Raw genomic sequence first — 141,472 nt, 5'->3', positions numbered from 1 at the left:
GTCTTGGGTTTGAGTCCTAGCATCAATATAATGTGTGTAAATTTAATATGTTATCGCCTCTCTCATGAGAAAAGATTCTAAATATATATATATATATATATATATATCCTTACCTCGTGATTAATCCACCTAAACAATATCTAGATTTTTCTTATTTCTTAGTTACTCACTAGCTTACTTGAACCCATCAAATCAAACCTAGATGTTTAGAATCTTTAGATATTATATTTTGTCATTCGAGGGAGAGGCAAAGGGCGATAGAGACAGAGTGTTTCGAATATTTTGTCAAATAATAGATGGCACCCAGCCAGAGAGATTTTTATTTATTTTTGGTCGAAGCACCCAAAGAGATATATAGCAACCAAGTCACAGACCTTTTTTACCTTTAGCTAAAGATGAGATGTGCGTCTTTTGAGTTCATTATGCCCTGTGCTTATTTAATATTATTATACAGAAGTTGGTAGAAGGATACGTTCGAAGTGTATTAACCAAATTGCAAAATGCAGTTGACGTCGACCTTCTGTGGCAATAGGGAATAATAATGATCACCCAACTAGCTAGAAAATAAGAAAGAGTGATTTGCATACCTAAAATAAATTAATATTTGCACTTTGATATTGACTTTAATTAGTAGGAGCCAGATCTTAGATGATAGTCTGAGAAAATTTATAAACTATAAGATCAGCTAACTGTTGGTCTAGTGATATTTCCTTTTTTCAAAATACTACTAGCAGTCTCAAGTTCGAATTCTCTCATCCGTTAATTTAAAAAAATTCAACCATATAATTTATTTTGATACACTAGAATCTAATTTAAGTTGGAAAAATACCAAGTAAAAGCGACCTGAAAGACATGAGAAAACCAATCGGCTTAATTCTTCTGTGTTTTTTTTTTTTTTTTTTTTTGGCTGAGTTGACATTGTCATATCCCATGCTCAACCACTTCATCCTATATCAAAGATTCGAGGGATTGGGTTATGTATTGCTACTTCAATATAGGAAAATATACCCTTGTAATTAAAGGGCTGCACCTGTGTTTTTTAGTTATCAAGATAAATCCTTTCATGCTCCTAAAAAACCCAGCACTAATTAATACCTTACTAATTACAAGGGAAGAAGCATGGGAAAGGGCCAACAAAAGTCAAAGGAATCATATGTATATATAGTATAGTGATAAATTTCAAGCATTATTGGTGGATCCAAGACCCAGTCAAAATATATCGAGATGGGAATAAGTTGACTTTTACCATACATTTCAGACCACTTTATCTGACCACATTTTAGTCGTCACCACGATGTGAACATAACTAGACTAGCTACATCTTCCTCTCTCAAAAATTATATAATGTATACTAGTGATTTGCCCCATGAATTTGTACCTACCTTTTAATTCATTTCTTATCCTTTTTTTTAGAAAACTAAGGATATGAACATTTTTTTTCCTCCAATTTCCCCCTACGGTCTAAATCCTCAACATTTCATCCAATTTTCAGTTAAATCATTTTAAAAAAAATTATTTTTTTGGAAAAAAATTGAAGAAAAAAGAGGAAATTGACCACCACACCAAAAAAAAAAAAATAAAATAAAATAAAATAAAAAAAAGAAGAAGAAGAAGAAGTAAAAGACACTAAAGAAAAAAAAAATCCAGAGAATCCAGTCCCAATTTTAAAAATAAACATCACGACCTTATCGAACATACTGAAAGGCAGCTTTCTAAGAAGGAACTAAAGAAAAAGGGGTTTGAAGAACTTGAAGTTGTTCTTGCAGAGCTAGGATACGGTGCCAAAAGCGAGACCGGTACCCTTTGCCCAACTAGACTCAATTCGCCATGGCCTACTATGTCATTAACTACTCCAATCAAACCCTAACCTTCCTCCAATCGAAGCCTTAGATTCTCAACCACCTACTTTCTCTAATCTGTCTATTGAAACTGTACCCCCCAATTCTCCCATGACCACCCCTTACCCCAACCACCCTCCCCACAAACCCAGAAACCCCTTATGGTTTTTCCCTCTCCCCACAAACCCAAAACCCCTTTTGATTTCTTATCCCCGCGCTTGCCCCAACCACAAACTCCAGTCCCTACCCACCAACCCTAACCTCTCCGACCACTCAATCGCTATCTTACAAGTCACTGCCAAATGACGACCCCCATCCCCGCGTGAGCCTGCACAAAGAGAGAGAGAGAGAGAGAGAGAGAGAGTATTTCAATTCTGTTTTTTATTTTTATTTTATTTTTATTTTTAATGTACAAAATAAACATTTTGTCCTCATTTTTAACAGCAAATTAGATGAAATGTTGTGGATTTAGACGAAGAGGGGAAATTGGCGAAAAAGAAGAAGTTCATATCCTTAATTTTCTTTAAAAAAAGGCTAGGGAGTAAATCGAAAGTTAAGTACAAGTTCAGGGGACAAATCACCAGTATACCTTAATACATAATAATATATGATTCATTAGAAGATCATCCAATTGGAGAAAAAGAAAGAAAGCCAACAGAGAGAGAGAGAGAGAGAGAGAGAGAGAGAGAGAGAGAGAGAGAGAGAGAGAAGGTGAAATTTGTTAGCGAGATCCTAACTTAATTAGGAGATTTATTTCCTAGTTTATTATTACTATATTTTTTTCCTTTTGTACAGATATTGTGTAATTAGGATTTTATCTTGTTTCAAAGTTTGACCATACTAGGGTTACATCCTTATATTATAAATACCTCCTTTTGGAGAATGAAATACAACTTGAAAATATTCTACCCATATTATTTGAATTGGCATCAGAGCAAACTTTTCTGGTGACCTATGTGTTGTGCCCACCTGTGTTCTAGCCTCATATTTTTTTCTACTTTGCCATGTGTGCCCTTCTGGGTTTATGTGTTGTGTTGTAGTGTTCGTGCATTTACTGTCTTCGTGTCATTCCTGTCTTCGTGGATCTGCCGTATTTGTGTCTTTGCTATGTTCTATTGTGTACTCTGTTGTGTTCGTGTCTCTATTGTCTTCGTGCATCTGTTGTGTTCCGTTGTATACTCTACGGTGATTTGTTGAGTTTCTGCTGCAATTATGGGTGGTAACTTCATTGTTGGTGTTGTTGTTGATTCTTCTGCAAAATTGAATGTTTCTGACTCTATTCCAGGCACTTACTACAATACTTGGATAATTGACACTAGTGCTTTTGATCATATGACTTATGATGCTAAATTTTTTGATGAGTTGTCTAGTAACACCCGTGACCCATACATAACTAGTGCTAATGGCTTGCCATCTCCAATTATTGGTGATGGCACAATCTCTCTCACTCCTACTCTGTCTTTGTCTCATGCGTTATTAGTTTCCAATATCCATTGTAACTTGTTATCTGTTAGTCGATTACTTGATACACTTAATACTTCTGCTACTTTCTATCATACACATTACTCTTTTCAGGATCTCAAGACTCACGAGACGATTGGGCATGGTAAACGGATATGGAGGTTATATTATTTGACATTGCCTTCTGCCCCAGTTCGTGATCGTGTCGTTAATACTATTCAAAGTTGCAGTGTCAAAGACAAACAGTAAATTTGGTTATGGCATCGTCACTTGGGACACCCATCATTTGGCTACCTTAAGCGTATGTTTCCAACTTAATTTTGCTCTTGTGATGAGTCCAATTTTAAGTATGAGACATGTATTTTGGCCAAGAGCCATGGCACTGTGTTTCCTTTGAGTGACAATAAAGCTGCAAAGCCTTTTGATTTAGTACATTCTGATGTGTGGGGTCCGACTCGCGTTACTTTGAATGGATTTCGTTGGTTCGTTGCATTTATTGATGATTGTACCTCCTCACTTGGGTTTTCTTGCTAAAAATAAACATGATGTTGCTTTCATCCTTCCAGAGTTCTGTACTATGACGTCTACTCAGTTTCATGCTCGGGTCAAAGTATTTCGGACTGATAACAGAGGTGAATATGTGAATAATACTTTGACGTCTTTATTTCATGCTCAAGGTATTATTCACCAAACGACAACCCTTTTTACTCTTCAACAAAATGGTGTGTCTGAAAGAAAAAACCGAATTGCCTGAAGTTGCCCGCTCACTCATATTGGATATGTCTGTTCCCCATCATCTTTGGAGGTATGTTGTTCTGTCTGCTGCCTATTTTATTAATCGTACTCCTTGCCAAGTTCTTGATTTCAAAACTCAGCATGATGTGTTTGATAACCATATTTCCCCTGTCTCCGTCTCCAAGTTGCCCCTTAAAGTTTTTGGGTGTATTGCCTATGTTCGTACCTACTCTCATCAACGAAGTAAACTCGATCATTGTGCTCTGCGATGTGTCTTTATTGGTTACTCTTCTACTTAGAATGGTTATAAGTGCTATTATCCACCTGCCCAGAAAGTGCATGTTACTTTGGATGTGATTTTCCAGGAAGAAGTGTCCTATTATGTCTCTCCATCCTCTCCAATTCAGGGGGAGAAGGGGAGTGAATTGGAGAGTCTTGGATTGGAGAATCTTATATTTGAATTTGAGAATGATGTGTTTGAAGACATTGTTCTCGGGAAGGAAATGATTAGTCACACTGAAGCAAGCAACTGGTCGCCCATATTTGGAGATGAAACATGTGGTCTCTATAAAAAACGACTGGTCGCCCATATCTGGAGATGAAGCAGGTGCTCTTGGTGTTGAAACGATCGGTCGCATTGAAGCAAGTGACCAGTCGCCATTTGCCCTGCTAGTGCCCCAATCTACTCGTGATAATGAATCAAGTGAGGTAATTTCTAATGATCTACCTTTGTCAACTTATCAGTTACCCCCACAAACCACTTGTGGGAAAGCTAAAGTACAATATTCTCCTTATATATGTGTCAAATCTAAATATCTCATTAGCCATTATATGTCAACTCATCGATTGTCTAAGTCATATGCATCATATTTGTGTCAATTATTTAGTGTATGTGTGTCAACTAAGCTGTATGATGCTTTATCTAACCCCAAATGGATGGATGCCATGAATGTTGAAATGAATGGCTTGAACAAGAATAAAAGATGGGATTTAGTTCATTTGTCATGAGGGAAGAAAGCTATTGGATGCAGATGGGTGTTTACTTTGAAGGATAAGGCTGATGGTTCCATTGACCATTACAAGACTATATTGGTAGCAAAATGTTATACTCAGACCTATGAAGTGGATTATTTGGAGACCTTTGCTCTAGTGGCAAAGCTCAATACTATGTGTGTATTATTGTCTCTGGCTACTAACTACGACTGGCCCTTATTACAATTCGATGTCAAAAATGTGTTTCTACATTGTGACATTTAAGGAGGAAATTTATATGGATCTCCCTCCTGGTGTTCCTGTAACCACTAAGGAGGGTATTGTGTGTAAGCTGTGAAAATCCTTATATGGATTGAAGCAGTCTCCAAGAGCGTGATTTGGGAGATTTGCAATATCTATGAAGAAATTTGAGTATGTGCATAGTAACTCATACCATACTTTGTTTCTAAAGCGTCCATAAAGGTAAATTGACAACTTTAATTATTTATGTTTATGATATAATTGTGACTAAAGATGATCAGGCAGAAATGCAAAATCTTCAGAAGTATTTGGCTTCCGAGTTTGAGATAAAGTTATTGGATGATTTGAAGTACTTTCTTGGGATTGAAGTTGCTAGATCTAAATATGGTATCTTTCTGTCTCAAAGAAAGTATATTTTGGATTTACTTGCAAAGATTGGAATGTTGGATTGTAAACCAATTGATACCCCTAGTGAACATAATCATAAGTTGGGGTTGTATCATGATCAAGTCTCTACAGATAAAGAGCGTTATCAACGACTTGTGGGGAAATTGATTTATTTAGCTCATACAGGTTCTGATATTGCATTTGTAGTGAGTGTAGTGAGTCAGTTTATACATTCTCCTAGTGAAGATCATATGGGTTAATCTTTTGCAAGTATGGTCATACATATGTGGAAGGGTATACAGATGCTAATTGAGCTAGTTCAATCACTGATAGACGTTCTACGTCTAGGTATTTCACATTTGTTGGTGGTAATCTTATTACTTTGAGGAGTAAAAAGCAAAAAGTGGTGTCTAAGTCTAGTGCCGAGGCTAAAGACCGTGGGATGGCTCAAGGTGGCTCAAGGTGTGTGCGAGTTACTATGGTTGAGAAGATTGTTGAGAGATCTTGAGTTTGACCCCAGAAACTCATGGATTTGTATTGTGATGATAAAGTTGCAATTGCAATTGAGCATAACCCTGTGCAACATGATCGTACAAAACACGTGGAGGTTGATCGATATTTTGTTAAAAAGAAGTTGGATGCTGAAATTATTTCTTTTCCATTTATATCATCCGAGTATCAACTTGCAAATGTTCTTACGAAAGCTGTGTCTATTACAGTCTTTCTCAACTCGCTTGACAAGTTGGGCATGCATGACATCTTTGCTCCAACTTGTGGGGGAGTGTTAGCGAAATACTAGCTTAATTAGGAGATTTATTTCCTAATTTATTATGACTATATTTCTTTCCTTTTGTACAGATATTGTGTAATTAGTATTTTATCTTGTTTCTTAGTTTGACCATACTAGAGTTACATCCTTGTATTATAAATATCTCCTTTTGGAGAATGAAATACAACATGAAAATATTCTATCTATATTGTTTGACAAAATTAAGATCGATGGTGAAGCATTTCAGCCACCGCCATGAGTTGTGCTCATATCAAGTTCAAGATGATGATGAAATCATTTGCTCCAGCTGTGAGCTACCTCTAGACCTCATGATGAATTCAGCTACTTCTGCTTACAAATGCACCAAGTCCAAGTGCAACTTTTACCTCCACGACTTGTGCTTTGAACTTCCCCAAGAAATCAAACACAAGTCTCACCCAAAACACCCTCTTACTCTCTCCACCCCTCCCTATGAATATGGTGAGTTCACGTGCGATGCATGTGGTGAATTTGGCACTTGTTTCACCTTCCACTGCACCCAATGCAAATATGATCTCCATGTTCAGTGTGCTACTTTGCCTGAAACCCTGAGCCATCATCATCATCACCACCTGCTCACTCTTTTTTATTCTTTGCCAGATCATCATGAGAATGAAGGCAAGCTTAATATCTGTGATTTTTGTCAAGGCACTTTCCCTCGGGGCTGCTGGCTCTACTCTTGCAGAGATTGTGACTATAGTACCCATCTGGGGTGTTCAACTGCTGAAGCTGATCAAGATTACCCGGAAGATCAAATAATAATCTCATCTTGATTCAATTTTAATCATTTTCTCCCCCATTCTTTGCTCTCTCTCTCTCTCTCTCTCTCTCTCTCTCTCTCGTCCTTGTAACTTTCCCCACTTTTATGATAACTTCTTGTTTGAGGACTGTGGTGGATTATGATATTATAGTGTGGAGTAGGCAGATGAAGGCACAGGGAACCATGTGGGTACTCACCACCTCCTTGCTGCCGTGAACAAATCATTGTGGTATTAGGCAGATGAAGGCTTAAAAACAGGCTTGTAGGACAGATAGATGGAATTATAAACTTACACTAACAGGAGACAGATTCTTCTGAAAATTAGAATTGAATGCGTATTCCTAATCTTCCAAAGGCAACGAATGAAGGAAAAAACCCAAAAAGGACAGGCTGCACTATTTTGTTATTTGAATGATATGTGAAATACTATTATTATCCTTGCATTATGATTTTTAGGGAAAAAAAATATTTATATGGCATTGTTGCAAGTTTTAGGTTTTGCAAGGCTTGGATGATATATTTGGTCCCTTTGAAAAGTCAAATAGGTTTTTTTATTAGAGTTTGAGTATTATAGAGTTTTTATATATTTTGGACCCTATTAATAGGCTTTCATGTGAAAGGCCCTAAGACAATTTGATACATACCTTTACCATCCGTTTGGATGAGGGAAAATAACTCGGAATTTAGGTAAAAATTGGGAATTGAAGAAGAGAAATTGACAATTCCCTTGTTTGGCAACTTAAACGCGGAACTTATTAAATGATGCGTGGAAAAAACATAGAAATTGAGACATCAAATTCCCGAGTTTAATTTCCACCAAAATAGGCGTCATTTCACAATTTCCGTAGTGCGGGAATTCATATTTTCCAGTGTGCCAAAACTTACATTAAAAAAAAACCCACCAAACTTTTCATTAAAAAAAAACAATGCCAAAAACCTATGAAACCGAGTATAGCCAAAGAAGTAAGGAGAAGGAGTTCTTCTTGGGTTACATGGCTCTTTGGATCAAGTTTGAAGGTTAGTCTTCAAGCCTTTCTCTCCTTCAATTTTTTATTTTTTTTATTTTGGGGTTACCATGGTTTCTGAATGGCTATCAAAATTGGGTGTTTCTGACTAAATTTATCAATATGTTGAATGGGTTTTGTGATCTTTGCGGTACTATGGCTGGATTTTTGGGAAGTTTTAACAAAATACTCTATGCCCATGGATATTGGTGTGTGATTGGTGTTTATGGTACAGCTCTGTAGTTGTTTGCTAGCTTTATCACTTTGTGTTATCGCCTTACTCTATAGTTGTTTGTTAGCTTTATCACTTTGTGTGAGCCATTAGATGTTGATTGTAAGCTACACCAACTTGCCTGTAAGCTGTAGCTTGGCCAAGGTGCTCCTTCATTCTTTGGGATCTGAATTAAGTCTTATGATAATGATTCATTGATTTCATCATTTATTCCTATACTTTTGTTTGCAACTTTTTAATCAAAGCCATTTCAGTTTCTCTAGTCATTGGTCTTTTGCCAAGTGAAAAAGAAGTACTAGGGTCTTGATTGTTGATTGCTTCTAGTTCTAATTTACATGAGTTATCCAAACATTGAAATTTTCAATTTCTGTCATTTACAAAATTCGATATACATAAATCCAAACAATGAAATCTTCAATTGCCAGAAATTGAAATGACGGAAATCTAAATTCCGTCATTTTAAAATTCTATGTAATTTGCAATTCCTTCATCCAAACGGAGAATGTCTAAAGCAAGAATTCTATAGCGAGGGCCTTGTATACGGCCTGCGTAAATAATAGTTTTGCATAAATAATAGTTGGTTATGATTTTAGTGTAGTTTATAACATACCATGATGTTTTTTTTTCTTTATGCTGCCTCCAAAACCTGTTTTTCATGCTCACCAAACGTTTAATTATCAATCTGCCGGAGAACAGGTGGTTTTGTTCAAGATAATTTCGTCATATAAAGTCTGTTCCTTCACATAATCAAACAACTTTTGTTATTTGGGTCAATAATAATCAAACAAATTATTTTCTTACTATGGACAACATTTTCAAAATCTTCAGTTCAAGCTTTCCAGTCATGAGCACCAAATTTGCGGTCTTCTTTTTTCTTTTTGTGGTCAAAACATTGTTTTAAACCAGGTGTCTCGCCCTCTTAAGATCAGCTGATGATATATATCATACATCAAACAGGCAATGAAATTGTTAAGTTTCAAACCTTTATCATAAATATACATGTACAAGTACTCTAAAGTTTGACAAAAAGCACAAAGAAAGACATCTATGAATTCTTTTGATGAATAATTTGAGCAAGCACTGGAGCTATTTACATTGAGCTAAATGAGACCATCCCTAAAATAATTTGGATAAAAATTACTCCTTGTTGCTGGAGGAGTGGTGGCCCTTCCTTTGTCCTCCTCCTCCGAGAATACGTGAGATCTGTAAACCTCGACTGAATGCTTGGTTGAACAGCATTCGTGTTTGGAATTCGGAAACGAAAGGGAACCAAGCCAAGAATGCAACTGGGGTGAAAAGAAGCAACCCCATGATTATTTCATAACCACGAGCAAGTGTTTGAACTGACCCCCAAAATCCTGCTTGTTGAATTAGTGGCTTACAAGCTTGTGCAATCTATAGGAATATTTATGAAGATAAAAAAAACAGAAGAAACAATTAGAACAAATCAACGAGTTAATAGACAATTGAAAACTAGGTTACAAATATTAAACACTAAATAGTTAGAACAGGAAATTAGCAACAAAAAAAAGGATTAATATGATTTACTGACCAAAAGCAATCCCCATCCAGTTGGCATGAAGGCAAGAATGCAGACTACAACATCCCGAAGCGTCATATGAGGGAGCACTATTAAGGTAATGAAAATAGATAAAAATGTAATAAATATAAATCCCTTAACCAGTCGAAACAAAAGTTGATAGTCTGCACTTAATCGTCGCCTTCCAGCAGACACGGCCTGAAAATTTTTAGCACAATTGTCAAAATAAATCTAAGAAGCAATAAATTGATTTTTTACAGTCGTAAATTAGTTTGCAATAACAAAAGAGCTGGTAAAAGCCAAGTAAAACATTTTCTGACATGAAAAATATGCAGAAATTAACATAACCACATACACAAGCTTATTGACTCATAAAATGCCTATATGAGCATTTGCCTTCTATGTAAGTACGTTGAGAACAAGACTGAAAAAATGGTTAAATGGTTTGTCAGATTTTGACATGCAGCAAAAAGTTAAGTACACTCCATTGGTTGGTAGAGGAAATCATTTTTCAGAGCCTAGATGGTGACAGTTTAAGAACTATTTCCGTTTTAATGCTGTATTTGAGAGAACAAGAAAAAAGAAAGTCAGATTATTGGTTAATTCAGTTCTTAAAAGACAGATTTTGATGTTTATAACCTAACAAATACAAAATGCCTCTGCCTCATAAAAAGGCACGAAAGAAGAAAGCTTCTACGTGGTAATTTTTGCCACCAAAATAACTCATGAATGACGTCTTAGGAAGTTTCAATAAATACAAATCTTGAAACAAGAAAGTATGGCTATGTTTGGAAATACACATATTAGGAGTCCTGAAATTTTAACTACCCACCTTCATCAACACCAAAATTAGAAGGATCACCAGCCACGAAACACCATAGACCTGCAAGCGCATTGAAAGGAAAATTAATATTTCCACCTGCTTTATAAAAATAATAGATATTAGAATGTAACGGTCGAAAGAAGCATAAAATGCATATACCAGAAAACTTTTGTTGTTTGTAATGTTGAGGTGATAGACAAGCCCATACTGGTAGATGAAAAAGCGCAATGCTAATATTATCTCAGTAATGATACCACGTATTCCAGAGTAACGAAGATGCTCATGTTCTTTTTCCCACCAGGATTCCCAGCTTTTATCAGGAGAGACACCGATGCCTCCATGATTGTTTATCCACTTCTTCCAATCCGTCCAGTCATCGACAATCTTTTGCCACTCAAACCCTGATGGATTGAAGAGGAATGGAGCAAAAAGCCATGTTCCAACCATGAACCAAATTTGTATCGTAATGAGGATATATACAACCGCACTTCTATATGAACGACCAAATATGTGGTACACAACAAGCAGAATCAGTAGCTCGATGCCCTTGACAAAGTGGCTTCTGGAGTAGAGCCTGTAATTATCAGCGAATTTGGCATGAAACACTACAAAGCTACGACCCGTTGCTCGGTATTCTGCACCTCCGTGAAGTAAAGTCTTTCCATAATAGTGCGTCTTTGTACCAAGAGAAAATGTGAAAAATACAGGGGCCAATTGTAATTGCATTAATATGAAATCGCTTAGTGCAACACGGAACCCCTTTTCTAAACCAATTTCCATAACCATAGGCAAGGCCATCAAAAATCCAATTTGCACAACAGACTGAGAAGCAAGAGCTATTTGAAGAGGCTTATTGTCTCGAATAGCTCGATGAGTACTCAGACCATCTTCAAGCCCACTGAGAACAAGATAAAGGCGACCGTAGAGAAACACATAGACTGTAAGCACAGTCACCTGTCAAACCAGAACCAAAACATTTGAGATAATGGTAAAGGATTATATAATAAATGAAGAGAGAGGTATATTTTATACATACTAAAGTGCTGAAATAGAAACCAATTGTTGTGAAGTAGCAGGATAGCATCCGGAAGAAATCAAATCGATGCCCAAGCCTATAGATGTCACGACTCAGTGTCTGTTCGCCATTCCCATTAGCTATTTTTGCCTCAAAAATCGAGATCTGGTTCAGGCCAACATCTCGTCCTTTACCAACTTGTATATATTCATGATGAGTAACACTGCCTTCACGTACAGTAGAATTGAAACCTGCAGACAAGAGACGTGTGAAATTGGTACACTACCAATCCAAAACAAAACGAGTCTTAAACAAAGCGATGAGAGTGCCTGCAAATATGTCCTCGCTTAAATTGATGACTTTGGAAGCTTTGCTGACACCGCCTCTAGTCAGATGAAACAGTCTATCAAATACATCTGGATGGCCATAGTGGAATCTAACTCTGAATGAGGAAAAAAAAAAAAAGGATTCAGCAGCTTGAACTAGATAAGAAACATATGGTAACTGAAAATGTGTGTAGTGTGTTTCTTGAAACACTTCCAAGAAAAACACAACCAAAAAAAAAAAAATGTCTAGTATCATACACTTGTGTGACAAATAGGCCCCAGAGTTTTCAAAATTGTTCCTATCTTCTCTGACCCATTTAAAGGAGGGCCGTGAGTAATAATTGATCACATGTAATAGGCCCTTCTTTGTGGTCTGCTTTGATTCTTAGCATTACTTTCTTTAAACATAACTTTCTCCATGTTTGCTTTATATTTGAATAACTTGGTGATTCAAAACAGGTAACTAATGTTAAAATTCCACATACAGGATTCATAGTCTAAAACAGTCTAAAGCTTGATGTTGAAAACTTAGTCAACATCTATGTGTTCTTAGAAGTTAATACCCAAATTTTGAAAACATCCAAAAAATTGGACCTGTTTATTTATGTCTATTTAAGTGGCTTAGACCGCATTTGTCGATGCCAATTAATTGGACCTGTTTCTAATTTCAAGCCAAAAGTTTATACCAGAAATAAAAATTGGAATTTTTGGATCCAGTATCTGATAAATACTTTCTATGTGGAACAATCCAATAGCATAAAAACGTAAAACTGGTGTCCCATGTTGAATATTCAAAGCTTCGTAACTACAGATACCTATTAAACTAAATTGAATTACAGAACTCTCATTATTATTAAAAGTCTCAACAAAAAAATATACACTTTCTCCTGAAAACTTTTGTTGGTTAAATACAATAATATTCTCTCGAACTTTAAAATAGTGCAACTTTTATTGTCCATGTTTATTTTTCATAAAAGAAATTATTCTTAGAAAGTACTTATCGAGATCAATGAAATTGTATAAAAAGATTTAATGTTTTTGTCTAAAGAAATATAAAGAACAATGGATAATTAATCAAACTATCAACTGTGTAGTGTATTAAAAAACAATTCCATTGTAGCATAGCTGGGTTTCTAATTAGAACTGCATTAAGACTGCATAACCATATAAGAAAGTAGTTATAATCTATCTGTTCTATTGAATATCTAATAAGTTGTGCCACTGTTACCTTTAACTAAATAATGCAAAACTATGACAGAAGTAAAGAATGCAGTAATAAAACTTTGCAGATGAAACTAATTTAATCATGTCACAATTACTATGATTTTTTTTGCATAATTCAATATTTGACATCGACTTTGTTTGATAAACCTAAAAAATGTCTCCAGGATTACAAATGTTATCACAAACAGAAGTGTAAAATGGAAGTTATAACTTATAACATTTTAAAGTTGATACTTTAGCTTTATTATAATAATGAAATTAATTTGGATATTTTCTGACAAAAACACATGCGCTCCTTAGGGATATTGTAACCTGCTTAGAGGGATTAAATTTAACAAAATCAATCAAGCAGGAGCATAGTCCAGGAAAAAAAAAATTACAGAAAATCAATAACCACCATTCCACCAAACAAAATACAGAAAATCAATATCATACGGGACCGTAGACAAATTAACTAATAAATATTTGAATGAATGTTGAATATGAAAAACATTCTCAGTCTGCCTAAAATCATAGTTGGTACAAAATTATGATGATCAAATGATTAACACAGATTGTGACAGCTAAATTCTCATTGGGCTGGGAAATAAATCATAAATTAGAAGTTCTGGAAACAAAATATAAACAAAATTCCGAATTCTTACCTCAGAGGGTTAGCCAGCAGTCTCTGTCCAATAGTTACAAAACTAGTCTCCTGATTGGACATAAACCATGCAAGAGATGAAACACTGCAAAAGATAACCGAAGACATGAAACGTCACACACATAAGCACAAAAGAAAATTTTAAAAACAAAAAATTTATGAAGTCTTAATTTACTAGCAGCACTGGAATTCCTGCTTCAGAGCAACAACACAACAAATACCTGCCAGTGAATATGTGCTCCCTAAGTCCAAGTATTGTCGGATATCTAACACCATCATGTTTCTGAAATTCTTGCAGCAAATTCCTCATTTTGAATGCTTCTTCCAAATAGTTATCCTGTTGAACAGATACAACCACGTGGTACTGAGTTTCAAAAAAGCACAAGCATATAGAATTTATACCTAAACTGTAAGCGTAGCCGATACCCTATTCCAGTGTGACCCCCTACTTGTGTCGAGTTTTTTTCGCCAAAAGACCCCAGCATTAGACACAGAAGTTCTAGCGACTCTAAATACATAAGGATTGTAAACATGTCAAAGAATCTTGAAATCACTTAAAGTCCAGGTTCCAAAATGGCATATTTCATCCACCCTCACTCATTGCCCTTTCCTCTCTATGACCCAAACTTGGCCACTATTCCTACTTTTTTTAGCCTTAAAATCCTAATTCCCCTCCTCTTAATGACTTGGTAATTGGTGCTTTTGTTCTTTTTGTAATAACTAAGCATATACTTTTTCACACGCATGCACAAAGCATTTGCATATGGTCGTTTGTGTGTGTGTATACCTGGTTCATATCTATTGTTTGCAAGCCTTCCCCACGTGTGAAAATGATTGCATGGTTTTGATTTTCTGGCTTTCCCTCTCCCAATATTGCAGGTCCAGGAAGCTTTATCCGATAAATATCCTGTACAAGGAGATTTAAACAATCCATTGTAAAGCATTATTCATGTATAGAAGATGTGTTACAATGTTACAATTGCCTACTGTTGGATTGAAATAAAACAATAATTACTCTAAGAAGCACAAAAGTGAAGGAAACAAACTTGGCACCCCTAGGAGTCTCTTACAGGTCTAGGAAGCTCTGCCAGAAATATCTCAAATTACTGTCAATGCCCAATATTGAATGTTATAAAAATTATTACCTGATCCAACCTTTGAACAGGATCAGTGGAATCAATTGTCTTAGTTGGAGGAGCTGCCTTTACAAGAGCCGAATAGTAGACCTTCCGAACATTTTTTTTGGATTTATCTTCGCTAGTTTTCTCAACCTCATCAATGTAAGCTACCCGAAGAGATGGATAACTGCAACAGGGAAAATAGGAGACATTACCATGACTTGCTTCTAGAAGCACCTACGTTTTCTACAAACACCTCTGTGTATGCTTGTCTGGCACGAAAGTTTATCTTTACAATATCATTACATGAAAGGTAAAGTTTTAGCAATACCACCTGAACTTAACTCCTTTTGTCAACTAACCACCTGAATTTTTTCTTTATTGTTGCCCACATGAACTAAACTGTTGTTATATTAGTCAAAAGTTGATTTACCATTTTAAACCCAAATTTTTTTTTCCTGTAAAATAGTTATAATTTTTTGTGTGAAATAAGTAAAGCTTTGACCATTTGGGAGAAGTTTGGCATAATATAACTACCTCGCTGAAACTTGATGTTTGCTTAACCTATTACACTAAACTATAAGTATACTGTATTCATATCACACACACACACACACACACACACACACACACAAAATAAAAAATATAGATAAAAATACTAGATACTGAAGAACATACGTTGCCATAAGTTTCAAAATGTCCTTGGCACGAGCATCACCAGATCGCTTGTGAATTCCATATTGTTGGCATGACACAACATATGAGAATTTCATGTCAACTACTGCTTGGCATTGAGCTAATAGTGACGTTTCAGATTTTGAGTGTTCCTCAATAGTTGATTCAGCAGCCTTATAGCCTTCCATTAGAGCTAATAATAAGGGAAAAAATAAATCAATATGCCCTTTACAAAATTAACCGTATAAGAGATAGGGTAGTTACACTACAACTAAGTTTCAATACCTTCATCTTTTGCCATATCCAGGAAGGCCTGAAGTTCCAAAGCTTTTCGGTAATACATCATACCTCGTACTTAATTGTAGAGAATAGGGGAAGACAAAACTCATAATCATACATAAGAAACATAACAAATCAAATCAAGTGTCAAAGAGAGAGGGGCAGTAGCCCGCATCTGCTTATACCAGTTTTGGTCAACGTTTGGCCTCGATATGATGCCCATAGACGGAGTTTCTCTTCCAGTTCATCATTTGCTCTGAGTTCTTCTTCACTTTCACATTTGACCCGCTCAAGAAAGTTAGTCCATTCATCTGCAATCAATCATGGGTTCATAAAGAACAGTTCAGATAACAACGCACACTATATTGTAAGAGGAGAAACAACAAAAAAACAAAACAGAAAACAATTCACCTGGAAAGATCTTTTGCAAGTAGAAAAGGATAGAGACACCATCTTCGTTCTGCTTTTCCAGGTGATCGACGGAGAAAAGAACTTCTTCTGAATAGTATGGTGTCAAAACCCTACAAAGTAATTACGAAAATATCAGGCGATATACGGTTAACAAAAAAAACTTTTGACCCACAAAAAGACAAAAATATCTGCCATCCCATATTATTTTACACAACTTATCGAAATTATAAAGTGGTTGATACAAAATATGTCCAATATTTATTTTATTTTGAAATAGTGAAACCATAAGTCAGATCATCAATTTAAAATACGGATCAACTACAGAAAACCCCCCAAACTATATGGGTAAATTCAAATTCATTCAAAGCCACATAGGCAGTTAACGCTCGGACTGAAGGATTGGAGTGGTTTAAATGTAGGTTTATGGGAATTTCTGTACGCGTTTATGAAAAAGTGATAGTTCGTATATGAATTTGAAAATATCCCTATAGTTTGGGGGTTTTCTGTAGTGAGAATTATTATGTCCTTGAAATGGTTAAACCCAAGAATGTATTACTTCATTAACTGTAATGTAATACCCAGTACCCAAATTTATTGGATCATTATACTTGAAGAACATTTAAATTTCTGTTGTGTAAAATCAATAGGGCCTATATGGTTGGTTATTCTTATTAGCTAACTATATAGTTGGTCAAAGGTTCGGGTTACAAATTACATGCTTATACTATTATATATATCTTAGTGTATACATGTCACCACCTTGCAATTTACTTGAAACTATAGTATTGTGAAGATGTGTCAAGTACACTTTCATTTGGTATTATCTCTCCTTGTCTCAACCGTGAGACAATGGTGTAGAAAAAATTTTAAATTTATTATTTGTCTACGCTTCCGCAAACAGTTTAGTTACTCGAATTGGTATAGTACAAGAACTTATACACCTAACATCTATCTTATTGGTCATGGCTGCAACACCTGGCCAATAAACAAAACTTCAATTTGACAAAATAGTAAAGAACATTTTTCCCATGTCAAGGGCGTGACAATAATTGACACTGAAATATCTTCACCCCCGTCACCCATGAAAGGAAAAATGCAATAACAATGAAGAAAGTCCAAATTTAAGATAACTTACGAGAAGGAAAGCATATTTCGAACTTTAGGTGCAGGAGGCATGTCCATAAACAATGAGTTAGAAAAGAAAGAAATGCGCCTTCTAGCTTCCAAGTTGGATGGGACATCCATAGCAGACTCCTTCTCCGTAAGCAATAGATGAAGCCTTCTGATCTATAGAAGATAATGGATTCACAAACAGGATAAATTTATTACATGTAACTTTTACGAAACTCATTCAGACTGAGAAACCAGATATGAAAGGTCAATGCACTAACATTAATATTCTGGTCGTAATGACTAGCTAATCCAGCACTGAAATCATAACATTGTAAATGAAACATACCTTTTCTTTCCAAGCTTCTGTTTTTGGGGTCACTGGCACTGGGAAATTCAGTTCACCGAAATATGTATCCCGTTGATCAAGGGGTGTCATTCCCTCATCTTTCCCATAAGTTCCCCCATGGCTTGAATCTAGCAAGCTGCATGAAAAAGAAATGAATGGAGGATTGAGGGGGACAAAATCAAAAATATTAACCTAGTTGAGATATCAGATTCCAAATCATTTACGTGGGAATTTCATCCTCCATTATGTCCCTTGTCACAACCTCTAACATGTTGAGCAAGACAATTACGACCTGGTCCTTGTCCTCCTTTTTGTTTTCCAGCTGTAGGTCATCAGAAAGATATGGTTGGGACTAGCTACAATCTTGATTAATCAATAAAAATATGTGAAAGTTCACTGTCAAATAAGAATACCAGATGGTCAATCAACTGAACAAATTGCTCATGGAGGCTTGGGAGAGCACTCATATTGAACTCCGTTGTCAGATTTCCCTCAGCAATATGCGCATCAACTAAGGTGAAGATATCATTTATAACCCTGGACAGAGGAGTCATCAGGAAGATAACAAAAGTCTGGCAGATGAAATGTTTTCTTTCTATTCTGAGACATATTCAAGTAGTATTGAACTCACTTCTTTTCACGCTCTCCAAGGACCAAAAAATTAATAATACTTTTAAATGAAAGATAGCACTCGCGAATAGCACAGCGCATATAATTGTCTGTACTCATTCTCTTTTTCAGCTCACGATCTTTATCTTTGCTGTCTTTTGCCATGTCCAGCGCTATTGGGATCTACAGAATTAGTACAGAGTAAATACATGTATTGGTCTTGGTGAGACTAATGGAAGAAATTAGTCATGAGAACATAGACCTTGCTAGCAAGCAGAAAAGGAGGCCACTGGATGAGGTCTACTAAATCTGGGTCAGCCCCATATGGGACAAGCAGCAAGTTCTTTTCCCTGAAAAACAAATACAAGCTTTCAATATCAAACTATTTAATCCAAAAAGTAAAATAATGGAACTCAACATTCATTCAAGTTAAGGAAAACATTTCCTTGTCTGGCATCATTATTTACCTATCACTTATCAGATCCTCCTCTCTGAAACTGCTGATTATTTCGTTCCACATCTGTGCAAACTTTGCGGCCTCTTTCTCTTTGCTAGACGTGCTCTGAAACAACCAGCCAATGTGCAAAGACTCAAATGATGGTCTTTCAATGATTAACCGAGGGAGGTACCAAATTGTGCAGAGAAGGTCATTATCAATATTGGTAACTTCTCAAGCAGAACACTGATCAAACCTTATCAAACTTGCGGGAGAAAGTGGCTTTTAGTATTCCCTTTTTCTTAGTCTGCTCACTCTTCTCCACAGGAATCAAGTAATTATTAAAAGCACCTGGCAGTGATTCAAATCGAGATCTCAACATTCCCAGTGTACGAATCTGGAAGAAAGAAAAAAATCTGGTAAGGTGATTTAAGTTGAAAAAACCTACAATCAGAGCAAGGATTATCCAAGCAAAATATCATAACCATCAAGTTTTTAAATTCTCTTTCAAGGATTATCCATGCAAAATATCAGCTAAATAGAAAAATTGTTCAGCCATTTGATTATCCATATTTTCGTTTCAATTTCCTCTGAATGATTCTTTGCAAGGATAGCCCTTGAAGGATAAGCTAAAATATAGACGGATGTGTGCACTTTTCTCGCAATAAAGACACCCTTAACATAGGAAAAACTCATCATATATATAAGGTGAAGATTTTATGCAAAAAGCATACTAAAATGGGAAGATTTAATTTGTCACCACAATAAGAAAAAAAGAATAACAGGCGAACAGAACCAACATGTACAAGATATTCTATGGAAAAAAAACTGCTCGTGTTGAAACCAAGTGAGGATCCTTTTCTCTATTTTTCAGAAAGCAAAATGAGTTTCTATTTCCATGGCAACAATCTCGCATAATTTCTATTAGTATTTCTTCACTTTATTTGTTAAAAATCATAATTGGACATTTTTTAAAAAAATTGATTAAACCTCGAATGCTTTGAAACAAACCCTAAGTGATGCATGAGATTGTAGATTCACCATGACTCGAAAGCAATTAATTAGAACTACCCGGCATTCTTTTACTTTTTAAATAAAATCCCCCAACCAAAATGAAAAATAAGGATGATTGGGCTTTTGGCAGATTGGATTTATTGAGCTTCATCAAAATATGGAAAGTGATATAAACATGAGGATTGAAGAGAAAATAAAACTCCACCAACCTCTCCAAGACGGCGAAACGCACCATATATACCTCCAAATATTGTGGAAAAGATGGCATACCAAATTTGAGTATCCATAAAGTAGACCTATAGAGAAAAATATGAATAAAATTTTACGAGCAAAATGAAGACAACTAAGTGAATGATAAGACACTGATGTGAAAATGGGAGAAACATTAACATACAAGAACAATTGGAGCCCAGAGTGCAATCACCACACCAATGTTATTCTTAGCTGAAAAGGTCAAATGATGACATCATAAACCATCTGAATATAAGGAAGTTTATTTCATTTATGCATTTACCTCGAGGGAAAAACTCATGCCATTGGTAGGTCCCTATGTGAACTTTCATGATATCTTTAGTTGGTTTCACAAGAGGCCTAATCTGCAACAATGAAGAACAAATGACGCTGAGTCAACAAGTTTTGTACCCAAGTCTTTTTCCTTTTCTTTTTCTTTTTTTTTTAATTGAGAAGCACAAATCTTATTCAAAAGAGATAATGAACTACAAAAAGTGAACAAGCCTTTTTTTCCTGCGAAGAAACAAGTCTTATTAGAAAGAGATAAAAACTACAAAAAGTGACAAGCAGTCAATCATTGAGCAGGATAAATACCGAACACAGAAGAATTAATCAAAGATATTATCCTATATCTGCCCTTCAATTTAACAACAGATGCCCAAAGTGAAGATAGAAATGGATCACCCTCTCCAGAAGATCTTCAACCCCCACTCCCTTATAATTGTCAAAAATCCCCCCGTTCCTCTCCATCCAAAGCCCACAAGACAGCCATCCTGCAGCAACCCCACAAAACTCTAGCCTTCTTTCCTCTACCAAAGACAGAAAGTCACTAAGCACTCACTCCAGCCTACCAAATTATAAACACCACAAACTTAGAGCTACTGAACAATGAACAAACAGATAGTACTCTCCTATTTTATCTAACACATATACAGGAACTACGAGAAAGACAACAATTAAGTCTCCTTTTCTGAAGCAACTTATGCTTATTGACCCTCATGTCAGCCACTAGCCAACCCTAAATTTCTGAGAAAATATTTCTAGGAGAAGTCCCCTGAAATTTCCAGCTTCCAACGCCTCAAATCCTCTCTGCCTCCATAAAAATGAACTTTTATCTAATAGCAGCAGCAAAACTGATAACTCCATTACCTCTACTCCTTCAGAATTTCTTCTGAATCCAAAATCCCAACTCCCTGACTTAAAAGGAATAGATGCAAGCCAGGCGAAGACTATATTATGAAATCTGGATAACCTGAAAAACCGCAAGAAAAGTAATGCCAAAGGCTGTTCTCCCAACCACAACTCCTCCAACAATCTGACAATTACCTTATTCCCCACCACCAATTGACACTTACTCCATTGCCCACCACCAATTGACACTTACTCTATTGCCCACCACCAATCTGACAATTTTCTCATCTTCTTTACCCAGCTTTAAGACAAGACTATTGCCCCATTGCCAAACAGGATGCTATTATTAACAAATCATAGACAAAACTCAAATTGGCCAAAAGATTAAATAACGAAATCTGCGACAAAGCCCTTGGGGTTAGCCCAAGTGGTGAGGGTGGGTGCAAAACGGGTTAGGACTACTCAAGGATTCGATTCTCTTCCATTGTAACCAGAAGTAAAAAGTCTGCGACAACATGCTAAGGTCATTGCTTAAGCGTTTTCCTATTTCATTGATATTCTGATATTCAAATAGGCTTTAAATTCTCCCCTCAAGCAATTATGGGTAAAAGAAAAAGATGAAGAAAAGGCAAACAATTTAAGGGGGGGAGGAGGGCGCCCTCCGTTACCTAATAAACAAATAAGTCATGATAATAAAATGGTGTTGACCCTTACTAGTATGTGCCCCTCTAACATCATAAAATTACAAGTATGTCAAGAATCATCGGCATTTCACAAGAAGTAATCATTTAAACATAGATATGGACATAAGAAGAAAAAAAGTTTACTCCGCGGATGCTTGTAAACGTTGAAGAGGGACCAAAGAAGTACCTCTACATAGTAACTGAAGGCTAATTTCGACACAAGCAGAAGAACCCAAAAAATGGTATACCTAGAAACAAAAGCAGTCAGTAACAGTGAGACCAGTGAATGTCTATCCCAGGCCATTCCAATAGAAAGAAAAGACAAATCAAAATATCTATGGTTACTTGAAAAGAGAAACTGAGCTTTCGTGCATTCCCCTTCCAACATAAAGCCGAGACTGCAAACATATCAAAGAAATGAATTAGACTGAGGCGAATATACTGGAAAAAAAAAATTTGAACAAAAATTAAATGTCTAGAAAATGAATGATTCAGGTATCATATCCATAGGAGGCAAGTCCTGACTGCTTCATTCCATAAACACTTTACTGGAAATTACAAGGTACAAATACATACCTGAGACCACCACATCATGAGCATCACAACCCTTAAGTGTGACCTTTCAAGAAACCGACGGACAATTGGGAACATAAACAACAATGCAGAGAGCATGTTTGGAGATAAGTAGATGACAACAGCCAAAATGAACAAAGAAGATGAACTTGGACCATTTCCAAACCAATTCCTGATCATCCGTGCAAATCCAGGAGGGTTTTTCCAACTATACGCGTAAGTCACTGGTAAAACAATAACCCATGCTGCAGCTGAAACAGCCTTCAAAACATATCTTAGCCTGACAAAGAAAGACATGCTTCGCCTAGCTTTCCAGCTCAGAATTAAATCAAGAACAGCTGTAAAAAAATGAAAATAGATTAATCAAATTATAAAATTTATATGATATCATAGAAGGCTCATATTAGTCATCATTAAACAATATGTATTCGAGGATAAAGCATCCTTGTGCAATTCTACAGAAAATCCCGTCATAATCTTCATCTCATCAGAGGTATTACATATTTGATATTACTGAGTTAAAAACAAACACCAAATGAATCGTTCACAAGTTTAAACATAGCTTAAAACTCTTCATTACTGAACAGTTTCCTTATAGACTACAACCTTATGGCCTTATGCCAAGTGGTAAGCAAGGTAACATTCTAGGTTCTGGCTGGGAACAGGTATGACCCAGCAGTACAGATTAATTTCTTCCAAATTTTTCAGAAGATGATTCGCTTAATGTTGACCTGATATTAGGGCTACTGACTGAGTTAATTTAGATTTGATTGAGCTGATTTGCAAGATTTCTAGTAACATTTTCTAGAAATTTTACATTGATTTTTTACATAAAAAGATAATCTAAGGAACTTTACATAAGGGTTGCCCCTACTTTATAGCTAGACCCTCCTTTGGAATATCACTAGATTATTGTGCAGGCACATAAAATGGGACCGTTCATGGTTCTATCATCCATGTATACCAATAAAGGCAAACGTGGTTAATTTTTCATAGGAAATGGCATTGTAGTGATTTTCCAGCACAAGTATGTCACAGTTGAGGTCAATTATGTTGAGAATATTATCCCACGTCCGGAAAGTAAAGCCTTGCACCAAATAAGATATTGGCCTCTCCACCCATTGCCTATTGATTTAGGTTGGATGCTCTAATTGAATTATGGTATCAGAGCATCCAACCCAAAACCAAACGGCGATGGGCAGAGAGGCCCAAGATCTTTTATATTATCGTGAAAGGCATTACTTCTCCCATGTGAGACAATACTCACAACAGATTAAAGATACATGGAACAGCGACAAATTTGAATTTTGACCACAGATGCAACACTAAAATAAATAATAAACCAGCAAATAATAAGGTTAAATGGTTTTATTTACCTTGTCCAAGCTTCATTATCGCAGCAGTTATGAAAATACTCAGCACTTTCTTAAAGACATCACCTTCAAACATGGAACTTAATTCCCCCGACCCATTCCAAGCAACAATGATCATTGCCTAAAGGAAATTATTACATAAGTCCTAAGAGTGCACAGACATAAGTACAGAAGATAAAGAAGGTTAGTAAGAAAAAATTCACCTGTAAACTCAATATATAAAAGCTCCACATTCTATCAAAACTTCTGAAAATGTGCCAAAACGAGCGTATTTCAACAAAGTTGACTTTACCAATCCATCGTTCCCCATTGAGTGGTTTCTTATTCTGAAATCATAAAATTTCAGAATCAAAAAACAAACAGTTAAACCAAAGAGTAGAATGAGAAAGATAAAAGCTTTTGTGATTATAGAGTACCAAAAAAGAAAGTTGTTTTGACCTGGTTAATCTAATTCCTACTTAAACATCTAAATCAGTGGTAGCTTTTGATTTTTCCTATAGAGACTAAGTATTCCAATCACAGATAACCTATTGATAAATTGCATCAGTAAAATTATCAGAACTGAAACTGTTGGCATTCAGATATGTTATGTTATCCATAAAACCTGAACTTGTAACAACATGACATGATGATTAGAGACAAACTGAAAATGCTGTATATACAGCCGTCAACGTAATTTCTGGGGGAAGATTCTATCAATGAAATCAAGAAAGTTGAACTATAAACAAGAAGTGATAAATGATCCATGTCATTAACTAAGTAATTTGTAAAGTTATATTCATGCATTAAGAATGTTTGATGATGATGGTGAACTGCATAATCATCTAGAGTATAGCCACTCTAATTGAAACCTACGATTTAAGCTTTAAGCCCTGCAAGGACCATCCAATTAACAAAGGTAATTTGTTCAGTGGCAGGTGTCTGTGATTACCACAACAGATTACCACAAACACCTGCCACTTGAAGTTTTTCCTTAAACTTCCCAAAAGCAGAGGGCCGGTCCCACTTACAAGGCAGATGTTGAAGCATCTTTACTAGAAATAATAAATAATAAAAATTGAACAAACAAACAAAAAGGTTTGTACAAAGCAAGGTTGCAGATACCATAACAGTACAAAAAGAAACGGATATTTTTACAGTGGACAAATTCAATAGTTACATAATGAAAATCAGAGATGATAAACAAAGAAAGAAGGAAAACAAATATTTTATATCCAAAGTTACAGCATACCTCATCTTTTCCAACTTGAATCTCTTCGACTGGCTGGCAAAAGAAATCAGCATCGGCACGCATAGGCCATCCTAGCTTAAAACAATCAACTGACCTACAATTCCATACCAAACAAATCTTGTAATGTACAGTCTTAGCATTGGAAAATGCAACCTAAACAGAGAAAAGCTTGTACCAAAAGTATTCATTCAAATCATCATAATTCCTCCACTGAGAATGTTTTGATTTTCCTCCTTTGCTCCTTTTAGCCTCCTGTAAAAAAGAAACAAAAAAATTTAACGAGATATGAAGTAATAAATGTCAAAAGGAAAGAAAGAAATTTTATTAACAAAAGAAAAGTAGCAGAACACCTTTGCTATTGTATCATATATTGGAGTTACTACTTTCGTCAAAAAGGCCTCTTCTTCACCACCATAGGCTGGTTTTATGTGCTCACCCGTCATTGGACTAACACTCCCAGCTAGCATTCCATACAATTCAAATGCCATCTACAAAGTGTAAAGTACAACTGCTGAATCATACTGCTAAATTAAACATAGGCTTTCTCCCAATTACTTTGGCTTGGGTCACAAATAACAATGATCACATTGGTAAGAATAATATAACTTATCCAATAAATATATATAGGGAGAAAATAAAATAAAATTTTAAATTTTAAAAAAATAAATAAATAAAAAAAGCAAAAGAACATGAAAAATTATTTATAACATTTAACAATCTCAAAACATATTTGCAATATGTCCATAAAGAATCCTGACAATAGAATAGAGCATGAAGAAATAAGCTTTTAAGCTTCTAGTACACCAACCCTCCACCCTTCTGCAACAATTGAGTCCCAAGGAGAAAAAAGTAGATAACTTTAACAGTCAAATCCTATGTGTTTAATGTGTACTTGGGGTTTAGGGACTAAAAGATGTTGTAGATTAACTTGAATTCCAGGAATATACAGTCATAAAGCAAGGCAAAAACATCTTAAAGCGTACATGATGATAAATATAGCAAAGGCATTCTGGCATGAATTTCAAATTTGCAGCTTCTCCCCAGATAAGAAGATATAAACCCATGTATAGCAATTTTCGCTGCTGCACTTCCTGCTGAATAGTTGGCAACCTGCCAGTTAAAAACAGATTTTGTATGTTAATAGTGTGGAAACAAAACGACAGAAACAAATCACCATATTTCAATGGACCACTATAAACCACAGCTAAACAAATCAGCAGCTCCGCTTTTCGGAAGACTATAACTAATCCACTTTAACATTTGCTAGAAAATATTGTTGGCGTGATATACTAGGTTTAGGGTTTATTATTTAATATAGTTGACTTTGTATACTTACCTTTTTTGTATACTTTGTACATCTTATAAATACCTCAGGAGGAGGAGAATAAAATAATTCAATTCATTCAGATTTCTAGAAATATCAATATTATATTAAATTACAAAGCTTTCAAAAAGGATTCCTCACCAAAGGCTACTTTTGCGATCCAAGTATTTACACCATTTCTTGTAATTTTTGAAAAGTTTCTTCATTACGTCTGTTAAAGCACGATCGTCCAACTATACAGGAAAAGATTTGGCAAATAGAGTAAGGTAGTAGCAGGAGAAGGGGGAGAACTAGTTCAGAAAGGGAAAATATAAGGTAGAACTGAGAAGGATAACAACCTTGGGCTGTTGATCAGGCTTTGGTAATTGTCGTATGTGAACATTAGCAACCAACAGAATCAAGTGTTCCCTTTGATTTGCCACATTATCCTTCTGCACATTAATGAGTGGAGCTTAAGCTGCTCATAAAATATGAAAAACTCAGTAGTTTATGACATTCATTTTTGTTAGTCACTTCACCTGGAAACCAAACATAGCCTGGAGCCAGTCTAGAATGTCTTCATCTACTTTCTTCTTGTGGTCCTTCGGCCATGGTAGGCCCCTAGTGTTACGGAGTGCTGAAACAGTAGCATGAATCTGGAGAGCAAAAACAAGAGACAATGTGTTTCACCTGTAATCTATAGACATAATACTCTCAGTTTTAAATGAAAATGTTCAAACCTCGGGAAATCTCATGATTGCCTGATTTTGACTATCAGGGTCAAGAGGAAGAATATTGTAAGGTACATATATCTGCTGTTTTTCTTCAACCTTGGTGTGAGCTTCCAAAATCTACAGTACAAAAAATACAGACATATTTTACAAAGGAAATAGGTGTAAAACGAAGATTAGTATTATGAAAAAGTTTCGGGTCAAAAATTTCTGTTTCACCTCCTCAGCTACTTCAACAGCTTCCGTCTGATTGACAGCCTTCAAAACCTCAAATAAAACAGCAGCAGTTTGGTATGCTTTGGTCAGTTGCGCCCTGGGTTTGGAAAAACAAAACGTAAAAAACTAAAATATAAAGCAGCTGAGCAACTTTTCAATAAAAAATAGAACACGTCAATACTCCTAGAGACAAACCGATCTGCTTTATCAACAGCATTCTGCAAAGCTTGAATGTATTTTTTGTAGTAATCTCGATAAAAACTCTGCATTTCCCGAGCATCACTCTTTTGCTTTCCTGCCAATGTTGTTTCATTTTCCTGAAAAGAATCAAAACGATAAGTAATATCTCTGCTGAATTCCAAATAGTCCTAGATAAAAAAAATTAGGAGATATAGTTGCAATTACCAGGGGAAATGAAGGCTTACCCTTTCTAGACGCTGAAGAAGTGCAGTTTTAAACTGGCGGACACCACGTCCACTAGATGTGGGATCTAGTCTGTGAGCTTTCTCAAAGGCATAAAACCGACCTAATTCCAACATACACATTAGTATGAATTGGACTCCCAAACATACAATATAGTTCATAAAAATGACTTTGAGTTTGTCTAAAGGTCTTTTTTGCCATGATAAAATTTTGAAACATAACTTGTCTTATTACAATAGGTGGATTATCAACTAACCAACTATTCCACTGACTATGAATAATAAAGTAGCCTCAAGCATTGTAAACAAAAAAACAAAACAAAACAAAAGGTACAAGAAAAAAGATGCATTTAAAAACCCCAACTGATGGCTTCATTGACAAGTCAACATGCCTCGGAAAGCATAATTCTTCAAGTTCAACCCTTGGGGCCAGCTCCTCTGCAGTTGTGGTACTCTTTACCACATGTTTCAGAAACAAGTTGGTACATTTATAAACAAAATCCATCATGTATTGCTTTCACATAAGACATGCCCTAATATTTGAATCATGTATAATGAGTATCGAGACAGACAATTTACATCCATCACATTTTCTTTTCACATAACAGTCAGAAGCTATGGGAATAAAGTCCATACTGCAGTGTATCCAATCCAACCAGTTTCATGAGCTTTGATTAATCAAATATGAGTCTCATTACGAAACACGTGTGACTCTTACATACAGAGAGATAATAGAATACAGGCTTACAAGATGAGAAAACAAGTGCAACTCACATAGATAGGCAACTCTTGGATTCCTGGACTCAACTTCATTTGCAACACGGAGAATAGGAGCAATATCCACCAATGAAGAAGGCACCACCTCACTATCCAACATGGGCTCTCCAAAACTTCCTGCAGTCTGAGTCCGCAGAATCCGCCTCTGCGGCTGCTGATCAAACCCCCTTCTATATGCCATCTCTACAACTTAAGCCCTCAAGGGCCAATCAAACTTGCTTGCCAATGTCTACCTGTTGAATCCAAGGACACATAGCAAGTAGCATAAGCATAAGGAGAAGTGGAAAGTCCCATAAATGCCTAATCGGATAAGGATCAATTTGGATGCCAAGTAGAAATTCGGTCTTAACCGTTTCCCAATTTGTGATCCATGGAAACTATGAATTTCACTCAAGCGAGTCTAGTAATTCAACTATATGACTTTGTTTTGAGTAATATTTCCATCAAGAAATTTAAACAACAGAAAATGAAATACGTGTACTTTTTGGAAGTCCTCCCTTAACAGCAGAAGAGATTGAAACAGAAACGGAAAATATCACAAATTAACTCCTTGGTCACTTTCGGGGAGATAAAGAAGAGCAAAGCATGGCATAGTCGAGAAATGATAGTGAAAAGACAGAAACAGAGCAATAAAACTCAAAATAGCAATAGGCTCTCTCATTCTGAATTTGTGACTGAGCAATAAAACCCACCAGGACCATATACACTGTTCCTAGTCAAAATCAAACAGAAAACGAAACCAAGAAAACAATATGCGCTGAAATCTGAAAGCTTTTTTTACCGCTTTGTGTTTCTTCCAATTACTTAGGCCTTAGCTTGTGTGGGCAAGGCAGCGAAAGAAGCAAGCGAGAGAGAGAGAGAGAGAGAGAGAGAGAGGCGCGGAGCATATGAAGTGGGTTGTTGTTGTTGGGGGAAGTTGAGAAGGAAGAGGAAAACGTAGTGAAGAAGATGGTGAAGAAAAGCGAGTAAACGCTTTACCAGTTGTTGCTAGAGACGAGGGGGGGGGGAGTTGAGAAGGAAGAGGAAAACGTAGTGAAGAAGATGGAAAAGAAAAGCGAATAAACGCTTTACCAGTTGTTGCTAGAGACGAGAGATAGAGACGAGATCCCTCAAGTCTCCAACAAACATTAAAATAAGGAAACCAAGATATTTACTTATTTACACCTGCAATCATACACATGCACACACACTGTGATGTGAGACACTGACATTTAGAGAGAAGAGAGAGAGATGGGCCCTACCTATGGCCCTATGATGGGTGCGCAAGTCCAAGTGCAAGTGCAAGTGCACTGCAGCGTTGCTTCTGTTCAATTCAATTCAACTTTACTAGAAGGTGGGTGGATGCCAAGCGCTACCTACAAACAAAGGTCAAGACAAGACTCAATAGGCAGAAAGAAAGAAATGCATAGAGCATGACTATACTCTCTCTCTCCTACTCAAGGCACTGGGTCCCCAATACCCAATGAAATCGCGCCACGTCATCACATAAGTTTCTCCCAGTGTGTGTGTCTCTCTCTCTCTCTCCTCTGCGATCTTGATACTTTTCTGGGACACTGGACAGTCTGATATGGAAAATATGATATAAAAAACAGAAAAAAGGTTGGGTGGTGAGGTGACTGCGTGTCGGCCTATCTAGTACGCACATGTGTACAGTGTACAGTGTACATACATGCCCCAAAAAGCAAACCGCAAAACGGCAAATCTGAATAAGAAGGCTAAAAACAGGAAGCCAGCGAGCTTTAGACCACTGGGGCCAATTAAAAGATTAAATGTGTAAACCGACCAAACAGCCATGAAATCTTAATTACAAGGCCATCATAAATGGAAACACTCATGTTGGATCGTCAAATCCCGCGTGAACAGACGTCAATCTCCACATCGCTCACAGTACTAGAATGAAGGTCTTCCTCGTCAGGATAGCTCTCCTTTCTTTATCATATATCCTTTGCACAAAAGCTTGTAATTGCAGGCTTGCAGCTGCTTACTTTCGCATCAAATAATTATAATTAATATTAAAGCAAGCTCTTGTCAATATTATAATCATATCATCTCCGGAGATAAGCTTGCCAAGAAAGAGCTACGTGGCTATACATGGCGGGGATGGCCCCATTCCCTTGACGACGACATATAAATTATAGTCAACAATTCATCATGAAACGACCCTCTTCAGCAGAACCAAAAGGAGTTCAACGTATTCTATTCACATTTTGGCGGTGTAAAGTATCTTCCGCGCTAAGGTTTGATTAGAAAAGCTAAACTTTCCGCCTTAGAATCTTCATACCTTAACACATTTTTTATAGTCACACTGACAATTTGTTTGAATGAAATAACTCTAATTTTCATAAAATTGTAAATGATAGAATTTCGAATTACATAATTTCAAATTTCGTCAGTTGTAAATGTTCAATATTTAGATGTTATTTATGTAGAATTTAAGAAGTGACTGTAATAAAATGATATTGGGAGTTGATGTTTTTCTATTAAGGTATTTATTTAAGCACAAATTTGCACTTCAAAAGTCTCACTTTTATTTTTTTTATTTTGAAGAACCATATTATTTCCCTAATTTTATCATATTTTATAACTCATGTATGTAGCATTTATTCAGACACGTAGCAAGATAAAAAGTAGATTAGAAAGCGATGGATTAAATTAAATAATAAACAAAATATATCAGAAGTTAGGGATATGTTAGCATCATCAAGATAAACTCTATCAGCTCAAGAAAGCTCGCATGAGCACGAAAAATGACAAATAATGGGGGACGAGACCAACGTGTATGATTGATGGCATGACGTATGATGTGTGGCCTAACATACATACATTTATTACCAATAAGGACATGGAGAAGGAACTATAAGGAGCACAATCAGTTGACGCCTATCATGTACATTGCAGACTTTTCACTCGCCAGAAAGATTACACAGATTTAGGGCCTAACGCAAATTTTGATCATAACTACTTTTGGGAAAAGTATTATGCGGTACTTCTTCACAAGACACTTTTATGATCTACAAATCATTTTTAAGGTTTTTTGCCAAACATCTTGAAAAACGCTTTTAGTTATCAAAAAAACATTATTAATCCTTTTAGAAGTAATATCAAACTAATAATCACTTAAAATTAAAAACAAAATAATCTAATATTATGTAATAAAAGTTAAAGTTTATCTAATATTGAAAATCCACTTTTCTATTTCCTAATGTGAATTTTGAAAGGTAACCTTTTTCCAGTGAAATGTACTTTTTAAATGTTGATGTGAGTAAATCAATTTGTTAGTGCAAAGTAAAAACTTACCATGATTAATTTTCAAGAAGAAGCAACCTTTAAATATGTTTACTTATCATGAATAGATTCCTTTTCCAAAATTCCGAGAGGTGGGGTTGTCATTTTTAATGTGGGCCACCAACATTAAAGAAATTAATAACATGGTTACTTATTATGAATGAATACTAGAATGACTCTAATTCCTACTCTTGTGTGTACTAACACATAAGTATTAGAATAATAATAAAAATTTGTCTGATAGTCTAAAGTATTAGAATGATTCTAATTCTTAACTTCCCTTGCATTTACTATCACATAAGAATAAAAATGATGTTGATTCCACATTAAAATCTACACACAAAAAAAAATTAAGAATGAGATCAACTAGAGGGTTCCTTATCTAAATTCCTCGATTCATGGCTTCCACTATTCCCAAGGGCTGGCTGACGCACAGAAGGATAAGGCAAACCCATGGCAGCCGGAAAGTTGGTTGTGGAGATCCATGTATAGGCGCCTCAATGATTGGCTGGTGTGCGAAGTGTTTGACCAAAGGCCTAAATGAAAGAGGGTGTGTTTTTTTAAGCGCCTGGCATGTGGATGTATTTCCGTGTTTCATTGATGTTAGGTGATTCAAAAAAAAATTTAGGATGGAATCAACATATATATTCTACATATGCAAAAAAATGAAAATAAAAACTCACATTGTTATTGGAAATTAGTGCGATAAACATCTTTAATACTTCACTTACGCACTAAACACATAAACTTGAGACATCATTTTAATTGAGATCACATAGAAAAGGGAGGGAGGAGAGAGGAGATTATGTAGTTACCCTAAATTCCTTAATTAAACTGCTGCCTAAGTTTTAATTTAAAAAAATTAGAATGGCATGCACAAGCTGAGGCGCATGGCGAAGTTACGGATAGATATTAAAGTGTAAACTTTGTTATTACCTTTGTGATGGTTCAGAGGCCAATAGATAGCAATTTGCCATTTTGTTTTGACTTCAATTATAGTGTCTCACAGACGGATCCAGAATTTTTTTAGCGGAGGTGCAATCACTAAGTATGAAAAATGGTTTTTCGGAATAATCATTTTCTCAAAATAATTTTTGGCGGCTTTTATTCTCTACATATCAAATAAGAAAACTTGATTTTATGGGATTTTAGTATGAAGCATATATTGACTTAATGAGCCATCATTTTTAGCCTAAATCATATTTTGCACTAAAACCGAATTTTCATATTTTGATTTGGTGAGAATTTGATTTTCTAGTATTTTTATTTGAATCCAAATAGGGGGTACTTCCTTATTTACATTGTAAACTTAAGTAAATGGAGTAATATAAAAATAAATAAAAGTAAAAGGACAAAGACATTTACTTAAATGTTGAAAATGGAAATAAGGACTTGGAGAAGCAGTAACAAAAGAAAATTGGGAGAAAATTGGGGGTTTTGGAATGGAGGAATCGGATTTGTGGAGAAGGAGAGGCTGGAGGATACGCTGGTCATTATCTTTTTTCTTTAGACCTGGCCCAAAACGACGTCGTTTTGGCCAGGTCATTTAAAAATATTCCCTGGGCCAAAACGACGTCGTTTTGCCCAGGTTGTTTTAAAAGATGCGCTCGCCTCCTTCTTCTTCAGCTGTTCAAGCATTCCGGACCACGTGGTGTGCAGCTCCAAGAGGTCGCGCCAAGCTCAAGGGACCTTATTTCCAAGAGGTCGTACCCCGACGATTGGCTCCGCCTCTGGATGTAGGTGATTCAGATATTTATCAAAACGATACCTGGTGGTCAGTGAGAGCAACTGTAATTTATCTCCTCTATATTGAAAGTAGTATTGTTCATCAAAGATTTTCCTTCTCTTCTCACCACCAATGAAGTACTCTTTTTTCTATGGATGCTGTCTTTGCTATCTTGGTAGTGACCTGATGCATGGTGTGATGAGAATCATTAAAGTTATTTTCGTTGTATTAGAGAACTCACATTGTGGGTTCTAAAAAAAGACCAGATCAACGAAAATTGTGAAAAATAAATAAATTGGACACACATAAGATGGACAAGAGATCAGATCCGACACAAATGAAAGTAATTAGGTGCTGAAAAATACAAGACAACAATTTATATTAGTTTAGTATGATAATCAGGCAATCAATTTATTTGAATCAATTCAAGGAAGAAGATAAAAATGATTTATTTTGTTAGTTTAGTCTGATAATCAGACAATTGTAACTTGTACTGTTGTTGTTTTTGTCATGAATTATGAATGGAAGTACTATCTTTTTATATTTCAGAGTTATTTTTATTTAGAACTTTTACACCACGATCGCATGCGGTAACAATCATGAATCCGCTATTGTCCATTCCTAATAAATAAATATGCCAAAGGGTCACTTGAAAGTGGTACCCGCTATACGACCCAATTGTTCTATGCTTAAGTTACTTTACCCTGAAGTAGCAAAGGCTTTTTTGGGGTCCTAGTTCCAATGGGGAGTTCACGGTTAAATCTACCTATAATATTTGTTCCAGCTTGTCTCAAGGGGGTGATGATAGCTGGTATTTTATTTGGAAGCTTAAGATTCCTCCCAAATTAAAAGTGTTTCTGTGTCTGTTATCCCAAAATAAAATTCTAACCAATGTGCAGAGAACAAGAAGGAAGATGACAAATAATTCAGCCTGTCCGTTTTGTCATTGCCATTTGGAATCGCTTCAACATGTGTTCATCCTTTGTCCTCAAGCTCAAGCAATATGGAACTCTTTCTCCTTACCTGATTGTGTTAAGGTATCCCTATCTACTGACTTTAATTGTTGGTTGCGTTTAAACCTGAAAACAGCTGTTGTTAATTCTTTCAACTTGCAATGGTGCAATATTTTTGCTACTGGTTGCTGGTTTATATGGAAATGGAGATGCTGCTTTGTCTTTAACTCTTCCTTCCACTATCCTGATCTGCCCTGTTAGTACGAAATTCGTATTGACATTTCCTAGACTTTAGTATAGGGTGAAAATTAGTTTGTGAGGAATTGTTATTGAACGCTTTGTCACTACTCTTTCAACCCCACACTTCCGAGGCATGCCCTGACCATATGAGAATCTTGACCTCAGGTAAATCATGACATAATCACGCATTTATTATAGGATTCCTAGTTGGAGTTATTTTCACTCAAGTATTTTTATGTTAATCTTATTTCTAATAAGATTAGATTTTATCTCTTGAGATTACTTTCCTAGTTCAACTCTATTTTAATTGAAGTTAAAATATTATCTTTTCCTATTGTGACTTTGCACGTTGCTTACCTCTTAGTTAATTTGGTTTAAAGAGAGAATCAAATCTCTTATTGATGATAGGTTGTGGTGCAATAGGAAGTTTAATATTCGTGGCCTATTGGGTTTCTCTCCCATGAGAGAGAACAAGTCTTGTATAAAAGATCATGTGCCATTCTTTTATTTAGATAGCTTTTGAGATATTTGTTTTGAGCATATAGAATTCTAAGAAAAGCTGCTGTGCGTATATTTGAGATAAATCATCAAGTGTTCAATGTTTACTTGGTGATTTATCAAACACTTTAATCATTCATATTGCATTCATATGCATGTCGGTGACTCATACGGTTGAGGGCACCAAGACCGTGGTGGCGGTTTTCCTCCGGTGAGCTTGAAGCAATCGTGGCTATTATGCGTTCAACATAAAGAGTGTCGAAGATCATCCCGTGACAGAAGTTGAGTTACGAAGATCAATTTATATATATTTTTTTTAATACGAATTTAGTGGCTCACTTTATTTAGCTTTCGACATGATCCATGTAACGGATGGTCAATCAGTGTGCTTACGTCAGATGATGGAGGCAATCGGGTGATGAAGCACCCGGGAAATACTGATCCGAATCATGAAGGCTCCAAAGATAAGCAAGGATAGCAAACCATCACAACCTGTTGACTCGAACCTCGACGTTGGTTAGACAAGAGGCCCGGTTACTGAGCAATGAGTGGTTGACACCCTTTTTTTTTTTTTTTAATTTTTTAATTTTTATTTTATTTTTATTTTTATAAACAGATCAAGAACTTACGCACAGTAGTGTTATGGCAATCCAAAGAGAGACAAGTGCATGATAAGAGATATTCAAAGGACTTCAAGGAAAAGAGTGTGGTGTGCAAAATAAAAATAAATAGATGGATAGATCATTTAATGCAGTTTATAATGCACCAAGACAATGGAAGACTTTGTGTGAAGCTGAGAGTGTAAGTTCTTAATATAGTGCAAAGTCAGAGCCCAATCTAAGATCAACAAATACGTTCAGACAAGGATTGATACACCTTAACAATCCTTGCACGAGCTGGACAGATTTATAAACACAGAAATTAATTGAAATATCATAAAACATGAAAGAGGCTTTGGCATGCAATAGACTCCAAATTAATCTAGAGCACATATACCTAAAGACTTTCTAAGAGTGTCAAATCGAAGATTATCCAAGGGTTTTGCAGCAATACATTTAAGATCCAAACTTTCTAAAGCAACGGGTTCATGCACAACATTAGTGGAGGAAGACATACAATTATGATTTTCCTTTTCCCTCCAAACTAACTTTGTCTTAGTTGACGACAAACAATGAAAAGAAGATAGTTTGGATAAGCGGTTTACCTCTTTCATAAGATTTGAAATCTTATGTTGGATACTTACTTTTCCACCCATGCCATGAGAATTTGAACGAAAAATTCGTTTCGAAGCTTATTGCATCTCGGTCTTATGTGCCCACGAGTTCCACAAAAGTGACAAATTGGAATAAATTTCTTGACTTCATGAGAGGCAGAAGGTTCAATAGGTGAAGTGGATTTGACAAACTTTGTTTTAGACACAGCGGAAGACTTATTACTTGGTTCAAATCCCAAGCCTCGTTTGTCACCATCTCTTCGTCCCATGCTAATCATCTTGTCAATTTTTTCTGCACCAATGGTTAAAGAAACAATCCTTTCTTTTGAATTTTTAAGTTCAAGTTCAAGGGCTTTGTTGTCAGAAGTTAGAGAAGCAATTAATTTATTATGATCAGTCAATTTTTCTGCAAAACATCAATTTTTCGTTCATACCTGCACTTACCTTTTCGGAATCTGCATCAGGATTGAAACTCGTTTGCAATCCTGCAATTTTCCAGCTTCAGACAACAACTTCTTTGACGAGCTCACTATTTTGTTTACTGAGCTTCTGAGATGCAGCCAACAAATCATCATATTTGTTCATGATAAACTCAATATTTATACCTTTACAATCATCATCCTCACGTGATTCATCCAAGCTAACTGTGGTTATAAGTGCAACCGTCTTTTCATCATTCTCGCATTCCGATTCACTATCACTCCAAGTAGTATGCATTGCCTTATTCTTGCCATCCTTTTGTTTCTTTAAGGTGTTGGCACATTCCGAAGATATGTGTCCATAGCCTTCACATTCGAAACATTTGACCTTTTCTCTTGGATTCTTTCGTTCATTTAACCTGCGAAATTTAGATCCACAATCAAGTATAGTTAACAAACCTATTTTTAGAATTTATACCTTTTGAATCTCGACTCCGTGGATCCTGATTCTTGAGAAAGTTCATGAATCGTCTTGTGAGAATCGTTAATTCCTCATCACTGCAATCTTCATTTGAATGCTCATCATCTTCTTCATTCACAACCTTGAACGCAACATTTTTGCTCTTTTTAAGAGATAGATGTTTCATCTCATAGGTTTGTATGGACCCTATGAGTTCTTGAACTTTCAAGGTGTTCAAGTCACGGATCTCTTCAATAGCCGTGATCTTTGGTTGAAACCGTTGAGGCAAGGATCTCAAAATCTTTTCACAACTCTATCTTCTGAATTTTTCACTTAAACTGAACAAGCATTCACAATTACACAAAGTTTAGCATAAAATTCAGAAAAAGTTTCATTCTCATCCATCATAAGTGTCTCAAATCGTAAAGTGTGCATTTGAAGCTTGGCTCCTTGACAGTATCTGTTCCTTCATGAGTAACCTGCAAAATATCCCAAGCTTCCTTAGAAGTATCACAAGCACATATATATTCAAATTGATCGGAAGAGACAGCAGTAAATAAAGCATTTAACCCCTTTTGATTATTAGTGCTGTGTGTGACTTCTGCAGTGGTCCACTCCTCTCTAGTTTTGAGGACTGTGGTTTCTTCATCTCCTTTTCGATCGTCTTTGTGGGTTTAGGAAATCCATGAACCACTGTGCTCCATACACGTTCATCTAAGGACCAAAGAAACGACTTCATTTTGGCCTTCCAAGCGCCATAGTTGTTGCCATCGAAATATGGTGGGATGGGACATTGCTAATAAAAAGGGTGGGGTCCATAGACTCAGGATGCAAACTTCGCTTGCGTGGAAGCCTTCCCATGTTTCTGTCATGAAACTGAATATTGATGGGTCTAGAATTGGTTCTAGTGGCGCTATTGCCGCTGGGGGCCTTATTTGTAATTCTGCTGGTGAGTGAGTGGCAAGTTTTTCAGCTAATTTGGGTCATGGGGAGATTTTGGTGGCTGAACTGTGGGTGTTGTATCATGGTCTAAAACTAGCTCAAAGGTTGCAAGTGACAAAGTTTACTGTTGAAACTGATTCTACTATTGTCTTACACCTTTTAAATGCTAAGTTGGAGCCGAATCACCCCTTCCTTACTTTGCTAAACATGTGCAAAGTCTGTTGGAAGAGTTCCTGGGACTACATCATCTTTCATGTTTTCAAGGAGGTTAATTTTGTTGCTGACTCTCTGGCCAAGATGGGGTATGAGATGGAAATGGGTATTCATTGCTTTGTTTTGCCTCCTGGTGGTATTACCGGTGTTCTCCAAGATGACAGGGATGGCCTTTTAAGGTCTAGATTGATTTATGTCTAGTTGTTGTTTGGGCTTAGCCCTCTTTGTTACCAAAAAAAAAAAAAAAGTAGCAAAGGCTTTAAGTGGAAGAGGGTGGTGTACCTTCTTTATGCAAGTACTACAATCATTTTATAAATGGATGCGAGTTTTGCCTTTTATGTTATCTTTCAATGTGGAATTCTTGAGTACTATCTAACATGGCATCCGCTGAATGGTTGGATTCTGACTATTCGAGACATGCCACCTAACACCTACTAGCTCATTTTGGGAGAAAAACTTAGTTGCAACGGAAATATCATTGTTTCGCTATTTCAAGCCAATAATGTTATGTCACATAAAAGTGTTATCACACGAGTCATAGCTTTATTGGTCATGATATATCAAAATAGTGTTATCCCCGTTTCATGTAAATCTTTCTCCTATTTTAAGGAGCCTAGCATCATGCACGTGTTCCTTCATTTATTATGTGCCTCAGAGCCATTCAATGTAGGGAGAATTTTTATTGGGTGGTTTTTTTTTTTTTTTTTTTTTTTTGAGAATTGGTACTAGTATGGTGGAATGATGACTTTTAGGTTAATTAAAAAGATATTATTTTTATCTTTGCACTCGAGGTGCTACCTTCGATTCCCCCTAATATCATTTGTATAAAATGTGTATATTATTTTTATATGGAAAAAATTATTGTTGTTAATTTCTATGTTTATATAAATTAAATACATGTGTCAAATTTGATATAAAATAAAAAGAGGGAGAATGTTTCTCACACATACTATCAAGGTGCCATGGAGGTTTGAACTTAAGATCATTGATCTAAAAATCAAGGTCTTTTTAAATAATTAAAAAAAAATTATGAAAAAGGTCATTTCCTCTTAGTTAGACCGGTTGGTATTTTTGGATGTGATTGACTAGAGGTGGTTGCGGTTAGGTTACCGCAAATGAAACCGTGAACCGATCAATATATTGTGGTATTCCACATGTTGGTATAGCGCAATTATCAGCATAGGGAACAACATAACATCAAAGAACTTTCTATCAACAAAAAAAGAGTATGCTCATGCTTAAAAATATTGTTGAAATAAGCAGAACTTTCTATCATTGGCAATGATTCTTTAACTCATATACGAATACAATGAACTTTATTATTAAAAACCAATACAATCCACAATCATGCTAATGCACAATTAATCAACTAAAGAGTTGATTGCAAGCTAGAGATTATCTCAACTAACCCACTAATAACAACCTAACAAAATTACCAACACAACTGATACTAATTGAAACACAGGTTCCTACTAGATAAAAGTTTAATTATTTACTAATTAAGTTATATTAATTTACTAAATATTCAAATGATATTTCTTCAAGGCTAAGATTTAAAAAAGAAAAGAAAAGAAGGAACTTCAAAAGATTGATGGAGAATACACTTCATTAGTAATACATTCAAAGCCTAGGTGAGTCCTACAGAGAGAGAGAGAGAGAGAGAGAGAGAGAGAGAGAGAGAGAGATATAAAAAGAAAAAGAATAAGAAAAGAAGAAGATATAAGAGATAAGAGAGAGATTAACTAGGGTTTAGGGATTAGGGTTTAGCTTCATCTAAATGATTTTTCGGTCTATACTACATTATTTGGATATGTGCAACCACAACCACAACTGCAACTGTAAATTGCAGTCGATTTTATAAACCGCATGTTGCGGTCGATTTTCATGATAGGTCAGTTTAGATACGGTAAAACCTCGGTCGATATTTGCTGTTTTTGGGTCTAAAATGCCAGCCATATGATTGACAATGCTTATATATCATAGGGTAATTTGTAGCAATGGCCTCTTAACTATACTTGGATTTACATTTTAGTCATTCAACTCCAAAAATAGTTACAGAGGTTACTTAATTAGGTGTTGTGTTGCATCATTAGTCCCTACCATTAAGTCTTCTAACAGTAGGGACTAATGATGCAACACAACACCTAATTGAGTGATCTTTGTAACTATTTTTTGGAGTTAGTGACCAAAATGTAACTCCGAGTATAGTTGAGGAACCAATGCTATAAATAACCCTTATTTATTTATCTTTTGTTATTTCGTTTTTATAAATATTTGGAATAAATTTCCAAGTTTACCCATGGATTTAATGAGAAAATAGACAGACTTGATGAAATGGACTAGTATGCAACACCATACATAATTGGGGGACCTCTATAGCTATTTTTAGAGTTGAGTGACCATTGCTTAAAAAAAACCCAATATCATAAATATAGATATTCTTTAAAATTTAGAAAGAAGCAACGAAGGAGAGAATTGTGAGGTAAAGAGAAATATGAATGGGATACAGCAGATAGCTCTTCCAGTTCTGGGGATTGTAGCTGCTGCAGCAGTTACCTTCTATGCTGTGAGCTTTGCTGAGCTCAGCGAGGTACCCTTTTATCCAATAACTCTTTAATATTATGTTCTTTCTTTTTTTTTTCTTTTTTTTTAATAAATCTTTTTTGGGTCAAATATATATCTTAATATGTTGTTTGTTCGTTACTTTATGAGATTTTCGGTTTTTTTATTATATAAAATTATGTGTAGAAATCTTTTAGGGACTTGGACGAGAAAGATAACGAGATTGTTGGATATAAGCCATCTCCAAGCTCTAGGGAAAAACGGTCCAGAAGAAAAGCTGAAAAACAAGCCAAAGGTTGAAGACAAAGCTTCTTGGGCGTTTTCAAAGGTGCTGCTGCCCTTCTATTTCCAATCCCAGCAATTTGCAAATTATTACAAGATTGCATTTTGATTACAAAGGCCCTTTTGGTTTGAGGATATGTCGATGAACGCGTTGTAAAATGGAAATTATAATTTAGAAATAATGCTCAGAAATTGTTGTTCATGTTGATTTCAGTTTGTGTACCAAATTTGAATTTGGGTCACCTCTGTTTCATGTAATTTGCAGCTTATAAATCATTACGGAAACGAACTAAGTGAAAAAAAAATTAAAAATTAAAAATTGTCTTTTAAAATTCTTAATTTAACTATTAAAAATAAAAATAATTCTTTAAAACGAAAAAAATTCCAACTCCCCTTTCCCAACCCCATTATCCCTTCACAGTCGCCATCACCACAATTACCACAACTGCTGCTCTCTCTTCCTTTCTCACAGACCCAAGTTCTACCCCTGAAATTTTGTGTTGAATTCGTTACCTCACCAACTTCAACATTTGATACATCTCTGCCTCAATCCAACATCTTCCACTTTTAGCAAGACAAAACAAAGATTCAATTAGACTTTCTATGCATGCCAAGGCCCTAACCTGTTACACCAATTTTAGGAACATGGGCTGTATAAAACTCAGACCACCCTTACTTCCAGCCGTAACCCAAGCCCCACTCCCACCCCTAGCCCTTAAATCCAGCAGCCCCAACCCTCTACACAGTTGTCGACAACCCAGATGAGCCCTGGCCTCTTTTTCTATCAAACCTCCAGCAGCTACAACCCATCATCTCCATCTCGCTGAATTCGGAAGCCATCAAATTTGGTTGCAAACCTTCGAACACAAAACATAAAAAACAATGAATTTTTTTTTCTTTTAATTTGTTGGTTTTTGAATTTGCAGAGAGAGGGGTGGTTGGGTTCGGCTGGGGTGGGTGTGGGGCCTGGGTTGCCACTGATGCTGGGGGTAGTCTAGGTTGTTGCGGAGAAGAATATACAGAGGGGAGAGGGAGATCACAGAGAAAGGAAAGGGGAGAGAGAGAGAGAGGGGGGGAAATGAGGGAGAAGAAATCTGGGAAGGGTGGCTTGGGGATGAAGATGATGGGTTTTTTATTTTTTTATTTTTTTTTAAATTTCTTATATTTAAATATTCAAATATTCAAATACACCTAATTTATTAAGAGAAGGAATATTGGTGGGGGATGAGTGAGGTCAAAGCCTTAAATACATAATTTTTAAAAGACAATTTTTAATTGTTTTTTTTTCATGACATTTAGTTTAAAATAATAAGTCCCATTGGTGCCACATCAGTTTTTTAACAGAATTTTAAAAGATTTGACTTTGGGATAAAGTGAGTCACTTTAACTTTGAGGAGGTAAAGTGAGAATTGATCAATGTTTCAAAGGACACCGTAGCACTTTAGCCTAAATATTATGACATATGATCGGGTGCTCAAAGCAAATTTTCGGCTGCCCATATAAATTCCCTAGGTACGAGCTGAAAACAGAAACAAAAACGAAAAAGATCTCAACAAACGCATATGATCCCATCCCATGGCAGAGGAAGGGAAGCCAGATGCCCAACTGTTTCAGCTCCTCTCTGGTATCCTCCAACAGGTGTTATTATCCTCTTCTTTTCAAATTCACCCATTATTTCATTCAATTTTGCCCGATTTGATTTGCTTCGCTTTGCTTTTGTATGTTCTCTAACTTCCCTTTTCGGTTTTCATATGTCATAATTATGAATAGGAACATGGTTATAATCATCTGGTTATGGCAGACAACCGTTTTATGTTTTGTCTTGATGAAATTTATGATCTGGGTGTTTGAGTTTGTGGTGTTCTAAGGTGTTTGGATGGTAATATTTCTTCCTTGAGTTTGGATATATCCCATTCGTAGGTCAAAGTTTGCTTTTTAGGATGTGTTTTGCCAGGGCACGTGGGTCCTTAATTTTTGGCTTGATTTGGATTCTCATGAGAAACATTTGATAATTTAATAGATGTCATTGTTAGCCATTTGTTGTGTATTAGTTGATTCTTGAGTACTTGGGTTATATGATTCTACATGCCTGCGTAAAACCATATTCTTTCATGCTTAGTATGCTAAAGATAACATTGAAGACAGTCATGCCCGTCTAAACTGTTATGCAATGTGATGCTGTAACACAATGTGAGAGCTTGTAGTTTCAGTGGTAGTGAACATTTACCCGCACACTTAAGGGCAGTATTTGAACCCCGCCCCCCTCTCCTCCATCCCATATGGCCATCTTTGTAACAAAACAAAAAAAGTCTCTTCTGCCGGATGTGGTACATCTTTGTTAAAAAAGGAACCTTGTCATGGACGTATGTAGGAAATATTTCAACATGATGTCCAATTAAGAGGTGAGCACTGGAAGAGATTCTGGACCATGTCAAGCGCGTTATGTGTTACGTGCATAAGTTATTGTGATTTAACTCAATGCAAAAGAGGTGACTGAAATCCTCAAGAGAAAATTGAAAGAAAATTTTTAAGGTCAGCATTTGAGATTGATACTGAGGTTCACTGCCTCTTTCTTGGTAGTAATGATGCCAAATCCTTCTTCTTTTCTATTGAAATTTGAAAAGCAAGTAGGTGAGTCTGGGCTAGCTTTATCTTCTGAGGGTGAATAAGATGATGTCATCTGTTGGACCAAAAGTCCCATTGATGGGGAAGATGCACAAGTGTATGCTTGCTACGAAGCAATATCATTCTTGTGATTTTATGACACCTATGCCCATTTTGTTTGCTATAGGACCTATTAGGACGTGTCCAACGGAGTAAGTTTTATCCATCACTCTCTCTAATTTTGTTTTGTTGAGTTTGTTTGGATATTAAGGGGATCTAGGGCCTGGATTGTTGTGATTTCGTGATGGATGTGAATGAGTAAAACATGAGTGTTATACACCCTGCACAGGATTCATTTTCTATCAAATTAATGATATAAGTAGCAAGGAGAAAGCCACAAGGGATGTAGGTGTCATGAAATTGAAATAAAACACAAAGATATCCTGTATTTTAAGAGTAACTGCACGGGTCTATATTTTTGTTTTATTGATAGAAATGATTCTATTGATAGAAATGATTCTTACTCGTTTAATATATATGCGTCTTTTTCCTAATCTTTTGTTTTTATTTTTGGGTGCGAATTATCACCTCTCCTTCAAACCTTTCACTCCAAGGAAGGTTTTCAGATTGTAAAGTTTGCATAGCCAATTAAAATGGTTTAATTATAAATTCCTTGATGTGAAAAGGAAGTTATATACGTTCTTCTGAGGGTCATTGGTATTAATATAATATGAAAGACTATAATGAAGTTTTATAATATGATTATAATGAATTTTTACAGTTAATGTAAATATAAGGCAAGACTTGCAGCCAAATTTTAGGGTAGTAATTGGAAAATTCAGTCATAAGAACCTTCTCATAGCCTTGCTTGGAGATTGTGTTTTTATTCATGAATGTAGTAGCATTGCAAGTGCACCAAAGCCTTGGATTGGTATGCTACATGATTCCTTTATCCTTTCATCTTTGTTCTCAAGTATTGAAAGCATCACCTTATTGGGAGAAGAGGGTCACTGTGGGGTTTAATGGGATGACAACTATCCTTTTGTCTAGTGCTGAATTACACTTTTCTAAATCAGGGTCTGATCCATGTTGTCTTCGTTTTGGTGCTACCTTTTGATGCCTGTCTGAATGTTTTCCTTTCACTTTTACCTAAAAGAGACTTTCCATCAAAAGAACATTTTCTATAACTTATATTGTGCAGGTTGAAGCATTGACCAATGAAGAAGAGGTTGAATTGCGTTCAAAAATTGAAGCCCTTGGATTAGAGGTTACTAAACTTCCGTCAAAGTCAACTCATCATCTGGATGAGGTAGTTTTGAACATACATTCTCTTTTCCAAGTTTTCCTCATTTCTCCTCTAAGTTTTACCATATCTGAAACAATACAACGATGTATTCTATATATGAAATAAACATTTCAATGTCTTCTCTCTGTTGGTATATCTGCATACCATCTTTACAGCTGGAAATAGCCAAGGAGTTGGATAAGTTATCGGCAAAGTTGGATGATGTAGATGAGATGATATCTTCAGCGATGGCTTCAGATCCTCAGGTGAAGTCACTGCTGAGTGGTACTGCTGATGTATGGATGCCAGTTATTACTGCCAATGCTGATGAACGACGTAATTTTACCTCATCAATAGCAGATGATAGCCCAGAAGCAAAAGGGAAAAGTTTCAATTAGTTGTTGAATCTTATTCTAATATAGTTTCATTTTTCATGTTTGTTTGATCTTCCTAATAAGAAATTTATTCTTCTTCTTTTAGGCTCTTACATGGCTAAGTTTTTTGTTCTGTTTTTATTTGTATTTTGAATTTTTTTTTTTTTTTTATTTATTTATTTATTTTATCAATGGTGGAGGGAAGATTTGAACTTGGGACCTTCCAACGTTGGGAAGAGAAATACCAGTAGACCAAATTGGTGTAAATGTTTTGTTTCTTATGTACTCATTGATGTATGTGTTGGTTGTTGTCCATTTTTAGAAACTGTAAACATATCTAACTCTGTTAAGTTTCAGATTTTTCAGCCTCTCCAAAGTTCCGGGTTTTTGTTGTATATTGAACCATCCTTATAACCGCCTAAGTAGAACACTGTTCCTAATGATGATGAGTTCCAGTTCCAGGTTCTACACTGGTACTAATTACATTCAACATAAACCCATAAAATCCTGGATTTGTTTTGGTGGTTCTAGCATACTTATCTTCCATGTAAAAACGACAGCAAATTAAGCTGCTCATTTTCGGGCCAAGCCCAGTTGGGGGTCAAAATAAGGGTTTGCTCGAGCTATCCTCCCTCAGAAGATTGTCATTAGAGTTTGCGCGTTTGGTAGATGCAACCAAGAAAATTATCAAATGATGATCTTTACACCTTTGGCACAATTAATGGGTGCCCATCAGCTTACTTAAAACGAGATGAAGTGTCATTAGGCTCAAATGGCTATCGGTGTTTGATGCGCATTACTCAAATCAAACCAATCATGCTAAATATGGGTTCAGACTCATAAAGATGATATTGTGCCTGTTTTATTAAATCCCAACGAGGAGATATCATTCCTCTTGCCTCGAATTTCAAAGTGAAAATTAATCAACTAGAATATCGACCTGTAATGAAAAATAATTTATAATGAATATATCAGGTTTTACATTACATCTCCATTCACTTGTCTCTACAAAAGGAGGGAAAAAAAAAGGCAAGGAAACAAAAATTTGTGATCCAATACTCATGTTCATTGTTCATAAATATAGAGATGAGTACATGCTTTTTTAACATAAACAGCAAAATTGATGAAAATATTTTCTTATTTAGGTGGAGGAAATCTAACAACTAGACCAATCAACCACATTAGAATTGACCCCAAAATCCGAAATAAGAGAAAAAAGACGACAAATCCAGCCACAATGGTCAGCAAAGGAGGGCCTTGTGCAGCATCATTGGTTTTAACCCCACCTGATTTATCTTCAACGGAATCTCCATTTGAAGGGTTAGAGTTTGATGCAGACACAGCGTGCCAGCTTTCCCTTATTTTCAATCTCAAAACATTCCTCTCCAAGCTGATTAAAAGAAAGAAACTAAATTTAGGATATTTCACATCATCTTGACATTAACTTGCAGTAAAGCAAGCATAACAATATACGATGAACAACCATCTTATTTTCTACTTGTTCAGCCAACTAATCAAGAAAACAAGAAACGGAAGTAGACAGAATGAAGTACCCATAAAGATTCTCATATCTATTGTTCAGATAGGAACCATGACAAATAATGCTAGTTGTCGACGGAGTATAGGCTTAGAACTTGCCATAACGACCCGAAAAGTTGGGAAACATTTTCCTTCAACCTTGAAGGGCCTTATCCATATTGATATATTAATTTAGCGATTGTTAATTAATAAGATCAAAACAGTCCATCCGCATTGGATGTGACCCTCCAAATACATAACTAAGAAAATGACTCATCCATATTTGTAGAAATACAGTCTAGTGGAGTCCAGACATGGGCTTAGGGATATATGAGAATTCAAAGCTTAATGTGGGTAAGGTGCTTGCTAGCTTAGTTAACTAAAACATGAACGTTTACAATTAGTATATCAACACAACGAAGATCAAGAGATGGAAATTTCAGCCACAGAAAAATACATTAAGTTCAGAAGTGAGACGAAGATGGTAAAAAATTGCCTCCAAGGCTATGAGGTTTCATCATATTTTCCACCATGTACCTTTTTCTTTTTATTATTTTATCTATATTTGTGACAACAAAATTTGGATAATAAATTTGGATTTTTTTGGTTAGAGAGGAGGGAAAAGAACCCTTGACCTATCTTAATCCTAACCCATTACCCCAACCTAGCTCAACCTACCTCACCACTTGATAAATAGCCAAAGTTTTGATTTATACGAGTTACTTTTCTGAGTCATTAATTCTGCGTTTAAAGTTGGGGTTTTAGAGGCAAAGGAACTGCATTTTCTTCTTAAGGAACAAAAGCGGCAAACCCATATCTCACCCAACTCCGTAACAGCAAATTTCTCTTCCACAAGGTTCACTCACAGCAGCCTAATGCTAGACGACCATTTTCAGAGAGGAAACACTCAACTAATTAAATTGCTCAAAGTTTCGCAAAGGAATAAGCACCAAATAATGCAATTACTAAAACGGTAACGCGCTTAAGGAAGTATCCGTAAACAAATACGCCACAATGAGCTCAGAAACCCATTCGGAATAAGAAACGAACATCGAATCGTTACAATAGAAATGAAATGGGTACGAAGAACTGAGGAGGTAAGAAGAAACTGAAAGTACCTGAAATCGACAGGCGCTGCTTTAACGGCGCTGCTTTTAAGGGAGTGAGTGATGGGAATCTGATTCTGAGGTATTGGACGAAGCAGCTGGGATGAAAGTCGTGCTTGGCAGAAGCTGCTGCTGCGCTCTATGCAGTCTCTTATGCAATCACTAGAGATTTCTCCAAGGTGGTGTTTGAATCTGACAGCAAAGTTTTTGTGGATAGTATTCTTGGGAATCACGGAAACTACTCTTGGACCATCCTTCCAATTCTTGACGAAATTTGTAGCCTTTCTCAACATTTCAATGAGATGCGGTGGAAGTGGGTGCCAAGATCAGCAAATCGTGCAGCTCACATGTCTGCGACGATAGGTTTGAGAGCTATGGAACTGCAAAGTTGGGTCATCCGACCACCATTGTCTCTTGTTGGGGTCCTGAACTCTGATGGTTTGCCTTGCCCCCCAGTTGGGTCATCTCTCTTGAACTAGATTTCTTTTCTGTTTTTTGGTTGGGCTTGAGACAGTTTACTAAACTCCGACGGAGCTTTAGATTTGTCTAACCCTTATTGTATTTTGCTTCTGTTCTGTGTTCTTGCTGGTTCGGCCAGCTGTGTTGTATTTGCTTCCCGTTTTGGGCTTTTTTAATACAACAATCTCTTTCAGACCAAAAAAAAAAAAATGTAATGCAAGCGGCTCTAACATTTTGAGACTTTTTTCATATGAAAATAGAAACATTTGTTTTGGATTCTTTATGTATTCCAATTTTCTCATACACACGTGCGGTTTCATATGGATTTGTTTCCAGAAATTATTTTAATTATCTATATCTATATCTAATACATATAAAGCAAAATGATAGAGAATGGTGAAATATTCAAAATACCAGAAAATACTTTAGTTAATACAAATATTAAGAATTGAAATTATTAATGAAATGAAAGATAATACAGTAAATTCACACATTTTCATATTAAAAAAAATTAAAATTACAAAAAAATATCAGATAATGGATCTTATTTTTACGAAATACAACTACCCTATTATCTTTTTAAATTCTATTTATAAAAATAAAATAAAAAAACTCTCATAGACGCAGGAGCATGTGCGAAGAAGGATAGTTTTCATAAATTCACAATTCATATGGAATGGAACTCCTTTTTCTTCTAAAGTTTTTCTAAAGATCAAGTTTAGAAAATTAAGTCAGAGTCGCTGGCTTCCACGTTTATATTATATGGTTCATTGTGGAGCATACAAGAGAAGAGAGGCAAAACCGCCCATTTTACTGTTTACCAGTTAACTTCCGAAGTATCCTAAAAAAAATATGACAAAGAAAAAGAGAAACCAAGCATAGCAGAAGAAAATACATCGTGCAAAATGAATATTTTGTAACTTTTTCTACACTCACAAACGCAAGTGCACAAGGCTGAAAAAATTGAGTGTTAAAATGATTGCCCAATGCAATTACAAATGTGACTACATCGGCTTTACAGTAAACATCTCCAAATCAGAAAGAAAAGCCTAAAATGCAAGGGCCATCTTCGACTATACTTTTTATTCCAAATATCTTCTTCACTGTGTTTATTAAAATCAAAGGGCAGTAAAACACCCTGCGCCTAAGTAACTTCAAAATTTCTTCAAGTACTTAAAAATAATCTAGTGTTGAGGTTTTCCTGTAACAACTCAACTAAAAACAGTAGAACCCGAATTTTTTACACCCCTCAGTACATCCTACACAAAGCCATGAATTCATCAGAGCAATTATTAAGCAATTATTAGTGAAAGTGAATGATACAGCCCTCAAATTCTCAAGACGAAGCTGCTTTCTTGCAGTAATTTTCAAGTGATTCCATCGTAACACTTTTTGGCCTTTCAAGAGGCAAACCAAGAGCCCGGTCCCATATCAGCTGAACCAACAAAGAAACAACGAAAAGTTAACAATTAGCATTAAATTAGAGAAAGGTTGGTGGAAGGGTAGAGAGAGAGAGAGAGAGAGAGAGAGGAGAAAGAACCTGAGAACCAATCCCTATACTCCTTGATACACCAAAAAGAACAGTAAAAAATCTGCCCACAATTGAATTTGAAGAACATTATCATCTCAAAACGGTTAACAGCTTCAGAATATCAAGGAACAAAATAATAAATATCATGAAATATCATACCTTGCCTCGGTCAAACCAAAATGGTTCAACAGAACTCCACTGTGAGCATCTACATTGGGCCAGGGGTTTTTAACCTACAAGCATGGCAGATTTTCAGGTAAATACAGCATCAGATTGCTCCTTCGGTTGATAAGAAAAGACAGATATAATAATTGAGTGAAAATCATCAATTTCTCACTCAGCTTTATTATCAAAGATCCTAATTCCAGCCACCATAAAAAGATTTTACATGCATTGTAAATTAAACTATTAATTTTACAATGCAATATAAAAGATAGAAGCATATTTCAGAGGGGGAAAGATAAAGATTAGGTAATTCACAGCAATGACAACTCTAGTGAAATACTTTACATTCATAAAATAAAATTATTAAATTACCTTGCCTAGTTCGATAAGAATGGGAGGCACGACTTCATAAAGCTTGGAGACCTGTTAAGGTAATGACTAAGTCAGCTCATAAAGGATGCACTTACAATTATGACTCAAGTGTGCATGAAAAAGGCACACCCTCATGTGATCAGGGTTATTCATACCAGCTGAAACAGCGGATCATCAGGCAAGTGCTTTAATGCAAACTCCCTTTGACATGAGTATCGTGGATCTGTTTTACGCAAGACTCCGTGTCCAAAACCAGGAACAACCTGCAATATGAGCAAAAGGGGGATAATTAAAGACGACAATTAGCAGCTCATCAGACTAGAGCATAGAATGTAGTTTTGAAAATAATTTGAAAAGCCAAGATTCAATAAAATGAAAGCCCATTTTTCTTAGGGAATAATATACAAGCTAAATGAATAAATCTAGTCCCATGAAGGTAACTTCCTTGGCAAGTTTAGGACTTCTACAAGGATTATAGGGCAAAATACTCAGACTACCTATTAGTTTTGAACACCTATTTTATTTATCTATTCAATGACAGAACGGAATTCAGTAGACAAGTTCTGACAGGTTTGTGCAATTTAGCTATTTTCTACTAGAACATGGCAACGAGCAAAGATGCCTATTGCCCACTTAATAACAAATCCAGACAGAAACGAACAATCAAATTCATGAGCAAAGAGTCAACCGTGCATGTTAAATTTAATAACTAGAGAATTAACAGTTATCAAGAATAAACTAAGCATAGGACAAATTTAAATTGATTATGCAGGTAAAACTGATGGCATTACCTTCCCACTGTTTAATGTTTTCCAGACATAATCTTTCAACTGCTCTGTAGTTACGTTCTCTCCAACTTCATCTACCACAGATTTTATCCAGAGCAAAACTTCCTGCAATCAAAATAGTGTGGCCTTAGAAAGGAGAAAGCTATGAAGACATCATTAAGCCAACAAAGTTAGGGAAAACACAACTTTGAACTCCAAAGTTCCTAAATTAACAGTCTACCTAATGTCAAATAGAAATTTGAACCAAAACTAGCAGAAGAGGGATGAATCTTTTTTATTTTAAAGTAGGTCATGTAAATCGTAGATTTATGATAACGGTAGCAAGAGAACTACAAGATAATTGATTAACCAAAAAAGGTCCATCAGCACAAGATTCATTAACAAAACTCCAGCAATTATTCACATTGGCTGCTCTTCAATCAATATATCATACAAAGTCCACCTTAAACTGAAAATGCATCTATTCTGACATTTTGCCAATTAGCTGTATGGTAAAACAGAAAACAGACAAAATGCCATTCTTCTGGACATTTAAAGAATATGCCCCTGCACAACTTCAAGTCACATCCAAATCCAATACTAGTGCAAGCGAATATTACACGCATTTTTTTAAGAGATCCAAATATTATTGATCTCCTCTAAAAAGTACAAAAGTTGTGGACAAGAATTTCACATTAGAACTACAAAAACAGCTCTACAGTCAAAGATTCAACAGCCCTGGCCAAAGCTAAAACAAAAATGTAACCCTCCAGCTGCTGCCTTCCAATCTATTTAGGCATGATGAGTTAAACATACATGCAAGGATGAAAATTATCAGCCGATATCCTGATATATCGGCCTTTTTTTAGGTGTCGATAGAGACACAGGAGGGTAAGCCTATTTCTTCCCCCTTATTGGTGATATATTCCCGATAACCCCCAATATCCTCGATATTTACCGATATTTCCCGATATTTCCCGATATTTCCCAATACCAGACAGAAATTTGTCTTCAGTTTTGAAAGTAATCAAAGCTTCCCAGCCACTGAATCAATGTCAAAAACCAAGCTCTAATACTTAGTAGCTTCTCCTTCCTTCTCTCCTCAGTCATTTCGGCTATATTTGGCTATTCCTCTCCTCTCTCTGGTTGCTTGGTTTCTTGTGTGTGATTTTATTTTTCATCTAATCTTCTATCTCTCATTTCCTTTATCATTAAGTCTTAACGCTTGTAATATAATGTTGGGTTATGTATTAATCGGTTGGGTTAGGTTATGTTTGAATAATGTTGTCTTTGTTGTGTTAAGTCTAATTGTATTTATTTTCAGGATTTTCATCGCACATTATATACACATAGATTCATCATCCGCATATCTTATACTTAGTATATTTTGAATTTTATTTGTTCTATACATTCATTGATAATGTGCTTAATATCTATGAAAGTTTCACTTCAAAATCCGTGTTTTTAAGCCAATATCTGTCTTTTTTGTCAATTTTCCCCGATACCTAAAACAGCATCGATATATCCCCCGATATATCCGTAAATTGAAGGCCCGATAATATCTGTATCGCCGATGTTTTCATCCTTGCATACATGAGCAGTTCTTTTACAATTATCACTGCTGCACCAAGCTGAGTGCAATGCAAAATCCAAACAAGTGCGCCTCACATAACAACAGGCAAGGTTTGGTAAAGCTTACAGCTTACATCAATACCAACAGTGACTAAAAGCACAAAAAATATTTTGGATACCATACTGTGAATGAAATCTTCCTCAGCATTGAATGATGTTTTTTTATTAAAAAAAAAAATTATGAGAAGTATTGAATGATGTCATTTTAACCTTTAGAAGCATGCATCATTTCTTTACATCAATCAAATTTTTTATATAAACAAATAAGGGAGTTTCACTAAAACACCCAAAATGGGGGTTGAAATTATAAAAAAACCCAAGCACTAAAACATGCTATGTTTAAATAGTGCTTGGGTTTTTTTATAAATACATGTTTAGGATTGGGTTTAGTAAACAAATAATCGCTAATGCTCTCAAAAGAATAGACAGATGGAAACAACAGGGCAACAACAAATGTAATACCTGATTAGCCAAACCATGGAGTGGGCCAGCCAACCCATTTAATGCAGCTGCAAACGAAAGATAAGGATCTGAAAGTGCACTAGCAACCTGTATTCAGAAGGTAATCAATTAGTGAACATAGACATCAACATTTAAAGGTAAGACATATCAAGTTATGGATCAAATAATCACATCTTTCAAGAGTAAATGATGGTTAACCGAGTTCTCATAATCCAGGTTTAAATTAATTATATGATATTTAAATCTCAAAACAAAAATAGGGTAGCTTACAAGGTGGCCGGTGTGAGCACTGACATTCCCACCTTCATGATCACTGTAATGAATAATTTCTTAAAACTCATATAGCTTCGATTTGTAATAACATATCATGTATGGTCCTAGGAAGAGAAATTTATACAAACCTATGAATGGTGACATAAAGCCTCATAAGCTCGTGCATCTTGGGATCGTTAAAGCCCAACAAGTGTGAAAAATTTGCACCATAATCCAGGGAGTCATCAACAGGTATTACTTTTCCATCCTTAAAAATTCTTTAGGAAAAAAAAAGCAATGAATTAATCCCAATGCTATTTAAGACAAATCAAATATAAATATTACATAGGGACTAGAAAAGACAGATATGATATCCATTGGTGTCAAAAGGCGGGTGGCTGCAGATCACATGGAGAAAAGCATGCCATCACTCATCAGTTAGTGGACAACGTCGTACATAAGACACAACTTTTTAACATTTTTAGAAAAAGGTTTACACATTAAGATTAAGTGCTGTTCTTAAACATGTATAAATCAGTCGGTTAAACATGATTTTTCGTGGAAAGAACACAAGGTCAAACATTTAACTATAAGTTAGGTGTAATATGCTTTACCAACCTCCGGTAAACATAAGAAGCTACTACTGGCAGTTGTGCAATCAAGCTAAGTGAATCCTCAAAAGTTGGCTCCCAGTACCTGAAAATAACTCAGGTTAAGAAGCTTTAAGAAACCTAAAAACTAATGGAAGACTGAGTATCAAGATCACAAAAGTACAAACATATTTACTTTGACTTATGTATCCCCTTATCGTATGCCTTCTGGAATTCACTCTGAACCTGAAAACAGAATTAAATGATTAGAAACTGTTTGTATTGCATCTACTGGACATACTCAGAAAAGCTGGTAAATGAGTCCAGCCACCCTCTTAATGCACTATTCAGGTATTTTATTTATGTGGACTAGATTTCATTTTCCTAGAGAGAAATATAATTAATAAAAGTTTTATTATAAAACCAAAAGAAACACTGAATCTGACTAATGCTCCAACAAAGAATATTCAATTGAAAAATTTAGCCTCCTTAACTCTGGATCAACAAGAATGAAACTGAATGACGATACACGTTTTGTACCACATAAGAAGTAGTATGTATCAACCTTTGCCTTTCTGGTAACTTATTGCACTAGAAAAACTTACAAAGTAAACTCAGGTCAATTAAGTCTTTATCTAAAAAAGAAATTGGGAAAAACTTACAACTTAAATAAACTGACATTAAACATATTAGGGGTGCTGATAATCAAAATTTGTAATATAAAATAAGCCAGGCTAAAGAGGGCAATAATAAGAAACATCTGCATACATGATAACCAATGATGTATTATGGATATAAGATATCTTCAAGTTATTCTCGTGTAAATGCATCCTTAGCTATGGATAAGGTTAAAAGATTATGTCCCACTATCTTCCATTGCATATGCACCGTTAAGCCAGAGAGTTCTGGTAAAGACAATTTGGGTAGCCAACCAAAAAGTGCAAATCTAAATGCATAAACACAACACACCAAATGAATTCGACAAGACAATGATTATGCCAAAAAGAAAATGTAGAATAACTAATATATGAGCATGAAAAGCAATGATAAGCAGCCCATTTACCAACCTGAAGGGCCATAACACCGGTGGTAAACTGAGTCATTGGATGTGCTGTAATAGGCAGAGCATCAATGGCCTTATACACATAATCTGCAACCATGAATGACAGCTATTTGATGAGCAATCTTGCATTAATGACCATAAGAGTGTAAAACTTGAGTGACTGCTAAAAGAAGCACTTCAATCAAACGTTATGCACTTAACTTTCTAGATTCAAATGTTTAAGTGAAACAAACATCTGCAGTTGGTAGCATTCTCACATATGACAACTTTTTAAGTACCCAGTTTAAGCCATCATAACTATTTAGTCTTTCCTAACAAAATATATAATATAATCCTGACTATTATTCAGTTGAATCAAATATGGGCAGTGAAATTGATAAATATAAGCTACAGCACCTGGAACTACGGCACGGCTCCTCAATTCCTCCGATAATGCATCAACTTGCTCTTTGCTTGGTACCTATTGCACATAGGCAAGGCAAAAGGTGTGTTTAATATTAGGATAAACCAAAAACACTACATACAAAGCAAATAAATAAATACTACATGTTATGGGCAACTTATATTTTGTCCAAATTTGAGCTGACATTAAAAATGACTGGCAGATGATTCTACATCTTCCAGAAGGTCCATATGAAGTAACAGTTATCTTGTATGGCTACTCACTACATTAAATCGACACTTTGTTTCCTTTTAAGAGTGCATTGTCAAAACATCTTGTAATGAAATATGACTAAAGAGCCATACCTTTCCTGTTAAAAGTAGCCACAGAAGACCCTCAGGCAAAGGTTCCCCACCAGGCTTTGCACCTGGTAATACTTTCTGGCATTCTGGAATTGACAAACCCCTGAAGCGAATCCCCTGCAAAAAAACAGCCAAGATATCATATTATATGACCGTATGTTTGTCGACTAATTGTTAGAATTATGAAAGAAACTAGTTCATAATAATTCACAAAGTTTCAAGACTGCATAATTAAAATGTATACCTCATCTGGGTCAAGTAAGGAAGTTTCCCACAGCAACCCTGTCATTCCTCTCATTCCACCAAGAACCTATGCAGTAAAAAGTGAATCCAAAATGAATTACGCACTATGATCACATATTTAGTTCAAAGTTGCAGTTTTACTCTTTCTAAAAAGAAGAACAAATATCAGATGAAGGTTCGCTATTTTTCAAGTACTACAAACATTAACTTCTTCCATTGATAACAAAGAGGCACATCTTACACAAAGAAAAAAGAGAAAGATACTTTACCATATCAACAGTGATATTGCCCAGTTGAACTTTTCCATATTCTGCCTTGATTTTCTTCAGACGTTCCTGTAACCAAAAAATATAGGTGTGATAATACACTAAACAAACTTATTAACATATTCAATGTTTAAATATAAGACTTCTTTATACACAAAACGAACAGATTCACCCATCCATTATACCCAGTCATCTCGACAAACAAAGAATGCACCAAAAGGAAGTATCTCAACTCATATAGACATGGTTGAATTATGTTGCACTAATAGAACACCAAAGCAATACTCAATATCAAGAATACAACCTATCGATCTTCGTGCATGAGTAACAAAATATGAAAAAATTAAGTTGATGGTGTAAGTGAATGCTATCATGACTAATAGAAGAAACCTGTTGTTCTGGAATCAATTCCTTCAAGTGAGAACGAAGGTCCTGCATGGCAACAATGATGGTCATGAGGAAGCATTACCGTAGAGTAAACTGTAATTTACATAAAATGACCCTCATGATATGAGAATTTACTGGCCCCGACTTGCACGTGGTAATAAAATTGCATTGATCAATAAAATATTTCTTCATTTGTATGCCAAAACGACTTTTGTCATTTCCCCAAGTGCATAACAAATTTAATCAGAAATAATGGTACGACCTATGAACTATGAGGAGAGAGAGAGAGAGAAGAAGAAGAAGACGAACTCACAAGATCTGTGGAGGTCTGCGTTTGAAGCCATCTGACGGAATCTCTGAGATTCGACTGTTGGCCCTGCAGGAAACAATGAATCGAAATAATCAGAGTCGGTTCCAAAGAAAGAAAGAAGCAATTTTCCGGTGAATCTGAGAATCATATAAAAGCAAAACGATATCAATCTCTTTCGCTCTGTGTTTCGGAAAAAGAAAAAGGAAAAACAACTTACAAGACGAGGACGGAGCTTGGAAAGCGCAGTGACACTCCTGAAGAACACCATCGGTGACAGCAGCCGCTATCAGGTATCTGCACCGCACCCACCCAATTTACGTATGAAAATTATTACACAAAATACAAAGAAAGCAATTTAAACGGCAGAAAAGCCAAAGCCAAAGGGCAAGGAGGTGTTGGGTGAGAATGAAGAAGAGGGATTCACAATTCCAATTAAACCGGGGGGCAGAAAAGGAACTTACAGAGTCAAAGTCAGAGAAATGTGCCGTGAACAAGTATTGGAATTTTCGAGTACCAAACGTGATTTGGCTCCAACCACCACCAAAATCAAACCGACTAATAATAATTAATATAAAAACGCATTGGGCGCAGTAAGTCGTTTACCTTTCAAAGCCGATTTCATTTCATCCTATTTTACATATCTATTTTATTTATTTATATTATATATTTAAATTCATACGTATAGCATGAGAGAGTTTCAGTTGAGGGCTCACCACACATTGTATTTCAATAATCTAAACCGTCTAATTTTTAAATATTCTCTCAAAGATTATTTCTGCAAAAACTCACTTGAATCAGAAACTATTTGACTACTCAATTAAATGGTTGTTATTATAGTCTTTTCTTGAAGCACCGTGTTTGTTTATTTTATTAATCCCAACTAGATGCGTTAACATATTTTCGATTTGCATTAATAAATGAAGAATTGAAAAATAAGACGATTTGGATTATTAAAAAGTGTTGAGGACCTTAAAGGGTGAGGGATCCCTCTCTCTAACTTGACATTTTGGGGTTTGGTTACTTTTCGTACTAGATAAAGTTGTAATGGCATTTGTAGAAAAATAGAATGGAGGGCTGGATCTTCCAACCCAACTACCGAAAACATGCATGGCATTTTGGCAATGCCATTTCGAGTGCTTAGCTATCTATCAACATCACCACTTCCACCTTCCACCTAGCAACCGTATCTGATGCCTGCTGCTGGTCTTGTTGGCACCATTCAAACCCATCAGCCACCCTATGTCATTTTATACTTCCAATTGTTTTATGATAAATACTTTTAAATACCTTTTCTATTCTTATTGGCTGTCAAAAGCTTAAGCCCATATTGATCCATGTGCTTTTTATTGGTTTTTTTTTTCTTTGCTAAAATTCCCCACATGTTCTTGTCTGTTGGAAGAAAATTAAACAAGGGGAGGTTGAGATTCAGGCCCAATAGAGGGACTGAAATACTAGAAAACCCAACCCTATAGATTCAAGCCCATTTGCTGCAATGATGTTCCTTCAAGCTGCTTCAGTGTTTTATCACCGAGTTAAGAGTTCCATTGTAGTACGAGTACTACAGTACTACTGCACTGCACTACACCGCAAATCAAATTTGTACTACGTCTTAGAAGATGTGTACTAATGTACTTTGCATCAGAAATATAACTTTTATATTATGTTCATACTGTGTATATAAAACACAACAGAAATGAGGTTGCAGCAGCACTACCTCCCTCTACTGCTAAATTAGTTATAGTTGTAGTTTAATGGTGTTATTGAACTATCAAACACAGCCTCCTCTGTCTCTCCATCTATGTTAAGAGTAAGCTTTGCAGTCTCTGTGTGTTAGTTATATATGATATCTTTCATATGTTACTTTAGTCTGTTTTTCCTTTGTTAATTTATAAGCAGGGGCCATGTATATACAAAAATGGGGTGGCCATTTTTCATATCTTGGCACCAAAGTCACCACCCGACTATTGTTACCATCTTCAATTCTTCCTCCAACAAGTCCGTTATCTTTATATGCAGGCTATGACTCTGAGAATATGTGACAAAATGAACTACAATAAGACATAGTGCATATAAAGATAACAAACTTGTTTAGGGATGAGTTGAAGATTTCAACAGTCGGGTGGTAACTTTGGTGCCAAGGTATAAACAATGCTCACCTCAATTTTGTTTTCTTTGCATATGGACTGCATATAATTAACAAAAGAAAGAAGACTGTTATACGCTGAATTTCAATAGAAAAGTGGCCGAGTGGTTTGCAATCTGAGATGAGATGGTATATAATCCAGTGCAACTGCATTTTGGAGTGGCACTCACTTGAAGGGAATTTGGTGGTAGAAATTAAATCAAAAGCTCTGATGTAACAGCAGATGACGTCGTTGATTGTAATCCACACCGGATGTCGAACTGGTCAATTGCTACATGTGGTGGTGTTGCTGCTCTCGGCAATCCACGTGTGTTCTTGTAATTTGCGTTCATTTTCCAATTGTAACTTTGTTCCTCCTGCGTATTGAGAAAATAATAATAATAAATCTTTTTAGTGAAAAAGTAAATTCCGATCACAAAAACAACTCTGTTGTAATTAGCATCACAATATTGTAGAAACATGAACTTGTTAATACACTCAAAAATGATTTAATAATCAACTGATGCCATTTTCCCTGGAAAATGATTTTGGCATTTTACCTCTCACACTCCTATAAGCACCAACTTACAGACAGGCAAGAGTCCGATGATATGGGACTACAAGCAAAGCAAAGCAATAACACTAAACATAGATTTGATACAGATTGGAAAGCACACAAAGACGCTGCTGCTTCAACAAGCCAAGATACGTCACAGCCAGCCCAAATCTGTCAAGGGACACGCTGCGGAGGGCAAGGGAGATCATCCTTGTTTAGAATGCCAATCAAAGAGGATGGGAGCATGTCGACCCAAACAAATGAGCGTGATTATAACATCGGACACACTATATCTTCTTCTGTGTTTGTTTTTGTCTTGTTGGGGTCTTCTATGTGGGATTTCCAAGGATGCATGGGTAAGTCTCTCTCTTGGAATTATTTCACATACTTCTGAATTGGATAAGAGCATGTCTAATGCAAGGGAAGGGGGAAGGGCGTTAGATGTTGTTTTAGCCCCTCAAATTGGTACTATTCACAAAATTTATCTTTTTAAATTTTTTGTGGTTCTAGTGGTGAGGGATTAGGGTTACAACTCAAAACTTGTTATTTTAATTTATTATTAATTTATTGATGATAAAAATCAAAATCAAAGCCTAAGAAAAGTAACACATTATTGAATTTTTGGAAATGTGAAAAACAACTAGGGAGGAGGATTGAACCAAGAGTTATGAGGGAAAAAAGGGACCAGCAACTAACTGTTGGACCATTGCATTTGATAGCGCCACATGACAGCTCCTCAATGGTTGTTGAAGTCAGCTTTTACTGCTCTTATTTTTTTATTAAAAAAAATAAAAAGACAATGTGATCCTTATCTTGCCCGGGCCAGCAGGTGGCAAAACCAGTCCTCATCTTGCCTTTAAGAAAGAACTCCACTCATTTGTCTTGTGAGCAGCTATTCACGTGAATAATAGCTGCAAATAATATTTTCTGTTTCCACATATGACAAATGACAATTACTATTCATTTTTAAATTTTTTTCACAACTTTTTTTACCTCAATAATTAATTTGGATAATATTTTCGGATAAGATTTTGGTTTCCTATGTGTCAATACTATTCATATCTCATAATCGGATAAAATTTTCAATTTCAAATTTCAGATAAATTTTTTTAAAAAAAGGCTGGTATTTATAGAAAAAAATTCATTAATTTTTGGGAATTTTATAAAAAAAATTCAGAATTTTTTCCAGTATTTTATTGCAAAAAAATTGGTTGTCGTTGGATTGGAGGAAAAAATCGATCGGAGAGCACGACGCCACGTGGTAAAAAAAAAATCAAATGAGTGGTGACGCCACCGACTGCGTTTTGGACCTCATGCAGAACTAGCCTTCGAGCCAACCCGAGTTGCGTGGGACCCACTCCACCCGTGCTTGGGCTCACCGAAACCAATTTTGCAAAAACTCCCAGCCTGAGGCCATGGGGCCTCGGTGGAACTGCTCTAACGCAAACACATGCATTAGAAAGTGTTCCCCACCCCCTCTCCTCAATTTGAGGTCAAATCTGGACCTAGACCAGGCCAGATAAGTCTCATTCGACATGCTTTAATGTTCCATCTTTTTCGTTAACAGAATTAGGGGTTTATTGCATCAACACTTTTAGGGATTTTTATAGAAATGTCACTTGAACTTATACCTCAATTTCAATTTGTCACCTTAAAGAAAAATTTCAGAGAAATGTCATCTTAATTTTTTTAAAAACCCATGATTTGTCATCTGACTTTAACATCATCCCATTTTCCATCCATTTTTAAGGGTATTTTAGTTTTTCCATTATGAAGGAAAAAAATAAAGAGAAAAAAGAGATCTCTCTCTCCGTTTCTCCCCACCCCAACTGCACCCCCCAAAACACATCGTGCAAGAGACCTCCCTTCCCCCTCTTCTCTGAGCATGATAAGGAACCCATATTCCCACATATATAAGCCCACCCATGGAAAATTTTATAAGCTACGTAACCCATATACTCCCACAAATAAAGTTGAAGCTACTTATTACATTTTATTCAACAAAGACAAGGATGAACTTGTTTGGTTTCTAATTTCTCTAGACCAATTAAAGAATCTATTATAATATAGAAGAAGCTAGATAAATAAAAAATTAGCCCATCCTTATATAAATTCTTGGTTTCGCTCTTGTTTGGTTGGGCTGAGGGAATTTGTGTGTGGACGATAGGAATTCCATTGTAGAGAGAGAAGGAGGAAAGGGGGAATGGATTTCAAGGTAGGTGGCGTTGGTTGGAGCCCCTGGTGGCGCGTAGGGGATGGGGGAAGGTGAGAATTTTTTTTTCTTCAATTTTCATTGTTTAAAAGTATACAACTTTTATTTATTTATATAATAATGATTCTTTCCCTTTTTAAAATACCCTTGAAAATGAAAAGACTAAAATACCCTTAAAATGAATGGAAAATTGGATGGTGTTAAAGTCAAATGACAAAGCATGGAATTTGAAAAATTAAGGTAAGATTTTTCTTAAATTTTTCTTTAAGGTGACAAATTGAAACTAAAATATAAGTTCAAGTGACATTTCTACAAAAATCTCATACTTTACTTCGGCTTTCGGACATAGAAAATTGTCATCTTCAGGTGTCTATCCAAGGACATAGAAAAATTTGTGGGAAACATGAAAGTTTAAACCAAGTAATATGCCCACGCCCTTACATCCGAATTCGAATTCCCCCATCCCCCCAGTATATATTAGGGATATCTTGTGTTAGCTTGCACTATAGTACGAGTATTTCCTTGCATTGCAAATCAATTTGTACTACATCTTAAAATATGTGTATTAGGACTCATTTGATACGTTGGACAATATTGACTAATTTATGTCGGATAGTATTAATTTGTTGCGGAGAGTACTAATTGTTTATTCATAATATTATAAGGCGTTTGATGTTGTTTCGGATAAATAGTTTGACTATATTATAATGTGTTTGGTGCTCTATTCAAAAAAAAAAAATTAAAATTAAAAAATTCGTTAATAATTTAAGTGGAAATTGAAATTCAAATAACATGAAATTTTTGTTAAGATTCATATCACAATTGTTTTTTCTTTTTCTTTTTAGCCAAAGTATTGACAAATCATTTTAGCCATTAGATACATCCAATAGTTGCCTAATACTAAAACAAGAAACCTCTCTCCCAATTCTCTCTTCCTTCTATCTGCTTCTTTCATTGTCTTCCTCATCGGCCCACCACATCATTGATGCAAAACCCCCCAAGTTAAATTTGGAATATGGGATTTTGATCAAAAAATTAATATATAAAAAATATGAAATCTGGCTGAGCTTTGAATTGAGACAACATAAATGGGAAAGAATGAATTTCAACACTAAGCAAAGCTGCAAACTTGGGTGTTAGAAACTCAAACAAAAAAACCACCATACACAAATTATTGATTTGTGTTTTCCGCAAACAGTCACCAAATAGCCTCTGAAGAAGATAGCAGAGAAGAAGATGAAGAGTGAAGAAGAGAAACATATTGGAGAGAGTATGAGAGAAAGAGATGGATACCTGGAGAAGAGTGAAGAGAATAACCATTGGAGAAGATAGCAGAGAAGAACCCTGGGGAGAAGAAGATAAAAATAGTGTCTGATTTTTCACGTAGAATGTGTGCTCTTTTTTTTTCTAGCCTTATAATTAAGCGTGTATTATCTAAACCGAGGTGTGTGGGTTGTATTAGTTAGTCAGGTAAGGAGAGTATTAAAAGCCCAAACTGTTTAAAATAGTCAGGTAATTAAATAATACAAGTTGACACCAAACAATTGACATGGATTATTTATTCATATCCAGAATCTAATACGGTATACCAAACGAGCCATTAACATACTATGTTGATATCAAATATCAATTAGGCCCTCCCAGAAGAGTGCAAGAGACTCAGGCCCAGACCACTTGAGGAAGTGACTGGACCCAAATGATTGGTAGGACAAAATCAACCTTCCCTTAAACCGCTCAAGTCTAAACAAGGAGAAGGAAGGTCGTCCATGCGCAAACAAAATAAAGAAAGGATTATGGCCCAATATGCCATCCCATGCGTCTCACCCCTGGAGACCCCAAAAGTGTCAGAAGCAGGGCCACAATTCAGGAAGACATCCGCTTAACTAACTTGACTAAGTTCATGTCTGCAAAACTTATATGATATTATCGAGTTTGAAACAAATATTCTTCTTGTTGGATTATAATTAAAAATTTATAATTAAAACTAAGGAGGATCCCTACTCACAAATCTCAATTTACCCTCCACTTTTAAAAAGAAATTAAAAAAATGCAATTCCCAATTTACACCCCTAGTTCCACCACAGTTAAAAAAAGAAAAAGCCTACACGCTAATATACACGGGAACAATATAATCACATGATCATCGCATTGGTCTTGAAATGGAGCTGATAAAGAAAAATAAACTAGAAGAATACATGCAGAAAGTTTGCAAATTAAGTACTATAATTAATTGCAACTGCCCAACACAAAAAAGAAAGTAAGAAATAAACAATGAGCATATAACTACATAGTCCCCTTGCTTATCTAACATGAAGCAGGTGACTAAGCGAGAGATGTTCTCAGAAGAGAGAGAGAGAGAGAGAGAGAGAGAGATCCTGAGCGAGAATATTCTTATCCAGAATATATGAATGGTACTACTGATCATGCATCTCCAAATGCATCCAAGGGGATGGAGCGGAAGAGCTTGATGAATGAAGAGAAGGAAATTCAGTACTTAAATCTTCAATAAAGCCATCCAAATCTGAGAAACCATCCAAGAAACTATTTATCTTCTCTGGATGATGATCACCTGATGATGATGATGATGATCTCCACGTGTAGTTTTGTATTTCCTCCTTTACACTCCGATCTCCATCATTTTGCAATTCCAATATTTTCCCGCTTGGTGATGAATAAGTAGAACATCTTATTGTTTTCTTCCTACTACCATTTACTACTTCCGGTGCTGCTGCAGGTTTTCCAGTGAGATTCTGCACCAGTTCCCGAAAGTTGGCCACATCTGTCTTTATGATTTCAGGTGCACATACGTGGATTATGCGAATCTTTGGCTTGGACGCCGTCTTCGATATTTTATGTGAATCTTTGTGAATGCCCAGTTTAGAAGAAGCTGAACTTGGATTACATGATGAGTACTGTGGCTTCTTCATCATCTTCTCCATGGAGTCAACTATAAGTTTATGTTTGTGTGGGGATTTGGTTAGCTAGAAAGCTATTTTGTGTGGGAACAAAGCTATAGATAGTATGTGGGTTTTTGTAGATAGAAGAAATATATTGATACGAGGGAAGGGAAGTACTGTTCAAGAAATTGCAGGTTTAATTGAAGGCAAACCATAGCAAAGGTGTCCTTTGGAAGCAATGATTAGATATAAGCTAAATATTGCCCAAGTCAATGAACTACCATAAGACCAATTTATTAGGCCCAGCCAGCATACTTTTTAAATTTTTTTCAACATTACACGCGTACATTCAAGCATAGATAATTACTTTTTAATTAGCTTAGTCCATTGGTTACTTCTTTTTTTAATGTTATAAAAAACAAATTTATAAATAAACAAAATCCATATTCCGCCTATGCCTCATTGATAAAAAATAAAAAAAGTTCATTGGGCCTTCATTTGGTTATAATTGAAATTATTATGTCAACATAATGACCAAACTAAACTGATCCTTGATTTCCACACACATATATATATTATGTGTATCCGATTTTGTGTAGGAAGTCACGTCTTTCTTAAAGATAAGTACTCGTTGAGAAAACCTCATTTCTACTGTAAAAAAATTTCAATTTTGATCCAATCTATTATGACATGGTTAATTGTTTTGGGGTGTAGAATCATCATTAGTTTAGAGCTTATACTTAAGGTTTCTAGTCTCGTATTAAAATCCAAAATTTCAAAGTTCTTTATCCATTGCCCATTCCTCCTCAATGCCATTTGATTTGAAGACTTTGTTCATGACAGGAAAAAAAAAGGAAAAAAACAGGCATGCAGTGTACCGCATGTAGGGTACAAATTACAATGATGGTCTGGCATGCAATATTGTTGATATGCATAATGCATGTGACGTGAGTGCAAACGCTCATATTGTTGCAGATTGCAGTTGGGTGAACTTATTACAACTGGGTTGTACTACTATTACTCTACTACTACTACGTACCAGTGCTGCTGCTGCAACAATTCAACTTTGTGCAGTGCAGTGCAGCAACAAGACGATCCATTCTTGGAGTTGGTGTCACGTGGTCATGGCATTGGCAAGATGGTCCCCTCCCCGTGAAAGATATGCAGTCGATCATCATTTGCCTCAACTTCACTTGCGGTTTTGTTTGTCCCCACCACCACCACCGGTGCCCAATATGTCCTGGGTGTACTATCTCCTTGTCTAGTTCATTGCGGTTAATCAATTTTCATCACACACGTGTGTGTTACGGTATTTAAATGATAATTTAGAAAATAAGTAAACTTTGCGGTTTAGTACGCAAGTGGGTTACCATATTTTAAGGTCAAGCTCAAGGGTTTGCTGTGGGATGGTGAGGTTTATGGTACTCACTCGCAAGCCAAAAAGTGTTTGCTCTATCCCAATTTATTTGGGACAATACTAGCCAGCGCACGTCTTGGATGTACCTTTTTTATCTACTTCGTTGTGGTTAATCAATCTTCATCACACACATGTCATGGTCTTTAAGTGATAATTTAGAAAATAAACGGTTCCGATTATAACTTTTGCAATGACAAAAATTTGTGAATCACAAGAAGGTGGACAATTGAAGTGAACAGTGCACCTAAGTATTTTTCATTTATTCTTAAGTGCCTTTTGGTATTATCATATATATGGTTGCTTCATTAAAGAACTTGCTAGATTATCAATAATATTTTTTTCTAGGTCAAACATGCTTTCTAAATCAAATATATATATATATATATATTAATAATTATCACTTAACTAAAAAAACACCATAAGTGAATTTTTAATTGGAATTTATCTTAAGTTCTTAACTCTCACCTACTACTACTAGTTTCTTTTATTCTTTTTTATTTATTTATGAAAACTGAAAATTAGTTTCTTTCCTTTATGACCCTCGTCTACTAGTTGTTCAAATTTATTTATTTATTTATTTTTATGATTTGGTTATTGTTTTAAAAAAAAAAAAAAAAGAGATTGACTTTACAATATTAATTCCAAGTTTCATCATCAAGGAAAGGAGCAATGTAATCGCTGAAAGATATTATTATTATTATTTTTAAATAGTAAGGTTTCATTCAATTGTTGAAGGGGTTATAGACTCGAGCAAACAAACGTGGCCTCAACAAAATCTTGCCTGAGAAAACCCAGTGGAAAAAATCTAAAACAAAGAAAAAAGAGTACCACACGCTCCATAAAGGTTACAAATAAAAAAAAAAAAAACCAAAATAACAACGTCAACTAGCAGAGAAACATTGACCACTAAACCTTCAAAGATATTATTAAATAGCCACTCTTAAATTTGGTACATTTGAAAAATATGAAGTATTTACAATGTCAGGATATGTATGATTATGTATCAATTAGAATCATTATTATGCGTGTGTATTGATGTGAAATAAAAATAAATATAGATAATACAGAGTGTTACAATTATATATTGGAATACATTCTCTATATACTATATAGAAAAAGTATTATTGGACCACCTTATATAGGAAAGTGTAACATTATTTAGTCGAATCACCTGGCTATATATATATATATTGGGGGGAGCAGGTGTCGTGCACCATCCCAGAATAATTGGATTAATCCAGTTAGCAAATAGAACGTCTATTCTTCTTTTTCTTTTCTTTTTTAAATCTGACCTTTGGAAGAGAAAAAAAATACATCTTTAATGACACAATATTTTACTCTCTTTTTTTATCTTCTAAATTGCTCAATCAATTTGTCACTTACACAAGGCCTATGCTTTTCAATTTCGTTGAAACTGATCTGTATATTTGTTAAACAAATAAAATGCACGCTTGGCGGAAATTGACATTCCATTTTAAAATTGATTTTTTTTTCATTCGGGCTAGTTCTGGATCACCATATTCTTTAACGGTCTTTGAGTCGATAACATCAACTACCTTACCCTTGTGAGGTTCGACATTCTGTTAAAATTAATCTCCAAAAATTGCTGTGGCTTGGCCGGGATTAGATGATTTCAAGAGAAACACTTGTATGAAACAACAATATTGTGTTTGTTTGAGGTAAAAAGCCAAAGCTGAGCAAGCAAAATATAGGGCTGCCTTGTGGCAATCAGAATACCCTTTTGGCAAATAGAGTTGGCGTCACTCTATTGCTGTTAGAATACACTTTCTGCATTATGTTGATACTTTCTGATTTTTTCTTCACTCTATTATTGTTTTTCGGTAAAAATTCACCAAATGACTCTGTAACTTGGTATTTGCAAGAATATCATTTACCTACCTCTCTTCTTTTTCTTTTTCTCTTCGTAAACTGATTTTTGCATTTTAAAGCTATAACTATTTTGTAACGGACAAAAAAAAGCCTTTAACTATTTCCTGCAGATAAATCCCAGCCATACACGTGGCAAACTCACGGATTTCTGAGACGTCCGATCCCAAGCAAGCCTTTGACTATATTTCCTGCAGATAAATCCCAGCCATACTCTCCTTGTTGGCATAACACGTGTGATGATCAAACAGAGGGCCTCTTTGTCAGCAATTCCTTGTAAACAAGCTACTGCTGCTCAAGGAGGGTACTTTGACTCCCTAAACATCTCCCTCCAATTGAAGATCCAATAATTTTTTTAATTAAAGATAGTTTACATTGTCAACCATGAAAATTTGTTTTGTCATTTGGAAAGTTGAAGGAAATAGCACTACCTTCAACCAATCACGACATATCATGTGTGACAACTTTTTCACGTGGTAGTCTATGATTGGTTGAGAATAGCAAAACAATGTTATCCCGTTTCACACAAGTTTTTCTGTGATTTTAGGCTCATGAACGCCTGCTAGAAGATGTTGCAATGCAGTTTGAGTTTAACGATAATCGTTTCCGTTAATTAAAAAAATATTGATCTCAAGCCTCTTCACTTCACTTATTTCCAATTGATTTTGAGTTGGATGTTCTCTTCACATGATATCAGAATCAAGTTTTTCATATATTGATCCTATCCTAACAGAGAACTCTCCGCATTGTGAGAACAAACCTAAAAAGCGGTAAGAAGTTGAAGAGAGTAAAAAATTACTAAGGTAAGGTATTTCAATCTATTTCAAGAGTTTTTGTTTTTGGGCAGGTGATTGGCATTTTTTCAAACTCAAAAAAAAGTTCTAAACACTGAGCAAACCGTGAATTTAAATTGGCAAACGCTTATTGTATCAAAATGCTATTGTCAATAATACTGAATACATATTTAATCAAAGAAAAAATGAATCTCTCAAACTCACAAACATATATATTTAAGCAAACATATTAACATTCTTGTACAAAAATCCAAATGGAATATGCATGCTGATTAGGAGTATCGAGGCGTTGCATTTTCCGGGCTACGAGGAGACTGCAAATTATCCCTCGAATAATTTGATGAAGGAGAGAGCTCACCGCCGGCGGGTAAGTCGGCAAGAACAGCAAGCATCCGACGGATGCTTACAGAACGAGCTGGTTTGAAGCTATGTGATCTCCTGGTAGTTTTGGAGAAGATGTTTGATGAGTTGGAAAGGATGAGATATACCAAACCCTGAACCAGTATGAACATGGCTACCTTCACCAACACATCTGCTATGCTGCTTTCCATAATCATCATCATCCTTAATTATTTGTGTCCTTGCTAACCTGTTATCTGTTTCAGACAAGCTTGTTTTGATTTGGCTGGAGGAGGAATTTGGCAAGTGATGAATGAATTTGGATTTAAAACTACTTACGACAGGTGGTATTTATAGAGTTTCCATGAGAAGAGAAGCGTGTGAATTTGACTGTGGAGCATGGAAAACATGAAAGGCGCCAACCTCTTTCACTTGCCGTCACAATCTAGAACTTGTGCTGACGTGGTTTTTATCATGTTGACCAGGTTGGAGTAGTTGAAAAGTAAAGCAGCTAAATCTAATCTCGACGGTCTTCCTAATCAAAGGAGGAGCAGAGAGACTGGGTCAGTTTTCGCATTATCCTAATCTAGATGACGTGTCACGATAAATAAAATGAATTACTTAATAGACATAATAAGTTACGTAATGAGTGATGTAGATACAATGAACGAAAGACAAGCGAAAGTAGCTAAGAAGGTAGATTGCGCTTGATTTGATCATCCAATAGTTTGCATGTTAGACGAAGCAAGCACTCATCTTCACCTAATTCGCGTCAATAAAATAACTCTTGAATGGATTGTATCGTATGCATAGCGACTTTATGCGAGTGTTTGTTAGTTTGATTGGGATGTGTTTGTTTGATGATAGTTATAATAAGAGGTCAAAAGCAGCACGTGATTAAAGAATCTGGTATTATTACTTTACGCGTCTTTGATGACTTGTTTTCTACCACCTATGACACGAGAACAGACGTATGGCGGTTATGGAGATTGCTTGTGCAGCCCCAAATGGAGATGACGATGATCTCCACCGGCTATTGCCTGTTTCCAGAAGAATAATTGAAGTGTGGAAGATTGGCTAATTGCTTCCACGGCTCTCAGAAGTCGTAACTCACAAGTTAGAGACAGCTTAGCAGCATCTCTCTCTTTCACGCACTTGACAAGTTAATGGTCAATCCAAATATTTATTCATGTTAAACTTTTCAACAATCCTTTTATTGACCTAAAACATACTAGGACAGGCTGCAGCCTCACTCTGTTCAAACACCATCCCTTCCCACCCCAAAAATACAGATTTACAAAGAAAGAAGAATAAAAGAGCTGAGAGCGTGATCAGTTACAGTACATAACAGTCGATGAGATAATCTTTCAATTAGAACCTTATCATGGCAGAACTGGCTCAAAACCTGTTATTTGGATTATGAAACGAAGCTGCGTTCCTGGGTGGATAAGCCGGTAGGGAATGTGAACTGCTACTTTTCAGATCCAGAACACACATCACCACAGGTAACAAGCTCCCCTTGTTAAAGAGATAATGATGGAAAGAAGCGACATCACAGAACAGTAGTCAGATCAAAGGTTGACCGATTCAAGGAACAATCATGGTTAAAACAACTTTGCGGCATCACAAACCAAAGAGGCAGACAAGCCTTTCATTTATTAACTGAAATTGAAGACGAAAATGGTATACACATACTTTAACCCCAGCTCTGTAAAGGAGAGAAGGGAGGGGATAATGCACGATTATCACATATGATCAGGGTGCTGACTAGTTGACCTAGACCAAGGAAAAGGTAAGCAGGAAAAAGTAGCACAACCATCCTCTGCAGATTTACACTTCAATTTTCTGGTGACGCTCAAGGTTCCTCAAAACAGATCTAACTACAAATTTCCTGCAATCAAATATTGAAAGAGATATATTAGTAAAATCTATAAAGCCTTGCTCTTGGATATTTGGCATTTAAAAATTGATTACAAGGTAAGAATTAGCCAGGTGACATGGCATTGTGAACTTCACTCTGGCCACCATGGTTTAAACATAGGCCATGTCGAAGCTAGAACAGACATTTTGCAACTTTGGCCCCAAAGATTGCCCAGGAAGATGATTTCATTGTCATGTTTTAGTCTTAAGTAACTACTACAAAAAAGAAAGAAAACAAAGAGAAGAGTTTGCCCCAACTTAAGGCTGCAGTGTTGGGAACCTTCAAATTGGTACATAAGGCAATTTATGTTATCTTGAATAATCATATTAATCCCTGTATGTCCAGTTAGAAAATACTAATCCCAGTACAACTTCAATATAAATAAACCCATGAACCATAACAATGGGTATGAAATTGTTGGATGCAAAGAGAAGAGGTAGATGCGTTGGAGGAAAAATGGAAAAGACAGGCATATTTTAAAGTGAAATAAGATTTACCTATCCAGCACTTATGGTTTGAATTTATACCATAACATGGATTTAGCAAACCCTTGAAGCAAGACCTTTATAAATGCCCAATGGATAAGTGCCAACTTCTTAGTTGATCAAGCCTCCTAGCAAAGTAATAGGAGCCTATAACTCACGTTCAGCCTCAGCAAGAATTGAGAGGTGTATGGAGTGGGGGATGCTACAAGCCAATTATGGCCGATAGTCACAGGACAGGCCCTGGGCCTCCACATTGATGAACCATTTAAGCTAATGCTCACAAGTTTGAACCATGATCAATTGGGGATGAAATTGCTGTCAAAGATAAAGATGGGGCATCTGGGAAACACCTAGAAGCAGAACAACCCCCAAGCCACCCCCATTAAACACTGACAATGCACAAAAATGGGAACTCGCAAAAAGTTGATATCACTGAAGCATAATCTCTGGTATGATCTAAAGGACAGAACCCATAAAAATGTTATCCATACCACAGCAAAATTGAAGTAGGCCACGTATACTCTCATGTAGAAAGAGGATCATGGACTTCTTTCAACCCACACATGTAACTGTTTACTGTTGGACTTTAAGCTACAACTTGGTAGACAGCATCAAAATCAACTCTTGTCTAGTTTGACTCATAGCTTCACATACACCAGTGAATGTTAATTATTTAAAGGCCAGAGTTTCTTGCTAATTTTATGCAAGATTTTCAAAATCGTATAGAAAATTTTGGAGGAAACTCTTTGAAACTACCTATAACATGAATAATGTTTGTCACTGATATGAGTATGAGCCTCTTTGGTAGCCAACCAACTACCAAGTGCTCACTAAAATTTCTTCATTTGGGATATCATTCCTAGTGAAAACCAGGAAGAGGTCTATTTAAACAGGATAGCATACAGCATAGCTGTAGAAGACACAAATCAAGTTTTATTGTGAAAACCAAGAAGAAAATGAAAGGAATTCCTGTTTATTTTGGATTAAAAAACGGAAAACTCCGGAGGCTAAGACTTCTCTGAAGTGTTAATTACAACTACAAGATAAGCTCATGTTTGGCAAGAGCTTCAATACCATAGATTTGTTTGGTTAGTGAACTCCTAATAGCATTCAAAGAAACACAGAATTTCAACCTAACTCAGAAGACATGCGAGGGGTTGTAATATGAGCAGCACACAAAAATGCAATCCAAACAAGGCAATGCAATTGATAGAAATTACGACAATGGGAATGAAAAGAAAACAAACCGTTGAAAGATGAGTCGGCATTGGCATTGGCATTGACATTGGGGGAGGCAGCGGGAGCCATTTCTTCTGGGTTGGCCATTTGCCTTCCACTGGCAGCAATGTAGCTGAGGCGGAGACTACCCCCACGGGATCCATATTCCATGAACCAATCGTACTGATCGTCGTCGTCGACGAAGGGCAAGGGGTTGTTTTGGTTTTGGTGTCGTAGGTGTGGTTGGTGAGTGTCGGTGGGGAGCTGGAAACGGCAGAGGGGGCAAGAGCTGTGGGAAGAGAGCCAGGGGAGAATGCAGTGGGGATGGTAGAGATGGTTGCAAGGGAGCTGCTTGGCGTCGACGGAGTGAAGGAATGGGTCCTTACAAACGGCGCAGAGGAGAAGGGGGTCGAGATCGAGCATGGAGGAGGTGATCTTGAGAGTGGGGATGGCGTCGACGGAGGCCTTGGAGGCAGGCAGAGAAGAAGGGGGGACGGCGGCGGTGGGTGAAGGGAGGCGGTCGTCGTGGTTGATGGGGTGGGTGGAGAGGTGGTGGATGAGGCGGTGGAGGAATGGGCTGCTGAGCAAGAAGTTGTCTTGTGAGTTGTGCTGATGGTCAGAAAAAGAAGCAGAAGAAGAAGACGAAGAATCCATGAGCTCCAAGAGATCGCTGAAGCAGTGAGGGCAGAGCAGAGTCTCCTGGGCAGAACAAGGCACCAGGCTCACGCTCATGTCGCATTCGTGGCACCAGAACGTCTGCTGATCACCCATTTCTTTATTTTTTTAATTGACGGAGATTATTGTCGGCAGTGCAGAGGGGAAGGGGAAGGGGAGGCGGCCAGTTCCAGTCACCAGTAGGACGACTCAGGAGGAGGGAGGACTTGCATCTTGTTTTGGATTGGGGGATTAATGCCATCGAGGGCATTCTGGTCATTATGCTTTTTCAATCTCTGTCTCTATCTGAGATGAGATGAGCAAGCAGCAAGGAGACTCATGACTGATTTGGTGGATGATGGGTAAATAGTGTGAGTGAGTGATCCTCCCACCCCACTCTCTCTCTCTCCCTCTGTTTCTCTGTCCTCGAAGTGAAGGAGCCTCAAGTTGAACCACACGTACTTACAGGAAACACATTGATGTGTTGTCACTCGCACCTCTGGCAAGTCAGATCTCCCCCTTTCACTCCTTATTCCTTCCTTGCCTTCCATTGCATATTTCTTAATTATTAAGCTATTACAATATACAAATATTTTTTATCTTTCTTTAATTGAACTCCAACCAAGATACAAATTTCTACTTCTTTTTGGTGGAGGGCGTGATCACCAATTCACCATTTCTGTACCCATCAAACTACCTAACTACTCATTTCTACTTGGGCTAATGTCTACATTTTTACTTTTGACAGGTCTACATTTTTACATTTTAAATACATAAAGTAAAGTTGTGGACTTAAAAAGCATTCAATGTTGACTTCTGGCAGAGATTTCGGAAATTTGTCCTTTAAAAAAAATGAGAATTGTTATTAGCCATCATCTAGGCTATGTTTGATTCACAAATATGATTTGATGGGAAATAATTTTTCATGTATTTTCTTAAGGGATGAGAATGCTTATTTGCAAGGGTATATGATGTTAAACACTTGAGCTACAAGCCCTTTGTGTTTTGTCATATTTGGTAAAGCAAAGAAAGTAACAAGAAAATACCACTTTATTTCATTTCTCATGTTTTAATTGTGTAGAAATAAAGTTTTCCAATTATACCGTGTTAGATATATGAAGAAAAAAAATACCAACAATCTATGTTGTTGGATAACATTGTAATCTATATGATAATAGGGATAAATTGGTCATAAAAAATGCATTTAATGTTGGCCTTGGTTTCCCATGGGAAGGAAAGTGCATTTATCCCTTCTCTCTCTCTGGTTCCGCTTTTATTTTTATTTTTCCTTATTCTTTCTCTATGCTATAAGCAGAATGACCGAAATACTTGGGATATTGACAAAGAGAGCAGCAGCTTGGAGTTCCTGCCAATGGAGTTGATCGGAATTCAGAGGCCTTCTCTTGTAACTCAAAGGCCATGTACTACTAAGAAAATTGGAGCACAGAAAGAAGAAGAAGAAAAAAAAAAAAAAGAGAGAGAAGAGAAAAATCCAGGAAAAAACAAAGAAAGGAGATAAGGAAATAAATAGGAAGAAAAAAAAAGGAAAGAGAGATGTTAGAAATTATTTTTGTTATTTGTAATTCAATATTGTTGTTTCCTATGTTTTAGGAAATCAGCTGGGTTTTACCTATTCAATAGGTGTGTACTAGTTGTGGGAGAAGTCTATTAGTATTAGTAGTAGTGGGATATTTAGTTGTTCTTTTATTATATGAGTCAGTTGCTTTGTATGTGTTATTTAAGTTGTGTTTCAGTCAATGAAAATTCACTTCAGTTCAACATAGCTTTCTATCTCTTATTATTTGAGTTCTCTAAATTTTTCAACATCTGGTATCAGAGCCCCCATTGGGCCTGACTTAAATTCTCCAAAAAGAGCAGCTTTCTTGACTTGCAGCAGCAAGGATTGATGGCATCCGACAAGTTTCAAGAGAACTACGTGCAGCCAGCCATACTTCGTTTCGATGGTCATTATGACCATTGGAGCATGTTAATGGAGAATTTTATGAGATCCAAGGAGTATTGGAGTCTTATTGAAACTGGAATTGTAGAACCAATAGAGGGAGCATTGTTGATGGAAATGCAACAAAAAAGGCTTGGTGAACATAACTTCAAGGCAACAGAAGAGGCTTGATGAACATAACTTCAAGGACCTCAAAGTGAAAAATTATGGGTTCTGGGCGATTGATCGATCCATTTTGGACACTATTCTCTAGAAGGACACCCTAAGCAGATATGGGAGTCTATGAAGAAAAATAATCAAGGTTCTACCAAGGTGAAGTGTGTACAGCTTTAAGCACTTTGGAGAGATTTTGAAACTCTTCACATGAAACGAGAAGATTCTATTGATGAATACTTCTCAAAGACGATGGCAATTGCAAGTAAGATGCAACTTCATGGTGACAAGATGGATGATTTCACAATCATTGAAAACAATTATGCATTCAATGTCGCCAAAGTTTAACTATGTTGTTTGTGCAATTGATGAAGTAAACGACATTGAAACAATGTCAATTGATGAATTGCATAGTTTACTGTTGGTGCATGAGCAGAAACTTAAAAGTCAAAATATTACAATATAGGAGATAGCTTTAAAAGCTCCACTAGCAATGAATCATCATCATGGAAAGGCTCCAGTCATGGTCAAGGTAGGAGGTTGAGTAAGAGGAAGAGGGAGAGGTCCTCATGATTCTGGCGGCAGAGGAAATCATGATTCCGACAGCAGAGGAAAATCTGATTCTAGAGGTAAAGGCAAAGGTCAATACAAACAAAAAAGACATCATGAGTCAAAACTCGACAAATCACAGATTGAGTGCTATAGGTGTGGTAGGTACTGTCACTATCGGTTTGAATGCTACACTAACATGTCTAAAGAAAGGGGTGAGACATCAAAATTTGAACAAAGAGATGAAGAAATTCTTCTTATTGCTTGCGATACAAAGGAGGAATCCCATTCCAATTGGTGGTATATTGACTCAGGATGTGGCAATCGCATATGTGGGAGTAAGTCTGATTTTCATCATTTATATGAATCCTTTCATACTACTATGAATTTTGGTGATGATTCTATGATTTCAGTGATGGGAAGAGTGATATCCAAATCAAAGTGAAGGATAACTTCCTTCAAACGATTTATAATGTGTATTATGCTCTTGCCTTAAAAACCAATTTTCTTAGCATTGGCCAACTGCAAGAGAAGGGCTATGTGATCACCATCAAAAAAGGCACTTGTGAGATCAGTGATCTGAGAAGAGGAATGATTGCTCAAGTGAAGATGACAAAGAATTGATTGTTTCCTTCGTCAATCCAAATATATATATGTTCAAACTTGCCTTATTATCAAGGTTGAATATATGATGTGGCTTTGGCATTTTCGATATGTTCATCTTAATTTCAATGGTTTGAAGACGTTGATAAGAAGATTATGGTGACTAGTCTCCCAGAAATTGACTCTCCGTGAGTCCTTTCCAAAAGGAAAAGCTTTGGAGAGCTCAGCAACCTTTAGAGCGGGTTCATTCCCACATAGACTTATAAATCCTGCATCAAATGGGAAAAAAAGGTATTTCATAACATTTATTGATGACTATAGCTTAAAGATGTGGGTATATTTCTTGCAAGAAAAATCAGAAGCATTTTCAACATTCAAAAGCTTCAAAGCTCTTGTTGAGCATGATGTGGGCAAATTTATTAAAGTGCTTCAAACAGATCGTGGTGGAGAGTTCACCTCTCAATAGTTTGTTGACTTTTGTGATATCAATGGCATTCAAACATAGCTCACAAAATGGTGTATGTGAGAGGAACACAAAAGTCCATTGGTGTCAAGTGGGTCTACAAAACAAAGTTCAATGAAAATGGAGAAGTTGATAAGTACAAAGCATACAAAGTTGCAGAAGGCTACAAGCAAGAATTGCAGCTCTGTTGGTACTCCAACTGAGCTGGGATGGAAGCTAACTAAGAATCCTAGAGGAAAGAAAGTTAATGGTACATTTTTCAAGCAAATTCTTGGCAGCCTTATGTATCTTACATCAACTAGACCTAACATAATGCATGTTGTAAGTCTTATTAGTCGGTATATGGAAAGTCCAATCGAAGTCTCACCTTATGGCTGCAAAAAGGATATTCAAATATTTACATGGGACTAAGGAATATGTTGTTTTATTACAAGAAATGGAAGAGTTGTAATTTGTTGGGTTACATTGATAGGGATTAAGCAGGTGTTCTAGATGACAGTAAAAGTACATCAGGCTATGTGTTTAGGATGGGGACATGAGCAGTGTCATGGTCTTCAAAGAAGCAACCAATTGTTAGTTTAGCAATTAAAGTTGGGAAGAATCTTGTTCTACATGGAAGAACTAAGCATATCCATGTGAGATTTCATTTTTTGTGTGATCTTTGCAAAGATTGAATCATTGACTTGAATTATTGCAAGAGTGAAGATCACATTGCAGACATTATGACCAAGCCTCTCAAGTTACCCGTGTTTGAGAATGTGAGGAAATTGTTAGGAGTGTGTTCTAGGAAGGATCGTCCTTAATGGTGAAGCAGCAGCAACAAAGTTACTTGGAGACTCTTTCTAAACTGAATAAGGGAGAGTGTTAGAAATTATTTATGTTATTTGTTATTCAATAATTGTTGGTTCCTATGTTTTAGGAAATCAGTTAGGTTTTACCTATTCAATAGGGTTTTTCTAGTTGTGGGAGAAGTTTGTTAGTATTGGTAGTAGTGGGATGTTTAGTCGTTCCTTTATTATATGAGTTAGTTGCTTTGTCTGTGTTATTTAAGCTGTGTTTCAGTAAATGAAAATTCACTTCAGTTCAACATAGCTTTCTATCTCTTGTTATTCGAGTTCTCTAAATTTTCCAACAAGAGAGAAGGCATAAATGCAACCAAAAAAAAAAAAAAAAGGAAACAGAGAGAGTAGGAAAATGAAAGAAAGAGGATAGTGAACTCAGAGAGAGTAAGAAAGAAAGTTTAATTAATTTTTAATAACTGGGACCAAGTTTTTGAGTGTTTTTATTTTTTAAGATTCAACCCATTGGATGAATCCAACGACTACAATAAATTTGTCTCTCACGGGTCCTCAAAACGAGGACCTCATATGAGCTTCCCAAAAAGAGATGGTGGGTTTCATTTCCCCCTATTTTCCTTTGTGCCAGTAAAAATTATGTTGAATTATTTGGAGGTTATTTTTATTTATTGGAATTGTTATAAAAAAAATATTTAGAAAGGTCATTTGGAGAAGATGGTGTGATAGAAAAATAGTAGAGGTAAAACAAGTTTGTAGAATTTTTCAGGGAATTTTTGGGAACTCGAATGTATTTTTAGCAAAGTTTTGAATTTTATAAAAATAGAAAATATAGTTTTAAAACTATATTAGTGTTGATGAAGCAAATTAGACAACTGAGAGACGCTTACATCATGTTGACAAAGCACCAAAATGGCATTATATTGACACCTAAAGCTCACACTACAAGACTCGCTCTTGGACCCCGGATGCGCCCTTCAACTCATGAAGTTGTCTAACCCTACATATTACCCTTATGCCCTCATCTGTCGATTTGACGTTATCAACAAATTTGGACCAACAACCCTACATGACATTTCGTTTCTCACCAAGGAGCAGGGTATTCTTCAAAAAAATTCTCCGACTTTTGATGCAATGTATTTTATTTTATTTTATTTTATAGAGAAATGCACTAGATTGCATTAATAATTCAGACCTAAAGACTGTCAGCCACAAAGACCAATACAAATACAAATAACTAAAGTAATTAACTTCTAATTACTCTATCAAGTTAGGCGAGTTGAATATTACATGATGCGTGAGAGGTAAGTAAACAATCTCGTTAGTCCACGTTTAAACATGAATCTAGATAAGCTAATAGTAATTTTTGGTCAGAAAGAAAATCTATTAAACGAAAAAAATACACTACATCAATTACACAAAAAACTCAAAACATGGACTTAGTTAAGTTAGCTAGAGCGCATGTGCTCCTCATTCTGCACCCGAGTTCAGATCCCCCTTCTTATAATTTAGATTAAATTAAAGTAGAATATCGCTTATTTAAAATTAAAAAAGAAAAAAAAAAAAAAGTAAACTCAAAACAACAAGCCCAACAAGGCAACACAAATAGGCCAAAGGCCCATCCCATAGCCAATTAAATGCCACAAGCAAACATGAAGTCCAATCCAAACCTAAAGCATGGATTTTCTCAGACTCTAGCATAAGCATGAGTCATTCTATAATGAGGGGTGAGATCTTATTTCTTAATTGAAATTGTTGAATTAAGTTATAATCAATTTGATCTAGCGCAATTTGATCCAACAACTAACTGATACACCTAATCAAGATACAGAGCAGAGGACATTGTAGAGGAGAAAATGGAGGAGAGACTGAATTCTATTTATGGATGACAATATATTACATCCATATATATACTTGATATAACATAAAGACAGGCTCAACTCATCATACTCAAGGCTGTTTTTTGCAGTTATATAAAAGAAAAAGAAAAAGAAAAAGAGCACAAGATAACAACACATGGTCTGCAGAAACAAACTAGAAGCTAGCTAGCTAGCGGAGGAGGAGGAAAGTGAGAGTGATTCAGATTCAGAAGGAGGTCTTGGAAGCCTCCAGATCGGCAGCCTTCTTGAGAAAGTTTTGGTCGTCGTCCTCAAGAACCATCTGAATAGGGGATGAGCCGAGCCCGTCGGCGATGGCCAGCATAATCTTCTTCATCTCCTCCCTGAACTCCTCGAGATCCACCGTCCCGCTCTGGTCGGTGTCGAACTTGTCGAATATGGAGTCGTAGAGCTGAGTCAGCTGATCCGGTGGGGTGGCCACGTCGATGCCGAAGTGGGCCTCAATCAGCCTCAGCGACTCGAACGCTTTGCGTAGCTCCGCCCGCGACAGAACGCCATCGCTGTTGAGGTCCAGAGCCACAAACTGCTCGTCTACGCTCTTCTTGAACTGCGCCTCCTCTTTCACGAACTCCCTCACTGTAGTTCCGTCGATTATCACCACGCCCATCGTCCTTTTACTTAATTAATTCCACTATCTAGAGCTTCAACAACAATACTAATTTCACAGACTGAATGAACCACCTCTCCCTATCTGTCTGAAGATTGACTGTTGGTTGGTGGTGGTGTTTGTTTATTTATGTTGTTGAGGCTGATGAAGGAGAACATCAAGAGGTGACTTGCAGCTTGGCACGTGCAATGAGTGCACATAAAAGCATGGATTGGATTGGATTTTGTCGGTATCCTATTCTGATATTCTTATCCAATGTTATATGCCATAAAATTTATTATTAAAAGAATAAATAAATAAAAACAAGTAAATGTAAATAAAATATATTCTAATTCGATCGGTTTAATTAAATTAATAATAATGTGTATGCTTCGCTAGTTCTAGATGAAGCGGTGTCTGGGAGAGGCAACTGCCACAATTTGATGATGACGCAATATATATATATTTATACGTAGGATTTCTAACTTCAATTCATCTATTATTTCAAACAAATATTATAAAAGAATTACAGAAAGAGCGATGAATGTCTTCCAAGGAATATTAAACATTTATGATATGCGTGATAATTTTTTTACTTGGCATAACTTGATTGATCAAGATAACAAACGCACATTATTCCCGTTTCATACATATTTTTCTAGTTTGACTGATAGCAAAATAACTGCAAAAATGGTATGGTTGGTAAAGTTTAACTAATAGCGGCGCAGTGCTCACTTGTAAAACAAAACGGCTGATTTCTGAGCTTCGGAAACCAATTAAATTGAAAATTATTAAAAGTTGCTAGTTAGAAAGAGTACCTCAACTACAACATACACCCAAACACACATGATTAGATCCTCCTACCTACCTATGAATTAGTAACATCACTAATTAACCAAACTAATTCTATTAATTCCAAAATAAATAAAAATAATTCATTAAGACACCCAAAATTTCTCCATTAATTTACCAAGGAGCTAGGAATTAGGACAGGTCAGACAGACCCCCCTTCTTCCGGAGTCAGACTTGGTCAAAGACCTCAACCTCACTAAGAACTTCATCTTCATCCTCTGGCATTGATCCCCTTCGGCGGCCTTCTTCTTCCTCCCACTCCCCGGCGGCGATGATGAAACCCAATTCTCTGGTGACCCACCACCCACACCCACCAGCACGCTCTCCGGAGAAGACGTTGCCCTCATCATCACCGTCTGATCATCGCATGATGAGTATAACTCCGCTAACTGATCTTGGCCGCCCCCACCACCGCCATCCAAATTAATTCTCGCCTGCATCGCCGACACCACATCCTTCATTGCCACGTCGGCATCCCCACGGTTCCTGAGCAGAATCTCCCCACCTGGGCCGGCGTGAGGGCCCCACCCGATCTCACGCACCGGTCCACCGCCTCGAACAGCGGGTGCGAGTCCAATCCCAGATAGTTCTTCGCCATTGCCCGGAAGGCGTGGGGTCCGCAGTTGCCGAGGTTGACGTGGACGTCCATGCGGCCACAGCGGAGAAGCGCCGGATCCACATTGTCCCTGTGGTTGGTGGTGAAGATTATGATCCGCTCCTCTCCGCAACACGACCACAGCCCGTCCGTGAAGTTGAGCAGCCCCGACAGCGTCACTCGCCCCGCGTTTTGCTCATCGCAATCCTCGTCCTCCTGCTTCTGCTGCCGCGATCTTACTCTAGCCTTTGATCTAGTACTCTTGGTATTCATGGACAGCCTGAGCTGCTGCCTGTCCGCCGTCAGATCGAGGGAGCAGTCTATGTCTTCTATGACTACGATGGAGCGGTTGGTGGTCTGTATGAGCAGAGCTCTTAGCTCGGAGTTGTCGGAAACCTTGGTGAGCTCGAGGTCGTAAACGTCGTAGCAGAGGTAGTTAGCCATGGCAGCGATAAGGCTGGACTTGCCAGACCCCGGAGGGCCGTACAGAAAGTAACCCCGCTTCCAGGCACGTCCCACCCTATGGTAGAAGTCTTTGCCGTTGGCAAACGCCTTGAGGTCTCCGGTTAGCTGACTCTTGAGTTGGGGCTCAAGAGCGAGGGTGTCGAAGGTGGAGGGGTGGCGGAAGGGGACAGAGACCCAGCCGGAGTCGTAGGAGGCGTGGCCGTTGTTGGTGAAGAGCCTCCTCTCGCGCGAGACACGCTCGAATTCCTCGGCACGGGTAGTGAGGTGGTGGAGGTAGGGGTGGAGAAGGGCGTGGCGGTGGCGCTTGGGGAGCTTGAGGACAAAGGAGCGCTTCTCGTCGAGGGAGTCTTGGACGGTGTCGACGTGATGGGTCCAGGAGAGGATGTGGCCGCCGAAGGAGTCGCTGACGGAGTGGTTGGGTGCTACGGTGAAAGAGATGCGGTTGGAGGAGTTGGAGCGGGAGAGGGTGAGGCGTGCATTGAATGAGGATGAGGAGGGGTTGGTGGCGGTGACATTAACGTTAACGTTGACGAGGGAGTTGAGGTAGAGATTGACGTGACGGTAGAGATCGTTGAGGTGGACGCCGCAATAGCCGTTGAATTCTGGGACGTCGAAATAGGAGTAGGGGCAGAGCATGTCTTGGAGAGACTGGTACAAGGAATGGAGGAGGGACAGGAGCTGGGAAGGCAGCACATTCTGGAGGACTGTCAGCAGTCCTAGCAAAGACCACAACTGTGACAACATCTCCATAATCGTTATCTCTCTCACACACTCTTTCGCTCTCTATATACTGTTCCCTTGTCTTGCTTGTTTTGCAGATGACATATATAATCACTCTCAGTCTCAGATTCTAATCAATTATGATATTGTCTCTGTCCACTAGTCTACTAGTACTAGCTAGTACGTGCGAGATCCAGTTTGAAGACTTGCCATTCATGCATCAAAAAGCATTATATATATATATGGTGAGGGAGGTAAAGACAAATTAAGCAAGGAAGGAACATTTGGGCGAGGTAAGTATAAAGAGAGAGTGTTAATTTAGAAGTGGCTGAAAAAGCGGCAGCAGCAGCAAAGCAAAAGATGAGTAATAAAGATGATGCATGAAGCCGACTGATCTTCTTTTGCTTTTCTCTGTCCCCATTCCCAAGAGTCTTTCATATTCTACCCCTCACTCTCTCAGCTGTTAAAGCCTTAGCTTTATTTATTTGTTTATACTCTTTTACATCCTCAATATTCCTTCATAAGCCAGCAGGATTAGTTAAAGGAAATGCTCTTCTTCCAAATTAATCAGCTGGTCCAGTTAGAGACATACCGACATGCCTGGCGGACGTCTTTTGCTTTTGCATGTTTCCTTCTTTTACGAAATTTGAGTTCTTCCCAGGTCAGAGAATGTTCTAAGAATAATGTTTATGCTTCCTCTCAAACAAAAATTAAGAAATTAAGAATAATTATTCTGATGATTAATTAAGCTCACCTCTACTCATTAGTAAATTATGTCCATAAATGATACGAGTGATTATAGAATACTACGGTAGTACGGTCAAGTGGTACATCTTGTACATGTATTATAATATAAGTGGATATTTGTATTTCATAAAAAGAGGGAACATAAGTATTGTCATCCACTCATATTATCACACGTATACAAGATGTACCATATGATCTGATAATAATCATAGCATTAGCATATTAATATTGGGTCCTTTGATAATTAAATGAAGTTTAGAATGAACTAGGATGAATTGAGCACCACCGCAAAGGCCAAAGAGCATATATCTTTCCATACCACCAACAAAAGAGAGCATATATGATCTTTTTCTGCTGCACGATAAACCATTAAAAGCTGAATGAAAATTAGATGGACCTTTCATGCATGCATTATACATATATAGCCAATGATGCCTCAAAGTTGAAGCAGTTCATCCAATTTGTTATATATGTCTTTCTTTTGCTCCGGGGAGGAGGGTAGGTATAGGAAAGTGATGGTAATATTCTTTTTTTTCTTGGGCACTAGCAATTCTCCTCTTTACAGGTTACTTTTATATAAAGTCCATTTGCTCTTCTTTTTTCAAAAAATTAATTTGTAAATTCTTTTTAAGAAAAAGTGAGGCCTTGAGCACCATCGGATTTTGATCTAGCGGTGCTTGGCGGTCTCGTATGCATTTTGGCGTGCCTTTTGAAATTAGATAAAGGAAAGAAAAAAGGGAAAGTGAAAAGAGAAAAAGAAATTAAAGAGGTGTTGGGTTGACATAAATACCCACACACCAGAAGGTGGGTAAGGTTAGAGTGTTGATCAGCCTTGCTAGAATCAAGAATAAAGCCGAAATATCCTTATCCAGAAGACAAAAGATAAAATAAAAAAACAAAATAAAGCCAAAATCAAATACGCTCCAAAGCTCCACCAGAATGTCAAAGCGAAAGAGTGCCTTTAGTTTCATTGAAAAAAAAAGAAAAAAAAAGGGAGTGCCTTTGGTTCAACCATGCAGTTATGTTGAGCACCCACGTGAATTAAAAGCCTAGTGTCGTATTAGGATGATATACATGTTAAGAATGTTGAATTCAAATTCGATTAGTTTAATAAATGTGAGTTTCTTATCGGGTTCACATGCTAAATGGTAGCAATTAAAAGACATAAAAAAAATAAGAATAAATAAAGAAACGGGTTAGTGGTTTGGTTTGGCGGATTACACAAGTATTTTAGCAGATTGACGAGTTACATAGGTATTTTAGCGAGCTAGTGAATTAACCTGAAATCCTCATGTTTATTAAACGGGTCATGACGGGTTGATCTGAAAATGAAATGAAAATTTAATTGCGAGGGTTGATGTGCCTTTTTTTTTTTTTTTTTTTCGAGTCATGTATCGAGTCGTGTTAGAAATTGCTACTCCTAGGCAGAACTAAATTTTTCAACAAGTGGGCTAGATAAAGTTATTAATGAATTATTTATTTATTTATATTTACAGTGTACATAGTTTTTCTATAAATAAAAGTATAAAGTAAATCATATAACCACACTAGTTTCATTGACTAATTTTTAATAAGTTTTAATATAAAACAAATACATATTAAATGCAACCAAAAAACACATATTATCAACATGAAAATATGTTCGAAAACATAATTGAAATTTTATCTATCGAAGTTGTGCCTTATGATCTTTGAGAGAATTAAAATATTTTATTATTGCATATGAATCAATATTATTAGCTAGGGGTGGGCATCGGAACCGAAGAACCTATCAACCGAACCAAACCGGACCCAAAAAAAGGGAAAAAAAACTATGTTGACTAAAAAGTCAAACCCAATTCAAAAAACCGAACAGAACCGGTTCTAACTGGTTCTCGTTCTAGTTTTATACCCCAACAAACTAAACCGAGCTAAACCGGATTGGCCAAATTAAAAAATATATATAATTTTAATATTTATTTATATCCAATACTATATTTTTAATCTCATAACTAATATTTACCCAAGCTCAATTTCAAAACATCTTTATTTTCTAGCCCAATATTTCTTTTTGTATGAAATAGGATAATTTGTTAATTTTCAAGCCAAAAAAAAAAAAGAAGTTAAAATTTGTATAAAATAATAATAATTAATAATCCGGTTTAAAACCAAACTAGACCAGAATCGGACCGAAACTAATTCAACCCAAATCGGACAGTTTAATAATTTTTTTTATTAAAACCGGACCAAACGGAACCAAATAAAAGTACTGTTTGGTTCCAATTTGAGGCAAAAACTGGCCCAAATCGAACCATGCCCTCCCCTATTATCAGATAGTTCTTTTTCAATATAGACAATCGTAGTTACTTAGCATATTGGAGGAAAATGAGTGGACTTGGTTGGTGGAGGAGAAGTGAGTCGGACTGTATTTGGAGTCACAGCCTCCATTGTGTAATAACAGTAAATTGTTTCTAAAATTAGTAGTATTTGTTATGCAATAACAGTTATGTGTTACGATTAACGATAATGCTATGGACACCAAATTTGGGTCCCAAATAATGTGGCATATGCCATGTCATACATATTTAATTAATAATTTTCAACTTGGACTATTATTTTATTTATTTACTTTATGCAGAAAATGAAAAAACTTAAACATAATTAATGAAAACCCTGAAGTTTTGTTCCTAAAAAAAATATATTGCTAGCCCTAAACCATCAATTTGCCATCATATCCTTCCTACCACGTTTGCTGCTCTTTTTTTTTTTTGATTAAGAAAGGGGGCAAAGCCCCAAGGAACAGACTACACAACCTGGTCTAAACAGACCAATCTAGAATGAACAATTCCAAGCAGATCATCAACAAGATAATCACTTAACCAACTAGGAGCCTGCTCAAACACGCATAGCCCAAGATCCACTTGATAACTCCAATTCGCTAACTGGTCAGCAACAATATTCTTCTCACAAAAACATGTGAAGAGCACACCTGGGAACTCTGCATAAGGTCACAGTTCCTAACCAAAGTAGCTAAAGGGTGCAAAGAAAGCATGGAAGAAATCTGACAGAGATTGACTGCAATAGCTGAGTCCATCTCAATAATGAGACTACTGATGCCTTTCTCAATTGCTAACTTCAAACCAAAGAAGAGACCCCATATCTCAGCCTCAAGAACTTGACCTTTTCCTAGATTAATAGCAAAACCACTTACCCAGCCACCAAAAGGGTCACGAATGACTCCCCCAGCACCAATGCAACCAGTAACGCTTCTCCTTGAACCATCCACATTCAATTAAACTGTCCGGCCCAGAAGCTCCCAGGCAACATGAATTTGAACTTTATTTACCCTGACAGGTGAGATTATACGTTGACTTGATCCACTCCTGAGCAGCCCCACAAATAACTTGCCTTGGACTAAAAAGGATTGTATCCTCATTCTGAAAAACATGCTTATTTCTCCAACACCATAGATGCCAACAAGTAAACACAAAAACAGTACTCCAAGGAACATCACCATTCCATTTCTCTCTAGAGAGCATATTGACCTTCATCCAAGGCTGAGCATCTAAATGGAAAAAATGACGAGCACAGGCAGGGAGAATAGCATTCCACGTAGATCGAGCACGCTCACAATCACGGAGAATGTGAAGGACAGTTTCAGTAGGCCAAGAACAAAAGCCACATGAAGGGTCAGACGCCAACTGCCTTCGAACACGCTGATCATTTGATAAGATTTTGCCTTAAGAAGCCAGCCACATAAAATATTGCAACTTAGGAGGAACATTTAAACTCCACAAGGACTTCCAGCAGGAGTCAGGGGTAGAACAACCTCCAAAGAATAAACTATAAGCAGATTTAACGGAAAAGTCCCCATTAGTACTACCCTTCCATATCTGAGTATCAGGTAAAGAGCCTAAAAACCCCACAGGAACACTAATGACCTGTTGAACAAGATCTTCACAAAGAACACCTCTCAACTTGTCAATGTCCCACCAGCCATTCTTAGAGAAACTTGAAACAGGACAATTGCTATCGGGGATGGTGAGAACTCCAGCCAGCTACATTAAAGGGCCATCAGTAACCCAATTATCCTCCCAAAATTTTACACTGTCTCCCCGACCTATTCTCCAACACATCCCTTGCATAAGTAATTGGATACCATGTATAACACTCCTCCAAGTAGTGGAACAAACCTGCCTTGCTCCAAGAGAAATATCAAAAATAGAAGCCCCTTTAAGATACTTAGCCTCATAAATTTTTGCCCATAAACCACTGTCCTTAGAATGCAATCTCCACCCAATCTTAGCACGTAGAGCCTGATTCATACTAGCAGTCTTTTTAAACCCCAAACCTCCTTTACCTTTAGGCCTACAAGCCAAATCCCATTGACAAAGATGGATCTTATATTTCTTCTCACTGCTACCCCAGAAAAAATTACGGTTGAGCCGATCTAAATCATTACAGACACTAACAGGTAGTTTGGTAGTTTGCATAGCATAGATAGGGATAGAAGCTGTAACTGCTTGAATTAAAGTGGCTCTTCCAGCTAAAGAAAGAAGCTTACTCTTCCAAGCTGCCAAGCGTTTATGCACCTTATCAACTAAAGAACTATAAGTGCGTTTTCCGATTCTAGAATGCAAAAGAGGCATTCCTAGATACTTACCAAGGTCATTAGTAAGAGGAGAGCCACAAATCAAACTTATCTCCTTAGCAACCTCTTTACAAGTGTTAGGAGAGCAGAAGACAGCAGACTTTTCAAAATTGACTACTTGTCCAGAAGCAGAGCAAAACAGATCCAGACAACTCTTTATAATTTTAGCTTGGCTAGCACTAGCCTCTGCAAACAACACCAGATCATCAGCAAAAAAGAGGTGGGAGATCGCAGGGCCAGACTGAGAAGATTTCACAGGCCGCCACTTCTTCTTATCAACAACATCACAAATAATATGAGAGAGTTTTTCAATACATAGAACAAAAAGATAGGGAGATAAGGGATCTCCCTGTCTAATACCATTCATTGGACTAAAAGGAGCAGTCAATTCCCCATTCACATTAATCTGATATATCACAGATTGAACACAGTTCATTATCAACTTAACAAACGGAGCAGGCAGCCTTAATTCAAGAAGCACATACTCAACAAAATGCCAACTCAACCTGTCATATGCCTTAGAGAGGTCTATTTTCCAAGCGACAAACCCTTTTTTCCCTTTAGACAACTTAAATTTATGCATTAACTCCTGCGCAATAAGGATATTATCTGTAATATGTCTTCCAGGGATAAAACTAACTTGGTTGGGACTTATAAGATCAGGAAAGAATAGGCCTTAACCGAGCCACAATGATTTTAGAGATGACCTTGTACAGAGTAGAGCATAAACTAATAGGCCTAAACTGAACCATAGATTGGGGGCTTTGCACTTTAGGCACCAAAGTTATTAAAGTGTAATTCAGCCTGTCAGGGATGCTGCAATTCTGAAAAGCTTGAGTCACCAAAGCGAAAATATCATCAGCACATTTATTCCATTGAGCTTGATAGAAACAAGCTGGGAACCCATCTACACCAGGAGCTTTCAAACCTCCAATCCCAAACAAACTTCGCTTAATCTCAGCCATGTCAATATTCTTCTCAAGCAACTCCAAATCAGCCGAATCAATAACAGGGAACAACTTAGGTAAAGTCAGATCTCTGTGCTCCACAAATTCTTGAGAAAACAACTGCTCAAAATATGCCATAGCCAAACCTTTAATGTCTTGAGCTTCCTCAACCCAAACCCCCTCATTATTCTTTAATCTCTCTATTTTATTCCTCCGCCGCCTAATAATAGTAGTAAGATGAAAGAATTTGGTGTTTCGATCACCTTCCTGAAGCCACTGTAATCTGGATTTTTGTTTCCATAACATAGCCTCTTGCTCCAGCACACAATTATACTCCTCAATCAAAGAAATTTCCAATTTACTCAAAAAAGTATTTGAGCCCCTGCACAAAGCTTTTTGAATACCATTAAGACGAGCCAACAAACAGGCCTTCCGCTTCTTAACATGTCCAAAAACATTAACATTCCCATCTTTTAGCGGCTGAACCAACTGATAAGTTTTATCCAAGGCTGATCCAGCAGCTTGTCCCCAAACATCAGAAATAAACTCATTGAATTGTTCATGCTGCATACCTAAAAGGCCTTAAGTGCGGAGAAGCAACAAAATGAGAGCTCAACTTAATCTTAATTGGATTGTGATCAGAGGTAGTCCTAGGCAAATGCTGAACATTAGCCTCAGGAAATAACCTTCTCCATTGCATATTACAAATAGCTCGATCTAGCCTTGCATAGACTCTCTTATTATTCCATGTAAATTTAGGTCCAGAATAACCCAAATCAATCATCTCATTATCATCAACCCAGTTTCTAAAACCTTTAGATTTGCACTCTAAAACTCCACCAAACTTCTCATCAGCAGCAAGTAACTCATTAAAATCCCCGGCAATCAACCAAGGCATATTATGACTTGCAGCAACAAATGAGAGATAGTCCCACATTTTCCCTCGCTTGCCAGCATTAGGACTAGCATAAACACCAGTAAAAAGCCAAGGGTCTTGGCCATTGCGAGCCACACAAGCAAAAATCGTTTGATCAGAGGTGCCAACAACTTCTACATGAACTCTAGAATCATCCCATAACAGCCACAAACCCCCGGAAAACCCCACAGCGTCAACAATTTCAAAGCAAGGAAAACCGAGAGTTTTAACTACAGAAATAGCCTTTTCTCCACTTATCCGAGGCTCACAAAGAAAAAGCATATCCAATCGATGAGTGCGAATCAAATCAAGCACATTAGACTTAAATTTAGAGCTCGCAGCTCCTCTAACATTCCAACAACAAATATCCATAAAAAAACCCATTAAAGAGTAGAGTAACCGAGAGGGCTCAAACCCTTTTATTAAGATTCAAAAGTCATACCCCCAGCAGAAGTGGAAGTATTACTTGCCAAATGTCCACCATGTGAACTAACGCGTCCTTCCGAAAAGTCCATTTTTTCTATGGGATCCAAACCCTCACTGTCTGAAGGGATTAGCACTTCATCATCACTGTCAGAACCAGAATTTTCATCCCTACTAGTAGCCACCTCCCCTATATTGGGTGGCTGATGCCCAAAGATATACAACCCCTTTTCCTTTTGAACTGATTGTCCGCCACCCCAGCTCGCAAATTGCTCATGTAGAGAACTAGCAGCAACACTTTCCTTGCCTTGAAATCCCACCATTCCTATAGAATCAGATATACCAACGGCACTTCTACTTGCCACGCTAGCAGCTTGGCGACTTCCAGATGTATTTCTAGTTGCCACACCAATATTCTGATAATTTTCCTTCACACGATTCTTCACAGGCAAGCTCTTGTTTGAAATATCCTCCAAAGCCTGCCTAGCAACAGACTTTTTACCCTTAGATTTTGTCCAAACCTTATTTCCCATATTCAAATCAGTCACCACAGCTTGCACTGGTCTACCAGTCTGATCAAGAAACTCACCAGAGTTCCCCTCATCCTTTCCAAAATTCTCATCCACTTGCCTAAGAGCATCAAACCTTGAGCCCTTAATTTTTACCCCAGAATCCTTGCCTCCCACTCCCTTAAAATTAGATTGAGGCCTACGCCTAGGGGGAACATTCATCCATGGCCCTCTCAAGCTCTGGTCAGACTCATAGTGAGCCCTATTACTTCCCACCAAAACACTCCCCTCAACATTAGCACCCATGGCACTAGTAGTCTCACCATTAACGGTTTCAGCATCTTTAGTATTCAAGTCACACTTCTCTCGTTTATGGCCATACCTCCCACATAGGTAGCATATATCTGGCAGCCCCTCATACTCTATATTATACCAATTCTGGTTGATTTGGACGAAAGCATCTAAAGGCTTAGTGAGATCTAATTCCACACACAGCCGAGCAAACTTGCCCCTATTTTGAGCAGTGGTAAGAGAATCAATCTTTAACAATTTCCCCAACAAATTCCCAACTCGTTTCAACGACCAAACATCAAAACACTCAAGCTGAATAGCAGAGACACGAAGCCAAACAGCCATTCGAGTTATGTGTGCAGTGGACAAAAGCCAGGCCTCCATTTTTGCATGACTAAATATTGACCAGCTATTATCCAAGGACCACCAGTGAGAACAAAATTGAAATCCTCCTCAAGCTCAAATTTAACCACAAAGTAATCATTCACCAAATCTATCAATTTCCACTCCCTTTCAGACTCCATTTCTGGTGTAAACGATCACGTAAGTAATTGTAAGTATGAGACCTGCCCAAGAGCTTAATAATCAGAGCATTCTTCCAAGGTCGGCATAACCTATCCATTGCCCTATCAGAAAATTGAATACTAGGGCCTCGATCACCCCGAGAAATAACCACATCCTCGTTATCATTGAGATCCTCATAATCATCATCCAAACAATTAACATCTATACCCACATTCTTAGTCAAATTCACCTTATTCACAAGCTTATCACGAAAACTATCAGAACCAAGGTGAAAACGAGATACATTCGGCGTCAATGGGTGTCCGGTCCCGCATCACCGTGAATCCAGGATCAGCATCCATATCACACTCGGGTTCAGCATTCTCGATGCTCGACCGCTTAGCCAAGCGATGAGGATTGAAGGAGCTCGGTGATCCTTCCGCCATAACCAACAGAAATCGAAGAAACACCCGAAATGAGCGAGAAATTGCCGGAAACCACGAATTGGCGGTTTCAGCAAGAAAACGATCGGCGTGGCGAGATCTGAAAAGCGAGAAATATTAAGTCGCGTGAGGCGCTACAAAAACTTCGTTTGTTTGCTGCTCTTTCTTCTCCTTCTTTTCCTCTCGTGTTTTTAATTTTTATTTCATATAAGGTTTTCTTCTTCTGGTTTTCTACTTACGAGTTTTCTATGATTGTGCTACTTTCTCAGAAAAAATAAAAATATAAAAACATGAGGGAAGAAGGAGAAGAAAGAGCTGCAACATGGTTGGAAAAATATGACGGCAAATTCATGGAGTCGCAACCAAACCGGATTTTAGTTTTAAAAGTCTCAAATTATCCTTGTTTCTAAGATGATGATGATGATTAGAGCCAACACTGGTACAACGACAAGCTAAATATTTGGGTAAAGTGATTTTAATTAATTAAATTTTAATTGTTTAGGGTTGCGGGGATTTTGATTAATTAAGTTATGATTCTTTTAATTTTCTTTTTAAAGTAAATTAGTTAAATTATAATCAAAGTTGGAATTGGTTATTTAAATATTTATGATATTGCACGTGTCACATCATTTGAGACTCAAATTTGGTGTACATATTTACTGTCCCTAGCATTATCATGCAATTAATTATGGGAAGTGATTTTTCCACTCATATTTTCTCCACTTACACTCTATTTTGCTTTTTAATACTTTTTAATAAATCTTATTTTTTTTTGTTTTTTGTTTTTCCTACTCTACCCTCCTATATTAAGATTTTGATAACTAAAATGAAGAAAAGTTAAATAAAACAAAAAACAAAAAAACCCAAGCCCGCCCATTTATCCCGACACTATTCCCATCCCAAGCAATCACCGCCCCCACCCCAAAACCCAGCTGCACTGGCCAACCTCCCCCATCTAACCCCCCTCTCTCTCTCTCCTTCCAAAACTTATCAAGACACCCCACCCCCTCCTCCTTCGGCAAACCCAGCAGCAGTACCACCGTCACCTTCACATGACCTGATACGAAGCCGCAATATACCATATCCAACCCAAAACCCAGCATGTCACTCTAAACCCCGACCTCATCAGATCTGGCCTTCAACACCGACGAGCTATTGGAGACTCTCTCTCTCCGTCTATGTCGCTCTCTCACTTTCAGAAGTCATTCAAATATGAATGGGTTGGGTTTGATTTAATTTGTTTCTTGGAATTGATATGAATTTTTCTAGTTGTAGGTTTGATTATTTGTTTTGAGTTTGAGTGATGTGAGCAAGATTGGGTGTCTGGGAAGGTGGGTGTGGGTGGGGGTGAATTGACGTCGAGTTTGGGTGGCTTGGTTGATGGTTAGGATGGCTGGGTGGCCGAGTTGGTGGTGCCTTGGAGGAAGCAGTCGGGCTGGAGGAGGCAAGAGAGGCAGAGATATATTTTTTTTCCTTTTCATTTTTGATTTTTTGATTTATTATTTAACTTTCCTAATGTATGGCAAGGGTAGAGTAGGAAGGAGAAGAATAAAAACAAATCAAAATTGATTAAAAAGTATTAAAAAACAAAAGGGAGTGTAAGTGGAGAAAATGGGAGTGGGGAAATCAGCTCCCTTAATTATATATGATTAAATATTATTAATTCATAATTGCTGACGTCACAATGAGGAGAGAAAAGCACCCTAAACTTTAAAAATATTTTTTTTGCAGCAACCAAAATTACCCTATCGTTCTCTTCTTTCATGCGAAGCCGAAAGCCATCGCAACTCTTTTACAACCAAACAACATACAATCCCAAAATAAAACGACTCACCATTTTCTCACCGAATCAGCATCACACACAAATAACAGGGATGTCTATATTGTGACATACAATCTCAGAAGTGTCACTAACTTACTGCTAGGGATGTCTATCATGTGAAACTTAAGGTGGCGTTGGTATCCTATTCATGTAGGAAATTCACAAATTTTAATTTGTCTTAAAACAATGAGTTCTTGAAAACAATTATAGAAAAAAAAATTCTAAAAAAAAATATGTTTTCAAGTATTTGGGTGTTTTTAAGTTTAAGTTTTCAAAATTAGGTCAAACATATATATATATATATATTTAGTTTTGAACTCAAATTCTGATTTTGAGTTTAAAAAGTTGAATTCAAATAAAATAGCATGCACTTATTTTTGTAGCAGATTTTGTAGCAGCCAGCACATATGCTGCTTGCAATGATTGACGACCCAAACAAAGCAACTAGACCTCGGCTAATCCACTATTGAACAGCAACGGAATTATGTTCAACTTCAGTTATAAAGATTTACAATAGTTCTCATTAAGGGTGGGCACTCAAACAGTAAATCAAAATCCCAAAACCGCACCGAACCAAATCGGAAAATATCGAGTTGACCAAAAAGTCAACAACCTGCCAAAAATCGAACCAGACAGGTTTTGGATCCGGTTCCATGTCTTCAAAAACCAAACCAGGCCGAACCGAACCGGTCAAATTAAAAAATATATAATTTCAATATATATTTATATTTAATGCTATATTTTTAATTTAACCAAAAAAAAATATTTATCCAAGTTCAATTTCAAAATATCTCTATTTTCTAACTTTAATATTTATTTTTATATGAAACTGAATCATTTGTTAATTTTCAAGTAAAAAAATAATATTTCAGTTGAGAATTGTATTAAAAAATAATTTTAACAACATAATTTTTATAATCCGGTTCAAAACCGAACCGGACCAATGCCGGTTCAACCCAAACCGGTTAGTTCTTGAATTTTTTAATTAAAACCGACCTGAACCAAACCGGATCAGTTCTAATTTGAGGCAAAAATTGATCCAACCCGAACCGTGCCCACCCCTAATTCTCATAGTAAAGCTAAAAATAATACCCATTTCCAATTTCTTTTAATTAAAAACGTGCATTTCAAAAATATGCAAATCTAACATGACTTTTTATAAAAAAATTTATTTTGAGTTCAATGCTTTAGAAAAACTTTATGCTGTACTTTCAAGTGAAAAAATTGTAACCCTAGAACCAAAGAAAATGAGAAATGAATAATGAAGTTTTTTTTTTTTTAGGAGATTCACTATTATACCTAATATAGGAGTCCAAATTATACAAAAGACCTTATATGAAATGAGTTTTAAAAACACACACAAAATCCATTTACAACATAACAAAAATACTTTTAACTTCTTTTAAATTATAAAACTGCCATTGATTAACAAACCCAACCCCAATATCTCATAAAAAAGCCCAAAACACTCAATAGGGCATCAAAGTGATTTAAGAATTAAAATTAAATTCAATAGGGTCAGCTTTTATTTTTTGGGTTTGTTTATATAAATTAAATAGTGTACGGTTTATTTATAGTTTTAGTGCTAAGAATGAGTATATGACTAAATATCTTTTTTTCCCGCTCCAAATTAGCTCTCTAAGGGTTTTTGTATAAATGTCATGTTAGAATGGGCAAAATTGTGAAAAGGTTAAAAACAAAAAAGAACCCCTAGAAATACTAATCTAACAGTGTTTAGATCCTCTCAAGTTTTTGTACTTGAAAGGGCGGTTTCTTCAACATACCTGCCACATACCTCAAACCACAGAAAAAGAAGGATAACCAGCGTCAGAACACTTTTTTTATTTTTTATTTTTATGGTCGAAACCAGCATCAGAACATAATTGAAGGATTTATATACACAATTTCAGTACTCATTTTATAAGTTCCATGAATATTCCAATTCTTATAAAAGAAATTCCATTGTGCCCCAAAAAGATTGTCAATACAACTGAACTGATGTTGGAAAGTTGCTGAACATAAGGAACAAGGCAAGGTAAAAATTAATAAAACAAAAAGAAGTACAAAAGAGAAACAAGTGAATCAGTAAGAGAATACATCCATCAGTCATTTTTCTTTTCTTTCCAACCTCAGCGGTAGTAAGAGCCATTGTGGTGGCAGGTTAATGCTGAATGGAATTTTTGAATTCCAGGATATCAAATTTATATTGAAGAAGCATCGTTAGTGAATCCTGAAACACACCATATGCAGAATAACTTCCTGAAGAAAAAGACCACCATGCAATATCTTTTGGAGGCTGTATAGGCAAAGGCTTGACCACCAAGCAATTTTTGGGCCTCCTTATTTAAAGCTAGAAACATAATCTGTGTCCATCTGTGTGAAACAAGAACCATATTAGTGGTCATAGACAAGAGTAGTTAAAAGAAGATCCAGCTTAAAACTTACAGATTTGGAAAGCTCTTTAGCTTTCTCATCATCAAAACCTAGGGATGCCAAGATCTTGTGACCTGCTGACTCTTTTTCAGACCAAATCCCAAGAAGCAGATGACTTACTGTTATTTCCCCATTTTCTCCTGCATTATAGAAGACAATCTCAATAACAAGTAACGATTAACACAAAACCCCACATCCAACCACAGAATTATGCAGGTACAGCATATATGTCTAGATGGAAAGGTGGACGCTTATCCTATGGGATATACTAATGGCGATCTTACCAAGAAATAACTGTATGCAAGAATATAGTTTAAAGTAGTAATAGAAGATTATGACATTCCTAGATTTTAAAGAACCACAAAATCACCATCTCTAGAGTTTCTGAACATAAATTTACACAACCTGATTTTAGCTTCTGATCAACAGCCCAGTCAAGGGCCCTCTGAGCTGGTTCAGTCAATGGAGGATGCTCAGGGCTGAAAAAGTACAGGTCTGATTTTCCAAGTAAATTTACAGTTTCATCTCGAACCTTGAAAAGTGTAATTCCATTAGCTCTAAGAAACTTTGCAGCTAGGCTTGTTCCTGAAGTAAAAAACAATGCATTCAAATAACATAAACACAAAACAGAGAACATTAAACAAACATTGACAGAGCAGCAAAGTACATAGAAGCCATTGAATGAGCTGCCAGGTGAGTTTCTAGCATGAAATAACTCTTGAAGTAACCAATTTACGACCCTGTGAACCAAAGCCCATCCAGATAAGTTCTAAATGGCAACAACATCTCACAGTAGAAATATGACTTCAAACAGTATGAAAATACGTCTGTTAGTCCATGATAAAGACTTTAAACATAACATTTTAAAACATTATAGCTTGTCCTCTGTGGTTTTTTTCCATTAATCCAAGATACAGCATCATCAATTCAGGAACCATTAATCGCAAGTTTCTCAAACACACTTTACTCTTAGCAGACGAATTACTCAGACAGGCGCCACTTCTACAAGGACCAAGAAATACGTATTTGCTATTGTTTATGAAGGAGAGCTATTAACATCGCTTTTAACATTTCATAGAAGAAAGAATAAACATGAAAGCACAAACACAAATTAAAACGAGCTTGAAACAAGGTTACTAACCCTCAACCAAAATCCCCATTAGAAGTGCTTCGGTCCCAGTATTGGGATATTTAAGCTTCCGCGCTTCCAATTCAGCCATAGCAAACGACTTTATGGCTCTGGCTGACCATCTAAACACCAAAGTACAATTAAGAACTCACTCAAAAGAAAGCATATAGCCACACACAAACACACGAAATGCAATGAAACTAAAAACTCACTTCGGGCTTTTCCCAGTAGAATTCCTATCGGGTTTCCTGGAAAATAGAAGTGATCCAAAGCAACTATCATCAGCGAAACCTTTAGATGGACATTAATTAAATACAAAACCAAGAGTTGCATACAATTAGAAACCTTACGCTGTTGGAAGGCTGAACAGGACCGTGGCGACCGCCGTCCTATGCTTTGAAGCCAAGTGATTTAAATTCGAAATTCGAATTGAGAGCTTTTTGCCCATAAAAGTGGTGGATAGGTTGTAGGGGGGAAGATTGCAAGGAAGGGACGGAGAAGAAGCGCTAGGGTTTCTGTGGGGTTGAGAGGTAGAGGGTGAGATTGCGAGCGCTGAGAGCGCTGAGAGCGTGATGGAGGTGGAGGCCATGTTTTGCGCCCAATTATGAAAAACCCTAGCGGGGTTTTGGTGGTTGGCTTCAGAGTGCTTGAGCTTCAGCCTTCAGGGGAAACTGGGAAAAATGAAAAGATTGGTTGGATCGATCTTAACGGCTCAGAATTCGAAGGTCACGTTTTATTACTAAAATGCCCTTCGTATAAATAGAGCCGTAATGACCAACTCCATTCTTGAAAATTTTCATTTTCTGAAAGCAACTTTTCTAATGTTTTCTCGCGCCCTGGAATTCTCCCCCGCTTTTCCTCCCTCCCCCTCCCTCTCCTCCGACCACGTCACTGCAACCCCTCCTCCTCCTCCTCTTTTTTTTCTTTCCATCTCTCTCACTTAGACGTCGGCGTGACGGGAGATAGATAACTTTCAGGTTTCCAATGCTGCGACACACACGCCTCCATCTCCACCTATGGCGACACAAATCGCATCCCAGCTTCTACTTAATGCGAGCTCTCCAGCAGCGGCATCTCCCTCAACCACGCCCTCACTGGTAATTTTTTTCCTTTTTTAATTGTTATTATTAATATATATTTTCATTTTTCATGATTGATCTTCATCGGGCTATAAGATTTGGTGACGGAGGTCTGACATTATAACTGAAAGGTAACTTTGAGTGTTCTAGAAATGAGATACCAAATTGGCATTGAGTGCAAACTTAGAGGAGGGGCTAAAACAAAATTTGCCCTAAATGTTAAAATATTAAAACACAACATGCTAACATGCCATTTGAGTCAAACTAAAATTGACCCCCAAAAAAAGATGATCGTTTTGAGTGTTATCTTCTCCTTGCTCTTCCCATTCCTATCCTCCTTACTGACTTATCCCTCGCCAGTGGCTATTGACAACTGATGCGGGCCCGGGCCACTAAAGGCGACAGTGTTGATCTCGATTTCTCCATGCCCAGTTGGCTGGTAAGGAGTTTTTTAGAACAATTTTACTGTTGCTTCTGGTTACCCTTATTTTCGTACTGATTAAGTTTGATGTTTTTTCCTTTCATGCTTTCTCTGTGTTTCAATTTTGGCTTATTGCTTATGGTTGCTTTTGACTTGCTCTACATCATTTGTTTTATCAGTTGGAGTGTTAAATTTGGCATTTCTATTGTCGTGTTTCAATTCAGGTAAAATTAAAAATGTTGTTTGGTGGTTCTGCAACATACAGAAGAATAATATGGAATCTTAGAAAAATTGGTGGTTTGGTTTTGATGGAGTGACTTTTTTCTTGACTTGGTGTGATTTGCATGAAGCATTTTTACTCATAGGATTCTCTTCTTAAAAATATGGATGACTTAGATTAAAATATAACGAGGCCCATAATAATTAGTGCCAAAGAGAGAATCTGAGTCCTAAATTTCAATTGTAGGCTACTGTATGGATAGTTGCTTTTTTATTTTTTGTATGAGTTGTTTCTGATATGGGCTTTGATGATTAGGTTTGACATTCACAGTGATGTCTTTGCCTCTGATTAGGATGCTTCCCTCCCCTCGGTTCATCACCATCAGGGCCTTTGTAAACGCCAAGGTAAAAATGGGTTGGAGACCCATACTTGGACTGTGCAGTTTAAAGACAGAAATACCTTAAACGATCCATTTCCTTCAAGAACCAAATCATTTCCAACCCTTCCAAGTCCCTCCCTCTCTCTGCAGCCTCTTAACTCAAGCCCCACCTCAACCTCCCTACCACATCCTCCAAATTCTTCGAAAAATACCCCTCATTCTTCTCCATATTTCAGCCCTCCCCTTGTCTCCCACCTCATGTTAATCTCACCCCACAAACCCTCTCACTCCACAAAGTGGAGTCAACCATTCATACCTCATTGTCTAACAAATACAATGTCATTGAACGACTTGCTAAGCTTTTGATGCTAGCCGGAGTGACTAAATTGCCCATGCACCTAATTAACAGGTTGAAATGGGATATGGGTCCTCCTCATGATATTGTGGGTACCCTTGATGATTTTTCTGATTATTCTGGGGCTTTTGGAGTTGAGGATGTGGTAACTGGTAAAGTAGAGATTGATTTTGGGGTCTTGTTTGTTGGAGAGAGGAGCTTGCTTTCTTTCTGTTTACACAATAATCAACCGAGCATGTCCAGATCAAACGACCGCACCAAGGCAACATGGCTTCCCTCCTGAAGTACCCCAAAGTGACGCATGACAAATCCCTAGAAAGTGAGTGACGTCAACACCTTCTAGCATACCAAAGGAAGACACATGCTACGAGCGGCAGCCTGTTGAAACTCCCGATCACGAACTTAATTTCAGGACACGAGTCACCTCCACGCTTGCACAAAGTCCCACATCGAAACTTTGTGCAAAATTCCCATTTTCACTTCCCTATAAATAGGGAACAGTGCCTAAGTAAAAATGGTAACTATTTTCTTATATTTACTGTTACTCTGTTAAAATTACCACATATAGCTGACTTAAGCATCGGAGAGCCTTCGGCAGGCACCACATCGGTGTTCGAAGCTTGACGACGCTTCTTCCTCCTTGTCTTCTGTAGATTCTCCAAATTTCGAAGGTCCTCACATTCTCCTCTGTTGATGATCCAACACTTCTCTACCTAAGTTGACCCTCCTCGAAAAAAAGCATCAATAGTTTGGCAAGGGACCATGGCTTCGACAGGAAGGATTTTGGTGAAGTTATCTGGGCCTTTAACAGTCCCTACCATTCGGCAAGGACCCATCGTGGGGCTTTGCATGGGTTTGTCTCAAGCTTCGATTAGGGGAAGGGCCACGGTGGGCTTCGGGTTTGTCTCGAGCTTTCAGCTTGGATTTCGAATTGTAAGGATTTTGGTGAGCATTTTCTTGCTTCAAGATAGGCCTTGCCGTTCGGCAAGGAGCGAAGATGGAGGTTGGACCTTCGGTAAGGAACTATTGTGAATATTTGGTATGGGCTTCGCAAGGACTTGGAGCTAGCCTTCTAGGGCTTCAGATAGGGTTCTACCGAATAGGGATTTTTGATAAGTGCCGCTTTGGCAGGGTTTGGGGAGAGAAAAGAAGTCCAGTGTCTTTGTTTCGAAAGAGAGATTTTTGAGTCCTCATTGCGCCTCTTTGTTTCAATGACCTTGCCGCTTCGGCAAGGGACCTCGGGGGGAAGATCGTTATTCCTCTTGTTATGTCGGTAAGGGATCGTTAAGGAAGAAAAAAGAAAAGAAAAGGGAATGGAGTCCATATCCAAGCACGAGATCCGGTGTTCGGTAGGTGCTTGAACATGGAGATTCTGTAAGCACCTTCAACACGTTTCGAATGAGGTTGTCTCGCGAGTTTTTGAAGGTTGGCTTATCCGGCAGGTTAGTTTTAGAAGGGGATTAATCGCGATCTAGATTTTTCCTTATCCTTACCGTTTAACAAAGGCCTTCCGGTTGGTGGACCGTGAGTTCTTGAGTATTCCCTAGCACTGTGAGTTTGAAAGAAGAAAAAGATACGAGTTCTTCATAGGTTTAGGCCAAACAGTTTTTGTGTCTTTGTTGAAAAGCCACGGCCTCGGCAAGGAGACTGAGCCCTTGGGTTTTGTGGGCTTCGGCAATGAGGCAGAGCCTTTGGGTTTTGTGGGCTTCGGCAAGGAGGCTGAGCCCTTGGGTTTTGTGGGCTTCGGCAAAGAGGCAGAGCCTTTGGGTTTTGTGGGCTTCGGCAAGGCTCTTTCATAACCTATAGTGTGTTTGCTAGGGTTTACGAAGTTGAGGAGTGCGAGTCCTCCTTGCGCCGGTACTAATGTCTTATTTGGCAAGGTTTTGTCGGGATAGGGTCGCGAGATTTCGCAAGTCCCAGCATTGTGGGTGAACGGAGGAAGGAACCGAAAGGCGTCACACTTGGCATGTGTGTGAGTTCAAGTCCGATCCGAACAACATTTGGTGCTAGATCCTCGAATTCAAGTCCCCAAGAGAGGTATTTTCGTGACCCTTTCGCTTCCTCTGCAGGCCTTACCGTTTGGCAAGGCTAGTTCGAATTTGTCTTTTTTTTTTTTTTGTTTTTTTGTTTTTTTGTTTTGTTGTTTTTTGAATTTTGAATTCTTTGGATAAGGTGCACGAAATTCGAGAAGGAAGGTGAAACGGTGCTAGGGTTTTTGCGTAAGTCGAGGAGTCGGTACCTTGGAGCCTTTATAAATAGGGTCTTTGGGTGGAGAAGTTAAAACACTTTGTGGCTTGTTAGAAATTTCTTTGGAGAGTGCGAGGGGAGATGAGGTGATTTCCGGTGTGATATTTGGTGGTGGTGCGATGGTCAAAGTGATTTCCGGCATCCTTTCTATGGTGGTGCAAACAAGGTTAGATCTCATTTCTCTTGAATGTTTGGATTGAAATGTCTTATTTGGTATGAACATGTTGACTATGAATATGAACTTGTTGAATGTCGTACATAGAGAAAAGAGCATGTTGTTGTGTTTCGATCCTTCTTACATGTGGATTAGTTCATTTTTCTTGTTTCTGCATATTGTAGATGTCTGAGAGTTCGGGTAAAGAAAGTCAGGACCCTCTGCCTTTGGTGGGTAAGAGACCAAAAGTGACGAGCTGAGCCTGTATGTATGTTCTAAAGGTGAGAGTTCCCAATTAGAGTATGTGGTAGAAGGTGTGATAGAGAGTAGAATGGTAGAGCTTGAGGGTAAGAGGAGGAGCCATTAGTGGATTCTCGGGAGGCTGAGTATAGGGAGATGCATAGGAATTACAGTGTGTTGGAAGTAGTGGTTGATCGGGTTCTGGCCATGCCTCGACACCAGAAGGGGGCCGAGCAATCAGGCAAGACTATCGGGGTATGTGGATGTAGCCGTGACTTCGCCCGGAGGGGTTGGAAACGGGTTGGTGTTCCGCTGCCGAGGAAGAATACATAAACAGAGGTAAACTGGCCAAGATTCGGTCAGATTATAGTGTCCCGCCGTCGGTGGGTTTAGGGCTACCTACTGCGGCGGATGTGGTTAGATATCCTCCAAAGGAATGTGTGCTTATTTTTATGAATATGTATAACCATTGCTTCAGACTACCATTTCATCCGTGGGTGCAGATGGTGTTGGCCAAACTAGGATATGCGTCGAGGCAATATAATCCAAACTTATGGATTTTACTGCATGAGATATATATTGCTTGGTGGTTGGCGGGATTGGGGGAGCCAACGTTTGAATAGTTCATGTATCTCTATTCTGTTTCTAGGCAGCAAGGAAACTTTGGCTGGGTGCAAGCCAATTGCCGAAAGGCGAAAGACAGAGGTTACTTCATTAGTCACTTGCCTTCTTCTCAGAAATCTTGGAGGAACATGTGGTGTCTGGCCTATGGTGATCGGGAGTGTCCATCGGGAAGACCGTTGCCAAACACGCCTTAGCCACTGTGCATGGCCTCGCTGCCCTCCTTCTCACTGCTTTCGCCCGAGAGGCCTTATCCTTTTCTCTTTTCTCTTTCAACCGCTCTACTTTTCTTCATTAATATGCACGACCACCTTCGTTGATCCCTTTACAACACCTGCCACTACACATCAAAAAGCCAAGTTAGTCACAACCACAAAAGGCAAAGATGATGAAGCTGAAGCAGACAAAAAACAAACAATATCTCAAACACTTACTCCATTGCAAGAGTCCCGACTTCAAAAGATTCTTCGGTGTGACTAAGTTTTGGTACTCCCGATCAGTCTCCGATAGCAACAATCTCACCTTCTCTACTTTGTCCTCATTCTCCTTTGAAATAGGCCCCTACTTCACCGAACCTGCAACACAAAAATATTATCACTTCAACCTCCGTACCTACGTCAGCAAAAACAAACGAAGAAACAAGAATGCTAACAGTTAAACACACAAAGAAACAATCAGTCTTGAAGGTTGAGACCAAGGACCTATAGACTGGAAGTGGCTAGGAACGTGGACGGTCTTCCGGGGATGGACACTCCTGGTCACCATAGGCCAAACACCACCTGTTCTTCCAAGATTTCGGAGAAGAAGACAAGTGACTAATGAAGTAACCTCTGTCTTTCGCCTTTCGGCAATTGGCTTGCACCCAACCAAAGCTTCCTTGTTGCCTAGAAACTGAATACAGATACATGAACTGCTCAAACGTTGGCTCCCCCAATCCCTCCAACCACTAAGCAATATATACCCCATGCAGTAAAATCCAAAAGTTGGGATTATATTGCCCCGACGCATACCTCGGTTTGGCCAACATCATCTGCACCCACGGATGAAGTGGTAGTTTGAAGCCATGGTTATACATATCTGTAAAAATAAGCACATATCACTCTAGAGGATATCTAACCACATCCGCCACAGTAGGTAGCCTCAAACCCACCCAAGGCGAGACTATAATTTGACTAAATCTCCGCCAGTTTTACCTCTGTCAGTGTATTCTTCCTCCGCAAAGGGACACGAACTCGCATTTCCAACCCCTCCAAGGTAAGCCACGGCTACCTCCACGGACCCCGATGGTCTTGCTTGATTGCTTGAGCCCCCTATAGTGTCCGAGGCATGGCGAACCCGATCATTCACAGCCTCTAACACATTGTAATTCCTCTGCATCTCCCTATATTCAGCCTCCCGAGAATCCACTGATGGCTCCCCTCCTCTCACCCTCGAGCCCTACCATCCTACTCTCTATCACACCTTCTACCACATACTTTGACTGGAAACTCTCACCTTCAGAACATACATATAGGCTCGGCTCATCACTTTCGGTCTTCTCCCCACCAAAGACCGGGGGGTCCTGAACTTTCTCTACCCGAACTCTCAGACATCTACAACATGCAGAAATAAGAAAAAGGAACTAATCCACATGCAAGAAGGATCGGAACACAAAAACGCAAAGGATGACTCATCTACATGCTCTTTGCTCTATGTACGACATTCAACAAGTTCATATCCATATTCAACATGTTCATACCAAACAAGACATTTCAATCCAAATATTCAAGGGGAATGAGCTTTAATCTTGTTCGCATCACTACGGAAAGGATGACGGAAATCACTTTGACCACCGCACCACCACTAAATATCACGCTGGGAATCACCTCTTCTACCCTCGCACTCTCCAAAGAAATTTCTAACAAGCCAAAAAGTGTTTTACCTTCTCCACCCAAAGACCCTATTTAGAAAGGCTCCAAGGTACTGACTCCTCAACTTACGCAAAAACCCTAAGACCGTTTCACCTTCCCTCTTGAATTTTGTGCACCTTCCCCAAAGAATTCAAATTTTTTTAAAAAAAAATAAAGGGAAAGAGAAGTGGTGCCTAACGGCAAGGCTTGTGCAGAGGAAACGGAAGGGTCACAAAAATACCTCTATTTGGGGGACTTGAATTCTAAGGATCTAGCACCAAATGTCGTTCAGATCAGACTTAAACTCACACATATGCCGAAGCTGTGACGCACTCGGGTTCCTTCCTCTATTCCAACAAAACTTTGCCGAATAAAACATTAGTATCGGCGCAAGGAGGACTCGCACTCCTCACCTTCGCAAACCCTAGCGAAACACATTATAAGTTATGAACGAGCCTTGCCTAAGCCCACAAAATTCAAGGGCTCAGCCTCCTTGCCAAAGCCCACAAAACCCAAGGGCTTTGCCTCATTGCCGAAGCCCACAAAACCCAAGGGCTCAGTCTCTTGCTGAGGCCATGACTTTTCAACAAAGACACCGAAACTGTTTGGCATGAACCTATGAAGAACTCGTATCCTTTCCTCCTTTCAAACTCACGGTGTTGGGGAATACTCAAGGATTCACGGTTCACCAATCGGAAGGCCCTTGCCAAACGGCATGGACAAGGAAAAATCTAGATCGCGATTAATCCCCTTCCAAATCTAACCTGCCGGACGGCAAGGCCTGTGTTGAAGCAAGAAAAGGCTCACCAAAATCCTTACACGAAATCCGCACTGAAGTTCGAGACAAACCCCAAGCCCACCATGGCCTTTCCCCTTACCAAAGCTAGAGACAAGCCCATGCAAAGCCCTACCATGGGTCCTTGCCGAATGGTAAGGACTGTTAAAGGCCCTGAACCTCACCAAAGTCCTTTCCCGAAGCCATGGTCCCTTGCTGAACGGCGTGACACATGTCAAAGGCCCAAAGGGCACGCAAAAATCTTTTTGTTGCCAAACCTCGTGCCTAAGCCCAGACCCACCTTGACTCCTTGCCGAAAGGCAAGGATCGTGCAAAGTTCTAAAGGCCTCAACAATTTTCTCTTGCCAAACTAAGGTCACGCCATAGGTCCTCCTCGGCTTCATGCGAAAAGGCCCAGAATCTCTAGAGAAGCTCTTTTTGAAGGCTCGTGGCAACCTCGTTCAGACTCAGGGCAGCCTAGCACCTATGTCATACCTTCAAAGATGGCGCAACTTCTAGCTTGCCAACTTTGAGGACTAGGGAATGCCCTACGGCTCCCACTGGAGCAAGAATGCTCGGTTATGATTATACAAAAATCTCATAAGTTCCCAACCCATAAGTTACTTCTTAACCACGAACTTGAGGGACTATTGTTTACATCATAATCAACCGGGCATGTTTAGTATCAAAACGACTAGCACCAAGGTAGACACATCTTCCTCCTTGCTGACGTACCTTAAAGGGACACACATACAAATCCCTAGAAAGTGAGTGACGTCAACACCTTTTAACATGCCGCATGAAGACACTCTTCTAAAGCGGCAGCCACATGCCGAAGCTCCCAACTGCCGAACCTAATTTTTAGGGACATGTGCCACCTCCACAGCGGCTTGCACAAAGTCCCACATCGAAACTTTGTGTAAAACTCCCATTTTCACTTCCCTATAAATAAGGAACAGTGCCCAAGTACAAAGGGTAACTATTTTCTCACATTTACTATTACTCTGCTAAAATTACCACATATAGCTTACTTAATCATCAGAGAGCCTTCGGCAAGCACCACATTGGTGTCCGAAGCTTGACACTGCTTCTTCCTCCTTGTCTTCTGCAGGTTCTCCAAATTCCGAAGGTCCTCACCTTCTCCCCTGCTGAAGATCCAACACTTCTCTACCTAAGTTGACCCTCCCCGAAAAAGAGCATCAACACTCTCAATTGGAAAGAAGGGCAATAATGGGTTACGATCAATGCAAAAATATTGAAAGCAAACTTGGATTTTAATGAATTTGCCCAAGGGGTTTGATTTGGAGAAGAGTGTGAAGGATCATGTTAATGAATGGCACGGATTGCCATACATTTCACCATATGAAAATGCAACCCATCTTTCACCAAATAGAGACCAGGCTGAGAACTAGATGGTGGCAGTGGTTCATGAGGTTATTTGTCTTATGGTTTCAATGAAGACAGAGAGGGAAAATTTGTTTGTTTTGGGAGAGTATTTGGGGTTCGAAAGGTTGAGGCATATAGGAAGGATTTCTTGATTGAGAAGAACCCATTAAGAGTGATATGGAAGAACTAGTAGAGCAGACAATGAGAATGTCTCTTCAGATGCTGCGTTTTAAGACTATAATATGTGACGATATGGAAATATGAGGAGATTGATGTGATCTGTATAATTCTTAGGAGGCTTGGCAAATGAGAATTTTGATTGAGAAGCTGAGTTAGTCTATTTGGAGCTAAATCCTTGCCTAAAATGAATTTAGATGTTATATGGTTTGGAATTCGATGATTGTATTAGTTAGTGGTTTCTGCTATTTGACATGATTTTGTTAAATGCTTTGTCACCTTGATAATTTGAACTGTGCTTGAAGAAATGAAATTGTGTTTAAATGTCTGTGTATGCTAAGGTTTGGATTTTATTATAATGAAAAATATTTTAGTTATCTCTTTTCGTATCTTCTGTGGGTACTGGCTACAAATATTAGAAGTGAGATTTTTGAAGTATAAAACTATCCTACTGTTTTGTCTTTTGAGAATGAAATACGAATTAATTTGCGTGTGATACATATACATTATTCTAATATATAACACAATTCTCTTTTCACATCAAGATAATGTATATATTCCCACAAATACAAACTCTATAATTATGTAATAGAATTTACTTGTTCTCGTAGTGATAATAGTTTTTTTTCTTTTGGATCAAGGAAGAAAACTTCATTAAACCTTAAAAAAACAATCAAGATACACCCATAAAAAGTGGAGAAATGAGGTGCACCTAGGGTGGCCTGATTAAAACTTAGTGGAGGAAAAGTCTGTTATGGAAAGAGTACCACACACCTCCAACAAACTAACACTTAATCTTCTCTATCCGCCAGTAATGTTGACGATAACCAATATGGAGCCAAACCAGCCTAATACAAAAGTCGCTGTTATCGTAAGCCAAAATGAACCAAAGAGTGCAACTTTGCATTCCTTTTGAGAGGTTGGTAAAACACTTCAAGTGCACCAATTCCTCACATCTTCAACTAAATTGCAAAGATTGCTCCAACATTCGCCAAATCTTGTCGCCCTTGAGAATCAAAAGCCAAAATAATGTTACGGTAACCCCGCTATAAAGCCATTAACAATCCTTCTTGCATTGTAACGAGTTCGATACCCCGAACATCAAGCTTAACAGGTCCATCACATGCAAACTTGCAATAAAACTCACCATCATGGTATCGAATTAGCTTGCTAGTCTTCAATCACTGCCCTTTGTCGCCATCGCACCTTAACAATTAATAATCAGAATAGTGCGGTGGTTTTATCTAGTGAACATGGGGAGGCATCAATGTTGGTTTTTGTCTCGTATTACACTTATGGAAGCTTTCTTTGAACTCGAAAGTCCTCTTAATGGCCTCACCCAATGTGCCCAACTCCATCCCATGCAGAGTAACATTACATATTTCCCAAGAACGCTAGACACAACTTGTAAAAAATTCAAATGGCGTGAGGCCATGGTTGCTGAATTTAATGCTCTTTTCAAGAATTAGACATGAGTTCTAGTTCTTTTTCCTCGTCACGAACTTGTGGTTGGATGTAAGCGGGTTTTTAAGCTTAAACGAAAACTCGGATGGGTCTATTGAGCGGTACAAGGCTTGCCTTATTGCTAAAGGGTTCCATCAACAACTTGGTATTGATTTTGATGAGACTTTTAGTCTTGTGGTCAAGCCCACAACAGTTAATATTGTTCTTGCTCTAGCATTTTCGTTTGGTTGGACTGTTCGTTAACTGGATGTGAAGAATGCCTTTCTCCATGGCTATCTGGACACTACTGTTTTTATTTCTCAGCCTCCGGCTTTTGTTGATCCAGCTCGCCTTACTCATGTATGTCTGCTTTATAAAGTCATTTATGGTCTTAAGCAAGCTCCTCGTGCTTAGTTTTAGTGTCTTAGTGGCTTTTAACTCAAGTTTGGGTTTGTTAAGAGTCGAGTTGATCCCTCTTTATTTATCTTTCGCCACTCTTCTAACATTATGGCTCTCTTATTGTATGTTGATGATATTGTTTTGACAGGGAATCTACCCTATCTCATTTCCTCATTTGTTGTTACACTCTTGGTAAAGAGTTTGAACTTATTGATATGGGTCCGCTCTCTTATTTCTTGGGGCTTGAAGCCACCTCTGGCCTGCTTCTCACAAACCAAATATGTTATTGATCTTCTCAAACATCATTCCATGACTGATTGTAAGCCTTATAGTACTCATGTTTGTGCCTCTCGTCAGCTATCCTCTCTTGATGATGAGTTACTATGCCACTGGTTATAGGCAGGTTGTGGACTCCCTTCAATATCTCATTTTCACTAGACTCTACATCTCCTTGTCTTTCATCATATTGCTGGGTTTATGAGTGCTCCTCACTCTCCTCACTTGGGTGTTGCTAATTGTATTCTTTGTTATTTGAAGAGCACAATTTGGTTTGGTCTTTACTTTCGGCAATAATATCGATAATATCCTCGATAATATCGCCGAAATATCGGGACCGATATTTTCGTTCAAATTCAATCTGAAATGGTCAATATATCACGATATTATCGATAATATCGCGATATGAAACTGAAAAATACAAGAAAAATGTTGAAAAGCCTCCATCTTGCGCACAGAGGGATTCGAACCCCCTCCCTTTCTCATCAAAGCCAGCGCCTTATCCAACTCAGCCGGCTGAGTTTGTGTTTATACCTTCAACTTGTAATATTTATAAGGTCTTTAAAAATGTCTGCAAGCTAATATTATCTAAGATAAATTTCCATATTAAAAAAATTCCCTAAGAATAAATTTAAGCATATATTTAATGTTATTTATTATTTTATAATGGAGTAGTATTTTGTTGTTGTTATATATTATGGAGTTTTATTATTATTCACTTCGAGTTTTAATATTGTTCATTATATGTGATACTAAGTTTGAATTTTAATAGGAATTATTTCTATGTGGTACTAAGTTACTCATACATTTTATCTTTGTTTTTTTGGTTAAGCTCATATATTTTATCATATGTATCAAGTGTAATATATTGAAGTACATTATTATAACTAAAAAATTATGGTGTGTTTAATTTTCTTTCATTAATTACTACATATTTTCTAAAGTCACAGTGTTTGTCAGGTCGCTACATATTCCTTAACTTACTCAAACCCACCATGCCATGCATTTCCTTCCAATTTTTTGTGATAAAATGACTAAGTAAACATCCTCTAAAGTTTCAATAAAAATTTCTAAGTTTTTCTCATAATTTCCGTGATTTTTATTCAATTTTTATCGATATCGATATATCCTTATTTTTGGACCACCGATATTTCCGAAACTCCCGATATTTTAGACCTTGGTTCCAACCTTATTTCTTGGTGTGCTAAGAAACAATCGACAGTTTCTCGCTTCTCTACTAAGGCTGAATATAGTTATGTGGCTCTCATTTTTGTGTAGGCACTACATGGATCTCTCATCTCCTTCATGAGTTGGAGCTTCCTTCTTTTGGACCTACCATATTGTTGTGTGAGAATCTCAGCACTACCTACATGGCTTCTAATCCGGTGTTTCATGCTCGCACTAAACATATTAAACTCGATTACCACTTCATTATGGATCGTAGTATCTCTGACTCTCACCAAGTTCAATTTGTTTCCTCTTTTGATTAGCTCTGACATCCTCACCAAGGGCCTTTCTACGCATTATTTCCATCTTCCTTCATTCAAATCTCATCTCTTCCACATCATCGGATTTGTGGGGGAGTGTTAGACAACATCCCTGATTTATAGTTGGCTTATAACTAATTATAACTAATTGACGTATATACCGTGATAGTCTCTCAAGTCAACTATATTAATTGTCAATCCCTATAAACTAGGAGTTCCTTTATATATTTTCTGTGGGTCTTGTAACGTTAACTTAGCTGTATATCTACTTTCCTCCAACAGTAAGAAGAATAACAATTCAAATTTCACAAATTTACAATTCCCCACATGTATATTGTACTAATTAAATTGTCAAAAGAGCATTATACCTATGGCGTTGAATGTGTCCCACATATATCATATTTTTGGCTGTAGAAATCAAAATCTTGGTGATTTGTGGGACCTTATTCCTTGTTTCTGGATGTAATAATCCTTTTTCCCTTTTCTTTTTGTGGGGTTTCTTGATGTAATGATTGAAACAGGCTTTGTCATCTTCAAAGGATGCATGATACTTAAACGTTAAGATTTTCAATCATTTACCTAATATTGTTCTTTATGACTGAGTCGTTTCTCTTTATTTGGATTTAAAGATGTTGATTCGAACAAGGAAGCCTGTATATGTTGCCACCCACGAATAAAGTTGTACAGGTAAACAGTGGAAAGCACCTAAACATTTGTGTGTTTTGTATACGTGTGGGTGAGAGGGAAAATAGACAATTAGACCTGGCCACTAAATAATAGTAATTAGTGGGATGCAGCTCTAAAGAGCAAAAGAAAGACATAGCAAATAGAAAGAGAGTATTACTCCAGTAGGCAAAGAAAAGTAGTTGGTGGGGACCCACTTTTTGTGGACCAACATTAGTAGGGAAAAGATACTCGTAAAATTAAGAGTTAGGAGAGAAGTATTGTCCTTAACTTCTTGTTTCAAAGAACTATTTTGCGACTTTGTTGATAGTTATCAACTTATGAGACTCCTCTGGTTTCTTTTATTTTATTTTTATGATCTTGATCTAATCAATAGTTATTTGAACTTTCAGTTGCCAATATTTTTATAATTAGAACCAAACAATCGATTGAGTTGCGTATGATATGTTGAAAGCTGAACTTCACTTTATAATTTGTATCTGAATCATGACATCAATATGTGGTCCATGGTCGGTGGTACGTGGCAGATGCTTATTTGGTCAGCTTTCAAGAACTTAAACCTGCTCCATATTTATATAATATTCTCACCGTCCATAATCATCCTACTAGACCTGGATTACCAAAAGGAAAATCTTTATGTAAATCTAGCCCTTCTAAGCATCTCTGTGTCGAAATTGACAACAACGTTGATATTACAATTTAAATATACTAAACACTAGCTCTATATAAATCATCTTCGATCACCACAAACTTTCCCCCAAAACGAACTAGCTAGCACCCATTATCCCATAGCGAAGCTCCATAATTAGAAAAACCTTTTGAAATTTAGTTCAGAAGTTTCATCCAAGTGTGTCTGCAGTGCAGATTCTAGCTACAAATTAAACATGAGTGGAGGTTACTATTCTTCTTCTAATTCCCAGCATGATCATCATCATCACCCTACCTTCCCTCTGCACTTATGTTTCTTCCTTCTTGTATTGCTCACGTTTGTTGGGTTTTCATGGTACATTAACTACGAGTCTATGCTGGAGGGCATGTTTGATCAGGTGAAACTGGTGCTCATGGTGTCTCCCTTGCTGTTGTTACTAGTGGTGCACTGGCTTTCCAACAATGAACGGGGGCGGGTGCCCTCTCTCATACCCTTACCTGAAAAAGACTCCCTTCATAGGGCTGGAGGAACTCCATGGGGAGTTGGATTTCTGCTTGTTTTCCTGTTTTTTATGATTTCTTACCAGTCTTACTTTCAAGAACGTTGGTTTCCTCTTCTAAGCAGATAGCACCACTTCTACGTAATCTACTTTTCTGTTGTTATTATATGTGTAAATCAGGTTTCTGCAGCAGCAGGAGAGTTCTGGAACTTCTGAAATGGCATCTTCTTTTCCCGTATTGTAATGAAGTTGAATTATATACAAACGGAGTTGTTATAGTTTTATTAATTTGCTATCTTATATGGTGCAATATTATATGTAAAAATATTCAAATTAAAGGTTGCAACACATAACTATATACACAAGTAATAATAGTTAAATAATTGTTAAACAATTGTAACTCCTCATACTAAATAATTGGTTGGCCGCAAGAAAATCGAAGTTCGATTTAGGCTTTAAATAGCTTCAGGCCTCAAATTAGTTAGCATAACCGAGTCAAACCAACCTTTGAAGCATGTCCTTGGCTAGTGCAGTATAACTACAGTGCAACTACAACACATTATGTTTGCATTATTATACCAAAATATATCCCTATAATAACAACTCTAAATCCCAAATGAACACATTAAACTTCTTAAAACATATTCTCTAAATCCCAAATTAACCCAAAACAAATATATTTTATAAAGAAACAAGTATGTGGAGTTTGAACTACAATTACACCATTTATAATTGCAAATTAATGGACACTCTACGGTGATTGGTTGAGAACCTTGCGGAAGTAAAAGTACATGGATGCACACGATGGAAAACGTGAATTATACGTATATAACCACCTGCCAGGTCCCTACTAGCAACATCAATATTGTCTCCAACTTAACTATCTGTTTAGTAGGTGTGGGGTTTTATACAAAATGCTTCGATGTTATTAGGAGTGGAGCCATTCATTAAATAAGACGATCTATTTTGTTAAGTTTCCGTGTTTAGTAGGTGTGAGGTTTTATACAAAATGCTTCGATGTTATTAGGAGTGGAGCCATTCATTATATGAGACTATCTATTTTGTTAAGTTTTCGATGTGGGATTATGTGTATTCTTCAATAGACATTTGGTCGAGGCTTTAAGTGTTCATGGAGGACACGACGTTATGTTGATGGGGTCCGTGCAAAGGGATTTTACCAAAGGTGATATCTCATCAATCTCATACAAATCAAATAGCCAAATCGGTTTTTGTTGCAACCAAAGTGGCTCCGATGAGGGTAACTCAAGAGAAAGAAGATCTGCAATGAATGACATTTTGTTTTTACTTTTTCTGACGGAGAGAAATTGTATAGAGGGGCTAGAGTTTATTTTATGTATTCTTCTTCCTTTAAAAATAGGTGATTTCGATTATAAGATGACATGCCAAACTATGCGCCATTATGTCAGGGGAAAAATTTAGCAATGCCCTTCAACCCCAATTTTGGACTTTGGGCATCTTGTTGAACAGTTGAGGCTAGGGAAATTAGAGTAAGGGATAGGATTAAGGTGTGCCGAAGAAAGTCCAAACTTCATTTATGAAAATTAGCGTTGGAATTGATTTGAACTTGCTAAAATTAGAAATGTTCGGATTGGAATCGGAATTTCCAATATGCCAGAAATTATAATAATTTTTCAAGATTTTTTCAATATGAGTTTTCAATTTTGAACAAATTTTAACCTTTCAATGGACATATTTAAGCAGACATGATATTAGTCAAGTTGGCTAGAATGGATGTCTCCCACTGCACCCGTATTCGAATCACCCTATGCGTAGTTCAGATTAGTTTAAAATAGAATATTGCATGTATAAAAAAAAAATTGACATATTTAAAATTTTGAACTATTATCCGATGAATTGGAATAAATGTTGAAATTCAATTCTTTTGGAACGAAATTGGAATAGAATTTTCATTCCGAAATTTTTTAGTTTAGAATTTGAATCCCTTGATTCCCATTCGTTCCATCTGAAAATCAAGCCTAGATAGAATGAATTAGTGGGGTTCAAAAGCAAATTAAAAATTCATAGGAAAAAATGGAGCACGGCCTATAATTCATGAGATGTTGCTAAATTTTTCCCTTTCTATCCATTAATCTATTTTATCTCTCTTTTTTTATATATATTATGAATGGAATGTGTTGTGGTGATTTCAGCAAAATGGTGGAACCATGTCATGATGGCATCAGTTCAGTGCTGAAAATAATCTGAAAAGAAAAATAAAAGTCTCATCCAACATCAACGTTATCTTCTCGGCCTTAGTGGGTTGGTGTTGGTGAAGTGACGCACTTGATTTATCATCGTCCACTTTCATTTGCTTTATGATTTCTAAGTTCAGACTCACAACACTTGGAAGCTGTTGTTTCTGTACAAATCATCACCATCCCTTGAACTCTGGCCCGCATAATTTTGTCCATTGTCTGTCGTTGTCGAAGAAGCTACTCCCCTCATCATCAACTGCACTTCACTGCAAAAGCTACTCCCCTCATCCCTTGAACCCTATCCATTATGTAATAATCAATAAAAGAAAATACCTTTCAAAAAAAGCATGCGGTGTAAAATTAATGGCGACTCTAATCGCTAATTAATCATAAAAGAAGTGACTACTAACAATTAACAAAGGCATATATCTATATATATATATATATATGTATGGATGACCCAAAGGCCACCACACCACCACCAGTCTACCACCTCAATTTCTCTTGCATATAAATAGCCGAAGCATCTAGTGGATTTGGAACTCCTCCATTCTTGTGATCTAACATCTTGGGTTTGCATTAATTTGCTGCTATATTCATAAATTTGTTGCACAAAATGGCATTGGTGAGACTACCAGTCGTCCTGGTCCTGCTGCAAATTATATCAATAAGCTTGGGAATGGCAGCAGCAGATTCAGCAAAAGATAGAGACGAATGTACGCAGCAGTTAGTAGGGATGGCCACGTGTCTGCCTTACGTTCAAGGCCAAGCTAAGTCCCCAACACCAGACTGTTGCAGTGGTCTCAAGCAAGTCCTCAACAGCAATAAGAAATGCCTTTGCGTTATCATTAAAGATCGCAATGATCCAGAACTGGGTCTGCAGATAAATGTCACGCTTGCTTTGGGCCTGCCTTCCGTTTGCCAGGTCCCTGCTAATGTCTCAAAGTGTCCCGGTATGTTCAACACCCTACTACACTACTAAAATTACAAAAATCGAAACCCCGAGAAATTGCAATATAGTCGATGATTTCTAGTTGCCTATGTTGATTTGGGATGGAATGAGCCAGTTTTTACTAGTAATTTTGACACTTTCCTTTTGGTTGATTATATTGATATATATATATATATGTATGTATACAGAACTTCTGCATTTGGATCCTAAATCACCAGAAGCTCAAGTTTTCTACCAATTGGAAAGGAACTCTACTCAAACTGCCAACTCGAGTCTTGCTCCAAGTCCTAGTGGTACTATATAAAATCATTCACTTCATATTTTCATATTCAGATTTCACAATCGTGAACCGTGATGTTGAAGAATTATTAGACTCTTATTTTCTTCTTAAATAATGAACTGAATATGACAATTTTGGGTTCTTTTCCTACGTAGCAGTTGAGGCTCCCGCCAGTGCCAAAAGTTTGGGGTCAAGTTCTAGCAGCCGAAACAAAGTCGGTGTGTTGCAGTGGAAAGAAAGAGACTCGTCCTGGTGTTTCGCCTTACTGGTTTTCTACTTGTTCATCTAGATACTTGTAGTCGGATTAAACTCTTTTATCAGAACCTCAGATTTTGAGACAGGTTGACATAGTAACTGCCTTGCCTTCATTGTATGACTTATGATTTTCGTTCCAAGAATAAATAAAAACATAACTCAGCTCTTTCTTCAAGGGCTTCCATATACATGTACTCGTGCAAATTACAATTTATATATGAAGAAAAAAATAGTACGAGCAAAGAATACACAAGCTCTCCCTCCGACTTTCTGTTCAACAATTGTAATCGTTACCTTCTAGGTTATCTTTTAAACAATATTTTTAAATAAAAAATCAATTAAATTGAAAGGCCAGAAGGCAGTAGCACCTCTTTGGGACAAACCATCGAACAGGTGGTGGGCTCCTGGACTAGCGACTAGCAGGGGTCAAATTTTTTTCCCCAGGAAGTGGTTTCCGGCTTGCGGGGGTCCACCCTTCCCCCACTATAGGTCCGCCCCAACTATACGCATGTGAAGAGAGAATTGAGATCGGGGCGACTTTTCAAAGGCAAACAACCACAATTCGACCTATGGTTGGGCATTTCCACCAAGAAACTGGTCAAACTCGCTGAACTGCATCAGTCAGGCAGATTTGCTTAGTATCATTTATAACCATTTCAATTTTAGTTTTTATTTTATAATCATTTCAATTTTAGTTTTTATTTTTTGTGTTAGTATAGAGAAAAAAGAGGAAGAATGAAAATGAGAATGAGAGCGACAGTGGCTAAAAATGTTAAATATGTTAAAGTTAGAGTAAGAAGGTTTCAAACCCCTAACCTCCAACTCACAAAACCATTTACCACTGCACCACAACACTTCTTCATTCAAATTCAGTATTCGTAACATATTTAATAGTATCATTCGAATAAAATTAAAAAATATATATTTATTTATTAAAAAATCCTAATATCACCCTAACACTATTGCAGCCCTTAAGCCGTTGTTGGTTCGATCGTTGGTTTGTGCCTCTCAGTTTGGCTGTCGAATTGAACCCGCCCATATTCTCTCCATGTCCCCACCCCTATTCTCTCATATGAGAGTGAGTTTGACTTGTGACACCGTTTTCTTCACACTGACGAGTCATGGGCTCAAATCAGAGCTTGGCACCTAAACGTATAGTTTACTCGATTTGCCCTTACGTGCGTGTTGCTCTAATTCTTCCTCAATCGCCTCTGCTAGCTGTTATCTATCTATCTATCTATCTATATATATATATATATATATCTCTCTCTCTCTCTCTCTCCAACTTTTCCCTTCCTCTCTCTTCCACCAATGCATGGTCAACTTTGCCTTGTCGTCACATCGCCTCACCACCTTTCTTCTCTTTCTGTTTATGGTCATCATTGGTCAAATCTCACCAAGAAACCGAGTTGATTTCTCAACAAACTGACCAATCAATGGAACCATCAATGTTCGGAAAAGATGAACTGTAGAGCTTGATTCAATGGGTGATTTCCAGCCAACAACATGGGTGGGTTCAGTTGCCTAGGCCTAACCCTACCCCTACCCCAACAACCCCTCATCACTTAATAATTTTCAGCTGAAATGGGTATGAACATAAAACTAGTTATTCTCTCATATGAGAGTGAGTTTGACTTGTGACGCCGTTTTCTTCACACTGACGAGTCATGGGCTCAAATCAGAGCTTGGCACCTAAACGTATAGTTTACTCGATTTGCCCTTACGTGCGTGTTGCTCTAATTCTTCCTCAATCGCCTCTGCTAGCTATTATCTATCTATCTATCTATCTATATATATATATATATATATCTCTCTCTCTCTCTCTCTCCAAGTTTTCCCTTCCTCTCTCTTCCACCAATGCATGGTCAACTTTGCCTTGTCGTCGCATCGCCTCACCACCTTTCTTCTCTTTCTGTTTATGGTCATCATTGGTCAAATCTCACCAAGAAACCGAGTTGATTTCTCAACAAACTGACCAATCAATGGAACCATCAATGTTCGGAAAAGATGAACCGTAGAGCTTGATTCAATGGGTGATTTCCAGCCAACAACATGGGTGGGTTCAGTTGCCTAGGCCTAACCCTACCCCTACCCCAACAACCCCTCCTCACATAAGAATTTTCAGCTGAAATGGGTATGAACATAAAACTAGTTATTCTCTCATATGAGAGTGAGTTTGACTTGTGACGCCGTTTTCTTCACACTGACGAGTCATGGGCTCAAATCAGAGCTTGGCACCTAAACGTATAGTTTACTCGATTTGCCCTTACGTGCGTGTTGCTCTAATTCTTCCTCAATCGCCTCTGCTAGCTGTTATCTATCTATCTATCTATCTATCTATCTATCTATCTATCTCTCTCTCTCTCTCTCTCTCTCTCTCTCTCTCTCTCTCTCTCAAATTTTCCCTTCCTCTCTCTTCCACCAATGCATGGTCAACTTTGCCTTGTCGTCGCATCGCCTCACCACCTTTCTTCTCTTTCTGTTTATGGTCATCATTGGTCAAATCTCACCAAGAAACCGAGTTGATTTCTCAACAAACTGACCAATCAATGGAACCATCAATGTTCGGAAAAGATGAACCGTAGAGCTTGATTCAATGGGTGATTTCCAGCCAACAACATGGGTGGGTTTAGTTGCCTAGGCCTAACCCCACCCCTACCCCAACAACCCCTCCTCACATAAGAATTTTCAGCTGAAATGGGTATGAACATAAAACTAGTGGCGGATCCAGAATTATGTGGCAAAAAGGGGCTTAGTGTAAAAGCTTTGAAATTTTTCTACAAAGAAAATAATGCTAAAAAGATAGAAAGATAGTACTTTTATTCATAATTCATAACAAAACCAATAATACAAGTTACAATTGTCCACAAGGAGTTTTCATATTTTGAAAACGTTGCATTATAGTTTTGTTATCAATACAAACAAAAACATCTCTCTCAATATAAATATGCTCTTCGGATCTCATCCCGAATATTAGGACCACAATCCGTCATTCAAGTTCTTAGTCCAGGGTTTGCTTGAAGATTAGCTAATATCTCATCTACTTCAATTGGTCTTGCATTTGAAATACCTAGATTAGATGGAGAAGGACTATCCGTAGATAATTTTTATTTTATAGAATCGTTCCATAAATCTACAAATCAATTAATTCAATCAATCATTAATTTTTATCCAAATTATTATATGAATATGAAAATGTCAATAACCCACTCTCAATATTCAATATACTCCCTAAACGCATATCAATCAATATTCAATATACCAAATTATCATATCAAAATCAATCAATATTCAATATACTCAATCAATTCACATTATCAATCAAGCATAAACTCAATCAATCTCCATTATCCATCAATATGATTCATATCCATATCCATAAATTTCATTACATTTAAAAAAAAAATTCAATATCAACAATATATTATCACTATAATTATTAATATAAATTTTGCCTTGCTTACTTGTAGTTGAAAAAAAGGGCGGCGGACGGCGACACAAGGTGTAGGTGATCGGCACTGGGCCACCGGCAAAGAGTTGATGGAGGTTGTCAGAGGTTGGGAAAGGTTAGGGTTTGAGAGGGTGGGAAGAGCTATGAAATTGGGAATGAAGGGTTAGGAGGTGTTGTGCAGAGTCGGTAAGTGAAGCTGTGTTCTTTTTTTCTTTTTCTTTTTAAAACCTGGCCCAAAACAATGTTGTTTCGAGGCCAGGTCAATAAAAATATTTTGACTAAGCGTTGAACCAAACGACGTCGTTTGGCAAGGCTCGTTAAAAAAAAAAGAGACGCACAATGCTCGAGCGCAAGGCACAACCAGTGCATAGTAGAGGAAGCAATGGCACAGGACTTTCGTCGAGCAGGTTGGTGTGCATACAAGGGTCGTCCAGCAGCTGTCCAAAGGGGCGTTCATGGAGTCCCTTTCCAACTTTCCAAGGGTCGTCGACCCCTATTATCCCAACGTGCATCCGCCCTTGCATAAAACTGCAACAAATTTATTTTGTTATAAACCTACTATCTCATATTTGCATAGATGCCTTTCATTTAAATACGCCACCACATACTAATAGTGTCTTAGTAGTGATCACTTATTTATTTAATCTCTTTCGTTCTCTCTCGACAACCCTTCCTCACTATGCAAGTAAATCTATCATTTTTAATGATTTATTTTATCAATTTTCTTTAATTTGTGGTCTTTCTATGGTCACGTCATGGGTTAACAGTAGAGGTGTCGAATAAGGTCATTGGTCAAATATAACCTTAAAATAATGCAAAACTCATCTCTAGTCATGGGTTTAAAAAAAAAAATTAAATTTGGAGGGCCATATTTGGCCTTTAGCCTCTAACAAGGCTACTTGTAGTTCAGTTTTGGCCTAGGATAAATTATTTTGTGGGCCCAATACATGTGCTTTCTAAGAAAGAAAGTATCACGCGTGGTAAGAACAAAACATTTCGTGCAATCGCATATCCAATAGCCAATATTAAAGGCTCATGATGTCATTGATGACATCAGCTAGCTATTAGGTTTTTTATTATTTATTTTTTTTATAAAAAATAACCTTTTTAAATGTTTTCAAATTCGTTTTGTTTTAATATATATATATATATATATATATATTGGTTTCTGACCATTCAGAATCATTGATTGAAAAGTTACTTTTTTATTTTATTTAAAACCTTTTAAAAAGTTTTAAATTCGTTTTGTGTATAAAAAAAAAACCGTACACGTGTCATATATGGAATATTATCTCTAAATACTAGTTTAATTTTTAAACAATACATAATTATGGAATGTATGAGTGTTGTACCATAGTTTTTCTCAAAATAATAAAATATGAAGGACCCTAAAAAATAGTTTTGCATTGTTGGAGGTGGAAAAATTTAACTCCACACTATTCTTTAAAAAATTAATATTTTGGAGAGCTAAATTTATAGCCATGAACTACATTTAGCCCTATAACTGGAGATGGCTTAAATCTATAAGCTTTTCAATAATCCCTTAATATCTTTCGTTGGAGGTTGAGAGCCTTGCAATACTTTGATTAAATTTGTGATATGTGACACTTGGTTGTAAGGATGGCAACGGGTCAGGTATGACAATACCATCCTTGTCTTTGAACCCATCTCCCTTTAATAAGTTTCGGGGAATCCCTATCCCCGTCCCCATCTGGGGAATATCCCCCATACCTGCCCCGAACCCATTCTCGTTTCATAAGTTTTGGGGAATCCCCATCCACATCCTCGTCAGGGGACTATCTCTTATACCCGCCCCGAATTCCCGATTTTTTTTTCAATAAAAAATAATTATCATATATTTTAACATTAAATTTTATATTAAATTATCATTAGCACATCCAAATTACCTATAAAGTTCAACTCAACTATTCAAAATCACATCAATTCAATTTGACAAAATAAATATAAATATAAATATAAATATATATAATCCAAATCTTCATCATGATCATCTTAAAAATATAAATGTTTATTTATTAAATATAAACTTATATATTTTTGGGTTGAGTTTGGGGACAGGGATGCTAATACCATTCCCATTCCATACCCGTCGAGGATTTTTCAAGTTCATGAATTCCGATAGCCGATACCTGTTTTGTCTTGAAATCTCCCCTAATTAGGGACGGGGATCCGCCCCCCGCAGGGATTTATGCCATCCCTATGGGTGCGCCCCTCCTATTTCCATTAGGTATTTACTTTCTGAAGACTTATGTAGGTCTTGACGAAGAAAGAAGAAGACTTATGTAGGTTTTAGTTGGGTAGTCTTGTTGGGTTTCAGCCAATCCCTAATTTGAAAGCATTTTATAATTCAGTAAGAAGAAAAATAAAAATATAAAGAAAAAAACAAACCCACCGGTCATGGTTGGACCATGACTATCTTTATTTGACGGTGATGCCTAGCAGTTGCAAGTTGCAAGTTGCAACAACGTGCACTCTCTGTCATTCAAACTTATGGGAAGGAAGAAGGACTGGCTGTTGATGGTTGAAACTTGATGAACAAAGTGGGACCCTTTCGACAGTAGATTAGGCATATACGATGTGAGGCATTCAACTCATCCACTTTACTTTGTTTCCATTTTTCTTATCTTGTGCTCGCTTCAATAAGTCCAACCCTTTTGTTTATAGGCATATGTCAGAGGGGACAATACTGTCTTTTAAAACTTTTCAATTCTAGCGCTTTAAATTTCCGAGATCAGTTATGGGCTTCATGACGGCACACTCTGACCAAAGAAAAAAAATTAACAATGACAACTTCGTTAAGAGAAGAAAAAAATAACAAGAGGATTTCTTCTTGACGCCAAAATAGAGAACCTTATTCTGTCCACAAAGAATCTAAGATAACACAAGAAGACTATAAATTTGTCCGGAGATATCTACAAAGACCCACCGGGGATTTCCTTTTGGCATATGTTTTGATCGTTTTTGTTTTTGTTTTTGCGGGTCTCCTCTGCTCTTTCCTGTTCCTGAGCAGTAACCACCCGAGTCAACAACCACCCTTGATAGGTATCCTTCGTTCCCTTCCACTTACTACAAGTATCTTTCTGATATTTTAAGCTTTGGTTTTCCATGCCAGCAGCATTTGTCGTCGGTTTTCTACTTGCGTGTTCTTCTTCCGGCATATGCAATTGCAATTGCAATTTCTTGTTTCTTCTTCTTTTACTTGCTTGCTCTGTCTTTAGTATCTGATCCAACACGTTTACTTTATCTTTTGTAGAGCCTATTAATTCATAAGATGATGAAGCTCCTGGTTCACTAGTTATTCAATTGTTGGCTTAGTAACATAATTTTCTTCCTTAGGTTTGAAATTCTGTTACTAAAAATTCTTAACTTCATGCTCTGCTCGTGAAATCTTGATATATTGCTTTGACCTTTGTTTTTATTGTTCAATGTCATGTTTATTTATCTTCCTGTTACTTGTTCCTCAGAGTTCCTTCTATTTCTCTTATGCAGCACCTAGAGTTTATAATAAACTACGGATAAAAAAAGGTCCAAATAAATGTTTCTGTGACATATCTCTCTTTTTCTTTCGATGGCCAATGGGGGAAATATATCAGATCAATTTACCAAAATTTTAATTTCTTGTGCTGGTAAAACAAGGACCAATTCAATGAATATGTTGATAAATTTTTAGAACCATATATTGCCGAGAAGTGAACAATTAAAGAAAGCTAGTTACAGTATGGTTTACTTAACCTGGATAAAAAGATGAGAATGCAAAATTTCAATAGAATGCAGTTTTGCAATTCCAACTAGAGTTTCCTCTCAGAAGCTTAATAAAACATGCTTTGCAGGTTTCCTTTAGTTTGAAACTGCCCTTATGGCTGATTCCACTGAAGAGGATGATTCATTCACCAAGCCTCTTGGAAGATGTACTGTCACTTATTATGGCGTGGGGCATATGCTCAATGACATTACTGCTTCCTGTTGGTTTACATATCTCTTATTGTATCTGACAGATATTGGACTGTCCCCAAGGTACATATCAGTGATATCACTTAGTTTGTATGTATGTGTTTGTGCACACACATTGACATGTGCACTCTTGCTTATGTTGTAATACATACATACATACATACAGACAGATTATGGTGAATGAGCTTGGATGTCATGTCAGTGAAACTTTCAAGTACTAGAAACACATTATGCTACAAATTGCCCATTTTAATGCAGAGTTTCTGTGGTAGGAAAAGTAGGACTAGATTTGTATATATGAAAAAATATATATATAATCAGGTCGCAAAAATGAAGGTGATTAGCCCCTGTTGAGGGTTTGTCTACAATTGTCAGATAGGAGAGAATGCAGATAAGCTTGTCAGGATGATTTAGACTAACTTTTTCCGGGAATACTATCTCATTATCATACAAAGACCATCTAAATTTGGATGGAAGACTTAAAATTCCTCAACACGGGACTTTATATTCTCAACATGCCTGCTCACGTGTGGCTGAAAATAACTAAGCACATGGATCAATTATATAGGGTGACGTGAAGCACGTGTTATAGTTAGAGCATCCAAACCAAAAACCAATTGACAAATGGGACTGTGATGCAAGGCTTAGAACTCCCGTTGTGGGATTTGCTATTCTCAACATTATTGTATTATCATCTTATTGTTTCAGCATTTTGTATCATCGAGCTCTACAGATCTGTTTCTTTAAGTTGCATTTTCTGTTTCGACTGTATAACTGTTATATATTTTTCTAATTTCGATCTAGGGATGCTGCTACGGTTATGCTTTCTGGTCAAATAGCTGATGGATTTGCAACCATATTTGCTGGCGAACTGGTATCTTAGTTATAAATTATATCCTACATGCATGATGAGTTATTGTGCAGCGTACAAACTGATATTTCTTATCTGGCCCATTGCTTCTTTGCATACATTCTGACACTCGTTCCTATCCATTTTTCACTATTCTTCAATAAAGCACTTAGTTTTACAATTACTTGTAAAATGTTGTTCTCTCTGTGCAATTTTTTTTTGCCCAAATTTAGGAAGGGGGAGGGGGAAGGGGGGAAACTCACACACACACAAGTACCATGGGAGCTTGAACCCAGGACCACTTGGGAGCACACTAAAGGCCTTGACCAGTCCAACTAACACCCCATTGGTCTCTGTGCATTTATCCTCTACTCTTCTGTAATTTTTGGCTGCACTTCACATGGCTTTTTCCTTGCCCAGTCATTTTACATGGCCTAAATTTTGTGCTTTTGCTTCTATCATGATAATGGAATAGGAAATTATAGCATTGAGCAGCTTTTTTATTTGTTTTTCGAGTCCATATGTATTTATGGACAAGCTGGTGGTATTAGATATGGTTATTATATGTTCAAGGATCACGTCCTTTTTGATTGGGGGAAATATAGAGACTATCGAATCGAGATGATTTTTGGACAGTGTTATATAACCACATGAGAAGACAGGAAAATTTGTTCAGAATCTAGTAAAGACTTCATTGATCTCTGTTCTAGCTGCAGATGCAAGAGTAGAATGACAAGGCCTTTGTGATCTGATCCACCTATTCTATTTCCCAAATAATTGAAATCATAACGGGCCAGAAGAAAAAAAAACCAATTAATTATTGTGAAATTTGCTTATTTCCTTTTCAGTTTTGGCAATTGCAACCACCCCTTTTTTTGGGCAATAATATTCTGTTTCTATTTTTAACTTGATAGATAGACAGGTTTGGACATTTCAAATTGTGGCATGGTGCAGGCTCTGTTTTGGTTGCTATTTCTTTTTCTTCTGTTTTTGGTGGTTGCATTGCCCTGTAAAATTTTTGGTACCTCTTCATCAACATTGCGAACTGTTGGTTACAGTATGTTTGCTGCTATATTTAATGTGGGTTGGGCAGCTGCTCAGGTTTCACACATGTAAGTACTTCCTCAAAGTTTACAGTAAAATTTTATAAGTGTAACACCATTTGATAAGATGGTGAACCTAGTGTTGTTGAAGAACAAAACATCTTCATCCTCTGTTATAATTGAAATGACCTACACAGATCCTGTTTTTGTTTTTCTAACAAATTGAAACTTGAAATGGCGGCATTGCCATTTTCAGTTTGCTATGTAGTTTGTATTTTTTTTTCCTTGATTCATGTTTGTCGTTCATTCGTTTTAGGACTGATTATTACATAGAGTGAACAGAGCTATTTTCTGAAATGCAATAAGCTTGGAGCATTAGTGAGCCTGCTCCCCCCACCCCCTCATTTTAGGGAAAAAAAAATGAAAAGGCATGTTCTTTTGGGCTTTGGAATATCTGAGCACTTATGAAAAATAACTGTTCTATTGCAGGTCTATGTTGAATTGCATTACACTGAATTCAACAAGCAGAGTGATCCTAGCTAGCTGTCGAAATGCTTTTACTATGGTTAGTTTCCCTTTGAATTTTTGAATTGATTAATCAGCTCCATGTTTTTTTTTTTTTTTTTGTGTTTGTGTTTATTGAAATTTTTTAAACCTTTTAAAGGTTGCCAACCTCAGCCTGTATGCAGTTGCTTTTATAGTCTTTGGTGTCACTATGGCAAGCACACATGCCGACATTGAAAATCAGGTATTGTCATCTTCTAAGCATTTGTGATCTACCTATTAAGGGCTTCCCTTCAAGCATGTCCATCACATCACTATCGCAAATGAGCAGTACCGGTGGATTGCATATTTGTCAATCTTCATAGGATGCTGCTTTGTGGGTATATTTCATCTCGGAACCAAAGAGCCAAGGTTTGCTGATTTTTCTTTTTCACTTTTGATTCATAATGTTCACCAAATACTGATTTTTATTTATCATTATCATATTATAAGAAGCATTTTTTTATGTGGGCTGCAAGAAGAATATTTGTATTTATTTTACAAAAGCACCTGTCTATCAGGCCCCCTGCACCCGTGTGGGGATTTGAACAATTGCTCTTCTGTCAACACCTATTTCTTCCTGATTTGCTCATTCTCGGCTTACCTGTTTCTGATTCCCAGGCCCCCTGTTGTTGAAACCCAACAAAATAGCACTAGATTGCTCCCTGATTTTCACTCTCACTGAGTTCTCAAAAAACCATTCTAGCGTCTTACAGGTCAGAGGTCCAGAAGCAGCAAGACTTTCTCCCTGTTCTTGGTTTAACTGTTGGCTGTTGCTGATTCATCAACTGTTTTGCTCTCTATTTATTCAATTTTCTCCTCTGTTCTTTCCCTATCTTTATCAGAAAGTCCATCATTAGTATTCTTTATGTTGTTAGCCTTTAGGCATGTATCCACATTAGTGGTTTGTTCTCAGATTTCAAATGTTACTGTGTATGTTTCTAAAAAGTGAAGCATATTTTTTCTGTAATAATCCTTAAAATCTTGTAAGTTGTAACTATCCAACTGTTGATAGTTGATTGTACTAATCAAGTTTATTACACGTGCAGATTAAAAGTAACCTTACAAGGAAATAATCATTCAAGGATTTCATGGACATACTGGTTCAAGAGAGTTCTGTATTATCAGGTTGCTCTTGTTTATGTGCTTACCAGACTAGTGGTCAATGTTTCACAGGTCAGGACTTTTTTTTTCTCCCTCTTTTTGATGCTTGTTTTTCTTCATGAAAAGAAATAACTCAATTTTTACTGTATCTAATAAGAAAGGGACAGCTGATAGTCCCTACAGAGCATCCAACTTGAGAACTCCCTTATGATAGTGACTTCCCTAGGAAACCACTTTTGCAATATTATCCCCGCATAATAGAAGTTATTGCTAGGTCTTTGTCTCAACCTTTGCAGTTCTTATATCTAGATGGCTTTCTCTTGTTCAGGCATATCTTGCATTCTATGTTATAGATGATCTGCACATGGCACAATCAGCTAAAGCTCTGGTACTACCACAAAAATATTGTCATTATATTTCTTCTGATGTTAGAGATTATTTAATTTTTGAAGAATGCAAGACTGATTTATCTTTTGTAATTGATGGGAATAGGTTCCTGCAATTATCTACATTAGCAGCTTCCTCGTATCTATAATACTACAGGTCCCCATGAAACTCAGTTTGTTTGTTGAAATTCTTATTCGTATGTACTTTGTTGTGTTGATATCTAACCATTAAGTATTCATATTATAGGAGATCTCGTGGACTGGCCAATGCCTGAAGGCCTGCTATTCTGCTGGAGCCATTGTTTGGATATTTTGTGGGGCAGGGATCCTGTTTTTACCTGGAAGCATGAGTGCTTTCATGTACGTTATATCCGTATCTATTGGCATAGCAAATGCTCTAATGATGGTATGATGTCAAATTTGGTGCTTTCATCTTCGCTTCATGAAATTTTGAAGTGCATTTCGTATTGGTTGCTTTTTGGAAGGAAGATGATGAAGCATTGTCATGATTTTGAACTTAATTAAATTTAAGTCGTTTGGTTCTTTGGGATTAGGGTTTCAATTGGTTCAAGACAAGAAATATGAAGTATGTTAACATTAATACTTGAAACAAATATTAAGGGTCAGGAGCACACTGCCCTTAGAAAGCTGGACCATATCATATGCCTGCCAGCTGATATTTTGTCAACAACGTAAAAGATGATAGATGTTTACTCTGTTGATTTAAGTGGTACTACGGATTTGAAAACATGAGACAGCTCAGAACTCTGTAAGAACACTGTAGATTGCTTTGAAATGACCTTTAGGGATTGAAATTTCTCACTCTACGTTTAGCTATTTCCGAGTCTGAAGCTTGATATTAGAGAAAACTAGAGCTTTTATTGATGGAAATCCTAATGGTTTGAAAACATACTGCCATTTTTAATCCATTAACGTAGTAGTTGCTTATAAATTCAGATTTAATCATATTTTGATGTAACAGGTGACTGGAGTAAGTATGCAAAGTGTTCTAATCGACAGAGATCTCAATGGCTGCGCATTTGTATGTGGATCATTAAGCTTCATGGACAAAATCTCGTGTGGGCTTGCCTTATTTGTGCTTCAGTCATATCAAAGTAAGTTACAGTTTTGTGGATCATTTGCTATATTAAACATATATTTATGCTCATCTGTTTCTATTGAATAATATATGTGTGCATTTAGGAAGATACATGATTGGTTATTTGCGTTTTTTCTTACTTTTGTTGAACTGGATCTATAAAATTGTTATGTGGTTCTTAGTTCATCAGGTTTAAAGAGTTTGGGTAGTGGGATCTCCCTTTCAGATAAAAAATTGCATTTCGAAGTCTATATTTCGGATGGTTAAGCTTTAAATCAATGTAGGTGTACATGGAAATAGATCCAATCATTACTTAGTGGGGTGCACATTGTTGAAGAATGTGAAGTCCCACATCGAAACTTGACAAAATTAAATATAACATATATAATGAGTGATTTCATTACTAGTCGAATAGCATTGAGGCGCACATATGCAGGTTCTTTAGGCCTAATTAAGTTAGACATTGTAGAGTTGTTTTATGTACTTCTTAAATCATGGTTCCCAAAACTCGGGAATGAAAAGTGATGACTTCTAGTATGCCAATAGTTAACTTTTTTACATGCAGGTACGCGAGTCATACAGGAAAACCATTCAAATGATGTCTACTTCTCAGTCACAAGATTTGGTTTGGGTTTTGTTCCGGCAGTTTGTTCACTCATCTCTGTGATAGTTACTTACACCATGAAACTCCAACCTGCTCCCTGTAAACCTTTAATGGAGCCTCTATTGGTATAGCTTCTACGAGAAAGCAAATTTGACACGAAGTTCTATGATGTGTTCAAAAAGAGACCGAAATTAGCTTTACAGTGCTTTAGGAGATGCAGAATTTTTCAGCAATTGATCATGTAGCCGTGCAATTCTTCACTTGGTTGTATTCTTTGTTGAATACATTGATGGCACGACTGCAGGAAGTTCTGTATATAATTATTTCACAAAATATTCATTTGTTTGTGTTATTGAGTTCTATAATTCCAAGGAACGTTCAGAGATGGCCTTATATCACCTACGGCCTATGGTTTTGCCAATTATTTAGGCATGCGAATCAATTAATACTAGTATTTTTTACTACACAAAACTGAAAAGAATAACCTCTTAATTGCTCAACATATCTTCACAGTATGCATATATAGAACACATGTAGAGGAGAAGACAAAGCGTTTTAGAAAAGATTTGAAAGAGGACTCAAATATGTAGGTCTTGACCACGGTCAAAACTAAAGTTGCATTTGTAATCAGAAGATGACTGGCCTCCGGAAAATATTTCAGCTGGCAGCAAGTAAAGATTATTGCTTTACATAGTTAAACGAAGAACAGCCTGCCTAGGTTCTCTTAGGGTTGGATCGCTCTCGGCTTTGACCAAATGTCTAAAAACTTTGGCACAACGACTCACCAATTTTTTCAGCTTCACTCCTTGCAAACCCACTGCTTTTTGCTGCTTCTTGACCAGTTGAAGGTGATTCTCTTCATCAGTGAAGTGTTGGCCTAGTGAACTTCTTGCTCTGCTCCCTTGGTCACCCGACTTGATGATCAGCTTTGCTTTTTCATCCCCATCGATCAGCTGCTTAAAGCTTTTACGATTATCATTGTCTTGATCACCATCTTCAACTCTCGACTTTGAGGGACAACTCTGATCTCCTCCATTGCCATCCAGAAAGCTCTCAAGAGCAGGAATGATTTCTCCACAAGTAGTTTGATTGGCATCTGGGACTGGGACACTATGATGAAATGACTTTCTAGTCCTCTTTGACATGCTAATATCATAACAGCGTTTGTTGATGCTGCATTCACTCCCCATTAATTTATCCCTGCTTTGTTTAATTAAGGGGAGTGCGCCGCAGTGTTCCGTTCTCCGCGAGGAATATATCACATGATATCATAAATTCTAAGAAACATGTGGTGGTTCTAACTTCTAGGAGATTGCTTAGCGATGGAGCAATTGATGAGTAGTTTGGCATCTCTTCTCAGAAGGTGAAATGTCTCCTGTCTGCAGGTCTCTTCTCTTGTAACTGGTGGAATAAACCTTACATTCCCCTTTAAAAGTAACTCATGCTAAATATTTTAGCGGGGAATTGATTCTTGAGAGAGGGTGATGCGAAGTCGCACCAAATGCATTCATTATTTATTTGTTTATGTCCACCATTTGAGCTAGAGGGCACCTTTCTAGATTTGATCAGTCAATCTCTCTGCTTGTATTTTTCTTAGCCACCTTTTTCTTTTCTCTGGTTAGGTAGGTGACCTTCATGCTTTCAGATCATCCGTTTTAGAAGAACGATGCCATTTAGATTTAGGACACAAGCAGGATACAATCACCAAAACACAAGCAGGATAACATCTGTTTCGCCTTCCTCATTATCGTATTGAAGGAAGAAAATGTAGAAAATAGTATGAAGGATAAGAATAGAGAAGATAATCGTGTTGCTTTGGGTAACAATTGCTTTAAACCACTACACTAGGAGTTCAAATTCTCTTCCTTTTTTAATCTGTCCCTTCACTGTCCATTCCTTAAATTTTTGACACGTGTCATATAATTTAAGAGTAATGCTATTTAGACACACAAAATTGATCACATTTGCTAACAACTTTATGTGGCAGCTAATGTTAGGGGTAGTTGCGGTTCGGTAACGGCGAATTTTTACTCAAACCACAAACCGTCCGACTATTTGCGGTTTGATGATTTTTGAAACCGCAAACCGACCACGAATTCTCAAGCATTCACAAAAATATAAATTCACAACCTCAATTTCTCAAGCATATATAAATTCACAATCTCCTCAACTTCTCAAGCATTCACAACCTAAGAAAATTAAAGTTACAATTCCAAACATTCCAATTAAAGTTAAACTTCTCAAGCATTCCAATTCCAAATCCTTTAAAGTTACAAACCAAAAGGAAAATGCAAAGCAAAATGAATTAAAGTTACAACCAAAAAGAAAAATCCAATTCAAAGTTAATTAAAGTTACAAACTAAAAGGAAAATGCAATTAACTAATGTTACAAACTCAAGTGTTGATGGTGAGTGGATTTGAAGAACCTCGTTATGTTTGAGCACCAATGTTATCTACAAATAAAATAACATAGTTTAATACATTTTATTATAAGAAGAAGCATAAATAACATTAGCATAAATAAACTAATTACTTACAAGTTGTCATATGTTCCATTTCCTTGTAGAATTCAACCTCATCATCCGTGCGGCTATACTTTGCGGTTTGCGGTAACCGCAAATTTTGAAAATCAAATATCGCAACCGCAATCGCAAATGCGGTTCGGTTCTTAATACCGCAAATGCGGTTCGGTTTACCGCGATTACGGTTTCATTGCGGTAAATTATCGGTTGGTTTTTGAGGTTTTTCGGTTTAATATGCCACCCCTAGCTAATGTGGTCATGTCATGTCAATTAATTAATATTATCATGTAGATTTTATTTTTATTTATTTCCTCTTTTTAATAATTATTAAAAACAGAAATCAAAAGTAAAATTAAAAAATTAAAAAAAAAAGGTCCCTGGAATTGTCTCCAATGCTCCCATCTACCTCCATCAAATCTACCCATCCCTTTCGTCCATTGTTGTTGAGATTTGGAGTTTTCTCAATAGAAAAGAAATTAAAAAACCCTGCGTCTCTACATTTCTTCTCCTGCACTCCATTCCTCCATCAAATTGACCCATTCATCCTCCATTATTGTTCCATTGTGAAAGGAATTAACTACACTAAAAATTGAGTATGTGCTGCCTTCAACCTCTTCGTGAGAGGCTTTTGGAGATTAATTGACAAGTAAACCTCTCCATTCTTCAACCCACTCAAATTGTTCTTACTGGCAGTAGCCTAGGGACGCTAATTTCTTTTTTTATTAAAAAAACTCCAACTCTCAGCAACAACAATGGAGGATGAGGATGATAGATTTGGAGGAGGAAGGGAGGGCATGAGAGAAAGAGTAGAGAATGACGTGAGGCTACAAACGTTAGGGTTTTTGTATTTCATTTTTATTGAAATAAGATAACGGAGGATGAGGATGAGTGGATTTGATGGAGGAAGAAGGGAGTGTTGGAGACCTATTTTTATGGAAATAATTTCACAACTACCAATTATTTTTTTAATTATTAAATTTTCAAATACCCATTAAATCAAAAAAAAAGAAAAAAATATTGTAATTCTAAATTGTTAATAGGGACAAAATGGTCATAAAAAATGCTATTTAATATTGGCTCATGCAAAATCCAAGTTGGGAGGATAGTGACTTTCCCATGGCTAGCAAGTCATTATGAACCAAACGGGGCCTTAAGGTTTTTTAATTTTTAATTTCACTTTTACTACATGAATTCTGACCACGTCAGCTGCCATATAAGGTGGTCAACAAAAGTGATCAATCTTAATTTAAAACCAATTAACTAAAACTTGTGTTAACCTTTAAATAACTATGTTATCTCCCTTTTAAAAAGAAAAATTAACCAAATATTATAACACCTCATCCATCCAATGCTTCATTCCCATGCTTCAAACAGAAATATTAATTAAATGAGGATAATATGGTAAATTCACACTTTTTCATTTTAAAAAAAAAATTCAAATTCAAATTAAAAAAAATAATAAGATTGATTTGTAAGTGCTATAGATTCTTCTTCTTCAACCAGCCAATGCTTCACCCATGGATTCTTTGATTTGTAAGAAATAGATTAATGCAATGGCTTTCTTTGTTTATATATATTGTGGGAGCGATTTTTGTCCCATAAAAATATTCGTCTAAGATTCTGTCTTCCTCTTTGCTTCTCTTTCTCCTTGGAAAACACTACGGATTAAAAGACCACACCCAGGGGGTGTTGGCCAAAGGCCCTTTGATGCCTAAGTTAAATCGAATGTTTCTAGGAAAACTATAGCTAACAATAGGATGGAGATTTCTCTAGCGTGAGAACAGGATGCCCCGAGCCTTGTGTGAGATAGAGAAAGAGTATAGCGGCTAGGGTTTGTGAGAGAGAATTTCTGCAGAGTTACATACAGAAGTTTAGACGTACCTCAACCCTTGTGCGTAGCTATGAATTTATAGGAGCCTCAGAGGCTAGGGTTTCAGAAGAATAATTCCACAGATGGAATGAAATTATTCATCCCCAATTTGGAGAGATTGATGTAATTAAAGATTTGATAAATCAAATCCCTAATTAATGAAAGAATCGAATAATTCTCAATTAAATCAAATAACTCCCAATTAGGTCAAATAATTCTCAAACTGATTGGCTTAATTATTTGACCTAGGATCTGAGATATTTTGCTTCCACATATATGTTTCTGTATTTTGAGTCTGTTTTGAAATACCAAAGTGTGGCTTGGTTAAATTAAATAAAGAATTGTTGCATTAGATTAGAGCACTTTCACCCATTGTGTCATGACAAATGGCAAGGGCAAGAGTAATGGTAAGGGCAAACGCTATTTACGTGAATAGTGACTGCCCTACCCTTTTTAATTTTGCTTTCGCACCCATTCCCATAGCAAGTAAAGGCAAGCACTATTCATATGAGATATGAGAAGAGGAATTTGTATGGATTTTTGGTGTGGGAAATGAAGAACATGGCTAGGTATTTATAGAAAAAAATTCTTGTTTTGTTTGTTTGTTTTTTTCTTGGTATTTAACTTAGTTGTAGACGCCAGCACCTCCATGCAATAGCCTAGGTCATTCTTGCCTTTGGGCTAGCCCGGATAAGTGAGTCCATTCATGCCCAGTGTCACGACCCACATGTTGGAGGTTCAACTCAACAACTATTGGGCCAATCTAGAAGATCCATTTGTGAAAGTCAAGCCCAACAAGAGAAGCTCAAGGCCCTGCCCATCGGATGGATCATTCTAGATCCCTTGACTTAGTCCACATGTCTAGATTCCATGTATATCTGTAGTAGGTAGCAATGATTCCGGACTGTTAGATTTTTTCGATCCTAGCCCTCCATTTTGAATAGTAGGTGAGCTAGGATTTCTATATAATGAGGGTGCCTTCTTTGGTATCCTCACCCCTCAACTTGTAAAGCATTGAGTAGCAATATAAGCAAATATTCTCCTGAACTCTCTTGAGTGTTCTTATCATTCTAGCTCTTGTTTTTGTCTTCTTGCTTGGTTCGATCTTATTTTACATGAAGGAAAGCTTACTTAGCTTGTTCGATAACGTAAAGCTCTAATATCAACTATCATGAGATGATTGATTGAAGTCTTCCTTCTATGCGGCCTTAGACTTAATCGCCTCTCGAACAAGCTAAGTCAACCTTCCTTCCTGCAAAATAAGATCGAACCAAGTAAGAACACAAGAACAATAGCTAGAACGATAAGAACAATTAAGAGTGTTTGGGAGAATATTTGCTTATATTGCTACTCAATGCTTTACAAGTGAGCGTGGGAGCAAATCAAAGAAGGATCGATCCAGAGATGTAGTAGTAGCAGTGGAGTAATGGCTTTCAAGGATGGAGACTGCTGTTCGCGATTTTGATCAAAGACTCAATAAATATGTCCTCACGAAAGTAGGCTTAGAAGGCATGGTTGAAAAACTTCAAGGCCAATTTTAGGGAGCCTTAAACTCCGTGCTTGACACCATTAAGTTGGATGTCCAAACCAAACTGGACCAATTCATGGCCGAACTCACTACACTCGACAATGAAGTGAAAGATGTGAAGGGAGATTGGGCTATGTGTCGAGAAGCTGTCTTGAACAAGACCCGGACACCGAAGGAACCTAAGGTGTTAGTGTTCACCCGTTTTTGGTTTGATCCTGTGAAGGTAGGATGAAGTTCCTTATTGACTTGAAAACCATTGATTGGTCAACAAGCCAACTCTCTTTTTGGGTAGAATATCTCCCAAGAAAGTTCTTTTTCTGCCTCAGGCTGGTGAGGAATTTCACAATTTTCATAGTACAAAAATTGGTAGTTCTGGCTAGAATAAATGATAAGAAAGTGAACTATTTTAGGCAAAACTGCCTTTTACAAAGCTTAGAAAGAGAAAGACCATCTAAAAAAGACAAAAGAGCATTGGACTTCAATTTCTACCAGGATAATGCTTTTGAGCCGGACTGGATGGGTATGTCTGTGATGGATTGGACCATCGACACCTTCAACTGTCAAGTTTTAGCTGTAAATCGATACCAACGTTCGAGTTTGGCAAAACTTTAATCTATTTCAAGTCGTGGAAGGCTTTTTGAATGGCGAGTGGAGCCTCTTGATTTAAAAGGCGATGGCTAGATTTGATGATTCTTGAGCTGGGCGCACTTATAGTACATTACCTTGATCACGGCTTTCCATAAATTTGTTGAGGTTTTCATATTATAAGAACCCTAAACTCTGCTTGATCTGGCCCATGCTAAACCAAATTTATAACGAGAGAAATCTCACTTTGTAAACTGTTTCTCTAAGCTGAACTGAATTCATAGTTTTTGAGTTCTAGCTAACTTACTTCTTGTGGCTCAATGAGCTTTGATTGCTTCAGTGTTTGAAGTTTTGAGATCAATTGATCATTTTTAGTTTGTCAGTTATGACTTTGAGAGTTTTTGTCTTCATTGATTTTTTGGGTGTGTCTTATCTGTTCACCTTCTCTCTTATTTTATAAGAAAGACTGGAGTGGGATTTTTAATCTTTGAATAATGGACATCAAATCTTTTCAAAAGATATTTATTTTGAAATGTCACAAAAAAGGGGAAGCTATATATTCTGGTAGAGAAGAACCATCAGCAGTCGGTTCCCATGGAGATTTTTTCCTTACTTTTTCCCAAAAAGAAAATCAACTCCCTTCTTATTCTCTAATTGCCCTTTGTAAGAATGCAATCTACCATGATGGTCAGTTTGCTTTTCCTGATGAATAACTCCCTTGCTCCCTACTTATCTCTCAAAAAATGTAGTTTTCTTATCTCTTGGAAATGACACATGCTTTACTGCAAAATTTCTTTGTATATAGAAAGGGATTTTAATCTTTTTTTTGGCTATGAAAAATGGAGAGGTCTTCCTGTAAGACCTGTTTTCATTAACTCCCATCACCTCCCCTGTGTTTAGTTGAAAGTTTTGACTTTTTCTAAGGTTAGAAATTCATATGGGGATTTCTTGAGAGAAACCTTTTTTAGAAAGTTTTTGGCTGACTTGCTTCCTCCTTGGGTAGAGTGAGTTTTCTAACAAAATGGTTAATGATGTTTATTTAGAATAGGGCTAAATTCACAATCTGATAAAAGTGAAAGGACCCGACCCAAATTCAACTTTGGAATTCGAGTCGAACCCTGTGCGTGTTCGACACTGGTGGTTATCAGACATAGTTGGCCAAATATCCCTTCTAACCCAAAATTCAAATACGACTTCTATTGAAAATTCGGCAGTCTCCCCTAAAAATTGGACATTTCCCCAAAACTTCCACATGTCAAACAAGCATATACAAATATAACCCAACTGCCAGCATGTATCAAATTATATCAAAAATCAAGCATCGTATTATTTTGGCCTCAGTCCTCAATAAAACAAATAAATCACTCTGTTAATAACATTCATCTCAGCTTTCAGAATATCAATAATACACTAACAATCTCAAAGACTCCAACTCGTGGCTGCACATTGTCACCTTAGGCTGCCTACGTACCCTTACTGAGGGATCAAGCCACACATAGTTCTTTCCTCTAGTCCCGATTCGGCAACTCCAATAATATCAATTCCCTCATCGCAGGAAGGGTCGCAATTCTCGCAGGCCTTGGAGATACCGCTTCTATCCGGGCTGCAACTTATAACTAACTATCTATCCTCGCAGCTCGATCTACAATCCTCACAGACCTTGGAGATACCGCTTCTATCCGGGCTGCAACCTATAAATGACTATCTAATTAACCCGTAACATGATTTAGAAAACTCCATTTCGGTCAAGACTCGTTACTATAAACCTAGCCCTATGGTTGGCATTTCTAGAGTGTTCGGGACTTCGTTTTACGATCTGTCGAGTCGTGTATGATCATGAAATTACCTAGATCAACATACCTGAAAATAACTACGATCCAATGGCTCAAACATATCGAACTCGAAAATTGCACAGTAGGCGAGATCCATTCGGGGTTCAAACGTTATCCGAATTGAGATCCCCGAATTCCTACGCTCTCGTGAGGACCAAGGGATCATTCTAGGATTGAAAGTGGTCCCCACCTTGCTGCCCATGTGCCAGCACACGCGCCCGCGAATGGGTGGCTTGATCAATTTTCGGCGGCGGTAAAACTCTAAACCGCCAGCCCAAAATCCTACCCTAGGTGTAATACCCTGTTTGGAATCACTTTTGTTCTTGGACCTACCCTAAAAACTAGCCGAAAGTGGTCGGAATAGCGATCCCAAAAGTCAGCCTAATCTTAACTTGAAAATCGAGCTATCGACGCTTCAAATTGATGAAAACCTACCCAACCACTTGCTAGAGACTGAAAATTAGATAAGAAACCATACCACAATAGCAGGGGCCGGAGGAGGGAGGATGAGCTCCGTGAAAAACTCATCAAAATCGATTGAATTTTGACTTTTCCAACTACGGTGGCGGGCTGCAGAGATCGGGTGGGGCTGAAAGGGACGGTGGCGGTCATTTTGGGACGATCCGACCCGGATGGTGGCCATACGTGATGATGCCAATCGGAAAATAGTTCGGCCGGAAGGAGGAGCACGACTCATGTTGCATGCCCAACCACATAGAGAGAGAGAGAGAGAGAGAGAGAGAGTTCTGGTTTTAAAAACCAGTTTGGTAAAATTATGATTTTGCCCCTACTTGAATTTTGATCGTATCTCTCTCGTTACAACTCGGATTTGAGCCCACCATGTGTTTACGGACTCATCTCAATGTGCTCTGCGGAACGGCGTAATCGAAATTCCCAAATCCCTTTCCGGTCAAAAAGTCAACTTTAAACCTAATAAAATATTTCGGGGGTATTCTAGTCATTTCTTTGAATAAAATCATAATTAAGAATTAATTAAGGATCGGGTTGTTACAAAAAGGGTCTTGGCCTATTTCAACATTTTGGTTTTTGACTCCTGATCCATGTTAGAAAAAGCCCAAATGTTTGTTGTGGGCCTCTTGACAGAAACGGACTTTGGGCATGCCAAGAATTGGCCCAAATTCACGGTAAACTTTGGTGGTTGCCAAAAATTGACATGGGATTCTTTAATTTTGGGCTGGGTTTGCCAAATTAGGCCCAAACAATTAGATACTTTCAAGTCCAAATCCTTTAATGGGAAGAGGGAGGTGAAGGAGCTGGACACTTTCCTATGGAATATCGAAAGGTATTTCAAGTATCTTAAGATGGACGATGATGAGTCCCAAATCTCTACAACGACGTTGTTTCTTACCGACAGTACTCTCATGTGGCGGAGTCATCAATCCATGGAGATCAACCAAGGTACGTTTAAACTTTAGACTTGGGATGAATTTAATAAGCATATTATGTTGAATTTCTATCCAAAGAATGCCAAGTATGGGGTAGGAGAAGGTGAGATGGCTAAAGCAAATGGGGAGCGTGAAAGATTATGTTACCACATTCCCCAACCTATTGTTTGATGTGCCTAACATGACAGATGAAGACAAACTCATGTACTTCATGATTGGCCTACATAATTGGGCCAAGTTGGAGTTACAAATGAGACATGTCCAAACCTTGTCAGAGGCAATTGCTGCAGCTGAGTCCCTTGTCTAGTTCAAGAAGAATGATCAAAGCGACTCCAAGTTCAAAGGAAAGAAAGACAACAATGAATTCAGTGGGGGAGACAACAAGCCAAAGGAGAGTGGCAAGTCCGATAGTCACAAGTCATCTAGAAAGAAGAATGACAAAGGTGACAAGTATGCATAGAAGTGGAGTTCGTTTTACTCTTATCCATTCCGATGTTCGAGGTCATGCTAAAGTTCCTACTCTTGTTGGGCTCGATAATTTGTTATATTTATAGATGATTGCACCAGTATGACTTGCATTTCCCTCCTTAAATCTAAATGGGTGGTTTGTTCAGTATTTCAACCGTTCAAAAAAAATTGGTGGAGACCCAATTTACTGCCAAAATGTTTGATTCTCCATTCTAACAATGACGATGAATATGTCAACTGTAATCTACAACATATTTTCACGGCCATGTCATCGAACAGCAATGGTCATGTCCTTATACGCCCCAGCAAAATGGGGTGACTAAGCGCAATAATCGTTATTTGCTAGAGTTCTCCAACTCAAATATTGGCTTTGGTAATACTCAACTTCACTTTCTCTCTCACAGTTGATCATCTGTCATATTTTTCGTCAAATCAAAGAGTAAAATGATCATTTGGGTGCTGACGAAAGTGGAATTAAAGAAGTACAACAACCATTTTTCGAATTCAAAAGAGCAAAAACCGGACACAAGTTCAAGAGCTATTACTCCTAGAAATCCGTTGGTCTAAC

General features: G+C 37.2%; 15 protein-coding genes, 2 long non-coding RNA genes and 1 pseudogene across 25 annotated transcripts; 7 read left to right on the top strand and 11 right to left on the bottom strand.

Annotated features, from left to right (window-relative positions):
- Nucleotides 1–6,564: 6,564 nt before the first annotated feature.
- LOC148916607 (protein VACUOLELESS GAMETOPHYTES-like) lies at nt 6,565–7,316 on the top strand. Its single transcript, XM_089051521.1, has one exon. The coding sequence runs from the start codon at nt 6,600–6,602 to the stop codon at nt 7,233–7,235; it is 636 nt and encodes a 211-aa protein (XP_088907647.1). The 5' UTR covers nt 6,565–6,599; the 3' UTR covers nt 7,236–7,316.
- A 2,103-nt stretch (nt 7,317–9,419) lies between these two features.
- LOC103343514 (callose synthase 2-like) lies at nt 9,420–29,802 on the bottom strand. Its single transcript, XM_089051520.1, has 43 exons — nt 29,483–29,802; nt 28,699–28,934; nt 27,928–28,028; nt 27,698–27,819; nt 27,506–27,599; nt 27,296–27,406; nt 27,095–27,211; nt 26,915–27,007; nt 26,718–26,809; nt 26,236–26,362; nt 25,603–25,740; nt 25,428–25,504; nt 25,253–25,346; nt 24,225–24,347; nt 24,025–24,142; nt 22,652–22,986; nt 22,421–22,473; nt 22,263–22,323; nt 20,545–20,626; nt 20,425–20,474; nt 20,240–20,326; nt 19,273–19,413; nt 19,048–19,142; nt 18,843–18,930; nt 18,603–18,763; nt 18,385–18,508; nt 18,196–18,293; nt 17,972–18,107; nt 17,648–17,799; nt 16,513–16,622; nt 16,287–16,412; nt 16,108–16,176; nt 15,826–16,015; nt 15,175–15,334; nt 14,817–14,936; nt 14,251–14,366; nt 14,031–14,114; nt 12,166–12,278; nt 11,858–12,087; nt 10,981–11,775; nt 10,831–10,881; nt 10,011–10,196; nt 9,420–9,853 (listed from the first exon to the last, which is right to left on the bottom strand). The coding sequence occupies exons 2-43, from the start codon at nt 28,880–28,882 to the stop codon at nt 9,596–9,598; spliced, it is 5,862 nt and encodes a 1,953-aa protein (XP_088907646.1). The 5' UTR covers nt 28,883–28,934; nt 29,483–29,802; the 3' UTR covers nt 9,420–9,595.
- An 11,287-nt stretch (nt 29,803–41,089) lies between these two features.
- Nucleotides 41,090–41,696, top strand: LOC148916606 (uncharacterized). The gene is made up of 2 exons (XM_089052975.1): nt 41,090–41,240; nt 41,399–41,696. The coding sequence occupies exons 1-2, from the start codon at nt 41,145–41,147 to the stop codon at nt 41,510–41,512; spliced, it is 210 nt and encodes a 69-aa protein (XP_088909101.1). The 5' UTR covers nt 41,090–41,144; the 3' UTR covers nt 41,513–41,696.
- Nucleotides 41,697–42,973: 1,277 nt separating this feature from the next.
- Nucleotides 42,974–46,125, top strand: LOC103343948 (ecotropic viral integration site protein). Its single transcript, XM_008247578.3, has 3 exons — nt 42,974–43,132; nt 45,300–45,407; nt 45,560–46,125. Exons 1-3 carry the CDS (start codon nt 43,070–43,072, stop codon nt 45,779–45,781), a joined length of 393 nt encoding a protein of 130 aa, XP_008245800.1. The 5' UTR covers nt 42,974–43,069; the 3' UTR covers nt 45,782–46,125.
- A 575-nt stretch (nt 46,126–46,700) lies between these two features.
- Nucleotides 46,701–49,045, bottom strand: LOC103343947 (uncharacterized). The gene is made up of 2 exons (XM_008247577.3): nt 48,394–49,045; nt 46,701–47,147 (listed from the first exon to the last, which is right to left on the bottom strand). Exons 1-2 carry the CDS (start codon nt 48,672–48,674, stop codon nt 46,895–46,897), a joined length of 534 nt encoding a protein of 177 aa, XP_008245799.2. The 5' UTR covers nt 48,675–49,045; the 3' UTR covers nt 46,701–46,894.
- A 691-nt stretch (nt 49,046–49,736) lies between these two features.
- Nucleotides 49,737–58,092, bottom strand: ATCS (Citrate synthase family protein). Its single transcript, XM_089052741.1, has 19 exons — nt 57,842–58,092; nt 57,628–57,690; nt 57,318–57,359; nt 56,931–56,996; nt 56,663–56,728; nt 56,422–56,535; nt 56,071–56,134; nt 55,679–55,761; nt 54,808–54,857; nt 54,640–54,717; nt 54,171–54,299; nt 54,040–54,082; nt 53,770–53,856; nt 51,700–51,801; nt 51,064–51,171; nt 50,909–50,959; nt 50,531–50,604; nt 50,381–50,432; nt 49,737–50,275 (listed from the first exon to the last, which is right to left on the bottom strand). The coding sequence occupies exons 1-19, from the start codon at nt 57,890–57,892 to the stop codon at nt 50,177–50,179; spliced, it is 1,422 nt and encodes a 473-aa protein (XP_088908867.1). The 5' UTR covers nt 57,893–58,092; the 3' UTR covers nt 49,737–50,176.
- Nucleotides 58,093–59,312: 1,220 nt separating this feature from the next.
- LOC103330582 (uncharacterized) lies at nt 59,313–60,121 on the top strand. Its single transcript, XR_513992.2, has 2 exons — nt 59,313–59,431; nt 59,910–60,121. It is a non-coding gene; the product is annotated as an uncharacterized LOC103330582 (long non-coding RNA).
- A 4,377-nt stretch (nt 60,122–64,498) lies between these two features.
- On the bottom strand, nt 64,499–65,462 carry LOC103330588 (VQ motif-containing protein 25). The gene has a single exon (XM_008233185.2). The coding sequence runs from the start codon at nt 65,451–65,453 to the stop codon at nt 64,929–64,931; it is 525 nt and encodes a 174-aa protein (XP_008231407.1). The 5' UTR covers nt 65,454–65,462; the 3' UTR covers nt 64,499–64,928.
- Nucleotides 65,463–69,619: 4,157 nt separating this feature from the next.
- LOC103330581 (uncharacterized) lies at nt 69,620–70,186 on the bottom strand. Its single transcript, XM_008233179.3, has one exon. It carries the CDS (start codon nt 70,070–70,072, stop codon nt 69,782–69,784), a length of 291 nt encoding a protein of 96 aa, XP_008231401.1. The 5' UTR covers nt 70,073–70,186; the 3' UTR covers nt 69,620–69,781.
- Nucleotides 70,187–71,011: 825 nt separating this feature from the next.
- LOC103330580 (uncharacterized) lies at nt 71,012–74,640 on the bottom strand. Of its 3 annotated transcripts, XR_016127207.1 has the most exons (4): nt 73,502–74,640; nt 72,267–72,604; nt 71,544–71,739; nt 71,012–71,366 (listed from the first exon to the last, which is right to left on the bottom strand). XR_016127207.1 is itself a non-coding variant. In XM_008233178.2 (2 exons), the coding sequence occupies exons 1-2, from the start codon at nt 74,241–74,243 to the stop codon at nt 71,729–71,731; spliced, it is 753 nt and encodes a 250-aa protein (XP_008231400.2). In that variant the 5' UTR covers nt 74,244–74,640; the 3' UTR covers nt 71,012–71,728. The 3 variants fall into 3 exon arrangements, 1 of the variants encoding a protein (XP_008231400.2); XR_016127206.1 differs by having other exon boundaries at nt 71,012–71,739; XM_008233178.2 differs by lacking the exon at nt 72,267–72,604 and having other exon boundaries at nt 71,012–71,739.
- A 5,865-nt stretch (nt 74,641–80,505) lies between these two features.
- LOC103330579 (Calcium-binding EF-hand family protein) lies at nt 80,506–81,307 on the bottom strand. The gene has a single exon (XM_008233177.3). The coding sequence runs from the start codon at nt 81,151–81,153 to the stop codon at nt 80,734–80,736; it is 420 nt and encodes a 139-aa protein (XP_008231399.2). The 5' UTR covers nt 81,154–81,307; the 3' UTR covers nt 80,506–80,733.
- A 560-nt stretch (nt 81,308–81,867) lies between these two features.
- Nucleotides 81,868–84,060, bottom strand: LOC103330578 (AAA-ATPase At4g30250 pseudogene; annotated as a pseudogene).
- A 12,852-nt stretch (nt 84,061–96,912) lies between these two features.
- LOC103330577 (ATP-dependent Clp protease ATP-binding subunit CLPT1, chloroplastic) lies at nt 96,913–99,247 on the bottom strand. Its single transcript, XM_008233175.2, has 6 exons — nt 98,909–99,247; nt 98,771–98,806; nt 98,571–98,680; nt 97,835–98,014; nt 97,442–97,569; nt 96,913–97,369 (listed from the first exon to the last, which is right to left on the bottom strand). Exons 1-6 carry the CDS (start codon nt 99,145–99,147, stop codon nt 97,337–97,339), a joined length of 726 nt encoding a protein of 241 aa, XP_008231397.2. The 5' UTR covers nt 99,148–99,247; the 3' UTR covers nt 96,913–97,336.
- A 14,157-nt stretch (nt 99,248–113,404) lies between these two features.
- LOC107881184 (oxidoreductase/transition metal ion-binding protein) lies at nt 113,405–114,226 on the top strand. The gene has a single exon (XM_016794377.2). The coding sequence runs from the start codon at nt 113,675–113,677 to the stop codon at nt 114,065–114,067; it is 393 nt and encodes a 130-aa protein (XP_016649863.2). The 5' UTR covers nt 113,405–113,674; the 3' UTR covers nt 114,068–114,226.
- Nucleotides 114,227–116,609: 2,383 nt separating this feature from the next.
- LOC103330576 (non-specific lipid transfer protein GPI-anchored 14-like) lies at nt 116,610–117,829 on the top strand. Of its 2 annotated transcripts, none has more exons than XM_008233172.3 (3): nt 116,610–117,107; nt 117,295–117,399; nt 117,542–117,829. In XM_008233172.3, exons 1-3 carry the CDS (start codon nt 116,771–116,773, stop codon nt 117,673–117,675), a joined length of 576 nt encoding a protein of 191 aa, XP_008231394.2. In that variant the 5' UTR covers nt 116,610–116,770; the 3' UTR covers nt 117,676–117,829. The 2 variants fall into 2 exon arrangements, with proteins under 2 accessions (XP_008231394.2, XP_008231395.2); XM_008233173.3 differs by having other exon boundaries at nt 116,611–117,107; nt 117,545–117,829.
- LOC148916605 (uncharacterized) lies at nt 117,785–121,411 on the bottom strand. 2 transcript variants are annotated; one of them, XR_016127523.1, is made up of 2 exons: nt 121,106–121,411; nt 117,785–118,253 (listed from the first exon to the last, which is right to left on the bottom strand). It is a non-coding gene; the product is annotated as an uncharacterized LOC148916605 (long non-coding RNA). The 2 variants fall into 2 exon arrangements; XR_016127522.1 differs by lacking the exon at nt 117,785–118,253 and adding an exon at nt 120,445–120,774.
- A 2,448-nt stretch (nt 121,412–123,859) lies between these two features.
- On the top strand, nt 123,860–131,091 carry LOC103330575 (uncharacterized). Of its 5 annotated transcripts, none has more exons than XM_016794746.2 (13): nt 123,860–124,155; nt 124,944–125,127; nt 125,869–125,938; nt 126,833–127,026; nt 127,447–127,522; nt 127,622–127,705; nt 127,793–127,872; nt 128,550–128,676; nt 128,933–128,992; nt 129,097–129,147; nt 129,238–129,396; nt 129,973–130,105; nt 130,655–131,091. In XM_016794746.2, the coding sequence occupies exons 2-13, from the start codon at nt 124,970–124,972 to the stop codon at nt 130,822–130,824; spliced, it is 1,362 nt and encodes a 453-aa protein (XP_016650232.2). In that variant the 5' UTR covers nt 123,860–124,155; nt 124,944–124,969; the 3' UTR covers nt 130,825–131,091. The 5 variants fall into 5 exon arrangements, with proteins under 5 accessions (XP_016650232.2, XP_088908302.1, XP_008231393.2 ...); XM_008233171.2 differs by having other exon boundaries at nt 123,879–124,155; nt 126,829–127,026; XM_089052175.1 differs by lacking the exon at nt 123,860–124,155 and adding an exon at nt 124,234–124,449 and having other exon boundaries at nt 126,829–127,026.
- Nucleotides 131,092–131,165: 74 nt separating this feature from the next.
- Nucleotides 131,166–132,000, bottom strand: LOC148916604 (uncharacterized). The gene has a single exon (XM_089052178.1). It carries the CDS (start codon nt 131,881–131,883, stop codon nt 131,380–131,382), a length of 504 nt encoding a protein of 167 aa, XP_088908304.1. The 5' UTR covers nt 131,884–132,000; the 3' UTR covers nt 131,166–131,379.
- Nucleotides 132,001–141,472: the final 9,472 nt, after the last annotated feature.

This window comes from Prunus mume, linkage group LG5, assembly GCF_029339155.1.
Source record: "Prunus mume cultivar Tortuosa linkage group LG5, ASM2933915v1, whole genome shotgun sequence".
In the NCBI taxonomy this organism is placed as follows: Eukaryota; Viridiplantae; Streptophyta; class Magnoliopsida; order Rosales; family Rosaceae; genus Prunus; species Prunus mume.
The sequence above is the reverse complement of the archived record's forward strand: the minus strand, read 5'-3'. Positions and strand labels throughout refer to the sequence as shown.

Coding starts and splice junctions, on each gene's coding strand:
- LOC148916607 (XM_089051521.1), top strand. CDS start 6,600: ATGAAATACAACATGAAAATATTCTATCTATATTGTTTGACAAAATTA.
- LOC103343514 (XM_089051520.1), bottom strand. CDS start 28,882: ATGGCATATAGAAGGGGGTTTGATCAGCAGCCGCAGAGGCGGATTCTG. Junction 24,348..25,252: donor TTCAAGTTGGAAAAGATGAG/GTATGCTGTAAC, acceptor TTATGATTTCAG/AATAAGAAACCACTCAATGG. Junction 18,931..19,047: donor GAGGATCTGATAAGTGATAG/GTAAATAATGAT, acceptor TTTGTTTTTCAG/GGAAAAGAACTTGCTGCTTG.
- LOC148916606 (XM_089052975.1), top strand. CDS start 41,145: ATGAATGGGATACAGCAGATAGCTCTTCCAGTTCTGGGGATTGTAGCT. Junction 41,241..41,398: donor GCTTTGCTGAGCTCAGCGAG/GTACCCTTTTAT, acceptor AATTATGTGTAG/AAATCTTTTAGGGACTTGGA.
- LOC103343948 (XM_008247578.3), top strand. CDS start 43,070: ATGGCAGAGGAAGGGAAGCCAGATGCCCAACTGTTTCAGCTCCTCTCT. Junction 43,133..45,299: donor TCTCTGGTATCCTCCAACAG/GTGTTATTATCC, acceptor TATATTGTGCAG/GTTGAAGCATTGACCAATGA. Junction 45,408..45,559: donor CAACTCATCATCTGGATGAG/GTAGTTTTGAAC, acceptor CCATCTTTACAG/CTGGAAATAGCCAAGGAGTT.
- LOC103343947 (XM_008247577.3), bottom strand. CDS start 48,674: ATGTTGAGAAAGGCTACAAATTTCGTCAAGAATTGGAAGGATGGTCCA. Junction 47,148..48,393: donor GCAGCGCCTGTCGATTTCAG/GTACTTTCAGTT, acceptor TCTTTTAATCAG/CTTGGAGAGGAATGTTTTGA.
- ATCS (XM_089052741.1), bottom strand. CDS start 57,892: ATGGTGTTCTTCAGGAGTGTCACTGCGCTTTCCAAGCTCCGTCCTCGT. Junction 51,172..51,699: donor AAACATTAAACAGTGGGAAG/GTAATGCCATCA, acceptor CTCATATTGCAG/GTTGTTCCTGGTTTTGGACA. Junction 50,960..51,063: donor ATGATCCGCTGTTTCAGCTG/GTATGAATAACC, acceptor TTACCTTAACAG/GTCTCCAAGCTTTATGAAGT.
- LOC103330588 (XM_008233185.2), bottom strand. CDS start 65,453: ATGGAGAAGATGATGAAGAAGCCACAGTACTCATCATGTAATCCAAGT.
- LOC103330581 (XM_008233179.3), bottom strand. CDS start 70,072: ATGATGATGATTATGGAAAGCAGCATAGCAGATGTGTTGGTGAAGGTA.
- LOC103330580 (XM_008233178.2), bottom strand. CDS start 74,243: ATGGGTGATCAGCAGACGTTCTGGTGCCACGAATGCGACATGAGCGTG.
- LOC103330579 (XM_008233177.3), bottom strand. CDS start 81,153: ATGGGCGTGGTGATAATCGACGGAACTACAGTGAGGGAGTTCGTGAAA.
- LOC103330577 (XM_008233175.2), bottom strand. CDS start 99,147: ATGGCCTCCACCTCCATCACGCTCTCAGCGCTCTCAGCGCTCGCAATC. Junction 98,015..98,570: donor AATGGGGATTTTGGTTGAGG/GTTAGTAACCTT, acceptor TTTTTACTTCAG/GAACAAGCCTAGCTGCAAAG. Junction 97,570..97,834: donor TGATCAGAAGCTAAAATCAG/GTTGTGTAAATT, acceptor TCTATAATGCAG/GAGAAAATGGGGAAATAACA.
- LOC107881184 (XM_016794377.2), top strand. CDS start 113,675: ATGAGTGGAGGTTACTATTCTTCTTCTAATTCCCAGCATGATCATCAT.
- LOC103330576 (XM_008233172.3), top strand. CDS start 116,771: ATGGCATTGGTGAGACTACCAGTCGTCCTGGTCCTGCTGCAAATTATA. Junction 117,108..117,294: donor TAATGTCTCAAAGTGTCCCG/GTATGTTCAACA, acceptor GTATGTATACAG/AACTTCTGCATTTGGATCCT. Junction 117,400..117,541: donor TCTTGCTCCAAGTCCTAGTG/GTACTATATAAA, acceptor TTTCCTACGTAG/CAGTTGAGGCTCCCGCCAGT.
- LOC103330575 (XM_016794746.2), top strand. CDS start 124,970: ATGGCTGATTCCACTGAAGAGGATGATTCATTCACCAAGCCTCTTGGA. Junction 127,873..128,549: donor CTCGGAACCAAAGAGCCAAG/GTTTGCTGATTT, acceptor TTACACGTGCAG/ATTAAAAGTAACCTTACAAG. Junction 130,106..130,654: donor TGTGCTTCAGTCATATCAAA/GTAAGTTACAGT, acceptor TTTTACATGCAG/GTACGCGAGTCATACAGGAA.
- LOC148916604 (XM_089052178.1), bottom strand. CDS start 131,883: ATGGGGAGTGAATGCAGCATCAACAAACGCTGTTATGATATTAGCATG.